This window comes from Bicyclus anynana, chromosome 13 (genome assembly GCF_947172395.1).
Source record: "Bicyclus anynana chromosome 13, ilBicAnyn1.1, whole genome shotgun sequence".
Classification (NCBI taxonomy): Eukaryota; Metazoa; Arthropoda; class Insecta; order Lepidoptera; family Nymphalidae; genus Bicyclus; species Bicyclus anynana.
In genome coordinates, this window is record NC_069095.1 from 6208409 (window position 1) to 6328603 (window position 120195).

The 120195-nt window shown below is 36.3% G+C and overlaps 4 protein-coding genes and 1 non-coding gene across 10 annotated transcripts; 2 read left to right on the forward strand and 3 right to left on the reverse strand.

The window, feature by feature from the left end:
- Positions 1-2019: 2019 nt before the first annotated feature.
- Positions 2020-70650, forward strand: LOC112045798 (monocarboxylate transporter 10). Of its 6 annotated transcripts, XM_052885071.1 has the most exons (12): positions 2100-2276; positions 30763-30822; positions 31254-31733; positions 55678-55851; positions 63419-63578; positions 64513-64820; positions 66208-66429; positions 67218-67355; positions 67836-67962; positions 68568-68671; positions 69271-69491; positions 70271-70650. In XM_052885071.1, the coding sequence occupies exons 3-12, from the start codon at positions 31451-31453 to the stop codon at positions 70496-70498; spliced, it is 1965 nt and encodes a 654-aa protein (XP_052741031.1). In that variant the 5' UTR covers positions 2100-2276; positions 30763-30822; positions 31254-31450; the 3' UTR covers positions 70499-70650. The 6 variants fall into 6 exon arrangements, with proteins under 6 accessions (XP_023937938.2, XP_052741031.1, XP_023937926.2 ...); XM_024082170.2 differs by lacking the exons at positions 2100-2276; positions 30763-30822 and adding an exon at positions 2020-2091; XM_024082158.2 differs by lacking the exon at positions 30763-30822.
- A 434-nt stretch (positions 70651-71084) lies between these two features.
- Positions 71085-80359, reverse strand: LOC112045793 (uncharacterized). The gene is made up of 7 exons (XM_024082127.2): positions 80206-80359; positions 79831-79910; positions 77878-78035; positions 74457-74528; positions 73672-73810; positions 72753-72874; positions 71085-72155 (listed from the first exon to the last, which is right to left on the reverse strand). The coding sequence occupies exons 1-7, from the start codon at positions 80256-80258 to the stop codon at positions 72009-72011; spliced, it is 771 nt and encodes a 256-aa protein (XP_023937895.2). The 5' UTR covers positions 80259-80359; the 3' UTR covers positions 71085-72008.
- Positions 80360-81604: 1245 nt separating this feature from the next.
- LOC112045785 (DNA mismatch repair protein Msh2) lies at positions 81605-118646 on the forward strand. Its single transcript, XM_024082113.2, has 17 exons — positions 81605-81914; positions 84748-84797; positions 97891-98085; positions 99353-99544; positions 101814-101966; positions 103543-103778; positions 105517-105675; positions 106491-106698; positions 107525-107684; positions 108987-109161; positions 110061-110245; positions 111329-111547; positions 113443-113675; positions 114159-114250; positions 115010-115156; positions 117921-117999; positions 118328-118646. The coding sequence occupies exons 1-17, from the start codon at positions 81878-81880 to the stop codon at positions 118559-118561; spliced, it is 2754 nt and encodes a 917-aa protein (XP_023937881.2). The 5' UTR covers positions 81605-81877; the 3' UTR covers positions 118562-118646.
- LOC112045776 (uncharacterized) lies at positions 84711-92740 on the reverse strand. Its single transcript, XM_024082102.2, has 3 exons — positions 92534-92740; positions 87905-90826; positions 84711-86669 (listed from the first exon to the last, which is right to left on the reverse strand). The coding sequence occupies exons 2-3, from the start codon at positions 90792-90794 to the stop codon at positions 84892-84894; spliced, it is 4668 nt and encodes a 1555-aa protein (XP_023937870.2). The 5' UTR covers positions 90795-90826; positions 92534-92740; the 3' UTR covers positions 84711-84891.
- Trnak-uuu (transfer RNA lysine (anticodon UUU)) lies at positions 112531-112603 on the reverse strand. The gene has a single exon. It is a non-coding gene; the product is annotated as a tRNA-Lys (tRNA).
- Positions 118647-120195: the final 1549 nt, after the last annotated feature.

Below are 120195 nucleotides of genomic sequence, written 5' to 3' on the forward strand. Positions count from 1 at the left end.
GAAAAGTTTATTTTAATCTCACCTGCTCGGAAAACTTTACTTTCAACTAACCTGCTCGGAAAAGTTTCATTTTCTCACTTGCTCGAAAAAGTTTCTAAAAATATCACTTGCTCGGAAAAATTTCGTTTATCTCACTTTCTCGGAAAAGTTTATTTTCCTATCACTTGCTCGGGAATGATCCGTTTCATCTCACTTGCTCGAAAAAGTTTCTTTTCATATTACTTGTTCGGAAAAATTTCTATTCATCTCACTTGCTGGGAAAAATTCATTTTCATATCACTTGCTCGGAAAAGGTTCGTTTCATCTTACTTGCTCGGAAAATTTTATTTGCTTGGAAAAGCTTATTTTCATCTCACTTGCTCGGAAAAGTTACTAAAAACATCACTTCATCGGAAAAGTTTATTTTCATATCAATTGCTCGGAAAAGATTCGTTTCATATCAGTAGCTCGGAAAAGTTTTTATTCATCTCACTTGCTCGGAAAGTTCATTTTTTTATGTTTTTTAAGTTAACTCTTGACTGCAATCTCACCTGATGGTAAGATGCGATGAAATCTAAAATGGAAGCGGACAAACTTGTTAGGTTTCTACACGACATCCTACCGGAACGCTAGGGTGCCGGTAGGGTAGTAACTAGTCACGAACGAAGCCTATCAACAGCTAGACCTGGACCAATTAAGAAAACCTCAATCGATCGAACCCAGGACCTCCGTCTTGTAAATCCACTGCGTCACGGAGGCCGTCACTCGCTCGGAAACGTTTCTTGCTTGCTCGTTAAAGATTCTTTTGTTAGTATTTTTTTATTTTTTTGTAGATATTAAATTACTCTACTAAGCTTTGCCAACCAATTCACAGCAATTGTATAATTGAAAACAGTGAGAAAAGAAACCGGGTGTCTTATAATTTTGTATAAACTACCAAGGTGTATCATTAAAAAAAAAGATTCCGACGAATTGATAACCTCCTCCTTTTTTTGAAGTCGGTTAAAAATGGTCTCCATTGCAATGAGCCAATTTTATGTCCTCAGAAGTTTTCAACGCAAGCAATAAACTTAAGTCAAAGGATACAATTAATCACATTTGTTCTATTTGTAACCTGTTCCTACTGTTACAAACGAGCCTTATACCACTATCGAGCGAGATCATCTGCGTGGTGTGCTGTTAAAGACACGCTCCAATATCTGTACCAAATAAAAACTGGCAGCAGGTACTAATAAGATCGAAAATTGTATGTATCGTTCACAGATTAAAGAATATAACAGATAGAGCGCACGGAACATGACGCTGTCGTAACCGTCCCGAATACAAAATTCAAAAACAAATACATTGTCGACACGAAGCGTCGCATACTACATATATAGTAATGCTATATACAGTAATGCTACTAATATTATAAACGCGAAAGTATATATGTATGTTTGTTTGGTTGTTTGTTGCTTTTTAGCGCCGCAACAACTGACCCAATTTGGCTGAAATTTTGAAATGAAAATAGATTTTACTCTGGATTAACACATAGGTTACTTTTCATCCCGGAAAAATCCATGGTTCCCGAGGGATTTGTGAAAAACTAAATTCCACGCGGACGAAGTCGCGTGCGATCGCTAATTTTCAATATTTATCAGAAAAGTTGACGTCTTGTGTTTTAAATATTTTAAAAACTGTTTACAAAAACTAAAGAAATAAGATATTTAATTGGTAATAATTGATTATTATATTAATTAACGTAATTTTGTTAGTGTTAAATTTTGAAATACAAATTATTAAAAATAATTTGTATATGCGGATGTCAAGGATACGCGTGACGTTTCTTTTTATGGGTTTCATCCGCTTCACCACGCTGCTTGTAAATACTCATTTCGGATCAATCTTTACTCTGTGGTATCGTTATTGTGAAACAGTAATAGTTGTACACGCAGTTTGGCAAGAGTGTAGTAATGCTAGGTGTAAAAGACGACGGGTTGGTGACTTGTGCTTGTTGATGTGGTTACGATTCGCAAGGGCGGATAATAGTCATGCAGCGTGTCGCGTTCACACCGGTCGTCGAATGTGGAGCACGTAGCGAGTTAGCGACGATGCCTTCGACAAAAAATCAGTGTAAGCTCCACACCAAAGCGCCGCGGTCGCGCGCTCTTTGCCGCCAACGCCGGCTTAGCGAACTTCGATCGACTCCGCGAACTTAGACGAATATTTAAATTTAAATTTGGAACTTTTTTATTCTATTTGTTATATTTAGAGGGTTATGTAGTGGTAGTTGTGATAAGTGTGTATGTAGTTGGTGTGTAAGTAGGCAACATATGGCTGTGTGCCGAAGTCCGCTCTAGTTGGGACCGTGACGGCTCTAAGATAGATCATGATACTCGAGCACATGTGTATATTGCATAGGAGCACACCATTCACTTATTTTTGTTACTTAACACTGACATATTTTATACCAAATTATATATTCTTAAAGTCATCCATACATATTCGGAAGTTTCTGTCTATTTTCATACAGTACACAATTTCCCACAATAATTACTACAATTGCTTTGAGTAATTAAATGATTTTCCTTACAAAAGGAGTTACTTGTAACGCTATTAAAACTTGTATAATTTAGTACCAGGTACGTAAAGTTTTAGAACAATAGTTTTAACTCCGAGTTTCCTTTGCTACATCACTTTGTCATTTTGTCATTTTTCATTCACTTTGTCGACCTTTAGTGACTTAATTATTGTTATTAATAGGTAGATATAACGCAAATTTATATCACAAAGTAATTTTTATACATTGAAGTACAGTGGTTCGCAGCTCATAGATGTAGAAAGGCACTGCCTACTCTGAGGAACCTGTATTGAACAATAATTTTACCATTCGATACAATTTGTGCATAAAGTGCTTACACTAGTTAAAACTATATGCACGCCATTGTTGACGTAAATACAAGATATGCAATATTTTTTGCAAAAATTAAATGAACTTAAAAGCCTTGATAGTAAGTAGCATGTAAACAAATTTAAAATATGAATTTTCATTATTTCCGCCTCTCAAAGCCTTATACAGCTTAATTATGGATAATTACGGTAAATTCTGTAACATAATGCAAATCTCTGCTATAAAACCCATTTTTTTTAATTTTATTATTTAGTAGGTACTATTAAAATTCAGCGTACGCCATTAGTTTGTCTTTCGTTTAAAAATTAAAAATACATTTAAAAAACGAGCTTTTATCTAACTGATCTAACGTATTGTACCAGAGTTTTTACCAAAACAAATGATCGCAAAAAGTTTTTGGTCTTGCTTAGTTAAGAACTTAAGCATTTGGACTTCATCATCAATCCGGCATCTTAGTACCTAAATCATATTGTTACATTATCAAAGAAACGAATGATTTACAGTTCGCTTCATGTAGGATGGTGCGGGTGACAAAGTTTGCCGCGATTCACGATATTAGTACCTACGTATTATAAACGTCATATAGGCGACTGTCACCGTATCCATGCTATATGAAAAACACTTCAGTATAGGCTAGTAACTAAACTTTAATTCCACACACACTTACGTAGTAGGTAATACTAATAGGTCTATAAGCTTACCGATATAAAAGCATGAAATAAATAAATATAATTGCCTGTCACTTATTATTTATCATCATATTTACTTTGTAGAAGCTTTTGAAATGGGATTTTTTTTTAATTTGCGCGTACAAGAGTACTATGTACTAAGTAATTAATAATAAGTAAGAGAGAACTAAAGCGTTCAGGGTAAATTAATGAAAGTTTACCTAAAGCTAACAGAGACCTTTGTAATTTAAAATGATAAAAATTTTAATAAAAGGGTAAACCAATTATATGTGCTCTTACAGTAAGTAAACTGTAATATGACACTAGTAATTTAGTTTATCTGGAATAACTGTGGCTTAATTAATTAATAGCCAACGCCTCGTAGTTTCACCCGCGTAGTTCCCGTTCCCGTGAGAATACGGGGATAAAATATAGCTTATGATACCATTTATGATATTTTACCACTTACTAGTAGTAAAAGAATTTTTAAAATCGGTTAGATAGATTTAGAGATAACTACTACATCCTCACAAAAGATCACTCATCCCGAAAACTCGAAACCATTTGAATTACAAAGATGTAATAGTAGCTTATAGTTTGTAGGTGTCCGCTAAAAACAGATTTTGCGATAGGGCCGGATTAGGGAGGTTTAAGGGCGGATGAAATCGCGAACGTCCGCTAGTATTACTTTATATTGATCGACTTATTCAAATAACAAAGCTTAGATACGGAAACATACACTTTAAGCTAAATTTTGATTTAAAAACCAAATCAAAATTCGTTTAGTAATTTGGTAATAGTATTGCTTAGTGTGAACTATGTTCAATCTAAGTTTACCAAAATATTATCTACTTCTCACCTATTTAATTCACAATATTGTAAAATTTCGTCGTCATCAACCCATATTCGGCTCACTGCTGAGCTCGAGTCTCCTCTCAGAATGAGAGGGGTTAGACCAATAGTCCACCACGCTGGCCCAATGCGGATTGGCAGACTTCACACACGCAGAGAATTAAGATAATTCTCTAGTATGCAGGTTTCCTCGCGATGTTTTCCTTCACCGATTGAGACACGTGATATTTAATTTCTTAAAATGCACACAACTGAAAAGTTTGAGGTGCATGCCCCGGACCGGATTCGAACCCACACCCTCCGGAATCGGAGGCTGAGGTCATATCCACTGGGCTATCACAGCTCTTGTAAAATTTATTGTTGACGATTAAAATTGAACTTTAAAGGTTTTATTTAATAAAAAAAACCGGGAATTACCGGGAATCAAACTAAGAACCTTGTTATGTCTAAGAGAGCATTCCCACGCGTCAAAAGTTTCTTAATAAGTACCTAAAGATTCAGTTAAAATTAATTTCATAACTTTAAACCATCCATTAAGATATTGTAGCTCAAAAAGTTCACTTGAATCACGACGCAGACTGCTATAATATCTTTACAAATTATAATTTCATCATAATCATAATTATATAATTGCATACTTCATAATGAATCATCTAATAATTTCCAGACAGCTTTACTTAGGCATGGAGCAAATTTTTTATTCATAGCTACATAGCGGCAGATCGGATTTGAACGAAACTTTGCTCAGATATAGATTATAGTCTGGAATAGCACGTAGGCTACTTTTTATACCCAATTTACCATAATTATGAACGGGATCTATACAAGTAAATTTACAGTAAAATCGAGTAAGAAAGGTACAGGCAACAGTATAGAAGAAGGAATGATGGGTAAGCTAATGCATACTCTCATGGATACATCAGCAAATTGGACCAATTGACTCATTTTAAAAGTTATTCAAAAAACGAAATAACAACTATTGATTAACCTAATAAAAACTAAATTGCTTTTTTAACTTATTAAAAAAAATATCAAAAGCACTTGGTAAAAGTAAAAGTTTGGTAATTTTTATATACGAGTATAATTTTTACATACTAGCGGATGCCCACAACTTCGCTCGCGTAAAATCTGTTTGTTTTAATCCGTGGATTAATCAACGAAAAGTAGCCTATGTTCTCCTCCAGGGTTCAATTTATCTCTATACTAAATTTCATTCAAATCGGTTCAGTGGTTCCGCCGTGAAAAGTTAACAGACAGACAGACTTACTGTTGTGCTTATATCTTAAATATTACTAGCGGACGCCCGCGACTTCGTCCGCGTGTAAATGAATGTAAACTTTCAAACCCTATTTCGCCACATTAGGGTTTGAATATTAAAAATTCTTGTATTACATTATATTTTGTATTTATTTTATGATTTATGTACACATTTTTAAAACTGTAACTTTAAAAATGAAGGACTTTCAATACAAACTTTCAATCCCTATTTCACCCCCTTTTATTTTTATTTTAGGGTCATAAAGTATCATAAAGGTCCCATTTACTACTATACCAAAGTTCATCTTGATCGGTTCAACCGTTTAGCCGTGAAAAGGTAACAGACAGACAGACAGACTTACTTTCGCATTTATAATAATAGTATATAATAGTATAGATGAACGCGATGCATGTTTAATACGATTTATGAATGAACTGCAAATTAATCAGGTAGATATCTACTTACAATGTAAACTTTTTACATCCAATCAGCAATGCAAAAAAAGAAAAGAAATTCAACGAACGCGCGTGCCAAGTCAGGTCTTAATTAAAAAGCTTTATAAAAGGAGATACAATATCATTAACGATCAGTACCAATTCTTCACGCCCGATGTTATATTTTTAAAATAAAAACAATTTATATTGGCTTAAGTAGGTAGACCTTATTTATGAGAGTTTGTAATACTTTAAAAAAAAATAATAATTGCCATTACTGTGATTTACATACAAACAAAATAGCAGACAAGTGATTAATTATTTATTTTACTCGAAATTACAAAACAATTGGAAAATATAAAGCTACTCATCTGTGAAACACTAATTAGAATTCTTACTTTATTCTCAGAATTTCAATTGTCAGACAGAAATTCTAAGTTTTCTTTTTTATATTTTAATTATTGTTTTCGTTTATTGACTTTTCTGAATTATAAAACGAACATAATCAGTTTTTTCTTATATTGGTCCATAATTCACAGCGAATAATTATTATCATTATCTACAATCGTTCATAGCAGCGTATAAGCGAAATATAAATGTATTATATATACTACAGCCTTTCTTGATGAGTAATGTTTACTTACAAACAAATTAAAAATGAGTATAAATCACATTTCACACCTAATAATATTAATAAATAATTAACTTGTTCTTAAATTAATGAAAATAAATTTGATTAATTAGCTTGGAACAATTAGATATGGTTAATTTATTTTATATAACATTTTATAAACTAACCATACATAATTTAAAATAAATAAGTTATGAAATGGCATGCGTTTTCTACCTTCATTTCTAATTTCTTTGTTGGTAAACAGTATTCATCAAGAAACTCTGCAGTATATAGAAATTTGAAATCCAGAGAATTGCTAGTTGTTGATTGGTCAGGGGTGTGATTTCGCTATCATCGGTGTAATATTCGCCTATTACAATTTTTCTTATAATTTGAAATTTATGTCTATGGGATGCCCAACATGAAATGTCACTAACAACGAAGTTGCAATTGAAATGAGCGATGTCACATCGCTGTAACTATACAGGGGCTGGATTTGAGTCAAATCGAAATTGTTTCGCATTACGAGGCGTGCAACCTCTAACGCTTTGCGTTATGAGGCGTGCAAATCTGTAGCAATCGTTCACATTTTCTTTATCTTTCTCTTTTTCATTTCATAATAATATGTGAACGGTCGAGACATGTAAATTCTATCCTACCGATAATATCGATAACAATTTGTAAAATGGACATCGCAAAGTTGTACCATAAGTTGAGAAACCAACATTAAACGTAACATGAGACTTACTGTTACTGTACTTAACAATAACTGTTACTCGATCCCTAGATAGGTACTTTTATTTGCAGTTGACGTTACTTTTATTCGTCGTTAAACAAGGTTACTTTCTTCGTCGTTAACAAGTGCTATGGGGTTCGCATAAAGTTTTATATCATTTATGGTAGCAATAATCGTATTTCGGGAATGTTGCGATTTAAAATGGCGACTTTTCGTGGGACATCTTTAAGCCGTTTCTTTAGTTATTCTGTTATGTTATCTATCTTTACTTTTATCTTTTTTGTAGTTCAGTGTCAAGTTTTACGAGTACACATATCATTTATGGTGGCAGTAATCGTATTTCGGGGATAAAGCAATTTGAACTCACGACGTTTCTTTTTCTTAATAGTTCATCTTTTTTTAATAGTCATCTTTCTTTACTTATTTTTTTTGTAGTTCACTATCAAGTTTTATACATTACTAGCTGAGCCCTGCGGTGTTGCCCGCGAAAAATAAATGTGTGTGTAGTGTAAGGATACATGATATATTTATTGGTATTAAATATTTTCGATGTGTGAGTTTACCTCGTCCCCTTAAAAATCGGCAGACAATTTTGTTGGTGAATTTAAGTGCGATACAACCAATGATAATTATAAACTATAGATCGGTAATGTGCCTACAAAATCATCGCAAAAAGTGATCCGAATACAAAACAGAGAAGAATTTTGTCTTTAATTTCATTATTTATATAAGTATAGTATATAGTTTTTACACTTCCTAAACACATAAATCGTTATTGTAGACGATGATTTATTAGCCGTGATAGCCCAGTGGATATGACCTGTGCCTCCGATTCCGGAGGGTGTGGGTTCGAATCCGGTCCCGGGCATGCACCTCCAACTTTTCAGTTGTGTGCATTTTAAGGAATTAAATATCACGTGTCTCAAACGGTGAATGAAAACATCGTGAGGAAACTGCATACCAGAGAATTTTCTTAATTCTCTGCGGGTGTGAAGTCTGCCAATCCGCATTGGGCCAGCGTGGTGGACTAAGGCCTAATCCCTCTCATTCTGAGAGGAGACTAGAGCTCAGCAGTGAGCCGAATATGGGTTGATAACGACGAGATGATATTTAGGTATTATTTGTATAAATAACGTTCGTTGTTGACCACAACTAACATTGAGATGTGGAAATTTCCTCTTTTGAGCGCCTAATTTTTCATGACCAAGTCACACATCTTACAGTATTTAACATCATTGGACACAACAATGGAAGGTTGGTTTTTTTTTTATTCTTTACAAGTTAGCCCTTGACTACAATCTCACCTGATGGTAAGTGATGATGCAGTCTAAGATGAAAGCGGGCTAACTTGTTAGGAGGAGGATAAAAATCCACACCCCTTTCGGTTTCCGTACCGTCATCGGAAAATCTTAATTTGCCCAGCCGGGGATCGAACCCAGGACCTCCGTCTTGTAAATCCACCGCGCATACCACTGCGCCACGGAGGCCGTCGAAAGGTAAAGGTCGGAGTTCTCTTTGAATCGTTTCTGTATTAACACTTATTCTTACTTTATTTTACTTTTTTGTAGTTCACTCTCGTTCGACATAATAAAACACTTTAGCGTAAGTGCCCAAGAAATTCGAAAGTGCAAATCTCGAAAACTGTTCTCACTTAAATTTCGTAAAGTTCAACTTCCATAAATACCTACCAAAAGAGGTAATGTAAATATCAATTATAATAAGTAATAACCACCATGTTGTTTGCAATACGCATGGATAGGTTTTTTTTAGGTGTAGGTACATCAACCGGTTTATAATACGAGGATTCAATTTATGCCAATCCATAGCCATTTACAGACGGTACTAATAATAATTTAATGTATATTTTTATTTTTTGTGTTTATTTACCACACAAGAAAAACATATCAAGTAGATACGGCACATAAGAGATATTCGTTGAACTTTTTCTTGAATATTTACAAGTTTTCTTTTGTTTTACAAGCTAGCACATAAATTCCAAGATCCGTATTAGATCAAATTTAGTATGTTAAAAATATATTGCGAATAGGTTGTCTAAAAATTTCCTGGCCAAACTATTTTTAAGTATCATTAATTTTCTTTGTTTCTGAGGCAACCTACTCGCAATTTATTTTTCACTACTCTTGCTCAAAAACACTGTCATATTACCACTCCACAGCGGAGCTAAACAAGCATATCTCTCTAGCCTCTAGGGGCTAAAGTAATTTTGTTTTTGTAATTCTTGTCTGTTACGAGTACTAGCCAAGTACTAGCCTACTATAAAACGGAGGAGGTTTTATTCTAAAATAGAATTATTATAGGTAAGGCCCTGATTGTTTTGAAAAATAAATAAAAATCTTTAAATTGGAATGAAATGCAGCGTTCTTGTCTGTGGAATGCGTTTATTTTTTATTTAATTTTTATTGAGTTGCGAATAGAGCGAGATTTGAAGACATGGGACATCCTTTACGGTGTAATACCTTTGTCTTTTTCTCATGTGAAAGAAATAAAATTAAAAAGCGAGAATTTAAAAAACAATTGGCGTGAATAATACACACTTGATTTTTTTCCGAAATTCATTGTAAATTTGTGACCGTAACTTACATATTTTTCAACAATAATTGTTATTGTTGTCTTCGTCCGTAAATCCAGTATTAATGTAAATAAAATATTAAAAATAAATTTTCCTGGTATTGCGATGCATTTCCATAGTAATTTCTAATTTATATATTTATTCAAGAACCCAGTAGGTAAGTAAACTTAGTAGGTACTTTAGGTACCAAACTAAGAAAATTTTCCTATGAAGTAACATTTCATTAAAATTATGCAAACTTGTAAATTGACCATGTATTTCAAAACCAGCTGTCATACCTATATTATGTAAATATTAAATACTCATACATTCCAAAATTATGTGCAATAAACTCTCAAAATCGCCCGTTATACATGACACAAACATGCAGGCTAATATCTGATACTGAGGGACCTATCACAATATATTATCCATAATCAGGTTTTTAATTGGATTTAAATCCATTGCTCTTACATTGCATTACGTGAAACTTCAAAACATGAATTTAAATTCAATGCATTCAAAACATTTATATACTTACTCTTAGTATGGCGTACTATTATGTATTTTGCGGTATGGCTAAATACATCATTATCATCATCATTATCAACCCATATTCGGCTCACTGCTGAGCTCGCGTCTCCTCTAAGAATGAGAGGGGTTATTTTAGGCCAATAGTCTACCACGCGGGCCCAATGCGGATTGGCAGACTTCACACACGCAGAGAATTGAGAAAATTCTCTGGTATGCAGGTTTCCTCACGATGTTTTCTTTCACCGTTTGAGACACATGATATTTAATTTCTTAAAATGCACACTACTGCAAAGTTGGAGGTGCGTGCCCTGGACCGGATTCGAACCCACACCCTCCGAAATCGGAGGCAGAGGTCATATCCACTGGGCTATCACGGCTTTTTACTAAATACACGCGATGTTAATTGTATGTACCGTAGAGAATAATGCTGTAGCTTCGAAGTTTGGACGTTTTGGAGTAGCAAGATTGATTGAACGCTGCGTAGGGTTGCCAAATGACTGGCATTTTTGGGATTTTATCCAATACAAGTTTTAGTCTACTTTAAGTTTGAACAATCTTCTAATCAATACCCTAACTTGGAATTGTTATCGATATAAATATTTCATCAAATTTTGTCATAGAAAGATTAAATGCATTTTCTTCGTTATTCGTATATTCGTATTCCGTGATAGCCCAATGGATATGACCTCTGCCTACGATAATTCCGTGATAGGCCAATGGATATGACCTCTGCCTCCGATTCCGGAGGGTGTGGGTTCGAATCCGGTCCGGGGCATGCACCTGCAACTTTTCAGTTGTGTGCATTTTAAGAAATTCAAAATCACGTGTCTCTATCGGTGAAGGAAAACATCGTGAGGAAACCTGCATACCAGCGAATTATCTTAATTTTCTGAGTGTGAGAAGTCTGCTAATTCGCATTGTTCCAGCGTGGTGGACTATTGGCCTTACCCCTCTCATTCTGAGAGGAGACTCAAGCTCAGCAGTGAGCCGAATATGGGTTGATAACGACGATATTCTTCTCTTCTCACGATTGTCATCATCATCGCTTTCGTGTTATATCGATGATAAACTTATAGTTCAAATTTTACCACGCTGATCTAATTGTCACTTTAAATTTCAATATATTTGGTTATATGTATAAGCTTATATACAGAACAGTACAAAGCAGACTTATTGTTAAAACTATCTTTGCAGATAGATTTTTGCAAATATAATACCAATACATCAAAAACAAAACTAAGCACTTTCTCAGTATTTAAACAGTAACATGACAATGATTTTTTTCTTAAAAAATATCTCTTAAAAATCAATCTGTAACAAGAAAGAGAAAAATCAACTTCTGCTTTATTTAGTATTTTGTATCTAAAACTTATGGTAACCCTACGCTAGATGCAATCGTCGGTATGCTTGCAACGATTGGATTAGATAATGGCAGCATACCAATTAGAATACTGGAATGCGCTTAAAGCTTTTTTCTTGATAATAAACTCGTAATCTCTGGACCAATCACACGTTTCGTATCTTTGTTGCGAGAATATTCTCTAGTAGAGGAAGGGAGAGAGTAGAATGTTCGCTACCAAGATCATAATCACCATATATTATGATCTTGGTAAGCGATGGTCTTAGTTACCATCACACTAATATTATAAAAGCGAAAGTTTGTGCACAAGTGTGTGTGTGTGTAAGTGTGTATGTTTGTTCCTCGTTTACGCTGCGGCTACTGAAGCGATTTGGCTGAAATTTGGAATAGACATAGATTTTACTCTGGATTATCACAATAGGCTTCTTTTAAACCCGGAAAATCCATGATTCCCTCGGGATTTGTGAAATCATTTTATAGAGTAACTTAAAAAGAGATTTGTTGGCCTCTCTGGCGCAGTAGATAGGCCCTAAAAAGACAGGTCTGGGGTTCGATTCCCAATTTGGGTCAATTTAGGCTATAATATTTTCTAAACTGGCTCAGGCAGCGGCCGTGGTTTGTTGGCTGGGTTGCGTTAGCTTAGGAAACATTACCATGGCCCATCTGACGACGAGTCAGAACATCGTGGGGTTGTAGTCGGTTGAAGTCCAACATAACCTTCTTGCCTCTCCATGGTGAGAAGATATCCATGAAGATTTCCCTACGTAAAATAGGCACCGGCCGTGGCATGTTACCACGATACCGGCCAAGCGATTTACCGTTCTGGTACGATGCCGCGTAGAAACCCTCTGAGACATGGGTGGATAAAATGAACTTGTACCTTTAAGCCCTAGACTAGACTGCATCGTTACTTAACATCAGGTGAGATTGCAGACATCTTGTCTTTGTATTACCAAAAAAAAGCCTAAGGCACACTATGCGTTGCGGCGGCGGTGCGGCGCTAGAGCGGTGTCGCTGCGTCGTCTTACATAGAAATATCTGTGGCATGTCACACGATGCGCTCTGGCGCCGCACCGGACTTGCAACCGAAGGCGGGAAGGGTGAATGCGTTGCGACGTCGGAGCGGCACCGCTCAGTTGTTTATGCATCACAACATTACTTAACAGACTGTCCAACTCTGCTACGGCGCAGCTGCGACATAACAACGTTGCGGCGCCGCACCGCTCGTGTGCTTAGCGTATACGGTGAAATCTTTGAGATGCGGCGCCGCAACGCATTGTGTGCCCCCGCTCTCAGATACGCTACAAATTGACCTTTTGACTTTACCAAATTAGGACCTCCTTTGACATTGATACAAAAACGAGTGTCGCTTTTAAAATAACTAAAACTCCGCCATCCAATCTCCGAACCTCGTGAAGACATTTATCTGATTGACTCGCAGACTAATCTCCTAAATCTTAGGCGTATGAGATTGCTTTATGTCATTCAGTTCGGAAAACTTTTGTTCTTAGAAATACTTGACGCGATTTGATGAATTAAAAAAACTCAATAAAGATTATTCACGAACGAAAGCGTTCATGAAATTGTTGTTTGTATTAAAGTACTAGCCGACGCACCGTGGTTTTACCCGCGTAGTTCCCGTTCTCGTGAGAATATAGGGATTAAATATAGTCTATGACACTCACAAATAACGTGGTTTTCTAGTGGTACCTAAGTAGGTACAAGTATTTACAAAATCGGTTAAGTAGATCCAGAGATTACGAACTACAACACCACAAACTATATCTCAATAAAATATTAGTAGAGACTAGTATAGATATACATTATACTTACTATATCAATATGGTACCTCCTTCAAAGTGATCAATAGGTAGAAAATATTATAATGTTATTTTTCCCTTTTTTGTTTCGTGGGTATGTTAATGTTCGGAAGTCGGTAATATATTTTAAAAAATAATTACTGTTAATAGTTTTCCACTTACCGTAGATTTTTTTTTATATTTATAAATGTCAAACCAAACAGATGTGGTATCTCTTTGGTTTGACACTTATAAATATAAAAAAAAATATCGTACAGATAGTTCCGAAGACATAAAAGCAATATTTAAGCATGACTTTGCCTTTTGCGTACAAGAAAGTTTTGACATTAGCGTTAAGTAGGTATGCCTTTTATTTTATCGTTGTTAAAAACTGTTTAATTTTAGGGCGTACCTACTTAGTATCAAAATATTTCAAAGAAAAAGTAATTTATTCGACCTACCTACTTACTACTTTTTATACTTTTAATTTATTTAAACCAAGTATAAAATTAATTATAGGCGTATATATAAATAAACCGACTTCAAAAAAGGAGGAGGTTCTCAATTCGTCTGTATGTTTTTTTTATTTTTTTCTTATTTACTAATTATTTTTATTAAAATCTATCTGTCGCGCTTATGCCAAAAAAGGCTAAAAAAAACAGATCATAAGTTAAATGTTAAAACTTATTTTATTCGTTTTAGTTTAAGTCATTAGTAGTTTCATTTTACTAGGTTACAAAACGATCTCGATTACATGTTACATAATAGGTAGATTGTAATGATTAAATAGATCAACCTCGATATTGTAAATATTTTCGCTAACCTACTTCCAAATATCTAATTATACTTTTTTTTATTCCTCCAAATTATTCAAACTCCAAATTACCTTCTAGTCATAAAATATGAGTTCTGTTTATTATTTTAGATAATATTTTCAGCTTCCGCACTAAATATGTAGGTAGTAGTTAGCGCCATCGCAATAAAGTTGTGACGTCATGGGATCAAAATGAAACGTCACACACTCGACCAACCCCTTCAATATCGTCACATCTGATCGACAATATCCAACATGCATTTAATGGAAAATATCCACATGACCCACATGCATATTTTGTTAAACGCCTCTCTTTGAAGCAAGTCACTCGCGATTATTTCCAAGGGAACGCATACAATTATTTATATGGAATTCAGATTTTCACAAATCCCGTAGGAACCATGGATTTTTCCGGGATGAAAAGTAGCCTATGTGATAATCCAGAGTAAAATCTATTTCAATTCCTTAGCCAAATCGCTTCAGTAGCCGCAGCGTAAAAGAGGAACAAACATACTTACACACTTTCACACTTACACACAAACGTTCGCCTTTATAATATTAGTGTGATGTGATGTGATATCTTTATTACCGACAAACAGGTAATAGCAAAACTGGGGGATATCTCGTATCTAGTTTTTTCAATACATATTTCATACACCACATAAAGTGAAAAAAGATTTGAAAAACATTAACGCAATCAGTCCGCAATTCAAAATCTAAGTGATTATGATCATAGGAACAACTAAAGTTATAGTATGCGCGTTATCATCTGAGTCGTCCGGTCATAAAAGTCAAAAAAGATAGGAATGTGCAGCGCGCCTACCTGCGCACCCTAATTATCGATAAACGGCTACCTGCGCACGTGCTAATGATGAGTCAATAATGATTTGGACGATTCTGATTGGTCGGTTTCTAATGTAATTGCATTGCGTATTTTTTTTGCTATAAATGTGTTTACTGCAATTAAATAAATACATTCATGTGTTACTCGTTGCGCACTATGGATACTTTATTTTCTAACGTTGATCTGAAGAAATTACATGGCGATATTAGCCCTCAAGCTCGAACACTGATTCACAACGTATTCCTGTTTCTCAATGAATTGAAAAGTGATCCGAATAAAGTGGCTTCTCTAAATTTCAACAAACCACGTGAAATGGCCGCATTTGTTTGTGGTGTGAGCAGAGCGACAGTGGACCGAATCAAGACGGAAGTATCACAATCAGGCAGTACCTGTATACCAAGAACAAATTTTAAGAAACCACAAACCGTCACTAATATTGACGATTTTGATAAAAGTGTGTTGAAGCGAACTGTAGCTTCATTTTATGAGAATGGAGAGTATCCATCCGTGGCGAAAATTTTAGAAAAATTCCGTGAACAATTACCCGATTTTAAATGCGGCAACACTTCAATGAGAATACTACTGAAGGAGGTTGGGTTCCAGTATAAGAAAAATAGCGAAGGACGTAAATATTTAATGGAAAGAACTGATATTGTTTGTGCTAGAATGGACTTTTTAAGGAAATTGGATTTACTTAGAAGAACTAACGATCAGCGACCACGTTTCTATCTAGACGAAACATGGATTAATCAAAACCATGCAAGAAAGAGGATGTGGCTTGGAAGCAACGATGAAGGAGGTTTCAAGAATCAGCCTGTGGGAAAAGGCCAAAGATTAATAGTTTGCCATGCGGGTTCTGCAAGGACTGGCTTCGTTCCAGATGCGAAGCTAATATTTAAAGCGGTGAAATCAAAGGATGCTGATTACCACACAGAAATGGATGGCGAAACATATATGGCATGGTTTTCCGAATTCCTGAATCTACTTGAAGAGCCCTCAGTTATAATTGTCGATAACGCAAGCTATCATTCGATACAGTTGGAAAAGATACCCACAAGAAACACGAGGAAAGCTGAAATTCAAGAATGGTTGACAAAGAAAAAGATTCCATATTCCAGCAACGAAATTATTGAAGAATTAATAAGAAAAGTAAAAGCCAGTAACCCGCAGAAGGTCTACGCTTTAGACCATCTGGCAAATGAACGAGGTCATGAAGTAATAAGGCTCCCTCCATATCACTGTCAATATAACCCAATAGAATTAATTTGGGCACAAGTAAAGGGAGAAGTTGCGAAGAATAATAATACCTTCAAGATAGCAGATGTCGAAAATCACCTCCACCGAGCCATAGAAAATGTCACACGAGAAGACTGGGCCAAATGTGTTAGGCATGCCGAAGAACTTCAAAACAAAGATTTACAAAAAGCTCTAATTAGAGATCACGCGCCGCTTATAATAAATTTGGCAGAAGACGAAGATTCTGATGATGAAGACTCAGATGAAGATTAATTTTATTTAGTTAATAATTATATAATATGAAATATGTATTATATTAAATCAAATATTGTTAATTTTTTTAATTTTGTGAACAAGATACGATAATAAACTTTACTTATCGATAATATGTCTTTCATTGTTACACCCTTCACTAGACGGCTCCATAAGACCCATAAGTGCAAGCGAGATAGATATAGAGAAATGATTTATGGCCCTAAGACTCAGTTGTTAACGCGCGTACTATAGAATTTCGAACTTAACACTGGTTATACACTTACTTTGGGGCTAAGTAATGATGTGTATTATTTAAGTAGGTATATTATTTATATAGCGGACACTAGCGACTTCATCCGCCCTTATATCTCTCTAATCTAGCCCTTACAGTAGTATCGCTGTAAAAATGGAGTAACTTCTCCCGTTTATCCAACATTTCCTTTCACTGCTCTGCTCCTATTGATCTTAGCGTTATGAAAATCATCATCAGTATCGATCATTATTCACTCCCTGATAGTTATTTTGGAAATATACCTATTTCATGTAGAGTATGTATGGTTACCGGTAAATTTACTGGTAAATGAGGATAACACCTCAGATTAATGTACACAGGGCAGCTTTGTGTAAAACGTGTACTTTGCAACCCATGCGATGTATTACTGTGTAGGTATATCACTCACCATCAGGTGGAACATTTGCTTAGTTCTTAAATTACACTCAGTTTGACGGCCTCCGTGGCGCAGTGGTATGCGCGGTGGATATACAAGACGGAGGTCCTGGGTTCGATCCCCGGCTGGGCAGACTGAGATTTTCTTAATTTGTCCAGGTCTGGCTGGTGGGAGGCTTCGGCCGTGGCTAGTTACCACCCTACCGACAAAGACGGACCGCCAAGCGATTTAGCGTTCCGGTACGATGTCGTGTAGAAACCAAAAGGGGTGTGGATTTTCATCCTCCTCTTTACAAGTTAGCCCGTTTCCAACTTAGATTGCATCGTCACTTACCATCAGGTGAGATTGCAGTCAAGGGCTAACTTGTAAAAAAAAAAACCTAATAATTCACCGGCACACACTGTCGGTTATATCCCTCCAATTTCTATTAAATCGCTAAAATCGATTTAATGAAAATTGCAGTAACAAAAGCTTTGAGAGCCAATTGCTTCATACACGTATGAACGATTATTTTCTCATGATGATTATATTCTTATTGACAGAAGTTTCAATGCCTTCTATTTGTGTTATTAATTGTATTTGTAAATATAATGAGTACAAATTGGATTTATTGTGTGCATAAAACATTTTATTTAAATACAGGGTGCTCGGTAGTATTTCCCCTTCAAGGTGTTGACTAGTCCACATATAGGAGCCGAACTGCATAACTAATGTTTTTTTTAACTAAAAAATAAAAAAAAAATGTTTCCATCTATCCAAGTAACACACGCCTTTAACTATCCTTACATTTTAAAATACGTAAAACTAGGCTACGTTATAATTATATGTATGCTTATATGGGACACATTTTAAGATCTACTTACAAAATTTTTAATCATTTACCCGAAAAGGTTAAAGATAAGAAGAGATAAATGAATTGAATTCAGAAATTATATTTATAATAAAATAATAGATGCAAATATTTATAACTGTAAAGACTATTTTCAACTAAAGTAATAATTGAAACATTGACATTTTTAATATTTTAAATATATATATGACATTCTCTTTTATTGTTTTTTTTTTATTGTTATTTTGTTTCTCTTTTGTAGCATAATACAGTATAATAATCTTATTGTTCTATTGACACTTTGTTTCATAAATATTTTGCACGCCTATAACGACAAAACATGTTCGGATCGAAACGTAAGTTTAATTTTATAACCATAACCAAATGTATAGTATAAGTTGTTTGCACGTTTTAAGCAATAAATAAATTATTATTAGAAATATTATTTACCCCGATAAAATATTAATTTTAGAACACACGTTCCTTGAACATTTTTAACTAATTTAAAAGATATAACCCCAATTCCAAAAGATATAAGTAAAGAATATAACCCCAGAGTTTTGGGAAATACTCCCCAGCACCCTGTATAATAATCGATCAACAACACGATTACACGAATCATGTTTCGTACAAAGGCGGACTTATCACTAATTAGCGATCTATTGTACGTGTCGTATTGTATAATATATTTTTATAATGACTGACCATGTTACTTACTTATTGTATATTTTTTGAAGGTTTCCAATTAATTAATTATTCTTATATGTGTTTAGCCTTCTTAGTTTAATCCTTTCTTAGGTATTATAAATGGGAAATAAAAATTGCTTGTTTGTTACGATTTCTTACTAAGCGATCACATAAAAGACTTTTTTAAATTCAATTTCATTCATATAACATTTATCCAGAGCAAACACCAGGGCTTAGCCAACTATTCATCCAGAAGCTTCGACCGTGGCTAGTTACCACCCTACCAACAAAGACATACCGCCAAGTGGTTTAGCGTTGCGGTACGATGTCGTGTAGAAACCGAAAGGGGTGTGGATTTTCATCCTCCTCCTAACGCTTCCATCTTAGATTGCATCATCACTTACCATCAGGTGAGATTGTAGTCAAGGGCTAACTTGAAAGAATAAAAAAATCCAGAATAAACTCCAGAAATCAACAGACCTTACTACCAGACCAGACAGAATTAGCAAACCTTTCATCCAAAACAAATGCTAGGAATTTCTTGGAAGAAAGAAAAGTTCAGTCTTTTATAGACCAATCCCTGGAGTCGAATCCAGAACCTTGATCCGCTAACCACTGAACAGATAGACAGTTTGGCCTATATAAGTAGCTTATTTATTTAAATATGTACCTACAGGATAAGTATAATATTACGTATTTTTAAGTTTAAATAAACTGTTAAAATTCCATTTGTACATTGAATAATTCTCACTGAAAAATGAATAAGTTCTCTTCCAACAGAACAATTAATCGCTGGCCGGAAAAATCCGACGTAAATTAATATATTGATACCTAAAACCGACAAACTCTGCACATATCTCATGTGTTGTTCAAAGAATATCAAAAAAAAGACGGCGTATCCCAAACCCTTTGTATCCCGAACGTTTCACGGGAGTTTTAACACTTTGGCAAGAGTTATGGGATACGTGAGCGTGATATTTATGTCTGTCAAAAACGCCGTATTAATTAATTTAACAGTGGTTTTATGTGTCGTTAAAATGACGTACAAATTCGTAACACGACATTAAATTACGTTAACGGCCTATTATATTATCGGGGAGGTTTTTATTAAATTTATATATTGGGAAGTTTTCTTTAATGTCTCAACTCGTATATCACTTTAATAAAGGTGTCGACACACGTTTCTATTCAAATAAATGAAGATATAAATTAAAAGCGACATTTAGAGAGTCGTATGCCCTAAAGTTGTATAAGTCAAATAAGATCGCGCGGTCCTTTAATCAAAATTCCAGGGATAAAAACAAGTATTCCAATAACGCTGCCGGGCGTCGAGTGTTCCAATTAACAGAAAAACGCAGAAAGTCAGGACAACACGTCATCAACACTTTAAACCGCCTGCATACCTTCAATTAAAGTACTTAAGAGATTAGCATTCGCCAATCGTAATCGTGGTAGGAATTCCACCACAAATAATGATGGAATTTTGAGGAAAACATTCATACTGGCTTAATCTTATTACTTGTTTTTAGCAGACTCAACTAATTACAGAAATAAGAAAACTAATGTCGAACAAAGGTTTCATTCACAACACTTGTCAGGACAACTTAATTAACAAATCAAACTGTAACCAAAATAGGACCCTAGAATGGCAGAGAATGACTTTGAGTGATGTCACGCACTTGTGAACGTTGTGTGAAGGGTTAAAGGCGGCTTTGACAGATATCTTCTTCACTTCACTTCCCTGTTCTACTCAAGTCACTCTCCCCGCCTATCCCAAGTAACCCATAAAGAATTACACAACAAGAGATGTGGACTGCTCGAGCGCCACGAGCACACTGAAGACGTCCGTACCGCAAGTCGTTGCAACGCGGCGATAACACGGTCATTCATCTTTACATTAGTCTTTGTAATTTTAATTACAAAGAGGTAAATTTTGTGGTGTTGTGAGGGTAATCTCTGGATGGGATGTACTAAACCTATTTTGAAAATTCTTTTACAGGGGTAAACGAAAGAAGTGCTTTCTAGTAAGATTATTATTTTGATGATTGAAAAACACGATTTTTTTTAAATTTATCTTCTCATTTTGTATAATAGGTAAATACCTATCCGAATAAGGATATAAAGCAAAATATAAAGGATGTTAATGAAAAAGCACTGTCTACTCAGAAAAATGGTATATAAAAATTTTATTTCGCTTAATAAGCACAAGCAATGTCAATAAAATGGGTGTAGGTATGCCGAAATTTGTTATAAGGTTTTGATAAAGTTCGTAAATGTTGAAAAGGTCACTTGTAACTATGCAAGGTAAAAAATAACGGGACTGGAAATGAAATGTTGTTATCACTGCCAAACTGTGTAAAAATGCAATAAACAGACCAAACAATACATAAAATCAAAATCAAAAATCATTTATTTCAAGTAGGCTCAGTTTACATGCACTTTTGACGTCAGTTGACTATTTGTAAAGATTCTACCACCGGCTCGGAAGGCAGGTTCTGCTGAGAAGAAACCGGCAAGAAACTCTAAATTTGCTGTTTAAAAAAAAAAATCATACAATATAATTTACAATTGATGACAACCTTCCAATTTCTTATACTTTTACTTTCTGTGTGAAGGTTGAAGCTGATCCAATGGCCTCCAAGCGCCTTAAGATAACACTTCCATGATATGCGGGCGACGGGCGGAAAGACTGCGCGCGTGTGAAGTAGTGCGTGCGGGGAAGTGACGTGCATCCGTCGTGGGTTTTTCATTCATCACTACACGCCCCCCGGCCCGCACGCAACATCGGGAGTGTTTAGCGAAGTTGCCAAGCTATAATCAAGACCGCGTCAAAATCTGTAGATTTGTTCACGATCATATACATACATACTCGTAAATACTTACATACACACACACTAAACTTAATACATCCCTTTTTTCATCGGGTATTAAAAATAATGTCTCATTAATATTTAATAACACACCAGAAATAGTTACTTCAAAAACTTTTAGACAAATTAATCAGCAATGACAATTCAAAGAAGGCACATTAATTACTATCACTAATTTCTATCGGGAAGGACTTCGTTTGTGGGCGGAACTAACAAAGGAGTCGGATAAAAAGACGTATTCTCTTATAGAACGAGAGCTTGTAATAGTCTGACCTACCTCATTTTATTAAGTCTCAAAATATTTCAGCTTATGCTCATAGTATAGGTAAGTACGGTCAAAGATTTTATACTACCTATTAAATATTATGTCACTAGCAAAAAAAAGGTGGCTTGTCCCAACTTTTTAGACGCATAGTAAACAACATATGTTATTTAATAAATTTTGTGGGTTCAGGAAGTGTATAAAATAGATATACTTAAACATATAAATGTATGATGTAAGAAAACACAAATTTGTGCATCAGTGCGCACAGTGGATAGCTAAATTCGGATCACATTTTGCGGTGATTTTGTAGGCAGATAACATATCTATATCTATACTAATATTATAAAGAGGTAAAGTTTGTAAGTTTGTAAGTTTGTCACATTTTTTAAATGGGGTAATCTTCGGAACTACTGGTCCGATTTTAAAAATTCTTTCACCAGTAGAATGCCACATTATCGGGGAGTGCTATAGGCTATATTTTATATTGGTATCATATATATTAGCCGAGTTATCACAGTTTTTGTCATACAGGTCGGACTGAAAATCCTCTTAAACAGACTTATTCGCATGCGCTGCCTTAACTATTGTGTAATATTGAAATTAATGTATGGAGACTTTATGTATCTTTAAAAGTTCTACAAAAAAGTCCGCGACACCATATATCTATCTTCTATATATTAGCAGATATAGTACCTTTTGTGTTTTAAAAATTATTAATTTTATATACTTAGGTTTACGTCATTATTTATACAACTAAACTTTAATCCTTATTAAAATAAATTATTTAATGATCACAAGGATATTATGGAGATAAGATTTGCCCTTTGCAGTTTGTTAATTACCTAAATAGTTTCGGAGATAATACAAAATTTCTAAAAGACGCAGAAATTCCGCAATATGACGCCCGGCGCTTTCATTTACGTAGTTCCCGTTCCCGAGTGAATAGGGGGATCAAACATAGCCTATGACACTCGCAAATAACGTAGCTTTCTATTGGTAAAACAATTTTCAAAATCGGTCCAGTAGATACAGAGATTACCTCACGAACTTTACCTCTTTATATTATTAGCATAGAAGTCTCTATTTCTCTTGGTCATACCACCACTCTCGAAGGACTGGACCGATTTTGCTAAGGGTAGGAATAAGATAGAGAAGTTACAGGGTAGAGTAGGGTACGGGTAGGGAAGCGAAGGGGTAGTGTAGGGGTAGGGTAGGTTTAGGGCCGGGTTTAGGGTAGTGGTAGGGTAGGGGTAGAGGTAGGGTAGTGGTAGGGTAGAGGTACGGGTAGGATAGGGAAGTGGTAGGGTAGGGGTAGGATAGACGTGAGATAGGGGTACGGGTGGGATAGGGTTAGGAAAGGGATAGGGTACGGGGAGGGTAGGGGTAGGATGGGGGTAGGGTGTAGGTAAGGTAGGGGTAGGTTTTGGGTAGGGTAGGGGTAGGGTGGGGGTAGGGGTAGGGTAGGGTAAGGGTAGGGTAGACGTAGGGATTGGGTAGGGTAAGGTTGGGGTAGTTGTAGGGTATGGGTAGTGTAGGGTAGGGGTAGTAGTAAAGTTGTACATCGAAATTTACGCGGACGAAGTCGCGGGCGTCCGCTAGTCTAGTATAAAATGCACATGAGCATGTAGCTAAGTTTGTGATTTTGAAGCAGCTTTCAAGAGTCTATAATTGGGTAATTGACTACCATTGAATATATTGATTTATAGAAATCAATACTAATTTTTCCAAATATTTATTTAATTTATTGATTACAGTAAATCATTATATACAAAAGTAAATAAATATTTGGAAAATTAAGTTAATATTAACTAAATAAATAACTAAGATATCTATAATTTTGTTTGTACGTCCTTGCATGTGACGGATGTTCCATCAGTGTGACGTCTCACAAAAGCAGCATTTACTCGTAGTATGAGGCGTTTTTGACCCATATATGGCAACTCCGCAGAGATGTCATTGTATCTCCGAAAGTAGTCATCGTAGATACACTATTACCTTTACAAAATAATTGCTCTACTATTGGCCGATTTTTAATTTAAACAACATAAAAAAATAGGTACTAATATCCAATTTAGAGCCTCAATAACCCCACGATAAAGCGGGCGGACTCATCAACGAGGTATGGTGGTTCAATCCTTACAGTATTTTCTTACTAGCTTGAGGAGGTATAATAGGGTGACAAACTTTCAATCTTCATAAAATCTGGTATGTCTGGCTCTCGCAGGCCCTTAGTCCATTATATCAGTGTGAATGAAATGTGCGTAATAAAACTGACGCTAATGGTCACGATAACCGTCTTCCTAATTAATCTCTAGCGAAAAAATGCTCCACGAGACGGGCCGGTAACTTATCTGTTATCTGCTAGATATTTTTAGGCTGTGGGCATTGGAGCTTACAGCCTTTCAGTGTATTGTGTGTGGAAATTAGGATGTGAAGTAAACGGTAAAGCCTTCTGCTATGAAAACTTTGTGTGTAATATGTTATTAGTGTGACATGACGGGTAGCAGCAACCACGAGCACGTCCCAGGACTTGTGACCTTGGGAGTAGGTTTAAGGCATCTCTTTAGAATGTATTAACACTCATCTTCCCTGCCCAACATATACTACATGCCCACACTAAACAATTTATGATAAACAATACACAAAACATTATTGCACAATATCACTAACGTGTCTGGCAGCGTGACGGTGTCTATGCTGCCTAACAAACAACTGAGGTCAAGTCATCAAATACCCTCTCAATTATACCGAAACTGATACCTCCCCTTCACAATATTATAAATAGTGAATGTTAATACTACTTGTAATCGAGGAACTTTTAACATTAAGAAACATAGTCCCTAACCGCGTATAAGTTCGCTATGAATTCGGACTGACTTGGAAGCACCCGTACCACACCGTACCGACGGTTTATACGCGGCATCGTACCAGAACGCTAAATCACTTGGCGGTACGCTTTATCAGTAGGGTGGTAACTAGTCGCGGCATAAATAACCACCAGACCAGACCTGAGCCAATTTAGAAAATATAGAATTTAGACTGGAAATCGAACGCAGGACCTTTATGTTGAGAACCACAGCACTATCAAACGCGCCAGAGAGGTCGTCGAAAGCGTTGTTAAAATTATTTACCAACGAGTATAAAACACCTGCTTCTACTTATGAGTTTTTTTTTGTATTATATTTTAAGTTCATTAAACAAATTGTGACTACATATGTTAAGGAAATTGGTTTGACCGTTATTTATTTATTACAAACCAGTCTTAAAAGTTTAATTATAATTTTCGCGTGGACTAATAAAGTAATCAATTCATGGTCATACTTCATTCGTGCCATTGAATGAAGGTAGCCACATACTCGGACGTTAATTAAATATAAGATATTGTTATCTTTAATCTGGATTTATTTGATCTTTGATCTTTGAAACATGTACCATTAAATATTGCTACTAACTTTTAAATGATTACTAATGGTTAAAAACCTCGTTGCCTCGTTGGCCAATCCTCGTAGATACAGATGCTAAAAAGATTTTATTTTATACTGTTCTTCAAGTATTTTGGAGTGAAAATAGTTGATTCATCGCCTCCGAATAAAAGATTGACGTTTCTGTAGGCTTTAGGGTTATCACTGGCTTATCTGCCAGAACGGACGCGTTCCATTCATTTTGCCGACATTGAAAGTTGCTGCTAATGACTTTATCATCCTCTACGAGTGAGATTTTAAAAGGAACCACGATTATTCAGGCCCATGTCTACCCTTATTTTTATACAGTTCATATTTTGTGGATACCATTTATACTATAAAGAGTCCCTGAAATAAGAGTATATACGTTTAGCAATACTTACTGCGACTGCGACTGTCGCAGTAGGTGTAGCGTGTTTAGTCTGGCAAGTTCATTGATAACACTCCTATGATATGCGGGCGACAGGGGGAAAGACGGGTGTGAAATCGAGGGAAGTGACGTGCATCAGTCGTGGGTTTTTCATTCATCGCTACACGCCCCTCGCCCCGCGCGCAACTTTAAGAGTGTTACGAACGAACTTGCCAAGCTAAAGCTGAACCTGAGCCGTTGCTAGTTACCATCCTACAGATAAAGACGTCATGCGATTTAGCGTTTTTAATATTGACACGTATAGAAAATTACAGATTTATGGGTAGACTAAACTCGTATCTCTTCCATGTTAGCTCGGTACTATTAACAATGCATCGTCACTAATCATCAGGGGAAATGAAAGGCAAGGGCTTACTATTGATTTAATAACTGCTAAGCTTGTATTCACCGAGAGCAAGCTTTATTTTGCGGACGTTACTTCGACAAACGTCACTTTGCAACACTGTTTTTACTTTGCAAAATTTGCTAAATACTTATTTGTCAATGTACCAACGAAGTTGTTGGAGTCTGAGGGAATAATAAACTATAAACAAGTTTGGATTTCCAAATTGGTAGATACTCCTCCGTGCTTGTAGTAGTGGCAATAAATAACGAACAGCCAACAGGCTTCCCAAATATTTGTACTGGTGGTGTATTACCTTCCGCCGTCGGTTTAAATTGTTTACATTCTCTGTATCATCGTTATTTTTCAAAATAATGCTTAATTTTAGTAAGTAAGAAGATTTATGAGTTTGACAAAATCAATTGTTTAAAGAATCTGATCCTTGGCGATATATTTAATTTAAATCATTATTATTAGTATTTTAATGTTTTTTTTTAAATTATCCTTTTTATTTATTTTTTTAAGTTTGATTTATTTTTAGAGAAGAGTTCTGAATTATTAATATAAATATATGAAGTATTAATATAAATATAGAGGACTTCCATCAAGCAGAATTGATAGATAAATCGCAATATTCCCAATGTACATTGTTATGTCGTTTTCTAATTCAACCTAAAATACTTTCATTAGTTGCTGGACAGTCATTTGTCGCTGGACAGTCTACGTTGGTCCAATGGTTAGCTTACGTAGTCGCATACAGTCGTAGGATATAACGAGCTTTTCTTAATTTCTAGAAATTGACAAAGAAAATTCTCAGCCCGGATTTGGGAAGTAAAAGGGTACACTCCTTCAGAGAACACGATAAGCATTCAGTACCATTCTGATAGTGATCATTACAAGAATTAAACATTTAACTCTAAACCTCGCAGCATTGAAACAGCCAGGTGGGTCTAACCTCCATATCCGCTCTCCATTAAGGAAGGAGACTTAAACCTTTAGTGAGCCTTTGAATAGGCTGATATGTCGTTACGGGTCCCCCATATGTGACGTCACCCGGACATGAAAACTCATGCCATGATCTCGAGGGCGCCCGGATACATTTGGCCAAAACACCCTTCAAGAATGGCGCTCCGAGGTCTGAGTCTCAGAGGAGACGTCCTATCATTTCTGCTTCTGCCTTCGGGCTCCATCAGACGATGCATCTGCGCCCAAACCCCTCAGTGACGAAGGCTAAAAGCCTACGACACTTAAACAATCAGGAAAAAAGATGATGTTACTTTGGTATACCTATTCTCTTAGGCACTTATAGGGTTGCCAGGTCGCCGAAATTAAACGCCGGACAATCCAGTCAGTTTGGCCTGACATTTGCATTGGCAAAAGGCCGGACAGTCTACATTATTGAGGATTTTGTTTACATGAGAACTACATTACTTAAAACATACTTTAATAGAACCGACAATTTTTTTTTTCATGTAAAATCAATCATTTATGATTATTACCGTAAACTTTGTTTTCACACACACTAGTCGTTTGCTCGTTTGCGAAATGTAAACCTAACCTAACAAAAACTGGACAAGTCGGATACCGTTTATTTCGGCCTGACACGGAATACAAAAGCCTGACTATGTCCGGCATTATCCGGACATCTGGAAACACTAGCCACCTACAATACACCAGAGTAACAAGACATTTCGGATTTCCGTATTATCTGCAGAGTTATTTACGTCAGATGACATTATAATAGGATATGGGATTTTTACGCCCTTAGGACATTACTCTGTTATAATTTATACCTATTATATTACTGTCAGCTTATGAATTTATGCTTACGCATATCTAAGCAATTTCCACGCCATTTGAGAGCGGTGGGTACCTGACACATGGGCTATTACTAAGAACATTATCCTTAACCGCTTTTCTGGAGAGTAAATAATACATTATCCCCGTGCTGTTGAGTAGGCAAGATTTATCAACATATAAGTACTAAGTAAATGCAATTGCCTCGAGAAAAATTGCCCTATATTAGGTAAGTTAGACGTAATTTCGAGAGTGGGGTAATTTACAACAGTAATAGGTAGCATGTAAATTGATATGTGCGAAGTACCTCTTTTTACGACTTCCGTGATTGTGTATGCAGATTTGCTTAATAATTGAAAAGTCCTAAGTTCAATTTCCGGTTCAGGTTAATTTAGGAATTTTTAGTTTCTGGATTGGTGATATTCTAATGGAATATTTAATTAGGCCTAATTACCTACCATACTATATAAAGAAAAACTTAATTGAGTTTGTGTTCGCACCTCAATTGTGTTAATGTATTTATGTACTTTTATAATTATTAAGAAATTTAAAGAAACTATCAAACCATTCATATAATTTCCCTTTCTTACTACCATCTTATATGATCACTTTAATTCAAAATAAAAAGAAAACACAGTGTAGTGACCGAAAAAAAATGCGCATTTATATTGTAGACTAGCGGAGGCCTGTAACTTCGTCCACTTCAAAATTGGTTTTTATTGAGATATGTTGCTCAATAACCTCTTCTATCTTCCAGTGAAAGAAAAAGTCTTCCCGTTAAAATCGGTCCAGCCGTATATGTGAAAACGGTAGACAAACAGACAAACAATTTAAAAAAGCTTTGTGTTTTGATAAGCACTTGAGAAAAAAGTTATTTTAAAATCACAGACAGACAAATTTTTATGTATTGATGATGACAAGAAGACCTAAAATGGATCTCTATTCAGATAAATCAGGGCTTGCTAAGTTCCGGTCGAGCGGAACCTTGAAACTTGTAAGGGACGTGAGTTATCTGTCACGCATATCAAATAAAAGCTCTGGAAATTGTATTCAAGACATTTCTTCTATGCCTAGCGAATCACTGACCCATCCTTAGATAAACCATAAAATCAATCCAAAGAAAATGCGCAATTTTTTAGTAGTGACTCTTGAAGAGTTTCTAAGAAATAAAATCCTTTAAGGATTTCGTGCGAAGCCTACAAAACAATGACGTCTTAAAGGATTTAATACTAGAGCGTCGAGACGCGGTCTACTCGATTCTATCTAGATGTTATTACATTTAGAGTCATAGATATGTCAAATCAATGTCGATAGAGAATCTTTATTTCGATAGTTTTCTTGATACCCAATCGATAGGGCCATATTTAGGGGCGGCTTGCAATCATGACTACGAATTTAATCTAAGTCCCTGTCGTTTCATTTGGTCATTTACACACGCTTAAAACGCAATTTTCTTTTCTCTTCGAATGGTGGTGCTCCGTGCAATATTAAGATCGAACGTTCAATTATGGGCTACTTTCTCAATATGCTATCAGAATTGCGAAAATCGTAATGTGTATTAAATTTATTTGGTGTCAATATACGAGTAACTGTGTTGACTTTTAATAAGCACTTCATTGGTTGATTATTATTTATTTATATGTCAAATTAATGTTAATATATTATAATCTTTATTTCGATAGTTTTCTTGATACCCAATCGATAGAGCCATATTTAGGGGCGGCGAGCAATCATGACTACGAATTTAATCTAAGTCCCTCTTTTTTCATTTGGTAATTTACACATGCTTAAAACACAATTTTCTTTTTTTTTTCAAATGGTGTAACTCCATGCAATATTAAGATCGAACGTTCAATTATGGGCTACTTTCTCAATATGCTATCAGAATTGCGAAAATCGTAGTGTGAATTAAATTTATTTGGTGTCAATATACGAGTAACAGTGTTGACTTTTATAAGCACTTCATTGGTTGATTATTATTTATTTATATATCAAATTAATGTTAATATATTATAATCATTATTTCGATAGTTTTCTTGATATCCAATCGATAGAGCCATATTTAGGGGCGGCGAGCAATCATGACTACGAATTTAATCTAAGTCCCTGTCGTTTCATTTGGTCATTTACACACGCTTAAAACGCAATTTTCTTTTCTCTTCGAATGGTGGTGCTCCGTGCAATATTAAGATCGAACGTTCAATTATGGGCTACTTTCTCAATATGCTATCAGAATTGCGAAAATCGTAATGTGTATTAAATTTATTTGGTGTCAATATACGAGTAACTGTGTTGACTTTTTACGTGTAGTTTTATGTATACTTAATTATAATAACCAATCAAGTGCTTATAACTTGATCGGTTGATTATTATAATTTGGTAGATGTAAAAGTAAAGATATACTTTATAAATACTACTTCAACATCAAAATAAAGGTTAAAAACATGTTACGTATCGAGAAATGTACTCGACTTGCTCGTAATATTCTGTTTCGGCCATTACCAATCTTAGAAACTTACTTAACCACTTAATACTTAAATATCTGTATATCTATATGATATAGATGCGTTTTCTAATTCTTTTGTCCAATAGACGCATGGAACGGTATTGCGATGTGATCAGAGATTAGGCGTACTAACGGCTTTTATTGTGGTATTGTGTTATGAATTTATTTCAATCTTCACTCGAAACTTGAAACCGAAACTTTATGGCAGTAGAGCTGATTCTAAATCCGTGATAGCCCAGTGGAGTGGACTCTGCCTTTGATTAGGAGGGCGTAAGTTCGAATCTAGGTCCGGGGCATGCACCTCCAACTTTTCAGTTATGTGCATTTAAAATTGAATATCACGTGCTTCAAACAGTGCAGGAAAAACATCGTGAAGAAACCTGCATACATGAGAATTTTCTTAATTTTCTGCGTGTGTGAAGTCTGCCAACCCGCATAGCACATGCGTGGTGGGCTATTAACCTAATCCCTCTCATTCTGAGAGGAGATCTGCGCTCAACAGTGATCCGAACATGAATTACGAGATATGATTCTTATAGGATATTGAGAAAGTAGCTAAGTTTGTTTCAATCAACAGTAGATTCCCTACCCGAGATTGTCAGTGATGAGAACATCGAGCGGTATCACGATTTAAAGTTCAACAGTCTCAACAATTTGAGCGTCGATCTCGACGTCGACTACTACTACTGGGGTGGGATGTGTGAGAGGACATGATCCGGGCTGTGTTTGGGGTGCGGTGATGCGGGGGACACGACGCGATGCGCGCAGGCTTTGATGGAAGAGTCGTGGTCGTCGGGCGGTGCGCCGCTGCTACGTACCCGCTCCTTGCCGCTGGTGCTCGAAGCGAGTGGGGGACCCCCTGCGCGCCAGGCGAAGCTCGACCCGCGCCAGTTGTTGACCCTCACGCGGCATTACTACCCCGAGGGTGGATGGGGGTGGGGCGTGGCGTTGGCAGCGACCATAGCCCAGCTGCTGGCCCATGGGCTGCACCAAGCTGCCGCGGTGCTGACAGTGGAGGTCGTACGACGTTTCGGACCAGAGGTTCGGATGCAAGCAGGTGAGATTACTTTGTAAAACGAATAAAATAGATTAAGACTTATTTAATGAAAAATATGGGTTTTAATAGATGTTTTTTTTACTGTTGATAAATCAACAATGTCCTACAAATTGCGTGGTACATTATCTGGTTCCGACGCTCAGAAATAGTTATTTCCTGGTAACTCAGCTACCAGAATCAAGAATAAAAAAGTTGATCGTCTCATCGAGATGAAGCTACTCACGAAAAATGAAAAATTACTTTGATAGTAATCAGTTATACAATATGTTCTACGGGTCCCTGAATAGACCACATTACGTCCCAAATTAAGTTTGCAAAAGTAAAAATTGGTACCTACACAATATTATATCTAACATTACTATTTAGATAACAATCATACAGACTAACATTAACAGTATCTTATACTTATGTCAATCAATTAAAATCAAATTAATTATTGCACACAATTGGTTCGACTAAACTATTTACATCTAAGCCAATTTATCTACGCAGCCTTGCTGTTTTTCGTTCTGAAAAGAAAGATTGCGAGTATAATTAAAAGCTTTGAGTCCCACGAGCTACTAGGCTCAATAACTTATGCCGGACAATGTATTGAAGGAAATGGTCATTGCGTGTTCTGTAAGTTGCTGTTGATGTAGGTCTCATGACTTGTGACCTTGGGAGTAGGTTTAAGGGATCCCTTTAGAATGCATAAACACTCACCTTCTCTGCCCAACATGTTCTCGATGCCTATTATATAATAATTACACAAAACACAAAACACTATCAATAATTACAACACAAAACGTTATTGCACAAAATCACTAACGCGACTGGCAGCGTGACGACGCCTACGCTGCCTCACAAACAACTGAGTTTAAGTCATCAAATACCCTCAATATAGCTCAAAATTGGTTTAACTAAACTTTATCTCTAAGCCAATTTGTACTACTAAGCAGCCTTTGTTCTGAAAAGAAAGATTGCGGGTATAATAATTAAAAGCTTTGAGCGGACAATGTATTGAAGAAAATGGTCATTGCGAGTATGATCTGCAAGTTTATATGTTGACCTCTCTGATGCAGTTTGTAGAGAGGTCCTGGATTCGATCACAAGTACGGGTCAGCTTAGGACTCTATAATTTCTAAATTCGCTCGAATCTGGTCTGGTGGTAGGCTTCGGCCGTGGCTAGTAACCCTACCAACAAAGACGTACCGCCAAGCGATACGAGTTACTAGGCTCAATAACTTATGCCGGTACGATGCCGCGTATAGAAACCGTCAGAGGTATGGGTAGAATAAACTTTTACCTCTTCCAAATTAGCCCGCTTCCATCTTAGACTACATCGTCACTTAAAATCAGGTGAGATCGCAGTCAAGGGCTGTTATTGATAAAAAAGAAATGTTTAATTATAATCCGCAGTTTTCAGATACTATTTAACCATCACAAAAACAGTACTTACTTCATCAAGTTGTTTTAAGCGTCTGTGTTACTATCTTCAAAGATAATGATTTCTTGTCATTATAAAAACTTCAAATATTAAACGCTTATAACCGGGGTATGCAAGCTCGGCTGTTGTGAACAAGAAATTTGGACTAAACGACGTTTAACTTGTTTAAACGGTTGATTATGTTTAAACGAATGTCGGTGAACTCGGGTCTTAATCAGTTAAATCTGTTTAGTTCTGTTTATTAATCAACATCCTTGTAGCCATAGAGACAATTTAATTTGTTAATGGAATTCATATGTTATATGTCTGAAACCTCAATATAGTAATGAATACTCGTGTCTGAGAAGGTTTCGAAGAATCTGAAAAATGCATGTTTTTTCCAAGTATTTACTCTACGCAATCATTTACAACCCCTTAGAAGTTGTCGAATTGGACGAATTCCAATCCGAGATACAAAGTAAGAATACAAAGACAATAAGTTCTGAATGCGTCTAGAGGTTTAGCTTAAGTATGACAAAAGCAGAGACTAGATAGACAAAATAGATCTACGGTAGATACAAAATATATTTACAACAGAAATCATGTTTCACTTCAATAGATTATAATATACCGAAAAATAACACGTTAAATCGTAATCAGTATGGTTCACAATATATCGACAGATTACAATATGGCGTGTGATATTATAAACTAACGTATTTTACAATTCAACGGTAACCAATATTAGATAACTTCTAAAATATATTATATACCTACATATTTATCTTGAAAGAAAACCTAAAAGAGTTTTAGAATTCGTGCACTTCTAAACCTCTAATAGGATTGCACAAAACGAAACGAGCCAGAAATTCTCTGTGCACAAACTTGGGTGAAAAGTTTATACACAATCTTATTTGAGGAAATGTAGAATCTACTCGTGCATACAAAAAATCTGCGGTCGCCAAAATGGACATACAATTCTAGTTTGAGACTACGGATCTACCGCATACATTCTCATTCTTATTTTATAAAGAAAACCTTGATTTGAATAATAATAGGCTCAACCCAAGTCATTTTGCCTTTTCCACATTCCAATATTTGCCATCCTGCATGTAAATACACTTTATTTAAGTGAGTAAATCAAACAGCCTCAAACTCTGACAATACGCGGGATCGTTTTACCTTTCCATGAGAAAAATTGAGACATTTTTCACAAGCAGAAGCTTTATAAATGCGAACATTTATATCTAGGGTGGAATTGAAATTTATATCGCACGAATACAAAAAATATATCTTCCATCTTCCAACCACATCTATGTTAAACTTTGCGGGAAAAGTTTCTTGAAGTCAAATCATCTAACAAATCACATGTGATTATATTATCTCGGCGCAAAATATTCAAGTTACTTTTACACGCAATTTTTCACAATTCAGCTCTAACAACAAAAGTTTATTTCATGTAACTGTACCTACCACTATTTATTTATTAGGTTTATTTACAATTACCTACACAGGTTATAACAATAAAAAATTTAACTAAATTATTAATCTATCTAAGTGTAGCAATTATTATCATACAAACAGAGCATCCAAAAAAAAGAAGAAAACCGAGTAATATATAAAACAAAGTAAGAGGAACATATATTTTAATCAAAAGAACTCCAAGATGATCTTGGGCTGTTAGGCAAAGGTAATATCGCTTCGACAAATCGTTATTTCAAAAGTCTTCAAAATATATTTCCAACTGTTATCAATTATATAACAAATATAATTGATAACAGTTTGTTTAATAATTATGTAACAAAACAATGACGTGATGATCACCTGATGTTTTAATTATGAAGTAATCACACTAATATTGTAAAGGCGAAAGTTTGTGTGTATGTATGTTTGTACCTTTACGCCGTACCTACTGAACCGAATTGGATGAAATTTGAAATGGGAATAGATTTTGCCTCAAATTTATTCCGGAAATACATGGTTCTTGCTGGATTAATTGTAAACAGAATTTCACACGGGCTTCCTCAAGTCAACTTATACATTTCAGTCACACTTATTATAAAGAAAATTAGAGGCAAAACCATATCTAACTCTAAAACTTCATTAGTCTTCAGAGCTAGATACGGACATCAAGGCAAATAGTTAAGGATAGTTAAAACTCGCTGCACTTGCAAAGTTGTTCTTATAAGCTGACTGTTTCATTAGAAAGTTAATGTGAAAGAGTCGACTCATTAGATTAAAATTTTATAAGGCTTAACTAAATTAAAGAGACTTTTCCTTTTTGTGTGATTTTTTCTTTGTTTTATTTTAAACAGGACTCATCATTATCTACTTTACCTTAGGCCACTTAGGTCGGATCGGCAAAATATGTCACTCTCTTCCGTTTCCTTCTTTTACTCGTAACTTATGTCACCTACTCTGTTTACATACATGTCCTTCTTCACACACTCCAACCATCTCTTGCTTGACCTTCCTCTCCTCTTCTGGTAATAAGTATGACTTTCATCCCTCCGCATTACATGCCCATACCAAGCCAACCTTTTACTATTGATTTATAATAATCTTTCTACGTATACAATATTATTCTAACCTCGACCTATTTATCTCAATTACTAGATCAAATAGGAATACTTGTATTACATTGAGGGAACAGTAAATCCAAGAATCGTTACGACTTTAATATAACCAAGAAGTCTTACACAACATCAAATATGTAAGCGAAATTCATTGCAACCAGCTCAAACAGTTCTCCGACGTACCCATAAATAAGAGTGATTGCAATATAAATAAATTCGCTAACAAATTTAATTTTATTACCTGCGCGAAATCTAATCGTCTCTCGGAACGTCTTTCTCAATGGTACAGCTTTATTTGGAGAAGAATACGGCCAAATGGACTTAGAGTCTGTAACAACCAGATATGCTTCATTTTATGAACACTGCATGAATGTTTGTTAGTCTATGCTCCTACCATAGGTTAGTGCGGAACCAATTATAAGTCGAAGTCAAAGTTCGTAAATTTCAATAACGATTACTTTTCAGACACTTTCGGATAGGAAATAATATTATTAGATAATGGTGATAATAATTGGTCGAATATTTAAAATTAAAGTTACGAGGGTCCCAAATGCGCCTTGCTCCAAGAAGACCTCACAACAAATTCAGTCAGGGTTTATTATGTAGGTATATAGGTACATCGATTACTCGAAGACGCCTGAACCAATATAGAAATTTTGTTTAAAAGGCACTCCATGTGACCCCATACTCATCATGTCAGGATCTGACGATGGGATTCTGTCGAAATCGAGGGGAACTTTAAATATTATAGGAGTGATTAGGGTGTTTATTAATTTTTTTATTCAATATTTGTCTTATATATTTTTATCAGCATAATATAAGAAATCATGTCCTCAGTTACCCTGTTATTTAGCCTTACGACAACCCGAGAACCTGAAAAACAGAAGATTTGATATTTTACTACGGAAAAATTTATGATATCGATAAAATACATTTTTTACTTAGACACTTAAGAATCTGGACTCTTACAAACTTGCTACCATCCAAAGCCATTCAAACACTTAGGCAGGCAAACAGCTTTCATCAAATGAAGTGTGTCTGGCTACAGCAGGCCGTCGTTCTCAAATGGTTTCAGTTACACTCCGATCGTAAAACTAACAGTCAATAAATATAACATAATGTGCCTTAAGTGTCGTCAAGAATCGATTATCTTATTTAATAGAGCCGTTATCTTTATATCTGGCTCGATATCTGTTCGCAACATTTCTAACAAATGGGCCATCATAATATGAATCGGATGTCCTCTTACAGCGAGTGTTAACAGACTATGATTTCATTAAACAAAAAAAAAACTAAAACATATAATTGTTTAAAGAAGTTAAACGCTAAATAACAAAGAAACTACTTAACTTACACCTACATTAAGAATAAATAAGAAGCATATTTAATATCTGCACTCGTAAAAATATTTAATATCTACACTCCCAAAAAGACTATTCAAATATTTACAAAACTTGCTTTAATTAATGATAAACTTACAACACTAAAATGGGTAGTATCTACTGTTGCATCGTTGAGTTTTATTTTCGGGAATATTACTTGCTTGCTTGCTTTACTAGCTGACACCGCGCGGTTTCACCCGCGTGGTTCCCGTTCCCGTAAGAATACGGGGATAATATATAGCCTATAGCCTTCCTCGATAAATGGGCTATCTAACACAAGAAGAATTTTTCAAATCGGACCAGTAGTTCCTGAGATTGTTCAATCAAACAAACAAACTCTTCAGCTTTATAATATTAGTATAGATAGGTATTCGTAATACAACGGTTATCAGTCTAGATACAAAAAGATTTAAAATCCAAGTGCATCTTAACGAGCAAGATAGATCGATGAGAATGGCGCGTGTTTTTGACTTGATATTCGCAAAAAGCGCTAGACCGGCAAAAAGGATAGTCAAGAGAGGTGGCCGCCCGCCTAACTGCCAATCATCGGCAATCGTTTATTAGAATCGAGACGAGGCGTGCGAGGCGACCTTACGATACATTTATCATCCCGAAGGATGTTTAATATGTTTTACCTCGTTGACAGCAGGAGAGATAAGCGAACGCGGCGACGATCATAATTTCCAAATTTTCATCATAACGCGTTGCGGTGTCGGTGATTTGTTATACGTAATGGTAATTTTGTGTAATAAATTAACGCATGTTAGCGCCCGGACCTGGTTAAGTCGCAGCTATCTTCTGGTTTCTTTGATGGCGTCCTTTTATCTGGTCCCTTTATTGTCTATTTTAGTATGAATTTAGAGAGGAAGTTTATTCCAATGAGAATATCTTGGCGTGCAAATTGTGTTTAAACTGGCGGACGCTCGCAACTTCGTCTGCGTGAAATTCGGTTTTACGCAAATATCGCAAAAACCAAGGATTTTTTCGGGATAAAAAGTAGCTTATGTGTTTATTCAGGGTATTATCTATCTTCGTTTTAAAGTTTAGCCAAATTGGTTCCGTAGTTGCGGCGTTATAGAGTAATAAACATCCATACAAACTTTCGCATTTATGATAGTAGGATTGTCTGGCGCAGTTGGTAGTGCTGTGGTTAACACCAGCGAGGTCCTGTGTCCTATTCCAAGCTCGGGTTATTATAGAATTTTATATTTTCTAGATTGGCTCAGGTCTAGTCCGGTTTGGCATTGGTCGTGGTTAGTTTACCACTTAGTATACCGTCAAAGACATCTATACTCTATACTAATATATAAAGCTGAAGAATTTGTTTGTTTATTTGATTGATTGAACGCGCTAATCTCAGGAACTACTGGTCTGATTTGAAAAATTATTTCAGAGTTAGATAGCCCATTTATCGAGGAAGGCTATAGGCTATATATTATCCCCGTTTTCTTACGGGAACGGGAGCCACGGGCCACGGGTAAAACCGGCGTCAGCTAGTGGGTAGATAAACTAGTACCTCTCCAAAGTAAACCCACTTTCATCTTCTTAGATGCAGTCTTCTGCATTGTCTCTTCACGCTTAATAATACCGCTCGCTGTCAAGGGCTAACTTAAAACATTAGAAAATCATAACAAAAGTATCTAAAAACATCTCATCCTTACTATTGTATTTTGCGTGCACCGTTTCCAATACCTTTGTGAAAATTTCTACGCTGAATGTCTCAATTGTTGGTACATTCTTAGAAATTTCAGTTCATAAGCCTCCAATCGCACGAGCGTTTTTTTAACGTGCGTTAAAAAGCGTTTAAATTTAGTATGAAGCTAAATTAAGGTCTATTTTCGAAGCCCAAAATTGAAAATGCAACACTGCTCGAAAAAAGACGTCGTGATATAAAAACGTTGTCGTGTAAACATATACTTTTTGCTGCATTTGTTATATTTGAACGCTTTTTTAACGTCCGTTAAAAAAACTCTCGTGCGAATGGGGGCTAAATCTCACTACATGAGTCAGGAGAGTCTACACGCGTTAGCAAAAACATTAAGGATCTTTTCAGACATTTGGGTCAGCGCCTTCCTAGTTCCGTCCACCGGAACCTGAAAGTAGTAAAGGGCGTGTCGTTTTGTTTGTCTTTACATATATAACAAGGAATAGGTATAGAATTGCTATTTCTATACCTACTTGTCTAAATTTAGATTCAACTGAAAAATCGAAATAAACGCAACCGACTTTACAGTCAGTAACCTTTGCTATTTTCTAAAGTTAAATTTCATAATAATTATGAAACAATACACAGTAGGTACAATTATTGTAAAAACCATCGTGAGGAAACCTGCATACCTGAGAATTTTCTTAATTCTCTAGGCATGTGAAGTCTGCCAACCTGCATTTGGCCAGCGTGGTGGACTAAGGCCTGATCCCTTTCATTCTGAGAGGAAACCCGTGCTCAACAGTGAGCCGAATATGGGTTGTTAATGATGATGATGAAATTAAAATTCCTTTATCTGGACAGATATTGCTTAAAGCAATAAAACCTTTGCACATACTTTATACTATGTGTTCTACTATTACCTCCCTTTGAAATTATTTTTTTTCTTCAATAAAGTATAAATAAATGAAATAAAAATAAATAGGAGCAGCCTATGACAAACTTTTATAAAATTAAGTAGGTATGTCTATAGCAGCCAATGATGTTAAATACTGTTAGATGTGTTATTAGCGAAATATATACACATCTCAATGTTAGTTGTGGTCAACAACGAACGTTATTAAAAACAAATAATACTTAAATATCGTCTACAATGTCGAGTTGTGTGTTCAGGAAGTGTAAAACTATATATACATAAATATATAATGGAATTAAAGACAAAATTGTGCATGTGTGCGCTCAGTGCTGTAGCCGGATTCAGATCACTTTTTACGGTGATTTTGTAGAGATATAACCGATCTATAGTGTAAAATTATCATTGATTGCAGCCTCTTTGTTCGTGTGAATTCATGCCAATGTACCTAGTGTATTAGACAAAGTAAAAGCTTATTTTTTTTACAAAGATTGCGTATCGCCAAAATTTACGTACAAACTATTCACATATTCGCTTTTGTGTATTCTTATAAAGTTTATCATAGAAATTGACGATTCGACAGAAAATGTTATCACTTCGTATAACAATACTGTTTTCGTAGGAATACTTACACAAAATACAAAGTCACCGTTGTTAGTATGAAAAAACCTAGCTTAGGATTGCTTATTTGCAATATGCAAAATAAGCAAAAAGGATAATAAAACTTGTTTGATTAAATGTATTGGACTAGTTTTATACAAATACTTTTATATTCAGATACAAGATTAAATAATACTCGTATTATACGAGCAAGACAAAAATATTATGTAAGTAGATACTTACTAGAAAATTCGACTTAGGTAAGTACCTATTTTGATATCTACCTATTTTAAAAACGTTAATTTTTAATCACTTATTACAGTGTTACTATCGAACTCGGTCAAGTTTTGCTTTGATTTATATACACTTACTTCTTCCCTACCCTACCCTACCCCTACGCTACCCCTACTTAACCCTGTCTTTGAAGTTGGATAAAACTGCACACGGTTTTATTTACGGAAAATTTTATTAAAATGGGTTAAGTAGTTTAGGAGTCCAAGGCACACAAACGACGTGACAAATAGTTTATACATGTAATGTATTACGTGTATAAAATTTTATAAACTATGTGTATTAAGTATATTAAGATTATTGTGGCTCTTTGAAAAAAATATGGGTCGTAGCGGACGCCAGCGACTTAGTCCGCATGAAAATCCTAAACCAAGACTATACAAACTATATAAACAATAGTATAAACTGTTCAATAACCTCATCTATCTTCCAGAGAAAAACCAATTCAAATCGGTTCAGCGGTACCAGATATTATCCCGGTCAGACTGACAAACATTAAAAAAACTTGATAGTTTATTTTAAAATATATAGACTCATAAATAGCAGTTGATCTTACAAAGTAAGCAAAACACGTGCTGTTTTAGAGAAGCAATCAATAACGTCTGCTCAAGCCGTTAGAGCATCATATTCATAACAGATTGCTTGCTCGAGCACGTCATAGCATGCACCTGGTGCAAGCTATGTGATACATGCCACATAAATCATGTGCCCAAAACTCAATTTATCCTTTCAGTTATCGGTTTAAGTAATATCCTTTTATATAGTAAACATATTTAGAGTATTTCATTGATTTAGATAATTGTACGAGTACGATTTTTTTTTTTTTTTTTATATTTTTTACAAGTTAGCCCTTGACTACTATCTCACCTGATGGTAAGTGATAATGCAGTCTAAGATGGAAGCGGGCTAACTTGTTAGGAGGAGGATGAAAATCCACACCCCTTTCGGTTTCTACACGGCGTCGTACCGGAACGCTAAATCGCTTGGCGGTACGTCTTTGCCGGTAGGGTGGTAACTAGCCACGGCCGAAGCCTCCCACCAGCCAGACCTGGACCGATTAAGAAAATCTCAATCTGCCCAGCCGGGGATCGAACCCAGGACCTCCAGTTTGTAAATCCACCGCGCATACCACTGCGCCACGGAGGTAATTGTACGAGATCCGGCATATGTAAGTAATATATACCCTTATCCTTATTTTTATATATACATATACATAACTGCTGTCAGCAGACTCAGCAGTCATCAAGCTATACCAAAATTTTCATAGAAAAATGTCTATAACTATTTACTTAGATATACTAGATAGATATTCAATACTAGTGAAGGCCCACGATTCAGTCTTTGTGTAATTTAGTTGTTTTCTGGATGTGTCTTTCTTTTCATCATATTCTTTGTGATCTATAATACTCGCAGGTTGTTTTTATCTTAGCTTAACAAGTACTCATAAAAAAAACTGTTGAGAAGTTTCTAAAATTAGCGCGAACAGGCAGAAGAGATTTTTAAAAAATTCCTTTTTTTTGTCGTCAATTCAATTTTGGATACAAAATAAGTCGGTTTATACTCTCATATCATAAACGTAGATATAGAAAACCTCTAAATAATAGTAACATAATTTAATTTTAAACTACAAACAAATATACTCGTAGATGGGACTGAACAGATAAACCTCTACATCATCCCGGAACTCCAACTGATACAGTAGTAAATAGTCCCGGGATGCTATTCGCACGACTTCGCTACAGAGATTATCTAAGTTCAACCCAGAAAAGCAGGCAACTTGAGATAAAGTCATGTCCAACTAGTGTTGCCAGGTGTCCGGATAAAGCCGGACATAGTTCTAAACCGTGTCCGGCCAAAATAAACGGCTGTCCGGCTTTTTTTGGGCTTTACATTTAGCATACGAGCGAACGACAAGTGTGTGTGGGAACAAAATTTACTGTAATAATCATAAATGCTTGATTTTATATAAATAAAATTTCATCATCGAAGGACGTCCACTGCTGGACATAGGCCTCTTGCATGGACTTCCAAACAAAATGGTCTCGAACCGCCAGCATCCAGCAGCTCCCTGCAACCCGCTTGATGTCTTCGGTCTAGTGGGGGGTCGACCAACATTGCGCTTTCCGATGCGGCTTTTCCAGCAGCTTGAGACCCCGACGTCCATCGGCTCTTCAAACTATGTGGCCTGCCCATTGCCACTTCAGCTTCGCGACTCGCTTAGCTATGTCAATGACTTTGGTTCGTCTGCGGATCTCCTCATTTCTGATTCGATCACGCAGAGATACTCCAAGCATAGTTCGCTCCATCGCCCGCTGAGTGACTTTGGCTTTCTAATAAGGCCCATAGTTTGCGATAGCCCTTCTTTGGATACAGCCAAAATTAAATTTAAGTACATAAAAATCCTCAATAATGTAGGCCACATTATTGAGGATTTTTATGTACTTAAATGATGATGATTTAAATTTTATGGTCCGGCCTTTTTACCCAAATGTCAGGCCAAACTGACTGGACTGTCCGGCTTTTAATTTCGGCGACCTGGCAACTCTATGTCCAACTTAATTCAAAAGTTGAAAATAACGTTAAACTTGTGATCGTAAAGTGCAGGGCATGTCACCACCATGTGGTTTAAGTTTCCGTTGTTTGTCTCCTCATATTACTGATATGAAGTCTGTTTATAGCAGATGCTTTATTTTATGGAGTTTGCGCTTGACCAGGCTCCATTACCCTTTTATTCGTGACAAGTTGACAACCGGATACTATCCGTGTACTTTGCGATAACACAAATATAAAATGACTTTTATTATTATCAGGGGTTGCACCTTCAACTTATCAGTTATGTGCATTTTAAGAAATTAAATACCACGTATCTCAAACGGTGAAGGAATAACACTGTGAGAAAACCTGCATACCTAAAAATTTTCATAATTCTCTACGCCAATCCGCATTGGGCCAGCGTTGTGGACAATTGGCCTAACCAACCAACAGTGAGTCGAAAATAGGGTATTAATGATGATTATCAGGAGTGTTTGTGAAACTAAAGGAATGTTAGCAAAGCAGAAACGTGTTTATAGCAGACGCTCAAAGCGGCCACATAGTTCCCGTTCCCGTGAGAATACTGGGATAAAACATAGTATATGATACTCGCAAATAATGTAGCTTTCTATTGGTAAACTATTTTTTAAAATCGGTTCGAGAGATTCACAGATTACCCCCTACTACGAGTACCTAACAAACTTTACCTCGATATAACTTTAGTATCGAAGTATAGATCATCTATCTGTAAGAGGTTGCTATGCAACAGTTTGTTAGTAAACGGGTTTATATGTCACTGAAAAAAATTATTGACTATGTACTTGATTTCCTATAGTTTACTCACACAAAGTTTGCGCTATCAACTTACTATTATATTTATAGGCAAACCAACGTTTTGAGGTAGATTAACGTATTTTGCGTGCGTAATAATGATTTCTGTTTCGTAGAAAATCCTTTTCAGGAATGAATTACTTTGGACTTGATTACAGTGCCATTAGAATCAAGGTTATGGTGATTTCATGGTACCATAATTGTGACATAATTGCCCAGTTGTTTTACTATTTATATTTGTTACTACCACTGCAATTATTTACGACTCTTACACCAAAAATAAAAGCTAAGGTGTAATTTTGAAAATTATCTTTATTAAGTATCTATCTATTTCCATTAATCTACTACTACAGTAACTGTACTGTAACTACAGTAACTCACTAACATCGTTGAGGTTACTAATGATAAGAAACACAGACCCATTAAAATCAATCTGACTTGGAAACCATTTCTCAGATCATTGTCTTAAATAAGATAGGCGGTATTTAAGGTGTACTATTATAGAATTATTATTTATCGTTCATATCTGATTTGTATCTTTAGTTGATGTGTTTAGCTATACGAAACGAATCATGAGGTCCTGATTTTATATTCACTTGGCATTTGATTTTCATAAATATAAGTTGAAAAATTAAGAATCTTCCTAAAAGGTTGATCCAAGGTCCGATTTATCTTTTCACCAACCGTACTAAAGGTGCCGAATAAAAACATCTCTGCTCGTATGTGACATTCGTCATGTCCCTTATAGACCGAGAGACTACGATAGCCACATATCTCATATTCACATACCTACCTCATTTTATTTATTGTAAGTTTCAGTTATCAGCCTGTGGTCTAATTACGGTAATTTTTAAAAATTTAATTAGAAGATTTTTTTAAAGAGAACTCTAAGTATCTCTTCCGACGGGTTGTCAGCTAAGGGTCTAGCGACGGGAGGAATTTATTTTTATGATATCCCGGAGAAAATATCAAAAAATTACGATTTATACTTGGACAATAGCCTAGTTGACACTTTTATAAAGGGTCTTAAATTGTTTATTATCGTTCTACTAGATTGAAAAATATATTTTATATTTTTTCGAGACATGTAAATAATACATGAAAATTTTAATTTTTAAATATTTTTTTGATAATACGATTTAAATATATTGATATCGATATATTTTGAATGTAATCAAGAAATTAATATTGTTTTAACTTGATATGAGCCAATTACCCTATTGAGAATCTAGAACCTTAAAACCTTCCAAAGCCATCACTGTCCAGACTTTATAATTGACTACTGTTCTTACCTACAGTAGGACCATAGACTGCCGAACATTCAGCCTTCTTAAAATGAGGTATTTCTGGCTCTACATGCTCTAGGTCTATAAACGTTTGGCTGTTTCAACACTATGACGCAGCGGAACCTTTTCAAACGTAGCTATCTCGAGACAAGCGGAGATATCTTCCCCTGCATTTGTTGCCGACTATAGAAGAAACTTCTCTTTATTTATAGCTTTATATTTCGTCTTTACTGTATCTCTTATAATAATAGTCATTACTTAAAAGAAAGTTTCTGTTGTAAGTTTAATGTGCTTGCTGAGTGTGTTGTGGTTTTGTAAAGAGTTGAACGAGTTATGTTTTATTGTAATATTTTTATTTTTATTTTTATGATGTTAAGTTACACTTGGAGGGATATTATAGGGACGCAAAAAAGATATAAAATATTGCGGTTAATTTAGGATTGTGATGTTAGTGTGTGGTGTGAGAGATATGAGTGTGGCGTAGTTCGTAGGGCGTGTGAACGTGCTTCAAACTTTTATGTTTATTTATAGAAGTTTGCCTTAGGATATAGTACTTAGCCGAGCTGTGATCTCTCTCTCTCTCTCTCTATAGTCGTTCCTTCATTACTGAAGATCGTGGTCCTGGTAAGATCCCAGCCTCCTGCGGGTCCACGCCTTCCATCGGCTTCTGTTGGTGGCCATCGCTGCTATAGTGTAGAACTTCGTCCCTTTATCCTCCTTCAGATGGTCAGCCCATCGTGTTGATGAGCGGCCCCTCGGTCGAGCCGTGATAGCCCAGTGGATATAACCTCTGCCTCCGATTCCGGCGAGATCACTTTTCAGTTGTGTGCATTTTAAGAAATTAAATATCACGTGTCTCAAACGGTGAAGGAAAAACATTGTGAGGAAACCTGCATACCTGAGAGAATATTCTTAATTCTCTGCGTATGTGAAGTTTGCCAATCCGCATTGGGCCAGCGTGGTGGACTATTGGCGTAATCTATTCTATAGATTAACAAAATTTGCTAGTGTACGGAATGTACCTACGTCACTTGTTCGATGTATTCCAGCAATGCCTTCTCCGTATGTCGATACCTAGGCCGTACACTTCATTCATATTTAAAAGGAACATTATCATTTAATTTTATATGGTGAACACGAAGCATCTGGCGACAGTACGAGAAACATACAGCAAAAACGCACTCGGCTCCCGTCTATCGAGATTCCAGACATATCAGCGTTGTGTCAGGGATGTAGAAAAAATTGTTCGAAAACAATTTATAGGTAGAATGAACTGATTTATTGGTTTTAGCTACACATAATATTGGGAATTATTTATGGTTGGAGTAGCTTCTTTAGCTTGGCAACTTCGTTCGTAATACTCCCGATAGCCCACGCAGGCCGGGGGGCGTGTAGCGATGAATGCACCCACCCTCGACTGATGCACCTCACTTCCCTGCACACACGATTTCACACCCGCGCAGTCTTTCCCCCTCGGCAATTGCTTTCTTGAACACGATTCTAAATAATCATTTAGGTAGGTACTTACCTAGCCAAAAATAAATAGAAAAAAAGTAGGTAAAGTACTTACATACAATATAAGTAGGGAAGTGTGCAAAAACGGTCGTAGGTCTAAAAATGTGATCAGAATCAATTCACTGAACTTCCCTAAGACCCTGACCTTGAAATCTCAGGATTACTTATAAACTAGGTTCACAGCACTTATTGAGGTTTATTCTTAACGAAATGCAAATGTAATTTTTCCGAGTAGAAGCTGCCAACATTTATTTGCCATCTGGCGCGAAATAACCAGATAATAAGGTATGCTTTTCATTAATTTACTTTTGTTTCGTCTCGCAAAAATTAGATGCATGACACGATGGCTGCACTCGATAAACAAGCTAGACAAAGCTACATTCATCAATCTGTGGACTGTGTAGCTAGATTAAACATTGTCTAGATTTATCCTTCAGATGTGTGTTTTGGTGATGCGTTGCTACTAAGGCTAGGTTCTCACTACTGACTTAAAAGCCTCAAACCTGCTCAGGTTCAGTCCAACAAAAATAAATTATAGCGTCTATATCCGACTGCAAGATGGTTAAGTTATGATGATGGTTAAGTATCTTGTATGTATGTATGTATGTAATATTCTGTATTACCCCATATCTTCCAAACCACTGAAGTTAGATTTGTCTTAATAACCCTAGTGTTCTTAGATAGTGAAGTTAAAAAAAATGAACACGACTATTGTGAGACGCTATAGACTCAGGGTAATTTTTTATTTAATATTGCGATATGAGTATCAAATTCAAGGCTTCAAAATGAGAGGATTTTAAAATTGTCATATTAAAAAACCTGCAATTAGAAAACGTTATAATATATTAATCGTTAAACAAGATACGCGAGAGGGATGACTATGTTCAAGCAGATTAGGCAATCGGGTTTTTTTTTTATTTATTTCTATCTAACATAGGCCTCTTGCATGGACGTTCGGTCTTGAGCCGCCAGCATCCAGCAGCTCCCTGCAACCCTTTTGCTTTCCTCGATCCACCTAGTGGAACGACGACCAACACTGCGCTTTCGACGGGGTCGCCAGTTCAGCACCTTGAGACATCAACGTCCTATGACGTATGTGGCCTGCCCATTGCCACTTCAGCATCGCGACTCTATGTCAGTGACTTTGGTTCTTCTGCGGATCTCCTCATATATGATTATATCACGCAGAGAAACTCGCTCCATCGCCCATAGCTATAGGTTAGTCATTACTGGCACTGACGCACTGTCCGAAGACTTTCGTCTTCACACTTCTAATGATTTAATTAGCGCTATTCAAAAGGACATTAAATGTTTCATTTAGAAAAGACAAACAAAGCAAATGGCCTATATTGCACAGCATACAAGGTATACTTCCTAAAAAATACTACCCTGTGTCCATAATGGCAGATATAACACCTCATGTGCCTGTCATGGGCAACAGCAATGCTTGACAGCATAAATAAGCATGACAATTTTCCAGATAACGTATGTCACAAAAACTCTACTAAGTACTACTGAATACTGAATACTCTGTTAGTACTCATGACTTTTTCACGTTTTTGTTTAATTCCTACAACGTTTAGGTAAAGAATGTATTATGAAGTTTTCCTGGAACGACGTTTGTTACTTATCGCATATGAGTACTCGTCTTTATAGTGTCGACGAACCTCCCAACTTTGGACCACTCAACTTATTCTAAACTTTTTCACTGTTTGTCAGACGTCCGATTTGACTCCATCACGAACTTGGCAATTGTACTTAAAACAATGGTCTAGAAAATCATGGTATGATTAGTACTTTGGATTCGCTACACAATATGGCATCTTTCAGTACTAAAAGTTTTGTACAAAAATACGCAGATCCATTCTACTTTTGGACTAGTCGCAGTAGTGAATTCACATTCATTTATTTAAGAACGGCTTAAATGACTGTTACTTTTGAAACACAAAGAAAGTCAGTTTTTAGTCTGTGACTCTACCATCGGTTCAGTAGACAGATTTTACTGAGAAGAGTCAACAAGAAACTCAAAAGTTATTCTTCTTTAAAATATTAATAAATAGTTTATGCCCCGCGGTTTTACCCGCGTAATTCCCGTTCCCATGAAAATACGGGGATAAAATATAGCCTAACACTCACAAATAACGTAGCTTTCTAGTGGTGAAAGAATTTTCATAATCGGTTTTACTGAACCGAAAATTCTTTTGCAATCATTATAAGCAATCTTTTAAATCTAGAGATTACCTACCCCCTACAACACAACAAATTTTACCTCTTTATAATATTAATTGATACTTAATATTTTTTCAAATTATTATTATTATTAATACATTTTTAACATACTTCTTGTGTGACGATGTAAGACGATTGCCTCCAAACATTCTTAACGTTAAGAAATTCATCAATCGTATCTCGATTTAATAAATTGTTTAAACTTTCACATTGGCAGGTCCGAAACTTGTTACACAGCGAATTACAAACACCCGTAGCAAATAAGTTCCCTTTTGGGAAATTTCGCCGCCTGCAAATAACATGATTATCCCATCGAATTCTAAACTTATACAATTATTATTATACTTAGTATTCGGTCTACTCTACAAACATATAGCTTTTAGTTAACTCTGAATAATACCTTATATTGTGTTGTTTCATGTTAATTCATGTATTTAATTAATTATAATAAAAACAGTTGTGTGAAAGCAAATACCTAGGCATACTTACCTAATTGTTGCTATGGTGCGGACCTGCGAAGACCAGAGCAGCTCATAAAATTATATCTAATTTTTCAAAGGTATTTGGAATATTTAGGTAGGTATATCCTTGTAAATAATAATAAAAATATAATAAAAATTTTGGTAAAATAAAATAATCTCTTTATAATAAATTATTTCTTTTGGTATTTTTCATCCGCTATTTTTAAAGAATATTTGCCATATCTTTTAATTAGGACCATTATTCCCCTTCCCCACCAACTAGACGGGAGAGACTGTACAGGATTGGCTATGAGTGGTTATCACCCCTTGGTGATGAGTCCGACCGCTCTTACCGTTGAGCTATTGAGGCTCAAAGTGAGTTAATATCATCGGTTTACCAACACTGCACTTTCAGCTGGACTTATCACTATTTTGATCTTTATTATTAACCTAATAAAATATACATCACATCATTTGATGCACCGGATGACATTTGTTACATAGAATCTCAATTTCGTGTCAACTATCATATGTCCAAATAAGCCTGTTGGTGCGGGGTTTCCAACGTCCATCGGCGCTTCGAACAATATACCCGCCCTTTGCCGCTAGCTTCGCGACTCGTTGAGCTGTCGGTGAATTTGGTTCTTCAGCAGACCTTGTCATTCCTTTTAGAATAGCGCAATACTATCAGAAGAGATCGCAGTTATTCGCTAACTTGCCATAGAATAAAATAAAGTTAGAAGGAGCATCGCTTCTCCGATAGCTTAGTTGGTTCATAAACATCCAAGCGCCCGTGTCTTTCGAGATATCGTACATCAGTAGAAATTGGCTCTTAGGTAGTAAAGTACACATTGTGCGATGCCTTATAAATAGCGAAATCGCTTATGAATTAAAGATGTACCTACTCGTACTTATTTGAAATAGGTTTTGAAAACTTGTGTCGTAGGTATGTTTTAAACTACAATACTTGACCTAAATAGGTAAATAATGTATACTAGTTTAGGCGATAATAAGTAGGTACATAAACATTTACCTACATACATAATTTACAAATCTCTTCTTTGTGTGCATTATATAAAGCGCAACTTGTATTAGTTATGTTTTTGGTACTGTGCTAAATCTAAGGAGAAACAAATTATATGGAGGACAAGTTGAAAAACATACTTATAGCCCGAACATAGAAATTTCTCCTTTTTGGAAGTCTGTTAAAAACTGTCCAGTTGACAAACTATTATGCAGGCTACATGCCTTCAATTTCGGTCTAATTAATCGAAATTTCAATCATAATCATAAAATAAAAACTGTACGTCTAAAACTGTACAGTTCTCAGTAATGCCTACAGACGAACGTTTTTACTGTACAGTTTAAGGCTCTAGATCTCTGGCCCGCAAATGGTGCAAGTAACACCATAAAAATCCCGCATAGAATAGAGCTAGGTAAAGGGTACAAGTGTATGAGTTAAGAATGATTTTACGTAAAGGAAAGTTAAACAATTTCAACAAAATATCATATCTATAAGGATATTCACTCAAGCGAACTTAAGACCCGTGTTTATTTCATCTTTTATATAGTAATACCCTTTAAATTTTATGTAAATGATGCACATAATTAGATTTCATGGCTACGTTTCTCGGCTTCAAGTTTATTGCATCAAATAAACTTGGCGGAGTCCATAAAACGGTAAAGTTCAAATTTTCACCATTCAAAGATATTCGTTTTAAACTTAAACTGTTTTACATGTACTTTTCAAATACTTAAATTCCAGTGCAAGTTTCACAAACCCTACAATTTCGTTCTCGCTCCGATTTAGCGATCGGGGGAGCATTTGCAAATATATTTGAAAAGACTCGCAACCAGCTACGGTCCGGGACCGTGGAATCTATTGAATACTTTTGCTTATTCTAACACTGGAGTATTTACACCACGAGTTTGCTTATAAAGCATACTATTTTATTTTCTTATTTATTACTTTTCTTAGAAGTGTAAAAGATAAAGATGTTAATAAAACGAAGACCCAGTATAATACTCAATAGATATTCGCAACCCGTTAGTAGGAATTTATAAATACAATTTAAATTAAAAAAAGAAAACTATTTAAAGAAGGGAACTATTTGCCTTGAATAAAATCATACATCCTTATCATGCATGTTATTTAAACACCACATGGCGACTATCCAGTAAAAATGATCTTACAAATCAGACCAAAATAATAATTTATGAATGTACATAGATTTCGTACTCAAAAAGTTAATTATCTTACGGATTTAGTCTTAAAAATATGTACCTATCTAAATAAAGACCATGTACCTAAGTACCAAAGGCACGGGCCTACCTATTGTTTAAGGGTCAGGATGCCATTTTAATTCTACGAGTATACTGAGTATTTTTCAATTAACATTTCTTATTCTTCTTATTCTTACATTTCTTATCTAGTACATACTCAACTGCAGTGGCGTGCACTTCATAGATGCAAAAATGCTTTGCCTACCCTGAGGACTCAATACAAACCTATGTTGAACCACAGAACAGTTAGTTGGACAAAGAATTTTTACTTAAAATGCATACCCTAGTTATAAACCTTATGCACGCCACTGCTCAACTGACTTTTTCCGATGGCTTGGATATATTTCTAGTCCTGGAATAGCCTGTAAGCAATTGCTTGTATTTTCTAGAGGGCCACCAGATCCGACCGAGAAACTCAAAAACAAGCACACGAAAGTTAAAGCTATTTAAAAATCTGCGCGTTTAATATTAATACATTTCTTTTAATTATTAAGTTGTATTTCTCTTAAGAATGGGCACACAGCAGAAGATTGCTATGGGCATCAAGTTACCTTACCGACACTGTATGTTTCGTTAACCAATTGTATGCTTATATATTCTTTGGAACGGTACTTCTTTTTGGATAAAAGGAACCCTATACGAGTGTCTACCTAATATTGTGAAATGTTGACGGCCTCCGTGGCGCAGTGGTATGCGCGGTGGATTTACAAAACGGAGGTCCTGGGTTCGATTCCCGGCTAGGCAGATTGAGATTTTCTTAATTTGTCCAGGTCTGGCTGGTGGGAGGCTTCGGCCGTGGCTAGTTACCACCCTACCGACAAAGACGTACCGCCAAGCGATTTAGCGTTCCGGTACGATGCTGTGTAGAAACCGAAAGGGGTGTGGATTTTCATCCTCCTCCTAACAAGTTAGCCCGCTTCTATCTTAAGACTGCATCATCACTTACCACAGGTGAGATTGTAGTCAAGGGCTAACTTGTAAAGAATAAAAAAAAAAAATAAAAAAAAATGTGAGCAAACTTGATGATCGGTTGAGAACTTAAGAAGAGAAAGAATAAGTAGATAACTATACTATACAATTCGCATTAACTATACTATATAATATCAGTTAGACCATCCATCTTCGGATCATAAGATCCTGAGGGTTATAGTGCAATTCATGAATAATTCTACAGATCGATTTCTATAAATTCATGTTGCTCTTCTATGGCAAGTATCATGAATTATATTCAACTGTAGCTATGAATCGCTCTGCCTCTGAAGATGGCCAATGAATGAGGCACTAAATAAATCCTACACCAACAGTCGTTATAGACGGAGAGCCAGCGACAGCCAGACCTTCGTCATTTTATAAAAGCTGAAAGTTTGTCAGCTCACGCTCCTACCATAGATAAGTACCGTAACCATGGAGTTTGAACCGTGGCTTTGAGAAATAGCAGGTTTCAAGGATCCAAACCCTCAACCACTAGTAAAGTATAATTTTTTTATCGGCATAATATGAGAAATATCCCCATTTGCCAGACACTTGGCTTCATGGCAACCCTTCGGTAGAGACCCTTGAAATTTCAATGATTTAATGTTTTTTCGAACGGTTGTAAAGCCGCGAAGCTATGTGACTTGCGACTGGGAATATAATTGATATATATGTCGAGGAAAACATGAAAAAATTACTCTTTTTACTTAGACGGTTGAGGGGTATTTACTTATAGTAGGAGCATGAGCTGACAAACTTTGAGCTTTTTAAAATGACAAAGGTCTGGCGTTCACAGGCTCTTAGACTATTATTTTAATTGCCATTTGGCATTTAGAAACTATAAGTAAGCTTGCTTGCGAAACAAACTATCAATAAATCTGTCTAATAGTACTTTAACAAACGTCCAGATTATCTTTTGATTCTTTATTTATTTTGCTTTCTCTACTAACTAGGTGCTATACGAAATGTATCAAACTTCAAGATTATTCATTTGATAGATAGAAAGATTAATTGCACAATTTGTGCCAACAGCTGTGTCTGGATTTATGTCTTGTATTTTAATTTTTATCCTTTGTTAAAGTTCTTATGTCTAGATTTCTTAGCTGCTTTGTGGTCATGACTAATATTTTCTTTCCTCTACCAAACGAAAAATCTAGTAAATAAGACAATAATAGTAATTACGATTAGAGTTAAAACTTTTCGATTTTTATGACCATTCATAAAACTGACAGACCATTGCTTCGGTCGCTTTCCAACCTAATGTCGAAAATGTAACTTCAACCGATTTTGGCGAACAGGCCGCCGCTTACCCATGCTACAGAGACACAGAACTTTTAACTGTAGGTACAGTATTAACTGTGCAGTTTCATCTGTCAGTTTTATCTGTGCAGTTTTGACTGTGCAGTTTTAATCGTGCAGTTTTAACTGTACAATTTTATCTAATAGAAAATTTCAATCATAATCAATTATTTATTTATTTGTTTACAAACTTACACTGACATTACAGGTTATCCCAATTCACTAGTGTAGCCATATACAATTTACAAGTAACAAAAACTAAAACAATAAAAAATCAAAAACTTATTTTACCTAGATACTATAACAAACAGCCTTTGTAAGTTCACTCAAAGTACAATGAAAAAAATCTATGTCAGCGACGATGTTGAGAGTGTGAAGTGCGCGCGTTAACGGAGCTTATTATTAGTAAAAACTTCACTGTATTTAACTGAACAATTCGAATGTTCAGTTAAAACTGCACATGCGTCTGTGCACGGGTTAGAACCCAGTTTCGTCATATATATGTCGTCGATAACTGCGATCTCACTACAAATAATTTCTCACTTTAATAAAAATCAGTATGCTAGTCGATTGAGTTTGCCGAAATTGTCACTAATAAAAATGAAATAAAATATGACAACATTTAGAGACTTTTCAACACCACACCTCATATCGTAAAAGTTTCTTTTCGTAAATATTTTAAGCAGAACTTTTGTACGACTTACTTAAAAACACAAAATCAAAATTTGTTTTCACAAGCTGTGCCCACGACAATTCGGACCAGCAAGATAAGTTTTACGAAAGTTACAATCTCATCTTAAAAATAATGTAACCGGATCATATTTTTGATAACGGAATATAAATGTTCAAAAGGAATGCACACAGATAATAAATGAAAGCAGCCATGCGCATATCCAGTCCTTTACATGGCGGACAAGATTCTTGCACGGGGATCTTTATGATTCTGGATAACAATAAAATATCAAGATCTTTTTGTGGCTGCAGTAACTTGTAAGCTAAGACGTGACATGCCAACGTACGTCATTTCACTCCATAATTAAAGAAATGTTTACGGTTAATAGCTGCTTGATTTCGCAGATGTTACGCGTTCAGTCATATTTAGCACACATTATACATATATTATGCATATATTATGCAATGCATTTTAATATTGTTCGAAAATTAGAAAGTTTTTACCCTGGGCAACCATTTACCTTTAAAAATAATTGTTATTGTAATGAAATACTTTCGAAGACTTGACTTAATGCCAATTGTGTAGCGCTGCTTTCTAACCCCATAATCAAAGGTCCCCATATCCGCCCTTGGCAGCAAAAATGTTGATGAAGGCCATATTCTTCATAATAAATTTCCTCAAAACAGTATACAGTGTAGACAGTTATCTGACTATAGTGTACTAGATATATTCTCTCTACGCACCATGGCTGTCTCCCACAGAGATTCGCTAAAATGACAAAGACTTTGTGTATTTCGTCTATTCCATTTTAACCATTTCTCTTTATATCCGGCTCGATGTTCTTGTAACTGTCTCTATATACGTAAGCTCTCAGCTCTTCTTTGCTATACGTAAGGAGGAAGGCCTGGTTGGTCATGTAGTGAGCCGTTAAAATAAGTTGTTGATGATATATTATTTTTAAAGCTACTGGTAATTATGTCTCTTAATATAATAACATGTACTTATAATAGTATCTCTTTTATTTTTCTTAATCATATGGTATCTTTTCCAGGCTGTCTCGGCGCGCTATCAGCGGGTGTGGCGCTTGCATTGTCTCCAGTGACAGTGGCGCTATGTGTACGCAAGTCCACTCGAGTGACAGCGGTGGTGGGGGGGCTGGTCGCGGCGCTCGGCTGCCTGTTCACCTCCTTCGCAACACAGTTCCACCAGCTCTTCTTCAGTTACGGTAAGTTCTCAGCAGTGTCTCCAGTGACAGTGGCGCTATGTGTGCGCTCGAGTGACGACGGTGTTTGGGGGGCTGATCGTGGCGCTCGGCTGAGAGATATGAGCGAATACGAGGTTTTACTACCGTTTTTATATATCACCCGGGCCATTATTACGAATCTTTTGACACCCCATTCATTAAAATCTGTTCAGTAGTTTAGGCGCTACGGTGGAACATACGCGCATACATACATACATATCCTGCAAAAACCATTATTCTTCATTTTGGCTTCGAAGTTGGCTAAAAAGCTTGCACCTTTACTAAAGTTCATATTTGATTTATGACTTGCAGTTTACTTTTCTATTACGATTAACAGTAAATTATTATTAGCACAAACTAGGCAATTCTGTTTTCCCTGAACCCGTGCAGTTTTAACTGTACAATTTCATCTAATCGTAATGTCAATCAATAGATAAACTGTACAGTTAAAACTGATACTACACACTGACGTTGTAACTGAACAGTTCGACTGTGCAGTTAAACCCGCAGGTCTGTAGCACAGATATTGTTTCCTTTTTTAGAAAAAAATAATACATTTTTAATATCAATAAAGGGCATAAGCTTTTTACTTACTTACTACTTATCTTACGAGAACTTACTTAACTTAAGTCTTCCAAAATTTAAGGCCTATGCGCACCACATTTTTTAAACGCGTGCGTATAGTCGCTAAAAACGACAACAAGCTGCTCTGTAGGATAAAAACGGCGCGTTTAAAAAACGTGGTGTGCACAGGCCCTAAGATCGTTTATCTATTAGACATTCACAGTAAAGCTGAAGCCCTCGAGATGCCACTTCCGACAGCTCAATTTATTTTATTTACATTTCCGACACCGTATAAAGAACATCAAAGAGTACCGTAATTGGTACTCAGTGAGTAAATGAACGGAATTCAATAAGCCGCACGTACGAAAATAAATAACTTATCGAAACTGCCACATCTCGAAAGGTTTTATCATCTCCAGCTTCTGAATTAACCAAAGTCAACGTACGTCGCGATCAATTTTAATTAACAAAATTAACAACTTGAAAATTTCCACTTAACGAAATGTGAAAACGTGAATTGATTACTGATGAATTACTGATTTTATCGTCAGCGTTGATGTCGTGTTTAATTTTAAGGTGATTAATAAACAAAAATTAAACTTTCTTTTTTTTTTGAGATGTAAGTACCTAATAGTCACTTGACAGTCGTGACAGAATTCGTCCGGCGATAAAAGTGGTCGATTTACAAGTCAGGGGTCCTGGGATCGAACCCCTGGGCCGATTGAGGTTTTCTTAATTGATTCAGGTCTGGCAAGTGGGAGGCTTCGGCCATAGCCGGTACAATGTGCTGTAGAAACCAAAAGGGGTGTGGTCTCACCCTACTTCTAACAAGTTAGCCTGCTCCAGCTTAAGCAATCATAATAGACAACTTTTAAATCTAAACACATCAATGCCGTTTGGCAACATTAAATAAGTATGTTAATTGTCAATAGTATTTCTCCGTAAGATCTCTGACACAAAAAGACTTCTACTAAACTAAAACTAAAGAAGTTTACTAAAACATTATTATTATTATTAAAAAAATTTACTTAAGTACGTACCATAAATTGTTCAGTTTTATTCTATCTATACTTATAATAAATCTGTAGAGAGGTCAATTCTGTACATGCAATATATTTCCAAAATAACTATCAGGGGGTGATTAGTGGTCGATACTGATGCCAAAAATGCAATCAGTAAAATTTTTGTCTGTCTGTCTGTCTGTCTGTCTGTCTGTCTGTCTGTCTGTCTGTCTGTATGTTCTTTATAGAAGCAAAATCTACTTGACGGATTTTAACAAAACTTGGTACAATTATTCTTCATACTCCTGGGCAGGTTATAGTATACTTTTCATCACGCTACGATTAATAGGAGCAAAGCAGTGAAGAGAAATGTTGGGAAAACGGGAGCAGTTACTCCATTTTTTAAGCTTCCGTCGCCGTCGCATGGTCCCTACCATAGGGGTAGTAGGATAGGGGTAGGATAGGGGAAGGAAAGGGGTAGGGTAGGGGTAGGCGTAGTAGTAGGGTTTCACGAAGATGAAGTCGCGGGCGTCCGCTAGTCTATAATAAAACTGAACAATTTACAGTCAACATAGCTAGCTGGTTAGAGAGAATGCAACCTCACACGATCTGATTCGAATTCTAACGCCGTCGAATAGCATCCCAACAAAAATAACGCTGTTCGTTGCATAAATGCACGCGCGAAGCCATCTTCAAGGATAACGCCACAGAGATCAGCAGAAATTGTATTAGCATTTAAATTGAATTTGTACAGTTTGAACTGAATACAGTTTGACCGACTCTGACTCCCTAACAAGACGTCGCTAATCTATAACAAAGTGCCTCAAATGACGAAGTAGTTAGGCCTTATTTGAATATTCAAGCAGCAGATTGGAGTAACAAACATAAACTAATTACTAAGATATTAGCAGATGACCAGCTGGCCTATTTACTATTTTGGTATTTATTATCAACCTATTAAATAAACATGTATTCAATAGACAAAATGTCATCTACATATTGTATGATATCCACCAATAAGCACCATAGGACATTTGTTACATAGAATCTAAATTTCGTATTTATCAACTAACATACGTCAAAGATAATGAGTTAGCCCGCAGTATTTAATAACCATACAAATGATTATGTATAGTTTTCACTTTCGACAGTCAACGGTCTAAAGGTCGGACTAAAATCCATTTCTTCTAGATGACAAATATAATGAACTAGCGGACGCCCGCGACTTTGTCCGCGTGAAAGTCGTTGTAAACTTTCAACTAACTATCCCCCCCCCCTAGGAACCGCTATCCTACCCTATCCCAACCCTACCCCTACTCTACCCCTGCCCTACCCTACCCTACCCCTGCCCTACCTCTACCCTACACTACCCCTGCCCTACCCCTACCCTACCCTACCATACCCCTACCCTACTCATTAAGGCTGCACTTCTTTATTTATTCCTGCCACCGCAAGTAGCGTCGAGCGCGGCAACCGTTACACAAAAATAATCCTTAAAGCATGAATTAGTATTCACGCGCGATGGCTTAGCGTATTTCATATATAACTTTTGTGTTTCTTTACCGATTTTTATGATTCTTTTTTTATTGAATAGGTAATAATATTAACTTTCTTATTTGGGATGAGTGATGAGTGTTATAAACATAGGAGTAGACAAATATAATTAGAAAGCTCCGAACTGCTAAGCTATCGGGAGTTACACGTGTTATTGTGAGTCAACTATAAAAGATAGACATATATATGCTGTTGTGTTTTTATAGATAATTTTAAGAAGAACATTTCCGTCATACATGATTTCTATGTAGCTTTAACCATTAAGGCTGTACACGCGACGGAAGCTTAAAAAATAGAGTAACTTCTCCCGTTTTCTCAACATTTCTCTTCACTGCTCTGCTCTTATTGATCGTAGCGTAATGAAAAGTATACTATAACCTGCCCAGGAGTATGTTGAATAATTGTACCAAGTTTCGTTAAAATCCGTCCAGTAGTTTTTGTTTCTATAAAGAACATACAGACAGACAGACAGACAGACAGACAGACAAAAATTTTACTGATTGCATTTTTGGCATCAGTATCGATCACTAATCACCCCCAGATAGTTATTTTGGAAATATATTTCATGTACAGAATTGACCTCTCTACAGATTTATTATAAGTATAGATAATAGGAATGATTTATTATGAAAACTCTTACATTTCGCGGCACTGTCAGGGCTATATAATATTTTCTTTTTATAGTATTATTTTTTGTTCTTTATTATAAGTCATATACACTAAGGCCACGGTCTCAGTTAACTTAGACCCTGTTATTTCGCCGATAGCATGTAAATTTCTGGGAAAGTTTCCCAGAAATTTACATGCTCATATTATGGCTTGTACATATGTTTTCTGTGTTATGGGTAAAGTTAGTACCTACTAAGTAGATAAGTAGTACTAAACACACCTGTTCATACACATCTCAGCATTCAAAATGGATTGTTCAAATCTAAAAATCATTTTGAAATGGCGATTTTCCACAAATGTTTCAAGGCGTCTATTTAATGCAGCATTAGAATCCTAGTCTAAACTTCTATTCAAGAATTGGCCGATAAACTGGCGCTTGCATATAAATCCAACCATCAATTGGCACATTCCGAGAAGTTGTTGTAAAATAAACAAGTCTCGAATTTCCAATGCATCTTTGTCAAAGCGAATTCGGTTTGCCAAATAGACATTCTCGAAGTCTCTCTGGATTACATGTAAGAGCCAAGTTGAATATAAATAAAGGACCTCTTTAAAATTCTGAATCGTAAAAAAGCCGCAAACGTAAAGTTGAACACAGAGAATGAATATTTTATTTTAAACAAAACATAAAATAAGATTTGTAATTCTATCTTCCATCCCGGACTGTTGTCTGCAGATAAATTCGGAGTAGCGAACATTAACTATGTTTGCTTTACTAGGCGAATGCATTTGCAAGCGGAAACATTACCCAGTGCTAGATACTATAACTGGTTGGTATTTGCCACAATATTACTCGAATGTTATGTAGATACGTTGATATTCCTTGTCCGTATAACTAAGTATAAGTATATGGACGATGAAAATCGACGCATTATCGACTCTTACGATTGCAATAAAAGTTTATGAATAAATCGAAGGGATCAATTTAATATTTCCTGCAATAAAAATAACAACTACTACTACCATTCTTTATTGAGGGATGATTTAATTGTTTGGTGATATAAAGTATAATTGGTATAAAGAATAAAGTGAATTGCAACCTGCTGACATTGTTTCCATAACAATGTTTCCAAATTCATTGACTTGATTAGTACCTACTCGTTTTTGATACATAGCTAGATACCTACTTATTTAATTTAATATGATTAACAGTTTAATGTTTAAGTATTTCGAAATGTGAAAATTTTATATTCTAAAAGGGAATTCAAAAAAACCGACTGATGAATTTTTTCTTATAAAAAACTGTCCCTATATAATAAATTATCCATTACCTATATACAATTTGTTTTCGATGTCGATTACCTATTATTATTTGTCCAAATTAGTGATTAGAAACTTGATTTAGAAAACTTATACAATACGCACCAGCTCGCCTATTTCCTATTTTGGTCTTTATTTTCAACCTACTGAAGTTGACAACATAATGTCATCTACATAGTATATGATATCCACCGTAAGAACCGGATGACATTTGTAATTTGTATCATAGTATGTAGATGACATTTTGTCAATTGATTTATTTTTTATTTTGGTGGGTTGATAATAAAGTCAAAAATAGGAAATAGGCCAGCAGGTAAATACCTTGCCAGTTGCCATTATGACAAAGCTCAACTTGTTTCTAAAACACATGCAAGTCAAAATGAACTTCCAACTGTGCGCATATACAGTACCAGGTCGTATATTGTTTCCAATTACAATCTAGTGCAAGCTGTAAATGTATGAGATCATAAATATGCCGATACAGAATTCACGAGTGCAATGGAAGTAGTAAAATTCGAGCGGCCGACAGGACGTGAGAGAGCAAACCGTCCAGGATATCGCTGCTTATAGACCGGGGAGTGTTAGACGGATAACAAATGACATCCATTTTGAATCGTTGTCTCCAGTTACATCGCCAGTTCAGTTCACCCAATCAAAAAAGCTCGGCGCGGCCTTAAAGATTATGCCACAAACTTATCTGACTTGATGAGGGGTATCACTGTTGTCAAGCTTTTATTATAATGTTCTGCAAAATGATATTTGGGTCATCTACTCCAGATGAGATCGGGCAGGGGTAAGGGCCTTAATGCATATGGGTTCTCCGCCGCGACATTAGTTCCAGTTTTGGCCATGCCGGGTCAGAAAAGTTTGTGGACTATACCTTACCTTAAGGTAAGGTAAGGTATAGAGAGAGAAGAGTTTGTTTGTTTGATTGAATGCGCTAATCTCAAGAACTACGGGTCTGATTTGAGCTATATATTATCCCCGTATTCCTACGGGAACGGGAACCACGCGGGTGAAACCGCGCGGCGTCAGCTAGTCACTAATAAATAACAGATGAGTATTAATTTCATTTCATTTCTAATTCCGGATCTTAGACCATTATGTTTATATAGGTTTATATACACTTTTAATCAAGCTAAGCGGTCATAACAAAAGCATACAAAATTCTCAGTCGGGGATAGTTTTCTCTATGTCTGTAAAACTGATCTCTATTGATACCCGTAGAGATAAAATCCAAGTTAAACGTTCAAAGACTGTTTGGAATCCTATAATTTGATCACGTCTGTCCGATCGTCGGCACCCTTAATTTGTGCCATTCACAGCCAATCGTAATGCTGTTCTTATTACAATTGAAAAGAAAACCTTTCCATTGGCTATTGTTTAACGTACCTAGAAAAGTTTTGCTGCCTCTTTAGCCCAGTGGTTAGGCTTGGGTTCGAATCCTGGTTAAGGCTATGAGACACTGAGTTTTTCTGTCTTCTAAGGAATTTACAGTAAAATTCCCAGCTAAGAGTTGGTCGGTGGTGACACATCAGTGCCACCGGCGTTAAGCTGTTTTTATCACTTATCTGGTCATTAATGAATTAACCATTACTCCAATAAATCCGCCAATCGTATTGAAGCAGCGTGTTCGGTCTAAGCTCTAACATCTGTCCTTGAAAGAGGTACCTATATCTACAGGTTGTGTAGAGATAGATTAGAGATTAAAATATGCTCATGACACATTTTTGTGTCTTATTGTACCTATCGTTAAACCGCCATGCTTTGCTGGTCCGATAACAATTAAAAAAAAAACTAAAATAGGCTTTCGTCGAAAATAATATTATGGCCTATGCGAATCTGCGAATGCGAATATTAATCTTCGACAATAAATTCCCAGAAAAAAATCTTAGTCCAGAGTGGGAATTAGGTGGTGTTATACACTCTTAGTTAGCCCAGTGGATATGACCTTTGCCTCCGATTATGGAGGATGTGGGTTCGAATCCGGTCCGGGGCATGCACCTCCAACTTTTCAGTTGTGTGCATTTTAAGAAATTAAAATATCACGTGTCTCAAACGGTGAAGGAAAAAATCGTGAGGAAAGCTGAATACCAGAGAATTTTCTTAATTCTCTGCGTGTGTGAAGTCTGCCAATCCGCATTGGGCCAGCGTGGTGGACTATTGGCCTAACCCCTCTTATTCTGAGAGGAGACTCGAGCTCAGCAGTGAGCCAAATATGAGTTGATAGTGATGATACACTCTTGATTCGAGAAGCACGTTAAACTCGCGATATTTAGGATAATTACTAATTTGATAGTGACTGTTATAAAGCTATTTTATATTAATCATCATCAAACATTATCACCTTAAACCTGTCACGCCGACTAGCATTGTGTTCCAATAGTCGGCGCGGCATCAAATCTTTCCTGTATGGAGAGAGGCCTGGCTCTATAGTAAGTCAATAAAATAGGCATGATAAAGAGTTTCTTCTGATTAACACATTTCTCATTATCTTTCAGGGACGGTGGTAGGTGTGGGGGTGGGTTTGACGCGAGACTGCTCCACTCTGATGGTGGCGCAATACTTCAAGCGGCGCCGCGAGCTGGTGGAGATCTTCATCGTGAGCGGCAGCGGGCTGGGCATCGCCGTCATGTCTACCTTCATCAAAGCTGCGATCAGGTAGTATTAAATAGTACCTAGTATTCAATCTTACGCCGGCCACAGACTGTCAAGTACCTTTAGAGCGCTATCTGCAGCGCGTGTGATTTTTATTTTATCAATGTAGGCCGGCGTAAAGCGACCAGAATGAAAAAAACACACTGATATTATAAAGGCGAAAGTTTGTGGATATATTTATTCCTCCTTTACGCTGCGGCTACTGAACCGTTTTGGCTGCAATTTGGAATGGCACATACTATGCTACTTTTCTGAAAAAATAAAACATACCTATAAGTATATAGGTACACCGAGTTCGCCGATAACTACTGGAAGTAAGTAGAACTATTTATGATAGGGCTCGTCCTAAGAAGTATCTACTACCACCACGCTTGTTTTTGCTTCCAAGCAAAATCTGATATGAAGGTCATTATTTAAATGAAATAGGCCAGCAAGTATGTACGAAGTGTTGCTCTGTTATAGGCGATTGCTTTCATTTAACATCTAGTGGGGTATCAATTATCATAATCGGTAGGTAGGTACACACATAATATTATTACCGCATTCAGTAGGTAATTCTTTAGGTACACACATCGCTGCCAAACATTTTCTTAACTAATCATCACTATCAACCCATATTCGACTCACTGTTGAGCAAGATCTGCAATCAGAATGGGAGGAGATAGGCTAATAGGTCCACTACGCTGGCCCAATGCGGATTGGCAGACTTCACACACGCAGAGAATTAAGAAAATTCTCTGGTATGTAGATTTCCTCACGATATTTTTCCTTCATCGTATGAAACACGTGAATATTTAATTTCTTAAAATTAACTGAAAAGAAGGAGGAGCATGCCCCGGACGGACCGGATTTTAACCACATCCTCCGATTCGAAGGCAGAGGTCATATCCACTGGGATATCTCGGCTCTCCACTAATTGCATCATTTAAATTTTCAGAGCAATCGGTTGGCGATTAGGATTACAGGCAGTGACCGGAGTAGTTTTCCTCACTTTCATACTAGGCATGTTTTACCGCTCTGCCTCCTTATACCATCCACAAAGACGAGCCATCCTACACCTTAAGAACCAGAACAAAATCAAGCGGAAAATGAAAGACAGAAACAAATCCGACGACAGGCAACCTTTCTTCGACTTTTCCACTCTGAGATCGAAGACTGTGAGAATCCTGCTCATGTCTACCGGCATATCGGCATTTGGGATCAACACGCCGATATTTTACTTGGCTTATCACGCCGAGGAGGAAGGTAAGTCATCTTTTTAACCTTCACATAAGCAGATAGTTATCAGATTGTTTTATTGGTAAAAAGGAGAAATAAAGATACAAAAATACCTCACGTCATAACATGAAACGTTAGGTATGAAACGCAATACCTACTACTATTGAAACTAATGTCAGCCACTGACGATCAAGTAATCTTACATTCACATGCCTGCAGCGCTAACGGCTTGACAACCGATAAAATTAATCGTGTGTTGATCTCTATGTGCATGACATCATGTCGATCGCGACCAACACATAATTAGTTTTATCGGACGTCAAGCCGTTAGCGCTGCAGGCACGTGAGATAACTTGATCGTCAGTGGCTGACACAAAGAAGAAAAAAAGCTTTTATGTTGGAGATGTAGGTACCTACCTACCTACATACGTAATTAATAATTACGAGTAAAATAATTTCGTTATTAACTCAACGTCGTTAGCATATATACAGGAAGAAAATTTTTTTAGTGCGGATATTTTTATATTTTGTACATAAACAAAATTTAATGATCACGTATTTTTTCTTTTTTTTTTTAACTCAAAAATAACAAAATTATCGTTAGCTAAAGTTATTTACTTTTGAACAGAATTTTAGGGTCACCCTATTGTGCGTTTATTTTATTTTTGTTTGATACCTAAAGGACGTCACCAGATCACTTTTAAGCTGAATATATCTTGTTTAGTAATAATATGTACATTATTTTGTTATTTTAGAGACATAAATTAAAAAAAAAATTACATAAAATGTATCGAACTGTTTGTAGATTTATATTCTATTAATGATACAGAACCACGAAAAAAAATATCCGCACTAAAGACCGAATCACCCTGTATTGTTTAACCAATATTTCCCATTTCTTTAAAATATGACCAATAACTATAGCCTTTCGCCTTCAATTTGTAAAAGAATTATGAGTACCTCGTTGGTTCAGTGGTGGTTAACCTATGTGGTTTCAAATCACACGGTTATAGGTTCAAGTCCTAGATCATGCTCTGAAATACCTACTGAGCTTATTTTCTTCTAAGAACCGGAAAAAATTCTCAGAACGTAATTAGAAAGTTGGTGTTACACCCCCGTGCTCATTACGATAAGCCGTCGGTCTCGATCTTTGATCGATCGATGAATTATACCATTCATCATCATCATCATCATCGCTAACAGACGATTGACGTCCACTGCTGGCGTCTTGCATGGACGTACAAACAAATCGGTCTCGGTAATGATCGCAGGTATAGACAAACATTGTCACCCAAGCCCGTCCAACTACTTTGGAGCAGCGTGGTGTGTCTAAGCTAATCCCTGACCTATAAGAAGAGAAGCCCTTAAAATAGGGATATAATAATTAATGATAATGATAATATTAACATTCCAGGTCTTGGTGACAATGCAGAGTTGCTACAAGCGTACCTAGGCCTGGGGTGGGCGGTAGGTTGTGCTGCCTTCGGTCTGCTGGTGCGACAGAACTCGGCGGAGTGTCGGATAGCGAGGCAGTACCTCACGCAAGCTGCTGTGTTTGTTTGTGGCTTGGCCACTATGGCGCTGACTGCTGTGGAGGGGTCATACAGCGGTTATGTGATGTTCGCTTGGATTTATGGTTAGTTTTCAAGACCATGTACCATCCTACCTTTTTGTCTATATGTACGCAGTAAAATGATAAAATAATAAAGAAAATGTCATGTCGCATAAGCGACATCCAGTTTTTGACGGCCTCCGTGGCGCAGTGGTATGCGCCTTGGCTTTACAAAACGGAGGTTCTGGATTCGGTCCCCAGCTGGGCAGATTAAGATTTTCTTAATTGGTCCAGGTCTGGCTGGTGGGGCTTCGGCCGGGGTTAGTTACCACCCTATCGACAAAGACGTACTGCCGAGCGATTTAGCGTTCAGGTACGATGTCGTGTAGAAACCGAAAGGGGTGTGGATTTTGATCCTCCTCCTAACAAGTTAGCCCGCTTCCATCTTAGACTGTATCATCACTTACCATCAGGTGAGACGTGGGCTAACTTGTAAAGAATAAAAAAAAAATTACTATGTTCTTCTCATATCAATATTAAACTGCTTGCCCATATTTTAGAAAAACTATTTGGTTAGGACATTTATGTCGTTTCTACGATCTATCGACGCATTAAATTACACGCCTACCGCCTACGTTGTGATGACGCACGACGTCTGCTCAGTCATTCGCCACAGCGCAGCACATCACTCTCCTCTCACTTCATCTTTCTTCATAAATCCGTTGAAACGTCGTCGTTAAAAAATGCAACGACGCGACGCTCTAATGTGTTATGTTATGCGGTCATACCTTTGCTTGACTTTAAATTAAAAACAAACGCAAGCGGTACATGTTTCTTGCTATTCTAAATTTAAATTTCCTTTCTCATTTCAGGTATATTCTGCGGCGGCTACCACTACTCGCTGAAGATGTACACGTACGAGCGAGTGCGGTCCCGCAACTTCGCGCGCACGTGGGGCTTCGTGCAGTGCTCGCAAGCGGTGCCAATTGCGATCGGCGTGCCGCTCTCTGGTAAACATTACCATTATCATCTTCGTCATCAGCCAATGGATGTTCACTGAAGAACATGACCTTTTGTAGGTACTTGACTCTCTCTTGTTCGTTTTGTCAATTAAAAAGTCTACCATCACATCGCTTTCGAGAGCGAGATCGCTAGCTAACCTTGAGATACCAACGTGTCAGTTCAGTTCAGATAGCAATGACAACCATGCGAAAACTCTAACCCTGCGATGATCAACCCGCCTTCTCAACAAAGTCACACGGGTTACTTTGTATGCATAAGTCCATCAAACAATATTTTATTACCAGATCTAGGACCTCAGCGTTCGTAATGCAATCATGAACGACAGGTACCTAAGTAGTTACTTAATTATAGTTAATTGAATTGCGGAAGATAGGACAACTTTTCGCATTTAGGCCGCCAATTGTTGTTTTGAGGATAGTATTAAGTTATGATGTACGAGTAGGTACCTATTTGTTTCTCCATTTCAGGATACATAAACGTGGGATGCGGCGGCAAGGCGGGATACTACTTCAGTTCCACGTGCTCGCTCATCGGCTCATTGTCGCTGTTTTGTATCGACTTGCATCGCCGCAGCGTCGCTCAAAAACACACCAAGTATGACTACTTGTTTTTAAATTTATCCTCTACCTACCCGTGCACTCTTGACTCAAAGTAGTCGTAGTTACATCGATGTACGATGCCACTTTTGTCAAATGGCTGCATTATACGAGTAGAAACACTGTTCCATAAACGATTGTTGTGCTGTCCTGACGAAATAGATCACTCTGAATCTTTCACTTTCGATCTTGCCCTGCACAACCAACCGCTCAGGCGAAATCCAATATCTAAGGATGTGGCTTCAATATCCGTAAAGAATTTAAGTAGCCTTCAATTCATCATTAGCTTATTTTAAACTGGCACTACGGGCCTCTTTCAGTAGGTATATCAATGAGCTTAGACTCACCTGATCCAATCAACCTAAAATTATTTTCAAGTGGGATTCTGTGAGTTGGTTAGATTTACTCACGCCTCTGTGACTGCGTTTTTAATCATAGTCATAGTAAACTACTACGTAAGGAATCGGAAGCGTGATTTCAGTTATACCTATACTACAAGAAAGTATTCAGCGTTTTCACATTTTAGGTAGTACGTATCGAATTACCCCCATTTTTGTGGGTATAACCACAAAAATGGGGGTAATTCGAGAGGTATTTTTTCAGAGAAAACGGCGGAGGGATAGGATGCGAATCGGCGTGCAGCGCGCCGCGCAGCCGCAGCCGCGACCACGAGCCCCGCGCCGCCACTGGCGCTGCCACTGCATTGGGTGAGCATCATCACACCAATACTATAAATGCAAAATATTGTGTATGTTTGTTACTTTGTCACGCCAAAAAACTTGGTAAATATAGATGGATATTTACCAAGTTCTGGACTAACACATGCTACTCCAATAATTACATACCGATCAATCCGTGACTCCCGCGGCATTTCTGACAAGAATTTCAAGTCGCACGAAGTGGAGACGCTGCGAAGGCGTCATCGTCCGGTACTAATATATTATAGCCTTTCCTTATTCCTCAGCGTTACAATAGTATACTTTGTTGATTTCTTAAGCTTAATGTTAGTATTGTTAGCAAGAATAAAAGATTATTGTAGTATACTTATATTGGCGGTTATTGACGCTACGAGCGTCATCGTAACCCAGGTTATTGCGTTGCAACGACACAACACAACGCACTACCAATAGTGCGTCGTCGCATCCTTCCGAAGGTGTCGCGTAAGACTCCACGGCACCCTCTCAAGGGTATGTGGGTCTCACCGGCCAAAGGACCAGAATACCCACTAAAACTCAGCGCATCCCTCCTCGTCTTAAATGAAGCAACATCGGATCGATACTCTATATAATAACTCTGCACTTGTAAGTTCTAGGAGCTGAGCTGGTAGCACCGGGCAGAGCTGGACGCGATCTGCTGCTGGACAGCATCGGGCCAGGCAGTCTGGGCTCTCCGCCGCCCAACATACCGCCCGAGCTGACCTGCATCAGCGAGGAGGGCGGCCTAGACTTAGACCTAGATCTAGACATACCCGAGCATCTGCTGGAGGACTTGGACTGTGGCGGTGATTGTATTACTAGCTGCAATAAGGTAACCTTCCTTTTTGATAATTGATGGGTCGACAACCGACTTGGTAAACTGCCGATATCAAATGAATCGCAGGGAGCCACACAAAGTTCATACAAAAGTCTTTGTTCTACAGTAGTAATGTGGTCAACCCAGCTTAGTGGACTGACGACATCAAGCGAGTCGCAGTGAGTCACTGAATAAGTCTAAAAGCCTATGTCCTGCAGTAGACTTCTATCAGCTGATATGAGTTTTATATTTATGGTACCTACTATATAACATATATTATAATTTATGATTATTGTTTTTTTTTATAGTAGTAATAAGTAATACTATGGGGTCAACATGGCCTGAATGGCCTTAGGGTATCACCGAGTGGGTCCTATAACCATTACCGTAAAAAAGTGTATAGGCGAAAGCACTCCATTGTTAATAGTTTCTTCCGATTAATAGCAAGCCAGTTATGACCTCCGATTCCGGAGGGTGTGGGTTTAAATCCGGTCCGGGGCATGCACCTCCAACTTTTCAGTTGTGTGCATTTTAAGAAATTAAATATCACGTGTCTCAGACGGTGAAGCAAAAACATCGTGAGGAAACCTACCAGAGAATTTTTCTAATTCTCTAAGTGTATGAAGTTTGCTAATCCACATTGGGCCAGCGTGGAGGACTATTGGCCTAACCCCTCTCATTCTGAGAGGAGACTCGAGGTCAGCTTTGGGCCGAATATGGGTTGATAATGATGAATGTAGAGTAGTGAAACAAATATTGGAAATGCTCTATTAAACCTCGATATTTTTTACCAGGTGGAGAACTATTTAATGCTAAGCGAATATGAAAACAACCTAATTGCTGAGCTCCCCTTGAACGAGCGCAGAGGCAGACGGTGGTCATTCGTAGTGTCAAACAACTCGCCCCAACCGTCCAGTAACCAGCTCCACTCCCCGGAACACCGCACCGAGGTGAAGTGGAAGAAAAAGTGCCATAATGCTAGCAACAGACTGATCACAGTGATAAACGAAGCGTCGTTGTAAACTATGGAGTAACGTTGAGACAATAAATAGAGTACGTTTTTTAGTGTTCCAATGACCTATTTAACCTCATAATTTATTTGTTGTGTGTGCATAGTAGTCTCATTTGTGTATTATTCGGTATTATTTATTAAATTATTATAATTATAAATTAACTTTTGGAGTACTTATTTACACCCTTGGTATGCTTTAGACATGCTGCAACATACTTAACTCTATAGCTCAAAAAACAGATTTTGATAAAACTTGCACTGTTTCCTAAGTTAGAGTATACCTAGTCTAACGTAAACTAGAAAATATTAAATCGGACTTCTTTCTGAAGTCTTTAAGATCTATGCGGACAGACATATTACAGCCATAAAAAGATACATGGTAAGAACCTGATATTGGCTTTGAAATCTTAAAGGTTTGCATTATCTACTCATGTTAGTAACACATGGGAGTTAACACAGAATTGCACAGTTTTTGTATTGTTTGTATTATCTATACAAACAATACAAAAACTGTGCAATTCTGACAACACCACAAAATACAAGTCGGAGAGATGACCTATATTTCTGAAATCGCATAAAGAAATAAAACACAATAATTTACAAGAGGGTAATTAAATATATTGACATCTTGTAATTGATAATAGTATAATTAATAATTCGTATAACTAGCGAATACAAATACTGCACAAAAATATTTTTTGGAACACAATCAATTGCTTATAATACGAGATCCGGCATTAGGAATATATACCCTTATCGGTTATTTATTCGGGTTATGAAATAAATGATACCAAATAAATACCAGATGAGTGTATATATTTCTTATGCCAGATCTTAGACCATTACAATCTTTGTGGTGCCACAATGTCCTCTAAGAATTGGGCGAAACACCGCATCGCTTGCAACAACGCGGCTAACAGTATCGAGAGGGACAAACTTACCAATTTCTGATTCTCCGATTTCACAATTTCGTTGTTAGCAACAGGAACTAAACTTTGGCTATCTACGCTAACGTTCGAATTATCACAATCGACATTATAAACATTTGTACCAACTAATTCTTTGTCGGAATCGCAAACATCGTCGATATCACGCGAAAGGTTTATCACAATAAAATCGGAATCGATCGTACGACCGCCATCGAGAACATCATTGAACTCGATTGTACTCGAATTATTATCATTATTAACATTAGAACAACCTGGAATCTCATTCCAATGCACAGCACTGTGATTTTCATTAGTTAGGCACTTTAATATTTCATCCTTTACAACGGGACTAACATTAACACTAACACGTTTATTATAACTATATCTTACAGAGTCGTCGTTTTCACCAGACGACATACCACTGTCATTATCTGCATTACTATCTCTAATTGGAGAGATATGCTCGAGATTATTGTTTCCCTTATCCGCTTCTAATTCTACATGAGATTTATTAAAACTACCATAGGATCTAGTGGGGGCATAATTGGGTGTATGCCGGTGTACCGTGCCCGGGGAGGGCACGGACTCCGGTCAGGAGGTCTTACCGCAAGCGATGCTCCCCTTTATAACTATCGAGTTTGAGAGGAGCTCCCGAGATCCGAATATGCTGTCGTCGTCCGAGAGTGACGTATTGTTTAAAGAACACGCGTCATCGAGCAATAATTCTGAACGTAGACCCTGCAAGCAAAAAAATTATACTTTTTAATCTATACCAATATGACTCAGGGGGTTTCCTTTGTCATACCCATGTCTCAGGAGTTGTGCAAGTTCTGTTACAGATAACTGCTTATTAGGAACAGAGAAATGAGGGAAGTCCGAGGACGTACTCCCGTCAGGAGAGCCCATGTAGAAAATAGTAGTCTTAGACGGATATGACGTCGCTTAATCTCGTGTTGGCGTGTGCCGACGCTAGGTGGCGCGACTTCTTTCCGTAAAGAGTAGGGATAAATCCCTACTAAAGAGACTACTCTAAAGAGAGCGGTAGCGATCGGTTGGCTTTAGTATGCTCGTGGCGTTCGAGCCGTCCACATTTCTTGTTGTGTAATTGTGTAAGTCTCTATGGGTTACTTGGGATAGGCGGGGAGAGTGACTGGAGTGGAAAAGGGGAGTGTTAGTTAACTGTCAGAGACGTCTTTAACCCGACACACAACGATCACAAGTGCGTGACTCCACTCAAGGTTGTTGTCTGCCATTTTAATTCAAATCCGGGCCCTTTACCGCTGAGCTATTGAGGCTTTAAGTGTATTTATAAGATTTTTTGAGAATAAGACTCACCTCAGAAAAATATTCATAATCTTTTTCGAAGGACAATATGAATATACAGAATATGGCAGTCAACACGTAACTGCACAGGGAACTGACGACGTGGCACACGTATGCGCCGCTGGAATCACCACCTGCAACCAATGGAGTACACTTTATGCTATAGCTTGGCAAGTTCGTTGATGACACTCCCATGATATGCGGGCGACGGGGGGAAAGACTGCGCGGGTGTGAAATCGTGCGTGCGGGGAAGTAAGGTGCATCAGTCGTGGGTTTTTCATTCATCGCTACACGCCCCCCGGCCCGCGCGGACCATCGGTAGTGTTACGAACGAATTTACCAAGCTATAGTATCAAAGCTTATTTTTTATTTGTTACAAGTTATCACCTGCGACCTTATTATGTGACTCAGTGTACTATTCAAATAATGAGTCACTACATCGATTTTCGTGGTATTTTCGGTTTTGTGATCCTTTAACATAAATATTTCTACGCCATTTTACATCAAGTAGCAATGATGTTTGGTTTTAACAATCATCTAACATAAATATTTCAACAAAATACGTTGCTACTACTATACTAATGTAACTTTATATATTATGTAATTTCGTTGTAAAAAATTATGTTAGATATTTGCAAAAACGAAAATAAGATGAAAAACGATGTAGTGACTAATTATATTACCTACTCCTACCCCACCCCTACCCTACCCCTGAATTAATTTCTTACAAAAAATGTGTTATATGAAGAACCGCTCGACCAATTCTGTGCAAACTTCAAAACCATCTACTATATAATTCTTGAGTTATAAAATAACAACAAAAAGTGGCATTGATTTTTATACATATGGATTTAAATTACTTAAAACAACATGATAAAGCAAAATCTTAAAACTAAATCTAAGTTACTTTATGTGTGAACGTTATCCTTACCTTCAGGCAAAAATGAAGATACCGTCCCAAATATTGCCATTATAACTAGGAAGAGGAAGCTCACGTTCGCAAGGCATTGCCTCAGCACTGTCAACCGTTTGTCATAGAATAGTGTGGAAATAAATGTAGTTATGATGCACTGGAAAGAAAAATATTTAAGTAAAAGTTTTATAAATCATAATTGAAAAACAAGCAGATTGGCCATTATGGTAAATGGAATTGGTCTTTTTTGACGTGGCGTATTGGTGGGTTGGGTTCGATCCCCGGCTGGGCCAATTTCTGTTTTCTTAATTGGTCTAGGTCTGACTGGTAACCTGCCGGCAAAGATCGCCAAGCGATTTAGCGTTCTTGTACGATGTCGTGTAGAAATCGAAAGAAGTGTGGATTTTCATCCTACTCCTAACATGTTGGTACGCTTCCATCATAGAGTGCGTCATCACTTACCATTAGGTGAAGTAATATGAAAAAAGGTACTTTTTTTTTCTTTACAACTTAGCCCTTGACTATAATCTCACCTGATGGTAAGTGATGATGCAATCTGAGATGGAAGCGGGCTAACTTTTTAGAAGGAGGATGAAAATCCACACCCCTTTCGGTTTCTACACGACATCCGTACCGGAACGCTAAATCGCTTGGCGGTACGTCTTTGCTGGTAGGGTTGGTAACTAGCGACGGCCGAAGCCTCCCACCAACCACCACCAGCCAATACTTACCTACTACAATATTTTTCACTCTCTAAACAAGCTCAAAACTAACATTGTAAAATAAAAATATAATGAACCAACCTGCACCCATATGTACAAAGTTCCGAACCCACATATAAATATGTTTAGTGCCCGCAGGCATTGTTCATCCACCTGGAAAAAATACAACTTGGTGTTTTACAATATTTTCATGGTTTTCATTGCATGGAAACGAGACAGGTGATAAATAATTTCTTTTAAAATGGGTACATTTGGTACGTACGTATGCAATGAAACTCGGTACAATTATTTTTCATACTCCTTGACAGGTAGGAGCAGAGCAGTGAAGAGAAATGTTGGGAAAACGGGAGAAGTTACTCCATTTTTACACCGATACTACTGTAAGGGCTGGATTAAAGGAAAGAGGACTAAGGGCGGACGAAGTCGCGGCGTCCGCTAGTGTATATCTATACTAATATTATAAAGCTGAAGAGTTTGTTTGTTTGTTTGATTGATTGAACGCGCTAATCTCTGGAAGTACTGGTCCGATTTGAAAAATTCTTTCAGAGGAAGGTTATAGGCTATATATTATTCCCGTATTCCTAAGGGAACGGGAACCACGCGGGTGAAACCGCGCGGCGTCAGCTAGTAATGTAATATACCTAAAACTCGTCTGGAATGTAATCTAACAACAAGGAAGCATAAAAAAAATTGTCTTTATACGCAATGTTAACAACATAATTTCTTGTTCAACGAAATAGGGTTTCGCGGTTATGTCTTTCTACACCGTATACCAATTACAGTGACGTCATGTGTATGTAACAGTACCCTCCTTTATATAACAGCAATAAGATACGAGAAGGCCACCTCAAGGTAAAGTAACAGTCATGCACTAGTTAGATCGCATCTCATTTATACATACACATATAATACATTCATAACATGGGTGTACAAATAAACATACTAGCCGGCTCATCGGCATCTCAAGTAGGTTTCAAGTATTCGCCTAGTTCGGAGTACTTTAGTATTTTTAACCGACTTCCAAAAAGGAGGAGGTTCTACGTTCGGCTGTATGTATGTTTTAGTCGAGTCGTGTTGGGCGGTAAATACAAAAATTGTTCGTACATGACTAAAATACTAAACTAGTCTGTAACGCCTTATCAGGTTTGTTCGGACTACTTTAGCAATTTTTTTTTTTAATATTAGATATTTTCCATATTTTTATAATATGACCAATATTCCCATTTCCCTCAAACTAGTCGGAAAAGACTGTGCTAGGGTAGGTACGACAATAGACCAGTTTAGTCGAGTAGCGTAAAATTTAGCTACTAAACGGGTCTGAACAACAAGAGTTTAGTCGAGTAGGTTAGTAAATAGTTTAGTCGAGTAGGTTTGTAAATAGTTTAATCGAGTCTCAATACTCAAACAAGGTAGAACGATTTTAGGGCAGTAGCAAGTAGTTTAGTACGCTACTCGACTAAAATGCTAAAGTAGTCCGGCTAGGCTTTATATCTTTAAGTTCCAATTTAAACTCTATAGATGTCAACTTTACCCGGATCAAAAATTTGGAGTAGCTATTTAAAAGCTGTGAAATTTTGTAAATTAGAATTTTTGGCTCATCCAACTGAAAAGGTCGACCCCTGGCTTAAGCTTATCTTTGAACGGTGGTAAGTGAGGTAAGTTTCATAAGGCTCAAAGTCACCTAGGAGTTTCAAAAGAAGCAGAAGAGAAATCAGAAGGGTCCTAAGTTTTTAGAATGGCGACTTCCCACTAGGAGAGAGGATCAAGCGGGTTGCTGGATGCTGGTGGCTTGAGACTCAGCAGAGAGAGAGAGAGAGAGTCAATGCAAGAGGCCTACGTCCAGCTGTTGGTGATCAATGATAAAATAAAATAAAATAAAAATAGTTTATTTCGTTAACATCAATCAGTAACAAATAATTAAAGGCTAGAGTCTTCTTTTAAGAGTTGTAAACTCCTGTGACAGAAGACTCCGCTCTTCCATAACAAGCCGTAATTAAAGATATTTATAATTAATCATAGTGGGTATAACTAAAACTAAAGACATAAAAACATGTATGTGTGTGTGTGTGTGTGTGTGTGTGTGTTTATGTGTGTGTGTGTGTGTGTGTGTTTGTGTGTGTGAAAGAGATAGTATGTGTATGCCTTGGGTAATGTACTCGTATTATGTAATACGCTTCAGTAGAGATTCCACTTCTTCATAATTCAATGTTAATAAGAATTCTTTTAAAACTTTTTTGCAAGCAAATAAGTTCAATGGATACATATTCAATTTTCTGTTAAGTATGTTATACAAATAACTAGATTGTGAAAAATATTGCTTTCGAGCAAAAGCGGTTCTGGTGCGTTCTGTTTTTGCAACAATATATCTATTTCTTTTAGTAGTAGGCTTAAAAGTTAGGGATATGTGCTTTCTAAGGACAGTATTTAAAACATATAGCTTCCTGACCGAGAGTAATTCAGCAATAGAGTACAATTGTGTAGTAGGGAACATATATGGTTTGAAGAGATAATGATGATGATGAATGATGAGGAAATTTTCACAAAAATACGGATTTACGTTAAAGACGCGAGCGTTCGCTAGTATTATTATAATATTATCTGAATTTGTGCATCTTGTAATGCTGTAGCTGCAAAATGTTGCAATTTCCTAGCGGGTCGTTAACACAGATAGCAGTAACAGAGAAACACTGTGGTCAGTTACAAAAGACGTATTATTAACCTAAATATCCAGACTTGTAGCAAATGTTCACACACATTCAGTACTCATGTACAGTCACACGCATTAATATTTAACTATGGTAATTGGTAATGTATGCGTCATGTCACGGGAACATGAATTTAATACGTATTGTACACGATGTAATTGAAAAATTATACAGTAGGTATTTACCATAAATATTATCCAATATCACATAATCTGAATACATAACATGTGTATTACAACTTAATTTGTAAGTTTCATATTACTGGGTGACCTATTTTGCTGTCTTCAAAAATACAGTTAATCCGGTAACTTATATAGTTGTTATTCATAGTATTATTACTGGGCGACTTATTTTTCTTTTTGCGTTCACTATTTATTCCTGAATACTAATGAGTCTTCTCGGCCCAGGGCATTTGGAACCCTCGTAAATGTAATTATTATCACCATTCGATACCTTATAATATTAATTAATACTTGTCATTTCAAAAGTGTTTGTAAACTAAGCCTAATTGAAATAAATAAATATTGACTATTGATACAGACCAGCGAGCATGCACCGTCGTGAACCCCTTAGAATTTATTATTAAATATATGACAAACCATATGCTGCCCTTATGTAAAATAGTATGTATTGTATAGTATAGTAGTTATAACAAATCAATATCATAGATAAAACAAACAAAAAATATACAATTATCATTAGATATAATTTACACATGAGATATATGAACCAAATGTCTGTATTATTAATGTGTTTATGATATTTTAATAACTGTTTCATAATATATAATTCCTTACCTTAAATAAGAACAAAAAGAAGTAAACCAGGAAGCCCAATGACAGGAATGTGGCTGAGAAGGAAGCAATCCTATTTGCAAACAATGTCACATTCGGATTTGGGGTTAGAGAACCTAGGACATGGACTTGCTGGTATCTGTCATAGATGATTTTGCCAGCTGAAAAAAATGTTGGTTAGCACTGCACTCAATATTGTTAGTAGGATGTTTTGTAAAATAAAACGTCATTTATACTCATACATACATAATACATATACAGTAGAACCTCAGTAGGTCAAATGTTAACAATTATAAATAAATTATGTTTATGGCTTTCCTTAGAAAAAATTTTGAAAACACCTTGGTAGGTATTAAGAAGTAAGTATGACTTTTTACTTGTTTTTATAAACTCATTGATTTTCATGGAGTTTACAATATTAATTTGAGATAATAAAATTTAAATCAGTTGCCCAATTAGTTAGTTAAATATTTACTCAGTTACCTGAGTAGGAAACAATATTGTTAGTTATTAAGTTCTCTTTTTTTGGATTTGTTTACTGAGAAGTTTGTGCAAGCCTTGAAGTTCAGCTATTCCCTACAAGGCCCACTCTGAAATTAATGGAACTTGTTTCTAACAGAGTTTCTAACAAGTTCATTTCAATAATATACAATAAATACCATAGTAGAATAAGTTACCATCTGTATCTGTATCTGTAACTGATCAAGGGCTTATTTAAATATATTATTTGAATACACAAGTATGGGTCTTAAAGGGGTTGGAATGTTTTTTCAACTTACTGAGGTTATACTCTAACACATAACATATAGAAATTAAAAATGTAGTGTTTGTTGGTGTTTTTACAAGAATGGCGTAATTGAAATATTTACAGCTGAGTTTTAAGTTACTTGATTAGAAAAATTGCCTTTGGCTATAAGGTTAAATCTAAAAACACCAACAAAAAATACTTATTTTGTTATAATATATAACATTAATTAATGAATTTATCACATATTGTTATGTCCTTAGTTTATTATAAAATGATTTTGTTAGATGTATGCTATAAATAGTCAAGTTATTGACAAAAAATATTTATCATGCAAATAACTGTTATTTTTCCTTTTATCTTATAGTTGAAACTAGAAATTGTGATAAAATTGTTTAAAGGTATCTAAAAACATGGCCACAAAGTATGAGACCAACCGGCTATTGATACCAGCGCTTATGCCAGCTCTAGAAACATGTAAGATTCATTCAATATTTCTCAAAGTTTTGACCATGCTATTATTGTACATGTTTTCTTTTTTGTTGTTTTTTCATTGCAATCTAATCTATTTAGTTATTAAAAAAACATTCAGCAAATGGTCTGTATGTTGTCATGACTTGGAGGGTATCACATCCAGTGACTTGAGCCGTATGTATCCTTTTTTTTATTAAAGGTCAGCAGGAGCTTTTCTGTTTAGTCTTTTTAGGTCTCATTCTTCATTAATTGTATTGCAAGTATGTTTGGATGGTTATCAAATGGTTTGGATGGTGTTTGCAATTATTCACAGCATCTTGGACTGAAACCTTTGTAAAATCTCTATGTTTGAGTTGGAGGCGGTTCCCCAGAGTTGGATCCCATTAGTCCAGACAGGTTTCAAAATACACTTGTATAGCAGCAGTTTGTTGTCAAGCGAGAGACCAGACCTTTTTTTGAAAGCCAGTACATCTTGTTGAGTAGGATGCATAGAGCTTTCCTCTTGATAAATATGTGCTTTTTCCATGTAAGATTTTTATTAGGTCATGTAGGATTTACAAGACTTCTGTAAATCCAACGTGCATACTGTGCTACAGGCTGTTAAAAAGTTTCCACATTGTATTTGGAAACAAACTCTTAAGTCGGCCTCAAATCTATAGTAACAGTTTTTATAGAAAAAGAAACTTCCAAAGCATTGCAACATAAACATTTTATATAATAAATTATTTTGCTCTCACCTATTGCTCCGCTGGCTATGTACATAAATGCAAGGCCACTGTCAATAAAATTCGTTTCTTTAACCACTTCAGAACAAAGACTGAAAAAATAAGACATTGGATAGTTTAAAATAAAATAGATTAGGCTAGCAAGAAAAAAGTGAAAGGCGACACTGAAGATTTCTTTCAGCAAAGAAATAATTATGTATTTTATTGGCGTTTACAACTATAGGATAGAAAGTTACAATGCTGCATTTTTAAAGTCGTTAAAACGAACAAAACCTATTAAGAAATTCATTTGGAAGATTTAAAAGCAGTAATGAAACTGATACTTTAAAATATGTTTTTTTGTAATCAGTTTAACACTTTTAAGTAATTTTAATAAAACAAACTTACGCTAAAATATAGGATGAAGATAATACGATTAGCGCACATTTAAAAATTAACATATTAAGCCCAACCTATACGTAGTTAAACAAAATTTAATTATTAAAAAATTGTACACACAACACAATCCCCAAGACGTCAGTTTCTAAATGACAGAGACAGACAGCACAGGACAGACAGACTATAAATTAAAATGTTTGATGACTGAGAACTGAGAAGAATGACAGCAAGAAATCCTTTGACAATTTAGACTATGGACCTGTTTTGCGCCCAATTTCACCAACAAAAAAGTCTCGTTATTTTGAGGGGGAAGAGGTAAACTCACACATCGAAAATATTTAACACCATTAAATATATTCTGTGTTCATACACTCCACACAACTATAAATTTGACCTGCAATACACACACGCGTAATTTTTACACAGACTAACAAACACACCCGTCAAAAGAATCGATTCTTTTTATAAATAGCTTTTAATACAAAAATAAAATTAAGGTATAAATACTTACAAATGAAACGTTACTCCATTTTTACTAAACTACAAGTTTTTGGCCGTTTTTTATGCCATTCAACTACACAAACCGGCATTTTTAGGGAGCTCTTTACACGACGAAAACGATTATAACAATGAATCATCGGTTCTATAGCAACAGTTTTTATAAACGAGTTAGATCATTGAATTTTGATCTTTGCCAGAGGGGTAACGGTTTGCGAGGCAGGTCCTGTTATTAATGGTCGAAGCAGAAATCAGAATGAATGACAAGGAACATAATTGAATGACATATAAAACCAAAAATCAGTTCCACAGAGTGAAGATGGCAGAGACTGGTAGAGACGATATGCCACGGAGGAATTAAAATATCAGACCACAAGTAAGCCATAAACTATTTATTTTCGGATATCCTGAATACTCATAAACCTAAAATTGTCTTTATTTAAATAAGATTGATTGATTAATTTTATTAAACAAATACAAAATGTAGTATTCTGTCAAACATCATCAACAATAACCTCAGACCAACTATTGTAGGACCTGCCTCTCTAGGTGTTACTTTTCTGTCAAAGTATATGATCAATGATCTAATGCGATTATAAAAGCTGTCTCTATGGAATCGATTTTAAATAGTTGTAATCGTGTTCGTCGGTTAAAGAGCTCCGTAAAAATACCTTTTTGTGTAGTTGAATAGTGTAAAAAACGCACAAAAACTTCTAGTTTAGTATAAGTTATATACCAAATCTAAGATCGTTTTCCTTAGAAAATGACAGACAGTTTTGTTTGTGACTATGAGTGCGATACAGGTCCTTCTATAATTGGTCTGAGACAATAACACATAGTTGTCTGTGATTTCAATTTACTTTTACTTGACTTTTACTGTTTTTTTGTTAAATTGTCAAGGTGCTGTCAGTGTCAAGCAAGTGTCAAATTTTTAATTTTGCCGCTAATTTGTATTTCCATTCAAATACACTAAAATTATAAATAACTATTAAATATCCATACTCCATATTGTTTACACTGTAATTTGTATGGAACTAAAATAAATAATAATTGAAGCACTTAGAAAATGCATTATAATTAAAAAAATATAACCTTTTTTAAATATTATTTTGTGGGTAACTATTACTTACTTTAAAACTTTTAACAATAAATTCCAATTTACTACCAATTCACGCGGGTTAAAATGTCATCGTTACAACCTATACAAGCCTTAAATCTGGGTAAGTTAAATATTAATTATTAATAGAAAGTCAGGACCTGCAATAGGATCCATTATTACAACTCTTATACACCTAATTTTACTTATCTCGTAGGCCTTCAATTCTAGAACAAAACATACAGACCGCATTAGATACCTATTTATATGAGTGTATCAACACCAACAATATTTTATACTATAGACATGTTACATGCCTGAAAAATCACCACAAAAAGTGATCTGAATTTAACTATTCCACTGAGCACTAACATGCACAATTATGTGTTTATCAAGGACGACCACACAAAAGATGGGAGGATGACCTGCCGAAAGGATGGCAAGGAAAGGCTAGAGATTAGAGTGGCAAAGTCTGGAGGAGGCCTATGTTGAAAGACAATCTGACTGCTCTGGTGTATAAATTAAGTAATAGTATTAAGTATAACATATGTATTTAGCTGTTAGAGAATAAAGGCTATTTTTATTTTATTTTATTTAAGTATTTACATTTTATATTTAATTATATATATAGTTTTACACTTCCTGATCACTAAACTCGACATTGTAGTCAATATTTAGGTATTATTTGTTAATATAACTTCTGTTGTTTAATATGCCACTAAATGATATTAAGACACTTATGCACTTCTTTGATGCGCTATGCACATTTCTGATGCGCTAGTGCCGCCCTATCTCATTTATAAAATATTGTTGATCGCACAGATAAAAAAATTAAGTTTGATTTTGTTGTATTTAATCTTTAATAATTATAAAAAAAGAAAGATTTATTGTTCCTTTGCATTATCTCTGAAACTACTGGACTTATTTGAAAAGTTCTTTCACCAATGGAAAGCTACATTAAGAGAGTAACTTTGACTTGTTCCCTACCCCTATCCTTTCCCACCCTACCCCTACCCTACTCATACCCTACCCCTACCCTAGTCATACCCTATCCCTACCCTAGTCATACCCTTGCCCTACCCTACACCTACCCTTCCATACTCCCACCCTACACCTACCCTACCAGACCCCTACTCAACCCTACCCCTATCCTAAGTATCCTCTGTCCTTCTCCTGGGTCTTGGCTACCTCTTCACCAATTTTGAGCCAAATTGATCTAGGAGATCTCGAGTCATAAGTGTTGTAACAAACCTGACTTTCTTTTATATATATAGATTCCCAAGAGAATTGGCACTAAGGGTTCACTCAGGATTTCCCATATTTCCTATAAACACTGAAGTAATTTATTGAAACACTTAGATTAAATATGCCAAAAGCTGTGACCATGGTGAACCCGAAAAGAAAGGGTTGATTGACGATCAATTATAAATCAACATATTTAAGTGAAGTTACTACCTACTACCTTTAATTATTATAAATTTAGGATTAGGAAATTAAAATATATTTTTTTATAAATCATATTCATTTTATTACACTCATTGAGTATATGGTATTAACCTCTCACACCCCATACAATAGTTCTTTGCTTTGCATGTAAGAGATTAAGTTGTAGAACTTACACCCTAGGGAAATGTAAATTAATCTATACTAATATTATAAAGAGGTAAAGTTTGTAAGTTTGTCACATTTTTTAAATGGGGTAATCTTCGGAACTACTGGTCCGATTTAAAAAATTCTTTCACCAGTAGAATGCTACACTATCGGGGAGTGCTATAGGCTATATTTTATATTGATATCATATATATTAGCCGAGTTATCACAGTTTTTGTCATACAGGTCGGACTGAAAATCCTCTTAAACAGAATTATTCGCATGCGCTGCCTTAACTATTGTGTAAAATTGAAATTAATGTATGGAGACGTTATGTATCTTTAAAAGTTCTACAAAAAAGTCCGCGACACCATATATCTATCTTCTATATATTATCAGATATAGTACCTTTTGTGTTTTAAAAATTATTAATTTTATATACTTAGGTTTACGTCATTATTTATACAACTAAACTTTAATCCTTATTAAAATAAATAATTTAATAATCACAAGGATATTATGGAGATAAGATTTGCCCTTTACAGTATGTTAATTACTTAAATAGTTTCGGAGATAATACAAAATTTCTAAAAGACGCAGAAATTCCGCTATATGGCGCCCGGCGCTTTCATTTATGTAGTTCCCGTTCCCGTGTGAATATGGGAAGCAAATATAGCCCATAACACTCGCAAATAACGTAGCTTTCTATTGGTAAAACAATTTTCCAAATCGGTCCAGTAGATCCAGAGATAACCTCCTACAACCACACGAACTTTACCTCTTTATATTATTAGCATAGAAGTCTCTATTTCTTTTGGTCATACCACCATGACTCTCGAAGGACTGGACCGATTTTGCTAAGGGTAGGAGTAAGAAGCAGTTACAGGGTAGGGTAGGGTACGGGTAGAGAAGCGTAGGGGTAGGGTAGGTTTAGGGCCGGGTTTAGGGTAGTGGTAGGGTAGGGGTAGAGGTCGGGTAGTGGTAGGGTAGAGGTACGGGTAGGATAGGGAAGTGGTAGGGTAGGGGTAGGGTAGGCGTGAGATAGGGGTAGGAAAAGGATAGGGTACGGGGAGGGTAGGGGTAGGATGGGGGTAGGGGTAGGATGGGAGTAGGGTGTAGGTAAGGTAGGGGTAGGGTAGGGGTAGGTTTGGGGTAGGGTAGGGGTAGGGTAGGGTACGGGTAGGGTAGATTTTGGGTTTGGGTAGGGTAGGGTTGGGGTAGTGGTATTGTAGGGGTAGGGTAGGGTAGGGGTAGTAGTAAAGTTGACATCGAAATTTACGCGGACGAAGTCGCGGGCGTCCGCTAGTATTAAATATTTTTACAGTCATCATACATTTAAATTAAATTTGCATTTTTATTTGTTTCAGATTCAGTACAGCAACAAGCATTTGTTAAATACTTTCATTCTTTACCTGATGTAAGCAAATTCAATTTTTACTCTTATTGATTCCATAAATATTAAACAAAACAATAAATTATAAATTAATCTATGATAATTGTAAACAAGCTAGTTAACTTTGAAACCATGATACTATGGTATCCTTAGCACCTTTCGTTTTTTTCCATATTGATCCCCAAAATCCTTGTTTTTCAGTAGTTCGTTCTACAAGAGTTGAAGGAGCTTCAGTGTTTCTTGAGAGTTCTTTATTTTGTTCTTGATCATTTGTTTGAGGGCTTGTTTTAATTGTTGTTGGTTCTAAATAGGGTTCAGTATTTTTATCAGTATGTTCTTTGAACAATGGCCCAAAATCATCATGTGCAATGAAAGCTGTAGGATTTTTTTCTGGAATGTCTAGTTGTCTACTATCTGTTGGGGCAAAGTTTTCTAATTGTGGATTGTTATTAGTCTGTAATTGCTCTAGATTTTGTTTTTCAAGAGATTCCAATTGTTGACCAATATTTTCTTGTCCAGAGGGCTGTAAATTTTTTTCCATGTTTTGCTGGCTTTGTGTTTTTTGACCCCAATTTTGCTGTTCAAAGTTGTTTAACTGATGAGTTATTTGTTGTTCTTCTAAAGGCTCTGAAGGTTGCTCTATATTTGGCTGTCTAACAGATTCTAAATTCTGTGCATCTTTTTGTGCCACAATAGGCTCATGATGTTGATTCATACTTTGTTGATTAAAAGGCTCCAAATACTGTTCTATATTTTGCTGGTTAAAGTTATGTGGTTCTTGACCCCAATTTTGCTTTTCAAAGTTGTTTAACTGTTGAGTTATTTGTTGTTCTTCTATAGGTTGCTCGACATTTGGTTGTCCAACAGATAATAAATTCTGTGCAACTTTTTGTGGCTCTAAAGGATCTAAATGTTGTTCTATATTTTGTTCTTCATTAGGCTTCAAATATGGACCCATGTTTTGCTGGTCCAAGCTCTGTGTCTGTTTTTGCTGTTCAATATTTTCTAATACCACTGTTGACGTTTCCTGTCGTGGTTCATAACTAGCAGTCATTGGTATACTACCAATCTGTTTTTCAATTACAGGATTATTTAATGAACTCGGTAACTTGAATTTTTGGGTAGGATCTTCTGGTACTGAAATTAAATTTATGTTATCATTCTCAAGACTGTGCTTTGGATCGGCAGTAGAATTTGTTATTGGTTCTATAATTGTGCTAACGTCATTCCGAACATTTTGTGTATTCGCCTCATTTTGTGGATTAATGCCTGTTACACTTAAATTTAAAGGTTTTACTGACATAGCTCTTTGGTTTTTAGTCAAACTTAAAGGTACTATTTCTTCTGGTGTTTCAGAATTGCTTTTTTCAGTTATAGTTGTTTCAATTGAAGAATCTTCCGGACCGATGTCCCCACGTCCAACATCAATAGGATTTTTATTAGATTCAGGTGGAGATTTATCTGTTTTTGTAGTATCTTGAGATTTAGGGTCTGGTGTTTGGACTTGTACTGTTACATACTTCATCGTAGTAGTTTCGCTTTGTATGTTTGTATCATCCTTAGGCAACTTATCTTCGTTATGTGCTGTATTTTCTATTGGTATCACCGGATTGGCTTGTTGAGTATTAAATGGAATATTTGATTCTGTTGCTGTTTCACTTCCATCAAAATTATGATTATGGAAATAACTTCCATGTCCAGGATAACGACAGATCCACCTGTTATTATTTTGTGATATCTGTGAATGATAATATGGTGAGTGTGGAATATCTCCATTGTTTATAAAAGGAACAAATCTGTCATCTGTAGTCCACGGTCCATAAAACTGATGTCCTCCATAGGTGTTTTCCATATCTTGACCAAAATTTGCTACATTCCATGCATGGTGTCCCAAATCTAGTAAAGGATTTTATAATTATAATTAATATTTATAAGGTATTATGTAAATAAAATATATCAAACATGCTTTAGATAATTCAGTTTTTCTACATAGTACTTAATAGGTATATATTTAGTAAGCGGATAAACTAAACTAATATTATATAGAGGCAAGATTTGATTTCTTGATTTCTGTTTATTTTTTGTACTTAAAAAAACTTTTTAAAAAATCTTTTCCTATTACTTGCCCTTTATTTTATCCCCATATTCCCACAGAAACTCAGAAAACATGGGGCATATGTTAGTAAGTACACATAAAAAGACTTCTGTTGTTTCACACAAGCTTTGGTCAATATATAGAATCTAACACTATCGTACAATAATATGGGATTCTATTTGAAACTTAAAGTTATATCTTAATTCTTATTATATATTTCAATTTTTTAAATGGATGTAATTATATAATATGCAACTACTTTAAAGAATTGAAATATACTTTAACATTATAGTAATTTACTTAGATTTCATCAGTATAATTAATGCTTCATATGTGGTCAAGGCTTTGAAGACACACACACTAGGGTTCATTTACATGGAAGGGTAAAGTTAAACAGCTTATAATAAAAACTGTCAGTTGTCTTTTTATTTGATTTGAGTATGTATTTAATTACAAAACAAGTTAATATTAGTTATACTTTCACAACTCAAACATAGCTAGTTTTTATCAAAGATAATATAAGATAATATATGATAAATTCAGCAACTTTCAGGAGTCATGGAAAAATATGACAAATGTTGATTATTTTTTAAATATCATATGTATGCTCATAAAACATCTTATAAACAACTTATTACAAAAAATGGGTAGTGTAATAAGGAAAAATGATTCTATTTTATTAAAAAAATATTCAAAAAGAAGAGGAAATTCTCTAAAAAGAGGTCTAACTTTTATCTGTAAGTCCAATACTCTAGTTTGCCAAGAGGGACGAAAATATTTATGGCCTCAAATGGAGAATCTGTACCAAGAGAAGGCGATATTCCATCCAATTTCTGATTTTTTAAAAATCATTAACAATCTCTTTAAAATTCAATCACCTTATTTGATGATTTTCCGTGACTCCTAAAGTTGCCAAAAAGAGCTAGTGAAGTTAGTATTTTAAGACATTAGACAATATAACAACACATAGTTAGAACACATTAGTAGTATTACATTAGTAATTTTAGTACAGTCATAAATTATGCATTAAACTTACTTTCTTGCTTATTTAGGTAGTTCCACATATTTTGTGTATTTTGATCTAAATTTCCTAGTTTATCCCAGTGAGACTGTGTTTGTTGACCGAAATCCTCAAATCTATGCTGGCTCTGTGATTCTGCCCAGTTATTCCATTGATTTTGGGTTTGATGACCTACATTTTCTAGTTTTCCCCAAGGAGACTGTGACTGTTGTCTTAAATCGTCAAAATTACCCCATTGAGGTTGTGTTTGCTGACTTAAATCCCATTGGTTTTGAGCGTTTTGACCAAATTGTTCCAATTTGCCCCAATGAGATTGGATTTGTTGACCTACATCTTCTACTTTGTCCTGACTTTGTGATTGTTGAGTTTTGTCTTCTTGTTGGCCCCATTCAGACTGTGTTTGTTGAGTAAATCCCCCTAAGTCGGTCCATTGATTTTGGGCCTGTTGACCTAAATCTTCTAGTTTACCCCAATGAGATTGTGATTGTTGAGCGACTTCTTCTAGTTTATCCTGAGTTTGAGGTTGTTGATTTAAATTCTCCAACTTATTCCATTCGTTTTGTGATTGTTGACTTAAGTCTTCCGATTGGCCCCACTGATTCTGAGTTTGTTGACCTAAATTTTCTAACTTGTCCCACTGATTCTGTGTTTGCTGACCTAAGTCTTCTAGTTTATCTTGAGATTGAGGTTGCTGGCTTAAGTCTTCTAAATGTCCCCATTGGTTTTGAGCTTGCTGTCCTAAATTTTGTAATGCATCTTGAGACTGAGTTTGTTGACTTAAATCTTCTAATTGGCCCCATTGATTTTGAATTTGTTGCCCTAACTCTGCTATTTTATCCTGTGATTGTGTATGCTGGCTTAAATCCTCTAATTTATTCCATTGGTCTTGTGTTTGTTGACTTAAACCTTCTAAATTGCTACCTTGATTTAGAGTTTGTTGACCTAAATTTTCTAACTTGTCCCATTGATTCTGTGTTTGTTGACTTAAATCTTCTAGATTATCTTGAGACCGGGGTTTCTTAATTCTTAAGTCTTCTAACTGTCCCCATTGGTTTTGAGTTTCTTGGCCTAAATTTTCTAATCTATCTTGAGACTGGGGTTGTTGACTTAAGTCTTCTGATTGGCCCCATTGATTTTGAGTTTGTTGACCTAAATCTTCTAACTTGTCCCATTGATTCTGTGTTTGTTGACCTAAGTCTTCCAGATTGCCCAACTGGCTTTGCGTTTGTTGATTAAAACTTTCTAAATCGTCCCATTTATTTTGTGTTTCTTGTCCAGCATCTGCTAAGTTTTGCCATCTACTGTCAGTTTGCTGACCCAGATCCTCCTGTCCATCATTTAAATTTTCACTTTGTTGATATTCATTTGTGTTTAATGATCGTCTTAGGCGACTGTTTTGTTCGGTAACATCGCTTACTGGCTTTATTACGTATGGATCACCACGCCTTTCCCATGATTTGTGGTACGAATATGAAGAGTGATAGCTTTTTGGTCTAGAAGCGATGTCTTCAACGAGCTTGTTTGAATTAAGTGTACCATCTGAAATATGAGATCCATACAAATTGGCACCATACGCTTTGTGGCTGTACGCATCTGATGCACTGGCCCCAGAATTATATAATTGACTAGATAATTGACTCTTTGTGTTGGCACTATACCCACTTGAATAAGCGCTATTGGCCCTGCTCGATTGACTACTAGCAGATGCTAGTTCGCTTTCTTGCTCATTGTTGGCTGTTTGAAGAGATTGTGCATCCTCGTATAGTTCACTGTTACTTGCAAATGGACTTTCCGTTGGAACTATTGCAACTGCAGGTACAGAGTCTTGTTTTTGCCATTCTTTACGGTAACTGTAAGAAGATTCGTAATGTTTTGCATTATTTGAGGGTTTGTAATTTATTCGCTGTCCATTTGTGCTTAGAATTTCTGAATCAGTGTTTACTGCATTCTGTCCATGAACAGCAGACGCGTCATAAACTTGAGCCGCTACTGGTATTGCCACTCTACTGCCAGGTGTTATATACACTCTGACTGGTGTAGCGTGTAGCAAATGAGTACTGGTTTTATAATCGTAACCACTGCCACTGTTACTGTTTTCGGAGTCAGATCGCGCTGAGCTACTACTTTGAACATATTTAAAGTTGCTTCCACTATGACTGTCACGCTCATAGTTGCTGGCATCATAAGTATTGTCTACACCATGTTGCGCGCCAGACTGCAAATATTGTGACGCGAGACCTGACGTTTGGTATGCAGAGTTAAGTCCAGTGAGTGCTCCTGACGTTTGGTATCCCGAACTGAGTCCAGAAGCCTGCGACCCTGACGTTTGGTATCCCGAGCTAAGCCCAGAAGCCTGTGATCTTGACGTGTGATATCCCGAACTAAGTCCAGAAGTGTGCGATCCCGACGTTTGGAATCCAGAACTGAGTCCAGAACTATGCGATTGACTGTTGCTGTATCTTGCATTGTTAGCTGCTGAGTATAGGGCATCGAAGTCTGTATGACCTGAATGGCCTAAATTGTTGAAGTGCGTCAAATCTACATAACTCGTGCCTTCTCCGAAGTTCCTTCCTCTGAGGTTGCTTAAATCGTAGTTGCCTGATCCGTAAAGACCTCTTGAGTTCGCAGCGGTGTAGACACTTCCTGTTCTCGTATTTGCGCCTTCTCCTAGTTCCCCGTCAACGTTTCGGACGAGTGTGCTCATTTGATGCTGCGCTAACGAGTCCATGTTGTGGGCCCTTTCGTAGTTACCCCCCATGTTACCCCTCTGTGCTCCGTAGTACCCTGATTTGGTTCCATCGTCCGACGAACTTCTTGAGAATTGGAAGTCCTCTTTCTCTTTGTACATTTCGGGCTTGGAAGCCACTAGCGCCCAAAATGAGGCTATTATAATGAGGAGCCTCATTTTGATAGTGCAAACGTAGAGGTGTGGGCTATCTGGAACATGAAAATGAAATTTTGAAACATACTTGAATATATGTAATATCAAATATTATATTATTATAATACTAGCGTTGCTCGCGACTTCGTCTTCGTGAAAACTAGTTTTTCTCGAATCCTGCGGGTATTTTTTTTTTTGGAATAGAAAGTAGCCTATATATTGCCTCGGAAAACGTAGAGATAGACGTAACGAATAGAGACGTGAACGCAGAACAGAGAGATATTTATACAAAAAAAAAAAAAAGCGTGTAAATAATTATAAACACTTAAAAACACAGTTATTTTAAAATTCCAGACAGACACTTCAATTTTATTTATATGTACTTATCCCCGCATATCCATAAACATGGATTCAGATTTTAACCTAATTTTTATTCTAAGTAAAGTGGACCTAATCAGTACTGTTTAAAGTTCACTTTACTTTAAAGATAATGGGGATGATGACTAGGTTTGAATATATTGATTTTTATGATACATTCGGGTAAATAGGGTCAATGTTAACTAATTTATACATGAAAAGCAAAGATTGTCTGGATATTTGCAAAATAAATGACATTATAAAATTTCAAAAACTACTAAATTTTTTTTATCGTAATTAGATGAAAATTCATACAGTTTTAGCTTCCTTACATTAAATGTGACATTTTTTAATATGTGAACTATAAAGATAAACGCACAAATAACAAAGATATTGGTAATTTTGTTTGAACGCGCATACAAGATGAACTTGCGGGCGTCCGCTAGTTTATAAATAACATGGCTAATTGGCTAATAATAATATTTAAAAAAAATCTCCCTAGAACATACATAGGTGTTACCTAAATAAGCCTAAAAAGTAAGCACTATCTACTCGTACCTATACCAGTATAATAAAGCTTTAAATATGTTTATCTGTGTAAGACTCTCATAACATTAATTGAGTAATTAATAACTCGAAAAAAAATGCTTTTGTCCTTCTTTGAACGCAATTTACAAAGTAAGGAAGAGATAAAAATATATAAAAAATATACTTTATTCTTAGAATTTATACTTTAAAAATGTAAAAATAAAAAAAAATCATGAAAAAATTGAACCGACTTCAAAATCAGAAAATAAACTAAAAAGCGAAAAATAACATCGTACGTGCTACCTTCTGATTATTTTGAAGGCGGTGCCAATACAGTGATGCATTAACCGAAACCTAAAAGGCCTAAAAGTCACCACGGTCCAAACTCCATTATTGGCTACCGTACTTACAATGGTAGGAGCATGAGCTGACAAACTTTTAGCTTTTATAAAATGACGAATATCTAGGGTAACGGGCTCTCAGTCTATTATGGACACAAACGAAGATTGCCAATGGCATTAAGTTACCTTAATCCGGCACTGAGTATACCGAAGTTAATGTTAATAGAACATTGAAAAAAAAAATTTAACTTCTAAGATTTGACCTAAACTAACAAGGCAAGTTGAAAACTAAAAGCATATAGACACACGTTTAGAATAATAAATAAAATAAAATAAAATAAACGACATAATTTAAAATACGCAATTAAAACTAGCGAACACCTTCAACTCCGGACGCATGTAATTCTGTTTATCACAAATCCCGCGGGAACCATGGAATTTCCGGGTTTAAATTTATCCTATATCCTCTTCCAAGGTCCGATTTATCTATACCAAAATTAAAAAGTAACACAAATAATATTAATTAAATAAACTTACATTAAAAAACTGTTTCGATCCACACTACAGTGAAAACTTTAGCGCACTGACATTGCACGGGTTGTGGGCGACCATTTATTTAGCTTTAGTTCAGTATCGTTGTGATAACCCGCTGGCCCGATGATCGATCCTATATTCTCAGAAGTGCGAACAAAATGCGACAATTAACAGAATTTTGAACAAATAAGTAGTACTTGAGTATTATACTATACTTATAACTAGCGGACGTCCGCGACTTCGTCCGCATGAAACTATGAAAACTTTCAACTACCCCTACCCTACCCCTACAATATTGGTTTGTAGTACATGCTATGTATCAGAGATGTATGTGAAAAAAAGATTTTCCCGATTTTCTGTTGAATTTTTCCTGAATTTTCTTTGCTATAAACCTCATGGAGCCCGAGACCTTTCCAACGAATGCAAAACCGTGGAAATCGGTTCATGCGTTCTGGAGTTATAACGTCAGGAAGGAAAACCCGACTTATTTTTATATAGTAGAAGAAGAAGAAGATAAGTAGAGAGGTCAATTTTGTACATGAAATATATTATCAAAATAACTATCAGGGGGTGATTAGGGGTCGATACTGATGCCAAAAATGCAATCAGTAAAATTTTTGTCTGTCTGTCTGTCTGTTTGTCTGTCTGTCTGTCTGTCTGTATGTTCTTTATAGAAACAAAAACTACACGACGGATTTTAACGAAACTTGGTACAATTATTCTTCATACTCCTGGGCAGGTTATAGTATACTTTTAATCACGCTACGATCAATAGAAGCAGAGCAGTGAAGGGAAATGTTGGGAAAACGGGAGATGTTACTCAATTTGTTAAGCTTCCGCCGCGTGGTATGTTCGTTATAGACACAAAAACTACTCGACGGATTTAACAAAACTTGGTACAATTATGCTTCATACTCCTGGACAGGTTATAGTATACTTTTTATCACGGTACAATTAATAGGAGCAGAGCAGTGAAGGGAAATGTTGAGAAAACGGGAGAAGTTACTCCATTTTTTAAGCTTCCGTCGCCGTCGCGTGGTAGGGTAGAGGTAGAGTAAGGGTAGGGTAGGGGTAGGATAGGGGTAGGGTAGGGGGTAGGGGTAGTAGTAGGGTTTCACGCGGACGGAGTCGCGGGCGTCCGCTAGTAATTAATCTGACTGCGTGTTTATTAGCGTCTTATGATCGAACTCTCAATTGACGCGGTGCAATGATATTGTATGAATGATGCACTCTAGACTGTTATAACTCGTAGATATTTTTTGACGTGACAACGTCTTTTAATTCGATGGAGCCGGCTGCGCACTCAAAAAAAGATGACGACATGCGTCGTTCCCTCGCTCTAGGGTTGCCAACTTTTTTCCATTCGCCAGTATTTTCTTATGACATTGTCACATTCAACTATCGTCAGTAAACCGACTTTACAGACAACCGTTTTTTTGTTAAAGATATATAACCCCTTTCTGTGTAACTAAGCGAAAATATATTTATTTTTTTCACGAAAATGCCAATTTTTTTTTATCATCATCATATCAGCCGATGGACGTCCACTGCAAGCATGGGCGGAGCCAGGATTGAATCTAGGGGGTAGGGAGCTATACTTAAATTGAGTATCTGAAATTACTTATTGATACTCTACGACTAAACCAGTTTTACCGCTAAAACCGAAACCGAATGCTTAAGCCACAATTTCGGTTCCGGCCAGTTTTCTGCCGAACGAACCCGTTATTACTTTTTTAATTTTGAACCGAAACTGAAACCGTCGGCGTCAGTGGGATACTATATTGACCACAGAACAAACAACGCTAAAAGCTAACGCTATTGACAATCTCGATTCACAATATAGATGAACGTCCCAAGCAGACGAAGCACTAAGATTGAAAAATAAGAAACAATGCGCATCGTATATTCATTGCCGCTTCGGCACCAATATACGGTACCTACCTACTGAGCTTCTGAGAAATTTCCAGTAACAATTCTCACACCAGAGTTGCGAAGGGTATTGCTATTGATGCATAAGTTTTGTACAAAATTCCGTCTTATGTTCGGGTCAAACCGTCTGACACATCGTAGGTAGGTATATGGATTAAAATATTATGTCAGAGTCATCGTGGTCAAGGCCAGTTGAGATGTTAAGTGTTGACTGTTGACACTCGTTATTCATGAGTCAAGTTATGATTTCATATTTTTCGAAAAATTTAGGTATTAGGTATAACTATGAAGTCATAAATTTCGAGTCAAAGTCAAAATTCATTTATTTCAAATTGGCTTAGTTTACAGGCTCTTTCGAAACGTCAGGTAATAATATTAAACTTAAGATAATGGTGATAATAATTATTCGAAAACTTAAAATTGTGGAGTGGAGATAGAACTTATCATCATCATCATTATCAACCCATATTCGGCTTACTGCTGAGCGCGAGTCTCCTCTCAGAATGAGAGGGATTCGGCCAATAGTCCACCACGCTCGCCCAATGTGGATTAACAAATTTCACATACGTAAAGAATTAAGAAAGTTCTCAAGTATGCAGGTTTCCTCACTATTTTTTTCCTTCACCGTTTGAGACACATGATATTTAATTTCTGCATACAACTGAAAAGTTGAAGGTGCATGCCCTGGACCGGATTCGAACCTACGTCCTCCGGAATCGGAGGCAAATGTCATTTCCACTGGGCTATCACAGCTCATGGAGATAGACCTACTCGGTATTAACTCGACTTCTTTTTATTCTGCAAAAATGCCTTCGTTCCTGCGAATTTTAATTCGGTTTTCAACAATAGATAGTTATTCAAAAAGAAACGTAGTTGTAAACCACGTGTAGTATAAATAAAAATGTCTTGCTTCAGCGTCCGCTAGGTTATATTTCAAATCATAATTTTTAATTTAAAATAACACGTTTGTTTTATTGTACATCAATCGCATTAAGGCAATAAATTCAACATACTTCACTGCGCAAACAAATATAATAATATTATGTAACGATAAGTAAACATAATAATTTATATATCACATAAATTCCATTAAATTTATATAAAACTCGCTATACACGATCCATTTTACTCGACCTCTCTGAGATTGAAAACGATACGCATATAATGATTATTCGCGGTAATAAGTAAGTTACTTTAGGCATGGCTGAGCACTTTTGCAAAGTTGATGTGTCTGCTTGTCAAAAAAAAAATACACTTACTTGAGTATTAATTACCTTTGCGATAGCCTTTTTATATTAAAAGCCATCAAGTAAGGCGCCTGTTAACAAAATATATTGGAAGATTAATCTCGAATAGATACTTTTTTCAATATCTTCATATTATGTACAGAAGTTCAAGCCTCAATAGCTCAACGGTAAGAGCGGTTGGACTCGTCACCGAAGGGTGGTGGTTCAATCCTCACCCTTTGGTCTATTGTCGTACCCACTCCTAGCACAGTCTTTCCCGACTAGTTGGAGAGGAATGGGAATATTGATCATTATATAAAAAATATGGCAAATATTCTTTTTTTAAAAAAAAGAAAGAAGAAATGGATTTGTCACAGTTGTTTAATTTGCTGTTACCCTTTCAATATGTGCTACTGCTACCTACAGATGTTCTACACTAGATGTTCGATCGTGTAAAACACCCATTAATTATGATTTATCCTGTTATTCGACACACTCAGACCACTACCTAATCTTATTCCTAATTATTAATTATTATTAAGCTAATAATAATAATAATTTGTTTTTATTATTGTTATTTTTTTTCCTCGCATACCTAATTGTGGTGTACCAGAAGGGAATAAAAATAGCATATTGTGCTCTATGGCGAAAAAGATTTTTTTTTAATTACCAACGAGTTTACGAAAACGAAAAATTTTTAAATACATATTCAAGAATATCGCCAAAATTGTACTTAATAATAAAAAAATACAACCGACTTCAAAACCTAAAAACGTACCCACTAAACTAAAAAGCGAAAAATAACATCATAATATGTTCTACCTGCTGATCAGTATGAAGGCGGTGCTAAGCCGGTGATGTATTAATTCAAGCCATGTGTGAGGTGAGCCATGTTATGTGGTCCTGTCAGAAATGGCTTAAATTAAGACAACACCGGCTAAGCACCGCCTTCATACTGATCAGCAGGTAGAACATATTATGATGTTATTTTTCGCTTTTTAGTTTAGTGGGTACGTTTTTAGGTTTTGAAGTCGGTTGTATTTTTTTTATTAAAATTTTTATTATTTTTCCATTTTTAGTGTAAAAGTCTCAAACGAATACATCAGACCGCTAATGACAGTCACAACCCTTCTTGGTACAAAATTCTCAGCAATACAAATTAATCAAGCCCAAGCACAAGGTAGCTACCGTAAAACGTTAAGGAGTTCCCTTAATTGACCTTGGTCTTCATCATCAGACCCCTAATAACAGACACAACTCATCTAGGTAGAAAGTTCTCAGCAATACGAATTAATCAAGGCCAAACACAAGGTAGTTACTGTAAACTGTTAAGGAGTTCGCTTAATTGTCCTTGGTCTTCATTACCAACCCCCTAAATGACAGTCACAACCTATCTATGTGGAAAGTCCTCATTAATACAAATTAATCAAGCCCAAACACAAGGTAACTGCTGTAAATCGCCGAGGAGTTCCCTCGTCTGTTTTATGGCTCCATCATCAGATCGATTTTAAACCTTCATGAAATTGTAGTGCTTAAAAGTACTAAATGGAAAATTATACGAACATACTAGACAACCATATAATTTTCGAAAGTTCCCCTCAATTTCTACAGGATTCCATCATCAGATCTTGACATGATGGCAATGGGACCAAATGGGGACTATACCGTTTCAAACAAAAAAAGAATTTTTGAAATCGGTCCAGGCGTCTCTGAGTAATCGGTGTACATACATAAAAAAAAAAAAAAAAAAAAAAATACCGACCGAATTGAGAACCTCCTCCTTTTTGAAGTCGGTTAAAAATATAAATTAATGTAAGATTTTTCTATGCTTGGTTTCTTGGAGTTGCTGCAGAATACACAATGACCGATTAATTTATTAATGAAGTTTTTAAATCTAAGTAAGGTTTCTTATTTATTTAATTTTAAAAATCACTTAATAAACTTTTGCACTTTTTGCGAACGGAACTTGGTTTCTCCAAAAAATCACCACATCATCATCAGCCGATAGACGTCCACTGCCGAACATAGGCATCTTGCATGGAGTTCCAAGCACAACAGTCTCGAGCTGCTAGCACCCAGCGGCTCCCTGAACCCGCTTCATATCCTCGGTCCACCTAGTGAGGGGTCGACCAACACTGCGCTATCCGGTGCGGGGTCGCCATTGCAGCACCTATATCTGATTGACAAAAAAAATCTCATTTACAGAAACCGCCTACAACCGTCCGTATTTTCGATCGCAACGACTACTACAGCGTCCATGGAGTCGACGCAACTACTTCCGCAAGGGAGGTGTTCTCATCCATATCCAATATCAAGAGAATGGGGATTGAACCCAACAGGCTCGACTACCTCGTACTTTCGAAAGGAAACTTCGAAATACTAATAAGAAAACTGCTATTGGTAAGGCGATTAACTTATCCCACTTTATTTACTATTTTATAAATTTATTTCACCCTCCCTCGATAAATAGGATATTTAACATTGAAAGATTTTTTCAAATCGGACCAGTAGTTCCTGAGATTAGCGTGTTCAACCAAACAAACAAACAATTCTTCAGCTTTATAATACCTATACTAATATATAAAGCTGAAGAGTTTGTTTGTTTGTATGTTTGTTTGATTGAACGCGCTAATCTCAGGAACTACTGGTCCGATTTGAAAAATTCTTTCATTGTTAGATAGATAGCCCATTTGTCGAGGAAGGCTATAGGCTATATATTATCCCCGTATTCCTACGGGAACGAGAACCACGCGGGTGAAACCGCGCGGCGTCAGCTAGTTAGTATAAATACTCGTAAGTATATGGGAAATCTAGTTAATGAAAATAAGTTCACAATTACAAACATACGTACTGTATGTATATAAACATGTATATATATCTACAGTACGTACAGTACATACATACTAATTATATATTATATAAATCCATTCACTGGAAAGCATCCCATGTTCATCACCCAAATGTGATCTTGGATGAATCTGGATGAATCATTGGATGACAGGATCACTGGCCGCTGGACCAATCGGTCAATTACTGAACATAATTGATAGCAGTCAATTACAATAATTCTGTTTACATTTGGAAATACCATGCTATTTACGCGAGAATCGAGATGCCATGTTTATTTTTCAGAATCTGGTAAATTCCAACCCATTCAGAATTGTTTATTTACATGTTTTATTGTTTATTTATATATTTAGAATAGTCTTCTTACGACTTTTCATTTCATTTGATACCCATATTGTTAGAATATGGTAAAAAAATTTACCCACCCACTTTTTTCATTTAAGGGCGCCATTTTGAAAATTTATATAGCGTATGTCACTACCACAGTTCTGACGAACTCGATGACACCTCATATTATGTCAAAATCCGTCCAGCCGTTTGGGCTGTAAGGCGTGCCTAAGAAATGGACATACATTCACACGAAATTTTTACATTACCCTTCTTCTGACGCAGTCGGGTAATTAACAGATCGTAAATAAACATCAATCAACTTGATCACAATTTTTTCTACTACAAAAGAAAACTTAAATATTTTGTACTTAAATCAAAATCATGAATTCTGTAGGCAGAATCACTAACATGCACCAACCGACCGTCAAAAATATTTTTAATGTAAATATATTTGTTTTTAATTTATTTATATATTTATTTTTTTATTTAGGTACGACGTTACAGAGTGGAGATATACGTCACAGAGGGGTCAGTCAAATCATGCGAGTGGATGCTAAAGTACAAAGGCTCTCCGGGAAATCTTTCGCAGCTAGAGGAAATACTCGGCGAAGGACTTGGCTCTACCAGTGATCAGTCGCCTTGCTTGATGGCTGTTAATATTAAAAGCGATACTGTCACGAAGGTACGTTGATTTAAATTACATCATTAACAACCCATATTCGGCTCACTATTGAGCACGAGTCTCTTCTCAGAATGAGAAGGGCTAGGCTGAGTCTACCACGCTTGCCCTATGCGGATTGGCAGACTTCACACACGTAGAGAATTAAGAAATTATCTGGTATGCAGGTTTCCTCACGATAATTTCCTTCACCGTTTGAGACACGTGATATTTCTTGTGCACATAACTGAAAAGTTGGAGGTGCATGCCCCGGACCGGATTCGAACCTACGCCCTCTGCCTAATAAGGAGGGAAGAATAGCGTATCCTCAAATAATATCCAATATTTTCTGACTATTTTGGCAAGCCGAAATAATGAAAATTCTTTTTAAATAATACTTTTTTTCTTCACCGCTGAAAGCGAAAATATATAATCTAACATAATCTTTATTATCTACCAAATCTTATCCCGCGACGCTTAAGTAAGTGCACATTTAGAATAATGGCCTCCCCAACCACTAGTTATTTTTAAAATAAAAGATATTAGATATGTTTTATCACCATTGGATAGTGGGTCATTAACGCTGAGCGATGCCGTCTTTATCTAAACTTGACCGTTCATATTATCTCTACGATTTGACCCCTTGGTAGGTGAATAAATAATTACTTATAATTTTGCTGTGCCATAAAAATATCCATATGGTTTTTTTAACACTTAAGAGACTCATAATTATGAGATATCTATGTGGGTTACGAATTGCTATCAATTCTGTTAATTTATAAAAACCCCAACTGTAAACAAAATAATTAATCATTTTGAGAAACAAAGGTGTAACATTATTAGTAGAAACTGTCCGATAAAACTTAAAAGGTTATCTTGATTTTTTTATTCTTAAGAAACTTCATAATCATCAATGACGAAATAGATCAATTTCTATACGTAACATACAGCGAAAATTATACTTTCAAACTCTGATTTAATAAATAAATAAATAAAGAAATGGCGAAATCCTTTAAATTAACTTTTTTAAGGTAAATAAATTTTATAAACAGAATACTAGGTATACGAGTATATATCAAAGATTAATTAATCATTATTAATTATCGATATTGCACTCAGACTTATGCTCGATAATTATGTAAAATGTAATTAAATATTATGTTTGTGTCTCTAGTTCAAAAATTAAAAAAATCCGAGGTTTGTAGTTTAACAGTTATCACACTTGCAATGTTAATATTCTAGCTAACTGAAATTGTTTATTACTCGCATAACTCGTTAAATAATCGCAGTTAAAATCGTTTAAGCAGTGATGTATAAGATACCCTTTACACAGTATCTGAAATACAAGATACCTATCTTTCAAATACTTTTTAAAGACAAAATACTTTTGTAAGAAAACAAACAGAAAATATCATTTGTAGGGAACAAAATTTTGGATCCCGACAATATCGACTAAATTTTTAAACGACGCGCTGCGTTCAGATGCGTTCGGAAAGAAAAACTGCGAAGTTTATTTTTTTAGTAAAAGTATCTTTAGGAACAAAATATCTTTAAAATACCAAGATACCAGGAAAATGTATCTAAATATAAGATACAAAATAAAAAAAAAATAAAGTGGATGCACAATCAGCGACCAATCGCCCAAAAACGTCCCCACTCAATGAGTGCCAAAAACAACTTCTTGGCACACAATTCAAGTAGTCGCATTTAACCTTAAACTCAATCCTTAAGGTTGAATTTGCTCTGTATTTGGAATTTTATCGAATATTGGACTATTTAAAGGCCTTTAGGTAGAATTTTCTTTAACAATAATTCTAAAAGTGTCAAAGCAAAATTTGCCAGTTTTTAAGTGAAATTTTCTACATGATTGTGCGTCCTTTTATTATAAGAGGTCAATGAAGATAAGTCACATCTCTGGCTATAAGACTGAAACAATAATAATAGTTGACTCCACATTCCACATGGCGGTAATCTCGTGAGCAAGGTATTTTGATACTTTTCCTTTTCAGCTTTATCAAGATTATCGTCATGTGGAACAGTAATATCAACAATAATTATTATTATTAACAATTATATTTGACGCAGGCGCATTCATAATAACAACTCAGTTGATAACTGTGTGTTATTATTATTTTGGCTATCGTATTCAAAGAATTCGATACATTATCTTTTTTTTTGTAAATGTGAAGAATCTTTATTAGCACGAGGTCGAGTAAAATACCGTAGGCCTCGGATAAAGGAGGAATATATAACTTTTAAGAGTATTAAGAGCTTATAAAACTTTCTCTTCCAGGGTAGATTGCTAGGAGTAGCATGTATATCACAGGGCGACTATCTGCTGTCAGTATCAGAATTCACAGATGACGATCTGCTCACGGAACTGGAGACGATCGCCGTGCAAATGGCGCCCTCGGAGTGCATCGTTGCTTCTACTGAAAACGATGATGTGAGTATCCAGTTCGTTGCAAACAACTTTGCCACTCTTAATGTTACAAAAAAAATACGTATGTTGAGATGGATGTGTGGTGTGACAAGAATAGATAAAATGGAAAACTGAAAGTGGCGACAGTGACTGAAAAGTTGAGGGGCAATAGGTTACCTTGGTATGGACAATGATAATTTTATACTATAGATTGTGCCTACAAAATCACCGCAAAAAGTGAGCCGAATTTAGCTACACCACTGAGCGCACACATGCGCAATTTTGTCTTCCATTGTATAATTCCATAAATCTATTAATTCCATTATATATTTATGTACGAGTATATATATATTATTATAGTATATTACGACTCAGAACAGCGCGTAACAGCATCCTCAGGACAGTTTGTGACGGGATGCCCAGTCCTTTGTTTACATATTGGCTATCTGTGCATCAAGACAATAATAAGAAATAGTTTATACTCCGGACTAAAATGTCGCCTGGGAAGAGTCTTTTAACCTTCCCAGTTAGTATTTAAGTTTTATACCTATTTGTATTATTAATTATTATTATTTTATATCATTATGTAATAATATGTATACTGGGTGCTTTTACCTTTAATAAAAATCATTATTATTATTATTATATAGTTTTGACACTTACTGAACACACAACTCGAAATTGTTGACGATATTTAGGTATTATTTGTTTAAATTACGTTCGTTGTTCAATAAATGAAATTAAGTCAATTATATACATTTGTCCGCCTCAATTTTGATACGTTAGTGCCCTATCTGTCTTTTTAAATATCATTGAGTATGGGCATGGTATGCGGAGGGATGAAAATCATATTACCAGAAGAATGTTGCAAGTGGAATACAAGAGGAGAGGAAGGCAAAAAAAGAAATGGTTGGAGTGTTTTAAAGAGGACATGAGTAGGTACTAACTTACTACTTAACTAATTGCCTTACCCACACTATGTTATTGTTATTGTATTGTTGTCTGATCAAAGCCTTAAATCTAGGCCTTATCAATCGGGCGCTAGATTATTGAGGAGAGTGGCGTGATGAATGCTATCTAGGAATTTCAATTTAATTTTTTCATTTATTTTATTTTAAAAACAATAAGGTACATACATTATTGCGGTGTAGAGGTATTTCTTCACAGAATCAAGGTAAAAAGCTTTTGCAACGGACGCACAACTTTCCTGTGGTTTTAAGTAGAAATCGTTTGCCAACACACAGCCGAATCATTTAGTAAAATTCAAGGTAGTGTAAGTAATCATAAAAACACATGACGCGTTCAGGTGTAAAAACTTAGGAACACCCAAATGTTAATAAGGTACGTCACCTGCAATCAGGCGAAAAGATTTCCTCTAGTTAACGATGAAACAAACTTGATTCAAACAAAGCGAAATACTATAAAATTGTTCGTTTGAAGAAGTTAAGATTTTGAATGGACAAAAAGTTTGATAGGAAACAGGATGCCTAATGTCACTATATTGTTTGCCATTGCTTATTTTTACAGTACAATCTTTAAAAAAAGTTATTGTTAGTGCATCACCTATATAATTTTAACACTCCAATTTCGTGTTTTACAGTACAAAGCCTTAAAAAAGGTAATGGTCAGGGCAAACATAACGTTAACCAAACTCAAAAAGTCGGACTTCTCCACCGAAGGGCTCATTCAGGATTTGAACCGACTACTCAAGTTCAAGGAGAGCCAACAACAGGACGCGAATGCTTTCCCTGAGACAAGGAAACAAGTCGCTATGACGAGTTTAGCTGCAGCTATAAGATACACGTCTTTGGTTAATGAAAACACTAACTTTGGAAGGTAGGTTTTAACGCTACACAAGTCAGCTAGTGCTAAAAGATTGACTGACGTATTAACGCGGAAACTACTGCTGGAATCTTGTACACAGTAAGTTTACACCTAGTACAGGCCGAATGTTACATGAAATGAATATATTTGCATTCCATGGATTCACTGTGCGGGTGCCGGGTTCATCGTGTGGCAGAGAGACAAACTCTGAGCAGAGCTCCGGACTTGTGACCAATGGGTGTAGGGTTAAACACCCTCTTTCCGCTCGTGTTGTTCTCCCTGCCTAGCCAAATTTGTTAAGATCCTACTAGAGCAGCTTTGGATACCCGTTCTAATATAGAGATTGCTGTAGTTCTAGTGAGGTCAAGGTCTTTAAACGGATTTTAAGGTGATTTTGTTGGTATCCTCTCGCACCTACTTCTACGGCGTACAAACTAACGATATAGCCATTTTTAGTTAGTTCATTTGTTAGGTAATAATATTTATTCACTTTAAAATGTGGTCCGTCGGAATGTTAGTCTCCCACGGCGCAGTAGCTCTACAAGTACTATACTACGAATATTAACATACTGCTCAGCGTTCTGAGTCTAGCGCTACAGTTAGTGTAGTGTTTGTGAACTACCCACATTGTGCAGAGTATAAATATAGGTCAAGCACGAAAATGGGGACTCATTCGAGTAACAGATGCAGGTGGAGAAAGATGTCTACCTAGCGCTACACATTGCAGAGAGTATAAATATTGGTCAAGCACGAAAATGAGGACTCAATCGTGTGCTAGACACCGGTGGAGACAGACGTCTAGCTACTGGCAACAGAGTTATAGGGCTACTCAGAAATGGGACATACTAGTCGGTTTTATAACGGAAATACTTTGCGCAGGAACTCTGTCATCTTGTCCCTCCTTTCCCTTGTTACCACAAAACAACAAGACACCGTGTATGATGGTATCCTTACGTGGATATATATCCAATTCCTTGCACAATGTACTTTACACAAAATCTTGGCACTAAAGATAGGTCAAATATTAACAATAAGCACCTAACAGCGACCGGTGCCCACGTTTACATGACAATATAATTAATTGTTAATTAAGAGTCCATGCTTGACTGTGTCACCAATATCAATCGTTCAATGCAATTTATTATTATCGGCCACAAACAATAAGAGACTATTTATGGAAATGTAGGTCGGTCGTATATGTTTTTACTTGTTCCTTCCTTGACCCCATTTCGAGATTGTTCTTTAGGGTTCCTTCGAATAATAAAACGGAGCAGGATCATACGTGTGTAAACAATTTTCTCAAAATCTACTTGACCGATTAAGTTACACGCATTACAATTATTACAATTCTTGTGACCCAGACGAAGCGGTGTTTAGTGAATAGACAAAATATGTAGTTTTAAATACAGAAATTAGTTTTCAAAATTCTACGGATGTATACGAGTAGGTACATTACGGGAGAACCTATAAAAAGTACATAGGCTCAAATTAACATATTAAATCTCTCCATATTGTGCTTACCAATTTTACATTAAACAATACGGAACCGTCTTTACGCGAGTTCAATTCGCACTTATCCCGTTTTTATTTCCCGGTATCGATTTCAACCGCCTTTGCGTATTTTACTTTTCTTTTGTATTGTCTTAATTCATTGCATCTTTATTTTTTGTGCAATAAAGACGTCTATTCTATTCTATATTCTCTTATGATTAATTAATAAAATAAATCAATATTTTCTTAAATCTTTTAGATTTCGCTTAGTAACCATCCAGCCGGATTGTTTCCTGCATCTAGATGCAGCGGCTCTCACTGCTTTAAATGTTTTGCCGGAGTTGGGAGACACGAGCCACGCACCTTCTAGAAGTTTGCTCGGACTTCTAGACAGATGCAGGACTCAGCACGGGAAAAGGTAAGAAGATGCAACTGGTAAGGTAGGTAGGTAGGCTTACTTTACAAAAAAATCACTATTCATAGAGACTACCACCGAGTGGGAAGGCAGGTTGTATTTTACGTATTAGTAAATATATGCAGATTGCTTACTGTTCTATGCTCAGGCAACTCAAGGCTCAGTACCAGCAATGAATAACAAATTAATTTTCGTGTTCTACGCGAAAAACATCCAAAATTCCATTCATTTATCATAATTTTTAAACGAAACGTTAAAACATTATTATTATATACAGGGTGCTCGGGAGTATTTCCCATAATTTTAAGGTGTTGACGAGTCCACTTACAGCACTTATAACTTAGATTTTTTAACTAAAAAATAAAAACATTTCATTTTTTATACAAAATAATTCGAATAATTTCGACTATCCATGTAACACACACCATTATCTATCCTTGCATTTCAAAATACGTCAAACTTGGCTACGTCATAACTATAATGATGCGTATAAGGGGCATATTTTAAAATAAATTTACAAAAGACTTTACAACACATGTTCCTTGAACATTTTAAATTAATTTTCGGCAAAGAATATAACCCCAGAGTTATGGGAAATACTGCCATGTATCCTGTATAATAATTATGTTTGACTCTCTAACAATCACTATTTAATCATGACTGGGACCGATGGCTTAAACTATTTTCTGAGGCACGGAGCTGTAGGTCTTTATTCAGGCCGGGGATTCGATAATAAATTAAAATGGCGGCTTCTTCCATACAAAACAATTCGAACTTCTTTGTAATTCAAATAAATAGTATAAATATTTGCATTCCAGACTCTTAGCCCAGTGGCTCCGTCAACCGCTAAGAGACATAAACCTCATAAACGAAAGACTGGACATTGTGGAGTTGCTAGTGAACAGCTCGCAACTTCGCTTGCAATTGCACGACGATCATTTGCGGAGAATACCTGACCTGCAGGCACTCGCTCGAAGACTAACGAGGAAGAAGGCGAATCTACATGACTGTTACCGGATTTATCAGGTATTCTTCTTTTTCTTCCCAATTCAGTTTTACACCTGCGGAGAATACCAGACTTGCAACCGCTCGCTCGCAGCCTGACGAGGAAGAAGGCGAATGTACATGACTTATCGGATTTTTCAGGTATTCTTCTTCCCAATTTAGTTTTCCACCTGCGGATAAAAACGGACTTGCAGGCACTCGCTCGAAGACTGACTAGGAAGAAGACGAATCTGCACGACTGTTACCGAATTTACCAGGTATTCTTCTTCTTCCCAGCTCAGTTTTCTACCTGCAAAGAATACCAGACTTGCAACCGCTCGCTCGACGACTGACGAGGAAGAGGGTGAAAAGTACATGACTGTTACCGGATCTATCAAGTATTCTTCTTTTTCTACATTGTTCAATTTTAGGATATAGCTTTTTTATTTTTGGCTTCAGTATCGATTATAAATGTCCTCAAAGATATTTTTTTTTAAATATCTTCAATGAACCTACAGAATTTGTACAGTATACATTTTCTTCAATCTGAGAGGAGGCTCGTGCTCAACAGTAAGCCGAATGTGGGTTGTTAACACGTTCGCTGCGGTACGAGGTCAATTGACCTCGTACTTTAAATAATTTTAACTAAAAAGTATTTAATAAATTCCTTTCACTATATTATATTGAAGCCAAAAAACGGATTTTACGTTTTCAAGAGTTACGAGGTCGATGGACCCCGTACCGCAACCCAGTTTTAGTACGAGGTCAAAATACCTCGTACCGCATTAGAAGGTGTAGAAAAGTCAGTGCCGCAGCCAAGTGATGATGATGATGATGATGATGATGATGATGATTAATTTTCTTACAGGCTATCAACAGACTGCCGTCATTGTTGCAATGTCTGGCAGAGGCGGACAATGCAACTGTGCACTCGTCACTGGCAGAACCGATATCGGAACTGAACGACGACCTCGACAAGTTCCAGCAGATGATCGAGACTACTATGGACATGAACGCCGTTGATAGAGGTTTGTCACAAGCTTTTTTTAGGGTTCCGTAGTCAACACAACCCTTATCAAATATAGTAATTTAGTAGTTATATGAAGTTAAATTTCCAACGCCCAAAATTGAAAATGCAACACTGCTCGAAAAAAGCGAAGTGTTTTAGAAACGCTGCCGTATGAACTTGTATTTGAGACGCATTTGTTGTATTTGAAACGCTTTTTTAACGTCCGTTAAAAAAGCTCTCGTGCGAATGTGGGCTTATACTTTACTTTTACTTTACTCTACTTTACTTTACTTTACTTTACTTTACGTTACTTTACTTTACTTTACTTTACTTTACTTTACTTTACTTTACTTTACTTTACTTTACTTTACTTTACTTTACTTTACTTTACTTTACTTTACTTTATTTACTTTACTTTACTTTACTTTACTTTACTTTACTTTACTTTACTTTACTTTACTTTACTTTACTTTACTTTACTTTACTTTACTTTACTTTACTTTCGCCATGTCTGTCTGTCCGCTGTTTAGGGTTTTGTGTTCGCTTCAGACTAATAACATAAGGACCTGCCTCGCTAGACTTTACTTTTCTGAGCTCCGTAAAAATACCTTTTAATGTAGTTGAATAGTGTAAATAACTGTCAACAACTTCTACTTTAGTATAAGATATACTTACCAAATCTAAGCTCGTTTTCCTCAGAAAATTACAAACAATTTTGTTCGTAAATTTAAGTATCTTCAATAAAAGAATGAATAGGCATCTTTTATGCAAGGGCGCTCTAATTCATTTTCAATTCTCTAATTCATCAGGCATCAGAAATCCTCTAATTTATCAGGCATGTTTGTAGTCAAACGCAAGCCTATATAGCATAAAAAGTGGCTATATTAATGTGATGATAAAATAAAATCTTGAAAAAAATGTTTACCAAGTATTTTTAATATATACTCACGTCATATACTTCAGGTCAAATATTGAAAGTAAAAGATTTTCTGTCCCTTTGAATGTTTGGACTTTGTAATTTAAATATAATTAATAAAAAGATATAACCACGCTTATCTGTCACACCACACCAAATCGCTGTCTCTATCTTCCCATCGTAACAAAAGAGATTTCACTCTTTAATGATCATTATCAGATGTTTCTACACGTCGTTGCCGGTAGGGTGGTAACTAGCCACGACCGAAGCCAATCAGATTTGGACCAATTAAGAAAACCTTAATCGGCCCAGCCGGGGATCGCACCCAGGACCTCCGTTCTGTAATTCCACTGCGCCACGGAGGCCGGCAAAAATTTTACTGTAACTAAATATTTAAATTTTCAGGTGATTTCTTAGTTAAACCTTCCTTCGACGAACAGTTACAAAGTTTAGCCGAAGAAATAGAGAAACTACAATCGTCCGCAGAGAAAGAACTCAGCAAGGCCGCTAGAGACTTAGGGCTCGATAGTGGCAAGTCTATCAAACTGGAAATCAATCCTCAGAATGGCTTCTACTTTAGGTTTGTATTTATTTTTACATACAAGTATTATTATTTAATTTACAACATTCTTGGAAGTATATTTTTATATCAGTTTATAGCTTGATATCCTATAATACGGATATAAAAAAAACGAGTGTAGACCACACAACTGTGTGCCTAGTGGGAGTTTTCAATATTTTCATACTGTTACTATCGCGTTAACGTGAACGCGAATTTATATGGAATTGAAACAGTTTTGCAGTAGTGCCGCTAGATGGCGCTGATTCAATTCTTTAGAAATTCGCGTTTACGGTAACGCGATAGTAACAGTATCAAACTGCCACTAGGCCCTCTGAAGTAAAACTTCTTTCATGAATAAAAATTAAAGCGCCATTAAAACACTTGGACTTTGCTCACGAGGTTACCGCCATGTGGAATGTTCAGTCAACTATTATTGTTCCGGTATCAGTCAATGGTCTTATAGCGAAAAGGTTCGACCAACATATCACGAAGCTTTTACTGGAACAAGAGTCGGATACAGAAGGTAGTGATTCTTAAGACGGCGTGTATTGGTGTGCGTATAAACCGCCATCTACTGGTAGTATAAAATAACAAATACAGTTTCATTATGCCTGTAAATGACAGCGCGCATCTTAAAAGCCTCAGCCGATTACACTTTTCGTAACGCATTCACCAACTTGTACAAAATGAGTACATCCGCAAAAGAACCAAATTCATCGACATAGCTCAACGAGTCGCGAAGCTGAAGTGGCAATGGGCGGGGCACTTAATTCGAATAGCCGATGGACGTTTAAAGTGTTAGAATGGCGACCCCGCGTTGGAAAGCGCAGTGTTGTAAAAGCTCAAGGGAAAGATTTCCTTAATTCTTAAGTATTTAATTAAGATTTTATACATCGTTTTTTTTTGATTTATCACAGAGTAACAATGAAAGAGGAGCAATCCCTCCGTGGTAACAAGAAGTACACAATAATAGACGCGGTGAAGGGCGGCGTGAGGTTCAAGAGTAACGCGTTAGAGGGCATCACGGAGGAATACTTGCAGGCGAAGAGTTCCTATGAGAAGGTGCAGGACAATGTCGTTGCTGAGATTATTGCTATTGCTGGTAAGTGTTCAAAGTCAAAATGTGAATACCCCCCGGCCCATACAATGTTGGAACCCAGGTATTTGGAGATGATAATATGATTTCTTTAATTAATCAATTATTATGACATTACTATACCTGACATTTATATTATTTAGAATTTTTAACAATCTAATTTAATTCTATACATGTTCCACTCAGGTTTCCACTCAAATCCGCTTTACATCGGAAATTGATCTTCTCAATCTACGTTCTCGAAGTGATAACCGTTTGGTCCTACCTTGTTCTAAGACAAAGTTATATAGCAAGTCTTTTACTTCTGAGGCTGTCAAAATGTGGAATAATTTGCCGTCTTTTGTCCGTGCCAGTAATTCACTTGCCATTTTTAAGTTTCGTTTGAAACGACATTATTTGTCGTTCAGTTAAAATTTTATTTTTCGAGGTATTTATTTTATTGTTATTTATTATTTATGTAGTATATATTATATATTTTGTTTTAGTTGTAATATATTATGTAATACATATGTAAATTTTAATATTATATTAACGTGTATATTATATTATATTTATTTAATTATTTATGCATATATATAATTACATATAATGTATTGCACCTTCCCGCTCTTTCTTCGCAAGTTCTCTCGTCAGGGATTGCCTGGTAGAGATAACTTTTAGTAATAAGGCCGCCTTTGCATGCTAAGTTTAATTTATCTTTTTATTGTTTTAATTTATAATTATATTTTTGTTTGCAATAAAGTATTTCTTCTTCTTCTTCAAATTTCTACTTTAATTTTTGTTTTTTTCGACGCTCAACTTTATTATTTACGAATATTCTTGATTCTAGTAGCTAACTGGGTTACCAGGTAATAAAAATTTCTGAGCGTCAGAATGAGACAATGTACAACGCAATTTGTAGGACATTATGGCACTTAAGTTGTATAACAATTAATTAGGCAACTGTAAAAAAGGGTTAGTAACAACTTTTGGTAAACTGCCTGTTCCCATTTTGTATCAATTGAAATAATGAGGTTATTAAAAGTTGTTACTAACTAAATGATTACTCATAGATCAACCAGTTACATATTTGTCTATTTCTCATTTCAGCCGGTTATTCAGAATGTCTCTTCTGCCTATCTCACATACTATCTCGATTGGACGTATTGGTATCGTTCGCCGTGGCCGCTACCACGGCACCGTACCCCTACTGCAGGCCGCTACTAACGGAGGAACTCGACGAGTTCGTACTGAAGGAAGTGAGACATCCGTGCTTGGAAGTGCAGGAGGGTGTCTCATATATACCCAATGATGTGACTTTTAAACGAGGTTTGTAAAACATGTCATTATCATGCTTATCAACCCATATTCGGCTCAGTGCTGTGCACGAGTCTCCTCCCAGAATGAGAAGGGACAGACTTCAAACACGTTCCCTCGTGATGTTTTTCCTTCACCGTTTAAGACACTATATTTATTTTCTTAAAATGCACATAACTGAAAAGTTGAAGGTGCATGCCTGGACCGGATTCGAACCTACGCCCTCCGGAATCGGGGGCAGAGGTCATATCCACTGAGTTATCACTGACTCAACATATAAAACCCTATAAATATTTCTTTGAATCTTCAAATATAATTCCGACTATCCATGTAACACACGCCTTTATCTATCCTTGCATTTTAAAATACGCAAGTGGTAGGTGGACTGTCGATATCGACGAGATATTGCAACTGGCACTTCGCACTTCACTAGTAAGCTACTTTATGATATTTATCAATGAATAAGTTTGGCTAGGTCATAATTATATAAGGATGCGATTTAAGGGACACAATTTAAGATTCATTTATAAAAGGAATTGTATATTATATTCATTTTAGAACACATGTTCCTTAGACATTTTTAATAAATTTTCCTTAAAGAAGTTCTAGAGTTAGAATGTCCTGTATTTTGATAATTTATTGTCATAACTATTTTGCGCGTACAGATGCTGTTTTGTCTATTTACTTCTCTGTCTACGCTTAGGAATCACAGACACAGAGTAACAATTTTGTTACATTGAAAATTATTGTATGTCGCCTACCAAAGTGAATTCAAAATTATTTGTGCATATATTATAAAAAAAACATACAGCCGAACACAGAACCTTCTCCTTTTTAGAAGTCCGTTAAAAACCACCTGTTTCGAAATATATTTTTACACTAGAATCCGGTTTTAAAAACTCGTAATAAAACATTACTTAGCGATGCTTTCAATGCATAAGTGTTATTTGTCTACTATTTGTTAATTTACACATTTATTTGTTTAAAAAAATCACCGCCCGAACAGGGACTTGAACCCTGGACCCTTGGATTAAAAGTCCAATGCTCTACCGACTGAGCTATCCGGGCTATTGGAAGGAATGCTGAATTTCTCCATATGATAGTACTGTTGCAATTTTATTACTTTTTTTTATATAATTCTTTTATTTGTATTACAATTTAAAATAATAAATATTATTATTTCCATTACTACTGTATACATATAATATTAATATGCATTCTAAATTGTATTAAAACGTGAAGTTTATACATACTATATTGAGCTTTTTCATCTTCTAAGAAATTCTCAGTAAATATTCCCAGCCCGGAGTTAGGAAGCTGGTGGTGAATTCTCGTGCCTTGGAGAGCATGTTGAGCGATAATGATTGTCACAGAATCAAATGTCACCCTAAATTCGCAAACCCACATTGGAGCAAAATGGTTGTGGGCCTGGTTTTATAGTGGGCAATGGGCTCTTCTTAGATGCAAAACTACATTGTTTTTCGTACACATGCCACTGATAGTCGTAGATCGTTATTAGTATAGGAAATGTAGAAAATATGACTAAAAGAATTACATGACTCGAGAATTTTTAAACCATCTGTAGGGAGTAATCCAACAAGCTTAACTTAAGTACATCGACCGCATTAAAAAGTTTAAAGTCGTACATTAATTATTGTAGATGAGAATGTCCTCTACATTTTTTGTCAGATGAACTTTAATGTAAAACTTATGGTTTAGGAGAAAAACGCAATCCAAAAACTTTTTGAGTTTCTGAGCCTCGATGTCTCGATGTACTCAAGTTAAGCTTGTTGAGTTGCCCCCTACCGACGATTAAAAAATCTCAAGTCATGTCATTCTTTTACAAATCTTATACGATTTTTTCTATATTTCCTGTACTGTAAATATAATCATGATGATGTTCACAGATTCATGCCTCATGCATATAGTGACGGGCGCCAATATGGGCGGCAAGTCGACTTGGATGAGGTCTTGCGGTGTGGCGGCTCTACTGGCTCACACGGGCTGCTTGGTACCGGCTGCCAGCGCCAAGATACCTCTGCTGAGGGCTCTGTGCGCGCGAGTGGGCGCCACGGACAGGGAGGACAAGGGGCAGAGCACCTTCATGTTGGAGATGATCGAGTCTGCCGCTATATTACGAGTGAGTCATGATACTCCTGACAATCTACCGATTTCAGCTAGTAGAAATAATAAAAAAATACTGTGAAATGTAGTAGCCCAGGATCCGTGGAACATTTTTACAACAGAATACCATCAAGTTGATTTTCCGTGAGTAGCTTCATCTTGATGAGCTGTTAAATTTTATTTACGAAAATTCTTCATTCTGGTAGCTAACTGGGTGACCAGGTAATAAAAAATGCGGAGCGTCGGAACGAGATAATGTACCACGCAATTTGTAGGACAATGTTGTTGTTGTTGAGTTGTATAACTATTAATTAAGCAATGGTAAAAAAAGATCTGGTTAGTAACAACATTTGGTAAACTCCCCTCCTCCCAACTTGTATCGAGGTACATAACGAGGTTATTAAAAGTTGTTACTAACCAGCTGTTTTTCTACTGTTGCTTAATTTTTTATGCATGCATAATCCAACATAATGTTTTTTTTTTTTTAATTCCTTTTCAGACTGCCACACCAGATTCACTGGTGCTAGTGGATGAGCTCGGCAGAGGAACGTCTACATATGAAGGGTGCGGCATTGCGTGGGCTATAGCTGAGTAAGTTTACACTTTATACCAGACTACTTGCCCACTGTTGGGCACGGACCTCTTTTCCTTCAATTTACTTCAATGTGGGTTTAATGACAAAGTTGCTAATATTTGGTTCTGTGATGTCATCATTATCATATTTCAATGGCCCACTATAGAGTTAGACCTCACTCCTAATAAAGCTTAGACTTACCACGATTTTGGCTGGTGGGAGGCTTCGGCCGAGGCTAGTTACCACCCTACTGACAAAGACGCACCGCCAAGCGATTTAGCATTCCAGTACGACGTCGTGTAGAAACCGAAAGGGGTGTGGCTTTTCATCCTACCCTTAACAAGTTAGCCCGCTTCCATCTTAGATTGCATCATCACTTACCATTAGGTGAGATTCTAGTGAAAGTCTAACTTGATTGAGCGTGCCGCGATGCAAGAACCAGCTCATGACTAAGGGCCCCGTATGGGTTCGAAACTAGTCGGGCAAACTCCGACCTAATATCACGTGAGTTTTAGCCGTGTTTCATAATCAATTAATATGAATAACACTCCCGATAGTTTAAATTCTAAAAAAGGTCTAATTTATTCTCTACAAGTTAGCCCTTGACTACAAATCACCTGATGGTAAGTGATGATGCAGTCTAAGATGGAAGCGGGCTAAGGGCTTTTCATCTTCCTCCTGACATGTTAGCCCGCTTCCTTATTAGATTGCATCATCACTTACCATCAGGTGAGATTGTAGTGAAAGTTAAATTGGTAAATTTTTTTTTTTTTTAGAAAACTAGCAACAGACAGCAAGTGCTTCTGTCTGTTCGCGACGCACTACCACGAGCTGACGCGTCTGCCGAGTCTCCATCCTCGGGTCGTTGTGAACTCGCACGCCGAGGCGTCCGTGGTGGACCAGCAGTTGCTGCTGCTGCACAGGTCTGGTCTATAATAAGGGGTAGTGAATAATAGGCTACTTGCTTGTTTTGTAAACAGTGTTTAAACTGAATTATGGAAGTATAGATGATAGCCATTGTGGGTTATTAGCATAGTTGGGCACCGTTAATCAAATAGTTAACTTCGTTAATCGATAATCCGCTACAAATAAAGTTAGCTTCGTTAAATGTTAAAGCGTTACATTCCGGAAGAATTAACGCAAGTTAACGTTAAACGTTAATCCGTTAATATGACTGATTAATATAATAATATTGCATTTTTATATCATTGTGTGAGATCCCCATTGGAAGAATAAAGGTGAGCACTGGGGAAAAGTGCCATAATTTGTTTTTAGTTGATTTTATCTATAATTTTAACATAAATATAGTAATTTGTTGATTTCTTTGAAAAAAAATCTTTCATAATTTCTTACTTGTCTAAACCTGTTAATCACGTCGCGCGGTAAATAGTAGGCATTGGATTAACGATTAACGGACTTATGCATATTAACGGAAGTTAACGGGTCCGTTAACATTTTTAAAAGTTAATCCGTTAATCAAAATGTTAACTTCGTTAATTAACGATTAACGGATTAACGAGTTAATGCCCAGCTATGGTTATTAGTTACGTAGCAATTGATTGATTGGTAAATAGGCTACTGAAGGTTAATGCGTGACTCTGTCAGGAATCCAATAGTAAACTAAATAGATTAACTAATTACTGTTTATTAACACACCGAATAATATATAACTTTGACATACATAAAATGCCTTAACTAAGCGGACTGGTTATAACGAATAAACTAGAACACGAGCGTTGGTGACTGCCTTAACTTAACATCGAAGCGAACGTTCTTACAGAAAATGTTTACATAGCAGTTTGCGTGCTTAGGGTTCACTGCAAACAGTATTTATAATTGAGTATAAGGCACGCTACAGGAGTATTAAATATTATATTTTTTTTCTCCGTCAATAATAACGATTAAAAAATTTAATATAAATGAAAAAATATCTACGTAAAATTTACGATAACAGCGTGATTGGCGTTTGCAGTGGTATGATATATCACGTCACCGCAAGCGCCAATCACAAACCGATGCCTTGTAGCGAATGACGTCACAGTTTATGATTGGCGTTTGCGGTAACGTGATAAAAATACAATTTTGTTTTATAAATATACTAGCGGACGCCCGCGACTTCGTCCGCGTAAAAATTGATGTAAACTTCTCTACCTCTACCTTACCCTGCTCGTAAACCTACCCAACCCTACCCTACCCTACCCCTACCTTACTCCTACCCTACCCCTACCTTACTCCTACCCTACCGCTAACGCTAACCCTTCCCTCCCCCCACCTTACCCTACCCTAACCCTACCCGTAACCTACCCCTACCTTACTCCTACCCTACCGCTAACCCTAACCCTTCCCTACCCCTACCTTATCCCTACCCTAACCCTACCCTACCCGTACCCTACCCCTACCCTACCCTACCCCTATCCTACTCCTCCCCTACCCTATACGTTCCATATCCTTTCCCTACCTCTACCTTGCCCCTACCCTACACTACCTCTACCTTATCCGTATCCTACCCTACCCTACCCTACACTTTCCCTAAATTACCCCTACCCTACCTCTATCCTACCCCTTCCCTACCTCTATCCTATCCCTACCCTCAGCAAAATTGGTCCAGCCTTTTGTGCGTGGTGCAATAACCAAAAGACTATAATTTCCCAAACGACTTCTATGCTAATACTATAAAGAGGTATAGTTTGTGTGGTTGTCGGAGGTAATCTCTGGATCTACTGGACCGATTTGGAAAATTCTTTTACCAATAGAAAGCTACATTATTTGCGAGTGTCATAGGCTATGTTTGGTCCTCATATTCACACGGGAACGGGAACCTCGTAATTGAAACCGCGGGGCGTCATATAGCGGCATTTCTGCGACTTTCAGAAATTTTGTATTATCTCCGAAACTATATAACTAATTAACATACTATAAAGGACAAATCTTATCTCTATAATATCCTTGTGATTATTAAATCATTTATTTTGATAAGGATTTAAGTTTAGTTGTGTAAATAATGACGTAAACCTTAGTTTAAAATTTAAATAATTTATTAATGTACTAAAGGTACTATATCTGCTAAAATATAAAAGATAGATATATGGTGTCGCGGACTTTTTTGTAGAACTTTTAAAGGTTCAAAAAGCCTCCATACATTTATTTCAGTTATATGCAATGGTTGAGGCAGCGCATGCGAATAAGTAAGTTTTTCGGTCTGACCTGTAAGAGAAAACCCGCGATATCTCAGTAGTTATATATGATAGAAATATAAAATATAGCCTATAGCACTCCCCGATAACGTAGCATTCTATTGGTGAAAGAATTTTTAAAGTTACCGAAGTAGTACCGAAGATTACCCCATTTCAAAAAATTGTTACAAACTTACAAACTTACAAACTTACAAACTTACAAACTTTACCTCTTTATAATATTAGTATAGATTACAATTACGAGATTAGAGTTTTAGGCAGGGGCGGGCAGTTTAACAGTCAAGGGCGCCCTTGACAGTTAACACTGCTCCCCTCCCCCCTTCCCTTTCCAAGTAACCTATAAAGAATTACACAACAAGAAATGTGGACGGCCTGAACGCCACGAGTATACTAAAGCCGACCGCACGACGAGTGCCTTATATCGCAAATCGTTCCCGCCAACCGATCGCTACCCCTCTCTAACTACCCACTATTTATCTACTCTATTCCGCAGGATCGCGCCCGGGCCCGCCACGCATTCGCTAGGACTGCATGTAGCCAAGTTGGCTGACTTACCCGACACTATTATTAAGGTGAGTAATTCCATGCAGTGCATGAGCCGTGATAGCCCAGTGGATATGACCTTTGCCTTTAAGGGCGTAGGTTCGAATCCGGTCCGAGGTATGCACATTTAAAATTAAATATCACGGTGAAGGAAGACATCGTGAGGAAACCTGCATACCAGAGAATTTTCTTAATTCTCTGCGTGTGTGGAGTGTATAGTCTGCCAATCCGCATTGGGCCAGCGTGGTGGACTATTGGCCTAGCCCCTCTCATTCTGAGGGGAGACTCGAGCTCATCAGTGAGCCGAATATGGGTTGAGATGATGATAAATACTTATACTATGCTCATTGTTCACAGTACGCCGAAGAAAAACAAGCACAATTGGAGACGAATCTCTTTGAAGTGGAGTCATCTGTGAAGACGGAGGAAACATCCGAAGGCCAACGACTTATTGTTGACTTTTTACGAAAATGCAAGAAAATACAAGAAACCGTTTCTTCCGACGAGGAAATGATGCAAGAAATCAACAAACTCAAGCAAGAAGTCTTGCAACAGAACAGCAAATACGTCCGTTCTTTGTTAATGACATAAATAATGTGGCTGTGACATTTTATAAACTACCCTCATTTCATTTTTAACTGCAAAAGTAAATAAAACGTATTTTTATTTAAAGAAATGTTTTCTTTTAAATCATATACAACCTGTTTGATAACTTTTAATAAATGCAAGAATATAAAAGAAACCGTTGCTGCCGACGAGGAAATGATGCAAGAAATCAACAAACTCAAGCAAGAAGTCTTGCAACTGAACAGCAAATACGTCCATAAATAATGTGGCTGTAACATTTAAACTACCCTTTTACATTTCATTTTTACCTCAAAAGTCTGAAAAATAAATGTTTTTTTTCATTAAACTACCTTATTTATGCCTTACTTTACTAGCACCATCCTGCGGTTTACCCACATAGATTCCGTTCCCGTAAAAATACGGGAATAAAATACACTCGCAAATAAGACTGGCTTTACGCTTTCTATTGGTAAAAGATTTTTCAAAATCTGTTCAGTAATGGGAACCCTTATTTAGAGATTAGACCCTACAAACCTTACAACCGACATTTATAGCAGACCCCATGGGAATACAGGGATGAAAAATATATTACTCGTTGATAATGTGAATTTCCATTGTTGAATTATTTTTTAAATCGATGCAGTAGTTTTGGAAACAAACAATAAAGAAATGAAATATTCTTTATAATATTAATATAGACAGTTAATTAGTATTTGCTATAAAAGCCATAATATTATTTTCGTTTTTATTATACAGGGTGCTGGGGAGTATTTCCCATAACTCTGGGGTTCTATTCTTTACCGAAAATTAATTTAAAATGTTCAAGGAACATGTGTTTTAAAATTAATATTTTCGGAGTAAATAATATTTCTTTTGTAAATGAATTTTAAAATATAGCCCATAAACGTATCCTTATAACTATGACTTAGCCAAGTTTTAGCTATTTTAAAATGTAAGGATAGATAAAGGCGTGTGTTACATGGATATTTAAATAACTTTGTATGAAAAAATAAAAAGTTTTTATTATTTAGTTAAAAAAATATTAATTATGCAGTTCGGCTTCTTTATGTGAACTCGACAACACGTTAAAGTTATGGGGAATATACTCCCGAGCACCTTGTATTTTACACACATAGTAACCGAGCTTGTATGACTCAGTGTCGATTTCTCTCCAGTTTCATTTTCCTTCCTGTTCTCTGGGAATCCCAAGTGTTGTCTTGGAAACCTAATTAATACCATACGAATTTATTTGAGTAGACTGTATTGACAGATCACAGACTATCTTTATATTTATTCTAATATCAGATACTTACCTATTTAATAATAAGAGCCGTGATAGCCCAGTGGATATAACTTCTGCCTCCGATTCCGGAGGGTGTGGGTTCGAATCCGGTCCGGGGCATGCACCTCCAACTTTTCAGTTGTGTGCATTTTAAGAAATTAAATATCACGTGTCTCAATCGGTGAAGGAAAACATCGTGAGGAAACCTGCATACCAGAGAATTATCTTAATTTTCTGCGTGTGTGAAGTCTGCCAATCCGCATTGGGCCAGCGTGGTGGACTATTGCCCTTATCCCTCTCATTCTGAGAGGAGACTCGAGCTCAGCAGTGAGCCGAATATGGGTTGATGACGACGACCTATTTGGCTATTTAATAC

What these genes read in the sequence shown, in the direction of transcription:
- LOC112045776 (XM_024082102.2), bottom strand. Translation starts at nt 90,794, where the DNA reads ATGAGGCTCCTCATTATAATAGCCTCATTTTGGGCGCTAGTGGCTTCC. An exon ending in CTACCTAAATAAGCAAGAAA is followed by an intron (nt 86,670 to 87,904) that starts GTAAGTTTAATG and finishes ATCCTTTACTAG; the next exon opens with ATTTGGGACACCATGCATGG.
- LOC112045785 (XM_024082113.2), top strand. Translation starts at nt 81,878, where the DNA reads ATGTCATCGTTACAACCTATACAAGCCTTAAATCTGG. An exon ending in ACTTTCATTCTTTACCTGAT is followed by an intron (nt 84,798 to 97,890) that starts GTAAGCAAATTC and finishes TCTCATTTACAG; the next exon opens with AAACCGCCTACAACCGTCCG. An exon ending in TGATGTGACTTTTAAACGAG is followed by an intron (nt 111,548 to 113,442) that starts GTTTGTAAAACA and finishes TGATGTTCACAG; the next exon opens with ATTCATGCCTCATGCATATA.
- LOC112045798 (XM_024082170.2), top strand. Translation starts at nt 31,451, where the DNA reads ATGGAAGAGTCGTGGTCGTCGGGCGGTGCGCCGCTGCTACGTACCCGC. An exon ending in CCAGCTCTTCTTCAGTTACG is followed by an intron (nt 55,852 to 63,418) that starts GTAAGTTCTCAG and finishes ATTATCTTTCAG; the next exon opens with GGACGGTGGTAGGTGTGGGG. An exon ending in GTCGCTCAAAAACACACCAA is followed by an intron (nt 67,963 to 68,567) that starts GTATGACTACTT and finishes GTATTTTTTCAG; the next exon opens with AGAAAACGGCGGAGGGATAG.
- LOC112045793 (XM_024082127.2), bottom strand. Translation starts at nt 80,258, where the DNA reads ATGTTAATTTTTAAATGTGCGCTAATCGTATTATCTTCATCCTATATT. An exon ending in CATAGCCAGCGGAGCAATAG is followed by an intron (nt 78,036 to 79,830) that starts GTGAGAGCAAAA and finishes CATTTTTTTCAG; the next exon opens with CTGGCAAAATCATCTATGAC. An exon ending in ATCTTCATTTTTGCCTGAAG is followed by an intron (nt 72,875 to 73,671) that starts GTAAGGATAACG and finishes CATTGGTTGCAG; the next exon opens with GTGGTGATTCCAGCGGCGCA.